The sequence below is a fragment of the Bufo gargarizans genome, chromosome 1, assembly GCF_014858855.1.
Source record: "Bufo gargarizans isolate SCDJY-AF-19 chromosome 1, ASM1485885v1, whole genome shotgun sequence".
NCBI lineage: Eukaryota > Metazoa > Chordata > Amphibia > Anura > Bufonidae > Bufo > Bufo gargarizans.
The window spans coordinates 355,982,888-356,127,066 of record NC_058080.1 but is presented as its reverse complement, the minus strand read 5'-3'; the positions used below and the strand labels follow the sequence as shown (position 1 = coordinate 356,127,066).

At 42.5% G+C, this 144,179-nt stretch overlaps 1 protein-coding gene across 1 annotated transcript; it reads right to left on the bottom strand.

The window, feature by feature from the left end:
• Window positions 1–32,600: 32,600 nt before the first annotated feature.
• LINGO3 (leucine rich repeat and Ig domain containing 3) lies at window positions 32,601–139,854 on the bottom strand. The gene is made up of 3 exons (XM_044283210.1): window positions 139,824–139,854; window positions 61,538–61,617; window positions 32,601–34,450 (listed from the first exon to the last, which is right to left on the bottom strand). Exon 3 carries the CDS (start codon window positions 34,416–34,418, stop codon window positions 32,601–32,603), a length of 1,818 nt encoding a protein of 605 aa, XP_044139145.1. The 5' UTR covers window positions 34,419–34,450; window positions 61,538–61,617; window positions 139,824–139,854.
• Window positions 139,855–144,179: the final 4,325 nt, after the last annotated feature.

Here is a 144,179-nt window from a genome sequence, read left to right as displayed (position 1 = left end):
TGAAGAAGGCACAATGGGCATTATTACTATGAAGGAGGAACAGTGGGTATTACTACTATGAAGGGGGCACAACAGGCATTACTACTGTGGAGGGGGCACAGTGGGAATTACTAATATGAATGGGATGCAATGGGCATTATTACTATGAAGGGGGAACATTGGGCATTATTACTATGAAGGGGGAACATTGGGCATTACTACTATGAAGGGGGCACAAGGGGCAAATGATTGTGAAGGTAAGTATGGGGGGTAACTATAGCCTGTAATATTATTACACTCCAGAAAAACATCCAGGCCCCTCTTGAACTCTTTTAGTGAATTCCCCATCACCACCTCCTCAGGCAGAGAGTTCCATAGTCTCACTGCTCTTACCGTAAAGAATCCTCTTCTATGTTTGTATACAAACCTTCTTTCCTCCAGACGCAGAGGATGTCCCCTCGTCACAGTCCTGGGGCTAAATAGATGATGGGATAGATCTCTGTACTGAACCCTGATATATTTATACATTTTATACAGTTATTAGATCTCCCCTTAGTCGTCTTTTTTCTAAAGTGAATAACCCTGATTTTGATAATCTTTCTGGGTACTGTAGTCCACCCATTCCAGTTATTACTTTAGTTGCCTTCATCTGAACTCTCTACAGTTCTGCCGTGTCTGCCTTGTTCACAGGAGCCCAGAACTGTACACAGTACTCCATGTGTGGTCTGACTAGTGATATGTAAAGTGGCAGGACTATGTTCTCATCATGGGCATCTATACCCCTTTTGAGGCAACCCATTATCCTATTGGCCTTGGCAGCAGCTGCCTGACACTGGTTTCTACAGCTTAGTTTGCTGTTCACCAAAATTCCTAAGTCCTTTTCCATGTCAGTGTTACCCTGTGCCCCTTTTGAGGCAACCCATTATCTTATTGGCCTTGGCAGCAGCTGCATGACACTGATTTCTACAGCTTAGTTTGCTGTTCACCAAAATTCCTAGGTCCTTTTCCATGTCAGTGTTACCCAGTGTTTTACTATTTAGTATATACGGGTGACTTGCTTTATTCCTTCCCATGTGCATAACCTTACATTTGTCAGTGTTAAAGTGTTATCTGCCACTTCTCTGCCCAAGCCTCCAATCTATCCAGATCCATCTGTAGCAGGATACTGTCCTCTTCCGTGTCATTTACTTCACACAGTTTAGTGCATTAATAAATATATTAAATATATTGGAGAGAATAAGGCCCAATACTGACCCCTGTGGTACCCCACTAGTGTCACGCCCTCTTTTGTGTTCGCTGTGACACGGTTGCCGTCCATGCTGTTGCCTGCGGCAACGTGTGTGTCACGGCCTCTGTTGTGTTTGCCGTGACATGGTTGCCATGCATGCTGTTGCCAGCGGCACCGTTTTGTTTGTTGCAGCATGTAGGTGCCTGCCCCTTTTATCCTGCTTCCCTTCCCTGTTTGGTGCTGGAGGGGTTAACTATCTTGCTGGTGGGGATCTAGGTGTGTCTTGGGTGTGGCCTCTTGACTCTTTATATGTTGTGTTTTGAGATGGAGGTCAGTTGCCCTTCAGCCTTTGTTTGTGCTGGAGTGCTGCTCCTATCCTGGATATATCATCTGTCCAGTGGGAGGGCCTCCTAGCTAGACATCAATGTCCATGATGTCTCCGCTATGTTCCCTATGTCTTTACTTTCCTTTGTATCTATGTTTTGTGTGGGTTACGTGCAGGGTCTGTTGTATGTTTAGTTGTCGTTACATGTCTGGCATGTGGTGTCTTTTTTCCAACATGTTCACTAGACGTTTCCCTGTGAGTCGCATATCCTCCGGAAAGGGGTTTCTGGGTTCCCCGGAGGGGAAATCACAAGTCGGTGAACAGCTCTGCCTGGGGCCGCCATGCTTCCTGTCTGCATGGGGGTTCGGTTGTTGTTGTATCCGCAGCAGGTAGGTGCATGTTGTTCATGGGCTCTTACCTGCCAATTCAGTGGCTATTCACTGGCTGTCCCTTTCCTTGTAGCTAGGTCTGTGGAGATTCCTGTTCATCCGTGTTTTGGATGAACAGGTCATCTCCTGCTCCTAACATCATTGCAGGGATCTTCAGGGTGACTCAGGGTCTGAGGTTCCTGTGTATGAGCCCACTTCATGACTGCCATACGGCTATATACGTGCTATCTGCACATACCCCGTGCATATAGCACGTATATAAATGTTCTGGCAGGTCCAAGCGCTTGGATTAAAGCTTCTGCCCCTGCACTGCTGCTGTCAGGGACAGTGCAGAGGCCAGGAATGACAGCAAGGGACCAATTAGAGTGCAGTCTTAACCAATCAGAGAGAGGCAGTGTTAAAATGCCTGTTCCAGGCTCTGAACTCCACTCTGCAGATCAAAGCCTGAAATCAGACATTAGCTGATCTGTGCCCCCTGATGTGTCCTCTTCCCCAGTGTGTGTCCTAATATCTGCTGCCTCCCCGGTCTGTACCCTGTGTGCAGTACCTTTAATTTTGCTGGCTGTGCTCTGCACGCGCTGGCCCCTGTCTCCAACTGTGCCGCCTGTGTCCCTAACTGTGTCGGTCTGTACCCCATGCCCCCATATAAACCACCTTCCCCATCTGCTCCCCCCCGTTGCGGTCCTCCTGAATGTGAAGGTGACTGCCCAGGAACTGAGCTGTGTGCTGACACTCTGCTATAACCCCTTAGATTCCGCCGCAGCGGCATCCATGGGATTAATAGAGGGAGGGGGGCTCCCTCTCTCAACCATCGGGCTCTCTCCCTGCGACAGCAGCGTCCCAATGCTTGCCATGGCAACCGGATGCCTTGCAAAGGCATCCTGTGTTATTATCTACCAGGAAACCTGATAGTACTATACTTTGGAATGCAAGAGCATTTCAAAGTATAGTACAGCCATCAGCCCCAATGGGTATTCAAGAAAAAAAAAGTGTTGGAAAAAAAAAGTTAAATAAATAAAAATGTAAATGAAAAAGAAAATAAATAGCCTTTTCACATATCCACTCATTTATAAAAGATTAAAAATAAAACAAAGTACTCATAATTGGTATCGCTGCATCCGTAATGACCTGATCTATAAAATTATTATTGTACTTGTGCGTCACCTCCCCCAAAAAATAAATAATCAAAATTAATATTAATAAAAACTACAGGCTAGCATGCAAAAAAAATAAGCCCTCGTATAACTATAATGTTGACGGAAAAATAAAAAAATTATGGGTCTTCGATTTGGTGATGCAAAAAAATTTTTTTTAATAAAAAGTGATTTTATGATATAAAGTGGTAGAGCATAAATAAAACAATATACATTTGGTATCGCCAGAACCAAATCAACCCACAGAATATAATAATCGTATCAAATATACCACACGGAGAACCTCATAAAAAAAGGGCAAAATTGCAATATTAGCCCACTTCACCTCACAAAAAAATAAATGCAAAGTGAATAAAAAGTCATATGTACCGAAAAATTGTACCATTAAAAACTACAAAAAAAATGAACCCCCACACAGCTCAATCAACAAAAAAATAAAAAAGCTATGCAGATGCCGCTCCTTTCCTTTTGAATTCTGCAGTCTGCTCATACAGCAGTTTACGACCACGTATGGGGTGTTGCCGCATTCAGGAGAAAATGGGTAACACATTATGGGATGCATTTTCTCCTGTTATCCCTTGCTAAAGTGCAAAATTTGGGCTTAAGTGACTTTTTCTTGTAAAAAATATAATTTTTCATTTTCACAACCATCTGTTTCTAAATATTATGAAACACCTGTGACCACAGTGGTCAGTAAACCACCCAATAAATAATTTGAGGGGTGTAATTTCCAAAATAGAGTCACTTTTAGGAAATTTCTTCTGTAGGGGTGCCTTAGTGTGTCTTTAAATATGACACAACACCCAAAAGACATTCGTGCAAAATCTGCTCTCCAAAAACCATATGTTGCTCCTTTGCTTCTGCGCCCTGTTGTGTGCCCATACAGCAATTTACAAACCTAAATGGGGTGTTTTTGGCAACTGCAGAATCAGGGTAATAGACATTAAGGTTCATTTTGCTATTAACCCTTGCTGTGTTATAGGAAAATTGGATTAAAATAAAAAATCTGCACAAAAACTGGAAATTGTAAATTTTATCTCCATTTTCCTTTAATTTTTGTGGAACACCTAAAGGTGAAACCAGTTTAGAGTAATTTGAGGGGTGTAGTTTCTAAAATGGGATCATTTTCATTTCTGGGTGGTTTCTATTATGTAAGGACTTTAAAGTGACTTCAGAACTGAAGTGGTCCTTGAAAAAGTCGGTTTTGAAAATTTTATAGAAAATTTGAAAAATTGCTTCTTAAATTCTAAGCCTTCTAACGTCCTAAAAAAAATACAATTAAATTTTTAAAATGATGCCAACATAAAGTAGACATATAGGGAATCTTAAATGAAAACTATCTAATGAGGTATCACTATCTGTCTTTAATGTGTAGAAATGAAAATTTTGAACATTATATTTTTTTCCAAATTTTCTGTACATTTTTTATAATATAAAGTGTAGGAAGGCGCACGGGTCCGTGATTGATGGAAGGTACGTGTCATTGAGGTTCCTGGCCTTGGTGAGATAAGAACCGGTAATTTTGTGTGTCAGCGGCAGCTAGTGCTCGCTGACACTGTTGTACTTAGTATGGCTGTAAAGCCAATCTGGGCCGGTTCTTATTGGGAGCAGCCAAATAGCAGGGTGGGTGGCTGTTCCCGAGGTCCAGGCCAGGTTTTGGGCTGGGGTTTAAAAAGTGATACTGGAGCTGTGGAATATCTGTGTTTTGGGAGCTGAGGAGACCCGCCACGCTGCCAGGCTGAGAGCCGCTTGAGAGCAGCCTGCTGTGGACTGCCAGGTGATTTGTGGAATCTTGCTGTGTGAATTAACACCAAGACTCTGTAAAGTGTAGTTTTTCCTTTTCTGCTTGTTTTGGTGTGAATAAACACTGAACGTTTGTTTTTCAACCGTGGTCTTGCCTCTGTGTTGCGACTACGTACCCTGCCCACAAGAGCAAATCCCTACAAAAGGTAAAAGTTATCGACCCAAATTTACCCCTAACACCAAGTACGAGATCTCAGAATAGCTTGGATAAATGAAAGCATTCTAAAGTTATCACCACATAAAGAATATACTTACCCGGGTCCCCGCTCCCCGCGCCGCTCCTGGTCTCCGCACGGCCGCTGCTGCTTCTCCCCATGCCTGGATTTAAAAATCCGGTTTCGGGGGGTGGGGGGGGGGGGGGGGGGGGGGGGGTGTGTGTGTGGTGGCAGCCAATGGTAGTGGGGATCCGGGTAAGTATATTCAGCAGCAGGGGCCTGGCATATGGAGGAGCTTTTTTTTAGGATTGGATAACCCCTTTAAGTCTAGAACTTATCTACTCATTGAAACTGATTTAATTTGTTTGACATGACCAATCCTTCATGAAGCCGTGCTGATATGGCGTTATTTTCTTATTTTAAATGAGCTATTCCAGGATAGCATCTCTTAGAAAACAATTTACTCATGACAGATATTTACGGTCTATAGTTTCCGGGCTCTATTTTTTACCCTTTTTTGAATATTGGCACCACATTGGCAAAGTACTATTCATGTGGAACACTCACTGTCATTATAGAGTCCTTAAATATCAGAAATGAGGGTCTGTCTATGACATTACTTACTTCTCTTAGTATAAGGGGGTGTGTGCCATCCAGTCCTGGTGATTTGTCTATTTTAATCTTTTTAAGATGCCTCTGTACTTCTTCCTGGGTCAGACAGGGCACTTTTAATGGGGAGATTACTTTGACACTCTGCATATCATCTGACAGTTCATTTTCATCAATTAATACAATAGAGAAAAAATACTAAATAGATTCGCTTTATTCTTATTGCTCGCTACAACTCCTCTCTGTGAAGCTGTGAAGGACCAACCCTTTTAAGTTTAAACTTTTTATCATTTAACCAGTTATATATTTGAAAAACATTTTAGGGTTATATTTGAAGAACATTTTAGGGTTTTATTTAATAGCTGTATTTTTAATAATCATTCACCATTCAGTGGTATTGGTAGTAGTCATGATGTGGCATTACCTGGGTTGGAGGCCCACTTAGGCGATGGATTTGATTTTGGCCCTCCCCTACCTACATCTCTGACACAGTTCCATACAGACACCAAAGGAACTGATACTGCTGCAGTATCCTCATCCTCCTCTATCTAATGTTTGTTATACCAGTCACGTATTACTGATCTATGTAAGTTGTGATAAATAGCAATTTAAGTGTTGGATGAGAAAGCATGCCCTATCCACTGATCTCAGTAAAAAATTAGGTACCGTAGAAAACACTCAGCAAGCTGAGTATAAAAATGATCGGTGGTTTATATGTATATGCCAGCATTCCATTATCTGTAGCCTGGTGAAGGTGGCAGTCCACCATAAAAAACATGTATCTTTGTTTTTCTTTTACATACATTTTATTGTTTTAATAAAAATCATTTTATATGGAGTTCCCAGTGCAGCGCAATCCTTTTTTATACTCAGCTTGCTGAGTCAAAAGTAAAGGATAAAATCTAGTTTCCCAATAAAACGGTATCCTTTATTTTTCAAGCGATAAAAACTCCCTTAGTATAGGTACACTCTCATCTACGTGTTTCGGATCAGCACATCCAGATCCTTACTCCTGATACTGAGAATGAATATAGCATAAAATAAAATAGCAGTACTCCTCCTATGCTAGATGTGTCACATGTTCCAAAGTCAGATACAGAAACTGAAATGGACTTTCCATAATGGATTCTCCATAATACATAAACTCAGATAAAAACTGAAACCCATTAAGCATATTGTAGATCAAGGTCATGCTTCTGTTCAGGCCGGTGGGGTGACAACTGCCTAGTTTCTTTTTGTAGTTGCCACCTCTGATCGGAGCAATACCCCTCTCCACCCCTTAAACTGAAAGCATTGAAACATCTCCTTCGTGGACGGTTGCAAAATGCAACATGGCTGCCGATACATTTCTAGTTTTAAAATGTGGAATATCAGAAATATGTTTACGTATCCTAGACTTGATTTTATTGGTAGTACACCTCACATATTGCACAGAATATTTATTGCATGTCATCAAGTATACAGCATGATTCATATTACAATTTAAATATAGTTTGATACCACATCGCTGTTGAAAAAATCTGCATCACTGTCATGTATTTGCAACAAATACACCTGTTGTGGCCACACTTAAAACTACCTCTATGGCGTAGCCATACTGATTTAGTAATAGGGCGATCACAAAAAGGCTGGGGCTGATTAACTGTTTCAAGGTAGGTGCCCTCCGTGCTGCACATCTTATACCCTTGTCCACAATAGTGCTCCATTCTTCATAATTCAGCACTGACAGATGTTTCCTCACTATATTGCAAATTTGATTATACTCGCTACCGTAACTAGTAGTGAAAGTTATCCTTTTCTCAGATGTCAAGTTCAATTTTTTTCTTTCTGCTGATAGTCAAGAAAAATCTAAGTTTTTCTATTTAGAGATTGGACCCAGCTCTGGGTTTACTTAATTGAATGTATAGGATAATTTGTAATCCGCAACCTTGCAGATATACTTGCACTCTCCATAATAAAGGAGAGATCGTCAGAGCAGTTTCGTCTGGCTCTGACCATCTCTCCCCTAGGGATATTTTTGATAACATGTACTGGATGACAGGAACTGGCAAGAAGAGTTCTATTCCCGGCTGTTGCCTTTCTGAATGTAGATGCACGTAGATACAATTCGTCTATCAGAATCGCTCTTCAATCGTAAATCCGAAAATGAAATGGAACCATAATCATAATGGAGGGTGAAGGAAAGAGAACTACAACTTCCATTAAAAAATTCTCCAAAACCTGGTATGGCTGCTACATCGCCTGACCAAACAAACAGTAGGCCATACCATTTCAGGCAGCTAGAAAATGGATTATAATTCGAGAAAAGCCGGCGCATCTCCCACCAGGCCATAAAAATATTAGCTATGGAGGGTGAGAATTTGGCCCCCGTAGACACATCAGACACCTGCAGGTAGTATTGGGAATCGAACATGAAAAAATTGTGCATTAGTAGAGATTCCACAGCAATACAAATAAAGTCCTGCAGTTCAAAAGTATAGTTGCTATATATTACCAGAAACCAATTTAATGTCTCAATGGCTAAATTATGTGGAATGTTAGTATACAAAGAGACCACATCAGCCGTAATCCATGTATACTCAGGACACAATATAAAACTATCAAATGATTGCAGGACTGATCTTGTATCTTGAAGATAGCCTAGTATGTGAGGTACTAGAGGCGGTAGCAGGCTGTCTACCCATTCAGAGAATCTCTCTGAGTAGAAGCGAATGGTACTCACTATTCCAGGGGCCAATGGATTTTCCCGGCTATGGAACGCAGCAGCTTGACCGCTCTCCCAGCTGGGAGACCCTCTGATCACTACTAGTGTTGTGTCTGGCACAACCACTATCGGTAAGATGACTCAGTCCCTGACCTTTTCGCCTATGGTACTCACACCAGTTAACGCCCCCCACTCTGTGTTGTGCACAGTAAAAAATTAAGAGAGCCCGTCACCTTGAACATGGTAACTGCACGGCAGGCAGTATGTTATAGTACAGATGAGCAGATTGATGTATAGATTTATGGGGGACAATTGGTAACATGTATTTTATTCCTTTTAAGCTCCTGCTCTTTTTGTGTTTAGGAGTCTAGTGGGTGTTCTTCACAGTGATTGACAGCTTTTTCCCATATAATTGTGCATATAAAACTAGCTATTGGTCACTATGACTGCTTACCTAAGCACAGAATGGTCAAGGATTTAAATGAATGAAATACAAGTTTTACTGAATCTTTAGCCATGAAACTACATATCAATCTGCTCAGCTCCTCCTTCTCTATAACATTCCCGTCACACAGGGGAGTGTAGTGTTCTGTGTTTTGTTTTCTTTTGCATTGCAGTCACTGCAGCATTTACCCGCATATTGTCTCGATGTGCTGGCTAACCTTGTTTTTATTTTTTAGAATAAGTTATATTAATATGTATTAAAAACATACCTCACAACTTCCAAAGAAAGCAAAGAGGGCCATTTTTATGTTATCCATGCCTCCAACATTTCCCAATTCATCTGCAGAGACACCCAATCCCATCTAGTCTCCTACGTGTTACACTCAGTAATGCTGCCCCCACATAATGTAATGGTAATGTGATAATGATCTTTGTTAAGCATACAGTAATAGTATTGCCATACAGTGAGGATTTGTGCCCCTTACAGTAATGTTATCCCCTTAGTTCCTTGTCACAGTAGTTATGTCTTCTTAGTGTCCCCCACATAGTAAGGATGCCTCGTTTGTGCCCACCACATAGTAAGGATGCTCTCTTAGTGTGCCCTATGACAGTATTGATGTCCCTTTAGTGCCTCCCCACAAATGAACCCCTTTGTGACCACCAATATGCCTTTTTACTGTGGTCGCTAAGGGGCCTTAGGCTGGGCCACTGCCTTTTCCCAGCAGCTCAGTCTAAGTGCTGCATCAGTCTCACATAAGAGTAGTGTTCCTGCTCTAACAGCCCGGACCGGCAGGAGCGCCAATTCAGGCTTTTTCACTCCTTACATGCCGTGGGCAGTGGACTCTGTCTCCCATCAGCACCCCGCAAATTAGATCACAGGGTGATGATGTGTGTATAGGCAGGCTGGGGCCTGGTATCAGCCCCTAGCATGCCTTGAGTGTTCTCCTGCAGGCAGCACCTCTCTGGGGCTTAGAAGTGATAAAATGATCGCCTGTTATAGTTCCCTTGTGGGACTATTAGGTGGGTAAGAAAAGTGAAAAAAAAAATAATAATAATAAATAGAAATACATTTCCAATAAAAAAAATATTTCAATTGAAAAAATTGCAAAAATAAAATCCCCCCACGTTTGGTGTCGCCATGTTTGTAATGGCCCACACTACACAAATATCTTGTAAATTATTCCCTATGATGAAAAATAAACAAAAAAAAGCCAGAATTGCTAATTTCTGCTTAGTCACCACCAAAAAAGTAATAACAAGTGATCATAAAGTGTTATGTATCTCAAAATGGAAAAAATAATAATAATAATTCATACTCACCTCATCCATTTAGGCGTGGAGTCCGTTGCGGTCATCTTCACTGAAGATCCCACGCAAAATCTAGTGAGCGGTGACATATGGAATCACAACACTTTACCATCGCTGTTCCCTGTCATTGAGCCTGCTACTCACAGAGAAATGTGCTTTGTGATTAAGTAATTTGTCACAAAGCGAATTTCTTTTAAAATTTAGCAAAGCAGCGGAATCGAATTTTGAGAACTTCGCTCATCACTAGCCATTGTATTCAACTTCACCTTCAGGATGCGGATACAGTTGAAATTAGATTTTTTTTTGTCTTTGACTGGGGGTGTTCTTTGACCGTCCCCCAGGTCTCTAAAATCAGGTGTTGTAGCTGTGTACATTGGTCACATTGAGCATTAGCTCCACCTCATTTAAGTCAGAACATTCTGTGGCCTCATGCCCTGATGTATCTGAAGAGCGCTACCTCACTATTGCTGACCGACTCCTGGGGCGTCATGACGTTCTCGACGTCATTGAGGCCACGTCAGGAACTGGCAGCTCTGGTCCTTCCCAGGCTGTGCGTCTCTGCGCATGCGCGCCTGAACGCAAACAGCACTGCCAAACTGAGTGCCGCAAATTGGACATGCTTACCTTACCTCCTTTGGGATTGTCGCCATACGCACCCCAGGAGCTTCTATCGTAAGTGTCATTGCTTGTTTTGAAATATTTGTGATTGCAGGGTTGTAGTGGTGGTATCCTGACGGGCTCCCTCTTGATTTTTGTATTTGTTTTCAGGGCGGAGTTACGCCATACGCCCTTCAGCAGTCATATATGTACTCAGCCCTAAGCCCTTTGTCCCCTGATGATTCATGGAGCTTAGTTGTATTTATCCCCCTATATACTGTATATTCTGATATGTTCAGTTGATGAAACGCGTTGGAACATATGAATGTATCACGGCCAAGTAATATTCTAATATAACCTTGTACCAGCACCTGATCAGGTCCCTATCCCCTAGCCTCCGGGTCTCATTTTGGGAAGGGCCTTTTAGGGATCCCAGATCAGGGTAAGGTTCCGGACAGGGCCACCCCTTGCGGGGTACGGATTCCGTGTTAGGAGGTTACCAGGTTTAAAACAGGTCAAGTAGGGTAAAATAGGTTGAGTTTCTCTTCTCTGAGGCCTCCCTTACCCTTTGACCGCTTACTTTATCTTGACGAGTCTATAGTGAAACCGGTTTTTGAACCCGCAAAATCCGAATAACCATTCTCGTCATTGACTGTGAACAGTATCATACTTGGTAAGACCATTCCTTTTATTTCTCTAAGACGCACCACCAGACCCAAAGAGAATCCTTGAGACTTGGGCGTATGGACCCGAGCTAGCGTAAACCTGTTGATTTATTGCATTGCACGATTTGGGGTCCTGTGGTTGTGTCCTCCTCTTCCTTTTTGTGTTTGTACTCTTGTCTGTAGGGGCATGTTCTCCGACTTTGGGATTTTTTATCCAGTGGTATTACAAGTTAAGTATTATTACGTTACTGCCCCCCTCATTGATTCTTGAAATCGGTACATGGAGACATATTTGGACAACAGCCAAAATCTGACCTGCTGGATCTGGGATGCTGGGAGTCATGAATAAAACACTGTGTATGGTTTGGGGTTACTGTGGCGAAAGCCACTTCTCCACGGTGTTTTGGAGGGGGCTGTTTGCCCGCCTCCTGCCCCTGGATTATGGCCCTTTAGGAACCATCTGGGGACATACTGTGGAGTTACTGGATGGCCACCATTTCATGTATCAGAGGCACACGGTGGGAACAATGGATGAAGCACATGGTGAGAACAATGGATGAAGCACATGGTGAGAACAATGGATGGCGGCCATTTTTAACTCACGGCAGACTGTTTGGACTTTTCTACACGGTGCCATCTTGCCGGTATTTGGTGCACAAAGACATCGGGCAGTAGTTGTAAACTATGCAACAGGGGACACATTATACAGTAATTATTTTTGATATAGCATGTATATGTTCTGCGGAATCTGCATTAAACTGTATGTTCCATACTACTGAACGGATCTGGGTGAATTTGGGATGTGTGGTTCACCCAGATCCCCCGGTTCCGAGGATATACTTGTTATGGGGTTATTGCATGTTTTGGGGTTCCTGTGATATGTTTTATAAAACTGTGTTTCTCTACCTGTGATAATTTTATTACCCATTGTTTTCAGTAATCATATCACAGGCAGAGGGGAGGATTTTGTGTGGGAGTGTCTGTATGTATTGTACGGATTGATTGTTTGTATTTCAAAACCCTGTGGGCAGTACTATGTTTGTGGATCGTGAATAAAAGAGGCTGTATGTGCCAGTACAGTCAGTTCTACTTGACCTCAAAACGAAGTGTCATCTCATTATTGGGGGAATCGGATTGTATGCTGATTGCCAGGAGTGTAAGCTGATTGTATGCTTTTCCTGTTCAGCGGTTTCCAGTTTTCGTGTGTTTCCTGTTCGGGAGCTGAAGGATTTGTGTAGTTTGCAGTTTGGGAAATTGGTGCTTGCAGTAACTGCCTGTCAATCTGAAAGGAGGATATCGTCTGAACGGAGTTGTGTGCTGAACGGTCCATTACAGTTACTAAAACAGCATTTCTTCAAGCATCTCTGTGGCAATGTCTGCTGTTCTAAGTGTATACTAAAGGAGGCGCTGTTGGCATAGTCTGCACATGTTGGCACTGTTAGTAGAGCCGAAATGATTCGGTCAATGTGAAATGCAGTTGGTCAGATATGTCTGAAGAGTCCTCATCTAATATTTACTGCAAGAGGGAGAGAGAGAGAGATTTAAAGGCGAAAGATGGATAGCCCCTTGATCTGATTATCATAAAAAATTGGTTTATACAAATATCCTCTGTGCTATCTCAGAAAAACATGTCACATTTACATTAACATAAACTTCTGATAATAAAATGTGGGAACAAACTAAAAACATCTCTATAATTGATGAAGAATAGAGGTTGTCAGCACTCGGAACTACTGGTATTACAGTCTGGTGCATAGTTGGCTGACTTGTGTTACCTCGGTCTTAGTTCATCTTTTAACCCTATACTTACCGTCTTGCACACTCATAAGATATATACTTTATTTGTTATTTTCTTGATGGTGACTTTTTTGGTACAGGCATGTTTATCAAAATGTATCATGTTATGCTAAAATTTCTGGAAAGGAATACATTTTTGTATAACATATAATATACACGATTCAAAAGAGGCAACATTTTTTTCATTTGACAAATGACTTTTTTCCTGATTTTATCCAAGAAACAAAGATCTCATTGAGACCAGTTGAACTTTGGAATCATCTCCAAAAAGGAAATAATGGAATTAGGTAACAATGAACGAATATTCCTAAAAGTATACTTGTATTTATTAATTAATTCCAGAGTATTGATACGACCTATGTCATTTTCACTAAAATGAAGAATATTGAGATCATGTACAGTCAAGTAAAAAGCTAGAGAATTACACAACAACCAAATATCTCTTAACTTTAAATCTGCTTGTGCAGACCAATGCATGTGTATATTCAGATTGTTTAGACCAAGGTCATGCAAAATTTTTCTTTCAGAAGCTCGATTTAATGCTCCAGTAACAACGTGGTTTCCAACAATCCAAATCTTGTGAAAACCTGTAAGATAAAAATAAAAACTACTCTAACAACAATTCAGGTCTAATATATATCTTGAACCTATCAAATTTCCATCTACCCAATTTTTTATTTATTAAAGATCTACTCAAACCTTGTTGAGCAGCCAAAGTGTCTGCTCCTATTCTGAATAAATGGGCAGAAATATTACAGTCGTGATAACCTAATAGACCGAGACATTTCTTTAGAACGGCATTCATTTGAAATTTTGTAAGAGGAGAATGGTACAGGTGTAGGAGTAACGGACCATTTACCTTAGGTTTTTATTCAACCAATTTTGCATAGCGAGAACAGGGCATAGTCGAGAGTTACCAACGACACCCTTGTTGTTGGACAATAACACAATTCTTTTGTTAGCAAAATTTGGTCTCCAAATATGTAAGGCAACCAAGACAGTAAACAATTCAATAAAGACTACATTTCTTACTAAATCAGAATCCTTCCATTTTTGAGGCCAAAACTCCTCAGACCAAAATTAATTAAAAAAAAGTGCAATATCCGATTGGGCCTGCTGCATATGTGTGCAATTGCAATGCTTCAGAATCATAAAATTCTTGCTGCTAGATTGTTCTACAAATTTAGATATTATCGATTATTATTTTTTTCAATGGGAATACTGAATTCCATTTTGGAAGTATCGATTGTTATTCCCAAAAAAGTTAACCTGTTAGTTGGTAACACTGTTTTGTCTTCCGCTAATGGAATATTCAAGTCACTAGGTATTTGGAAAAATGTTTTAAGTAATAATTGCCAGTTGTTAGTATACCCTCTTCCCATGAAAAGGAAATCGTCTAAATAATGCATTATGTGACCATCAATGTGAAATTGTTCTATAACCCATTACAGAAAAGAGGAGAAGGCTTCGAAGTAAAAACACGAAAGGGTAAAACCCATCGGTAGAGCTCTGTCAAAGAAATATTGGCCCTCAAATTGAAATCCAAGAGAGTTGAAACCTTTAGGGTGAATAGGAAGGAGTCTGAATGCTGATTTAATATCCGTTTTGGCTAACAGAGCTTTTCTACCCAATTCCCTTAACTTAACAATAGCTAAATCAAAAGAAAAATAAGAAACGGAAGCAACACTTTTGTCTATTTCATCGTTTAATGAATGATCAGTAGGAAAAGAAAGGTTATGAATTAAACGGAAAGAGTTAGATTCTTTTTTAGGGACAAACAACATTTTTCAAATGGTAGAGCTGAGAATGGGCTAGCAACACGGCCTAGTTCAATTTCTTTAAAAAAAAATTCTTTAACAATAGAAGGATTTAAAGTGACTGATTTTTAGGTTCTCAACCCAAAAGCAACCAGTCCCTTTAAATTTGGGGACGTAGAAACCAAATGAAAAGCCAGACAATAACAACCTAGCCATCACTTTGTTTAGATAACATTTTAACCAGGGGATTAACCTTGTTAGCCTCACTGGAGTTGTGTCTTTTTCCTAGAGTGTCTTTTGTAGCTGAGGCTCCAGTTGAACCAAGCTTTTTGAAACACTTGAACACCGGGTGGCTTCCGCTACAATAGGAACACTCGTGCCGATATTTGCAACTTGAGGCCCATTTGCAGTGATTTTCATTAATTGCTACCTTGTTGATGAAACATATAATGTGTCGGCAGATAAGAACCATTTGGCCCATCTAGTCTGCCCAATATACTGAATACTATGAATAGCCCCTGGCCCTATCTTATATGAAGGGTTATAGTTATATGATGGCCTTATGCCATGCATGCTTAAACTCCTTCACTGTATTTGCAGCTACCACTTCTGCAGGAAGGCTATTCCATGCATCCACTTCTCTCTCAGTAAAGTAATACTTCCTGATATTACTTTTAAACCTTTGCCCCTCTAATTTAAAACTATGTCCTCTTGTAGCAGTTTTTATTATTTTAAATATTTCCTCCTCTTTTACCTTGTTGCTTCCCTTTATGTATTTAAAAGTTTCTATCATATCCCCTCTGTCTCGTCTTTCTTCCAAGCTATACATGTTAAGGTCCTTTAATCTTTCCTGGTAAGTTTTATCCTGCAATTCATGTACTAGTTTAGTAGCTCTTCTCTGAACTCTCTCCAAAGTATCAATATCCTTCTGGAGATATGGTCTCTAGTACTGAGCACAATACTCCAAATGAGGTCTCACTAGTGCTCTGTAGAGCGGCATGAACACCTCCCTCTTTCTACTGGTAATGCCTCTGCCTATACACCCAAGCATTCTGCTAGCATTTCCTGCTGCTCTGTGACATTGTCTGCCTACCTTTAAGGTTAGGACTGTATCACTGATTTTATATTCTGCTCTTGGGTTTTTACGCCCCAGGTGCATTATCTTGCACTTATCAACATTAAATTTCAGTTGCCAGATTTTTGACCATTCCTCTAGTTTTCCGAAATCCTTTTCCATTTGGTGTATCCCTCCAGGAACATCAACCCTGTTACAAATCTTTATGTCATCAGCAAAAAGACACACCTTACCATCGAGGCCTTCTGCAATTTCGCTGATAAAGATATTAAACAATATGGGTCCCAGAACAGATCCCTGAGGTACCCCACTGGTAACAAGACCATGGTCTGAATATACTCCATTGACTACGACCCTCTGTTGTCTGTCCCTCAGTCACTGCCTAATTCATTCGAAAATATGGGAGTCCAAGCACAAAGACTGCAATTTATTGATAAGCCTTCTATGTGGGACAGTATCAAAAGCCTTACTAAAGTCTAGATAAGCGATGTCTACTGCACCTCCTCCATCTATCATTTTAGTCACCCAATCAAAAAAATCAATAAGATTAGTTTGACATGATCTCCCTGAAGTAAACCCATGCTGTTTTTCATCTTTCAATCCATGGGATTTTAGATGTTCCACAATCTTCTCCTTAAGTATGGTTTCCATTAATTTCCCCACTATTGATGTCAGGCTTAGGCTACTTTCACACTTGCGTTCGGAGCGGATCCGTCTGGTATCTGCACAGACGGATCCGCTCCTATAATGCAAACGATGGTATCCGTTCAGAACGGATCCGTCTGCATTATATTTCTGAAAAAATATTTAGTTCAGACGGATCTGTCCTGACTTTGCATTGAAAGTCATCGGGGGACGGATCCGTTTGAAATTGCACCATATTGTGCCAACATCAAACGGATCCGTCCCCATTGACTTACATTGTAAGTCTGGACGGATCCGTTTGGCTCCGCACGGCCAGGCGTACACCAAAACGCTGCAACAACATTCGGGTGTCCGCCTCCTGAGCGGACTGGAGGCGAAACAGAGCCATACTGATGCATTCTGAGCGGATCCTTATCCACTCAGAATGCATTGGGGATGTACGGATCTGTTTGGGGCCACTTGTGAGCGCCTTCAAATGGAACTCGCAAGCGGAACCCCGAACGCAAGTCTGAAAGTAGCCTTACTGGCCTATAGCTGCCCGAAATCTCCCTACTACCTTTCTTGTGAATGGGCACAACATTTACTAATTTTAAATCTTTTGGGATGACTCCTGTTACCAGTGATTGGTTAAATAAATCTGTTAATGGTTTTGCTAGTTCACCGCTAAGCTCTTTTAATAGCTTTGGGTGTATCCCATCAAGCCCCTTTGACTTATTTGTATTAATTTTAGACAGCTGACTTAGAACCTCTTGAAACCTGACTTAGAAATTGGCATTCTTTTGCGGCAACGTGAGATTTAGCCATAGGCCTACTTCCTTGGCTCCCCATTGCATGTTCAGATAAACTGACAGTTTCTGTCTGAAAGACTCATCATAAGAATTCCAAGCCAACCCACCAAAACTGTGATAGGCTTCCAAAATTGAATCCATATGATAAAATAATCCACAGCAGAGCTCGGGTTTACCATATTTTTCGCCCTATAAGAAGCTCCAAGGTTTTTGAGGAGGAAAATAAGAAAAAAAATATTTTGAACAAAAAGGTGTGCTTTTGGTGGATTTTGAACTAATGGTGGTCTGTGGATGACACTATTATGGGGGAATCTGTGGAGGACACTGTTATGGGGGATCTGTGGGTGACACTGTTATGGGGGATCTGTGGGTGGCACTGTTATGGGGATATCTGGATGGCTCTTATTGGGGTCTCTGGATGACACTGTTATGGGGATTTGTGAATAACACTGTTATGGGGGGGATCTGTGGATGACACATATATGTGTCATCCACAGATCTCCTCCATAACAGTGTCCCTGTAGTGTGAATGACCCCCAATACAGGGGGTGGGGGTCGCACCTGATTTTATAATGGCAGTGACTGGTTTTATAATGACAGCGGGGCCCGTGCAGTGACTGTATTCTACTACACGGGCCCCGCTCACTGTATATACCGTAATCTTATCTATAATTGTGGCATTGTTAATAGTAATCAGCGCCTGTATTACTTACGACAAGCGCTCGGTAGCAGAGAGGAGGGAGGAGGCAAGCTGGGAGGACGGGCGCTGGCAGCGTGAGTCACTACGTCACGCGCCTGCGCCGCCTGCTTCATTCATAAAATGGGCGGTGCAGGCACGTGACGTAGTGACTCACGCTGCCAGCTCCCGTCCTCCCGGCCTGCCTCCTCCCTCCTCTCTGCTACTGAGCGCTTGTCGTAAGTAATACAGGCGCTGATTACTATTAACAATGCCACAATTATAGATAAGATTACGGTATATACAGTGAGCGGGGCCTGTGTAGTAGAATACAGTCACTGCACGGGCCCCGCTGTCATTATAAAACCAGATGCCGGCCCCCAGCCCCTCCTCCCTCTCAGCTGATACACCCGCCATGCGGCAAAATGCAGCATTCGCCCCATAAGACGCAATGCTATTTCCCCCCCACTTTTGGGGGGAAAATAGTGCGTCTTATAGGGCGAAAAATATGGTACATTCTCCCAGCACTGCCCCATAAATAGCGAAAGCTTGTAACCAATTTAAGACTGATTTATTCTTTATGTTTTTTGGGTCCTCATCCTTATTATCTTTTAACCCCTTAGTGACCAAGCCTGTTTGGGCCTTAATGAACAAGCCAGATTTTGGAAATCTGACGTGTCATTTTAGCTTAAAATAACTTTGTAACATCTTTTTTTTATTTAGGAGACATAACAAAAAAATTTTGAAGTACATATTTTTTCCTGCAACAAGCAAAGTTTGCAGAGGCTTATAAGTGTCAGAATAATTGAACCCGCCAAAAGTGAACCCATTTTAAAAACTAGGCCCCTTAATGTATTTATCTATGGGTGTAATGAGGTTTTTTGACCCACTAGTTATTTAACCCATTTGGGACACAGCATTATTTCACCTTAAGGACCAGGGCTTTTTTTTTGCAAATCTGACCAGTGTCATTTTAAGTGGTGATAACTTTGAAACGCTTTGACTTAATCAGGCCATTCTGAGATTGTTTTTTCGTCACATATTGTACTTCATGACACTGGTAAAATGAAGTAAAAAAAATATTTTTTATTTATAAAAAATACCAAATTTACCCAAAATTTGTACAAAATTGCAAATGTCCAAGTTGTCTACTTCATGTTTGGATCATTTTGGGAATTATATTTTATTTTTTGGGGATGTTACAAGGCTTAGAAGTTTAGAAGCAAATCTTGAAATTTTTCAGAAATTTTCAAAAAAACTATTTTTACGGACCAGTTCAGGTCTGAAGTCACTTTGCGAGGCTTACATAATAAAAACCACCCACAAATGACCCCATTCTAGAAACTACACCCCTCAAGGTATTCAAAACTGCTTTAACAAACTTTGTTAACCCTTTAGGTCAGGGCTGGCCAACCTGAGGCTCTCCAGCTGTTGCAAAACTACAACTCCCAGCATGCACAGGCTACCTACAGCTATCAGCCTACAGCAGGGCATGGTGGGAGTTGTAGTTTTACAACAGCTGGAGAGCCTCAGGTTGGCCATGCCTGCTTTAGGTGTTCCACAAGAATTAATGTGAAATAGAGATACAATTTCAAAATTTCACTTTTTGGCCAGATTTTCCATTTTAATAATTTTTTTCCAGTTACAAAGCAAGGGTTAACAGCCAAACCAAACTCAATATTTATGGCCATGATTCTGTAGTTTACAGAAACACCCCATATGTGTGTCGCAAGCCGCAGGTAAAGCCGCAAACCGCAGGTCTGAATTGACCTGCGGTTTGCGGCAATCACCTACACGGGAGGTGATTGCCCCCCCCGCACATTTAGCCAAGGTGCCTGCTCAATGATTTGAGCAGGCACCGGGTTCCGATCACTGCGCGCTGGACGGTGGTGGTCGGAAATACACATGACGTACCGGTACGTCATGTGTCCTTAAGTACCAGGACAACATGCCGTACCGGTACGTCATGTGTCCTGAAGCGGTTAAAGAAATTAATGCTAAGAAGGTGAACAAAAATTTAATTTTCACATTTTTTACACAAAAGTATGAATTTAAAGAAATTTTTTTCCTACAGAGCACATAATTATTGGTCCCTGATGGTTACTGTGCTGAAGGCAGATCTTCAGCACAGTAACCAGTGCGCATGTCTGCGCCATTTTTTTTATTTTATTAGATGTGGGGGCGCCCTAATAATTTTATTTAACACATCTGGGGGCCATATTGACCCGATCAGGGTGCTGGGGGACCATATCGGGGCATAATTTGAACTTCTCTCTCCTCTCCTGAGGAGAGAGACCTTACTGAGAGCAGCCGTGAGCGGCGGTGAGCGGCGGCGGCCGGCTTTCAGTCTGCGCATGCACCGGGCCGCCGCCATCTTTCTTGAGGGTAAAGGGGGGTGGGGGGTGAGGATAGGGACCAAGCTTAGGGCCAGAAGTGCTGGGGGACCCAATCGCTGCACCGGAGACTTTCTCCCTCCTCTCTTACATGAGAGGAGGGAGAAAGTTTAGTGCGGGCAGCTTCGCTGCCGGCATTTTCCTGTGATCGCTGTGATAAAGTGTATCACGGCGATCACGTGATCAGAGACTGCTTGTCACGGTCTCTGATCACTGCCCAGAGCCCTCAGCCACCTCTGAGCCCTACAGCGCTTGATTTTATCGCTAACTTGAGCTGAAATGCCGCCGTAAAAAGGCGACGCTCCAGCCCAAGGCCCCTTAGTGATTGCTGTAAAAACACGCATGGGTGGTCACTAAGGGGTTAAAGGTTTATTACAGGATGACAGGAGTAGAGAATATAAATCAATAAATTCCCTATTCCATATCTCGTCTTTTACAGTGACTGACAGGTGGTATCCAAGTGGCGATACTTGGCATATTAAAGCCTCTTTAAAGCAGGATTGATTTACACCCTCAATATTCTGTATTTGAGGGTTAAATACTGATACAGAATCCTTAAGCAGCCCTATAATTATGTCACTGCTTTTTTAAGGATTGACAGATATCTTGTCAACCCAAACCTCAGTCAAGGATTGAGAATCCTCTTTATTTGTATTTGACATAAAATGTAAAAATTATTTAAATAAATATAATTTATCCTGAGTAAATTGCGGTATTTGAGTAGTAAATGGACCAGGCAATTTTTTGCAAATCTGACCACTGTCACTTTATGCATTAATAAATCTGGGATGCTTTTAGCTATCATACTGATTCCGGGATTGTTTTTTCATGACATATTCTACTTTATGTTAGTGGTAAATTTTCTCCGATACTTACCTAATTTGTTTGTGAAAAAATCCCAAATTTTGAAACTCTCTGCTTGTAAGAAAAATGGACATGCCAAATAAATTATATATTGATTCGCATATTCAATATGTCTACTTTATGTTGGCATCATAAAGTTGACATGTTTTTACTTTTTGAAGAAGTCACACAGTGATTGACAACCTTCTGTGTACAAACTGATATGGGGACAGCTGTCAATCACTGTGTATGGGCAGGGTGATCCAGATTCTCACTGGTTCTATCAGGAGTCCTGTCAGATATGTACTTTACTTTTTGCTTTTTACTCAGAACTCAGCATTATGAGCTGGGCAACCCCAGAGGGGGGAAGATGTGATAATAGAATAAAATAAGCTTTTCTTCCCCTGTTGTTCCACTAAGACCACTCTGGTTCTCCCAACCACTCTCTGTTTACTTAGCTGCAGGGATAACCTGCCTGTATACCCACATGATCACTGCAGCCAGTCACCGGCCTCAGTGGTATACAGCATTAGACCTCTGAGGCCATTGATTGCCTGCAGTGGTAACATGTTTATATGGGCAAGATACGTCTGCAGTCAAGTAAACAGTGCCTGACAGGAAGGATAAGTAATTGCTTCTTTTTTTTGTTTTATCACATTTCCCCAATTTGGACAACCCCCTTTAAGTTTAGTTTTGACTGTGAATTGTTCACAAGGTGTTACACTCACAGAATACATTTTGTTAACCACATCTTTATTTCAGGAAGAGAAAGAGAAAAATCCAACAAGAAAAAAAAAAAGATTGTTCACAACAGGAGAAATGTATTTTAATAAAGTCAAAACACGCAAATTGCTTGGTTGTGTCTTAGTCTAACCTGGGGAGCTACTGCTGTAATTAGTTTTACTTAGGACATATGTAGTTGTATGAGGTAATCTGAGAAGACATTATGTATGGCAGATCAACCAATGACTATGTGTTATCCTACATAGCTAAGTACCTAATAGATCTTAGAGGTGTACATGTGTTAAATTCTCATTCCCGTTTTTTTGTTGATCCAGAATCAGAATGAAACTTTTTCCTGTATGTCAAGCTTCTATATTCTCTGTCTTACTCTGCCATGCATTGATACAATACATTTTACCACACACCAGTTTTAAAGGTATGGAAGTCCTAATCTATGGAAGTCCTACTAGCAACACTGCAATTTGTGTTACAATATTACATGCATTCAAATACAAACATTTATTTCCTAATGCATAGCTTTGAAAAACGCATTCATTAGTATGAATCTCAGTGGAATTGGCAGTAAAAGTTCAAGAATTCACAGTTTACTCTGCTGACTCTGCACGTTTCTTTGTGAAGTTAACCCTTAATTAATCGTTGACTTACAGATATTTATTTACAATGCCCCTTAATATAATTTTGTTGATGAGCAAATTTATGGAATTGAATTACTATAACTTCATTTTAAAGAGATTAAGGATGTTTTGAAACATTTAGGGGAAAACGTAATTTTTTTTAAAATGTAGTTATTTTTATGATGCCAAGCTGAATGCTTGCTTCTTTAAAATGTTGTCAATCACTATTTAGTTGGGTTTCTGTGTATAGCAAGGTGAATGACTATATCCTAACCCAATAACTAAATCCAGGGATAACTATAGTTATTACTTCTTGTTTGCTTAGACCTCCTTATCAATCTATAATCAGTTAAATCACCCCCCCCCCATTTAAAGGGAAAAAATCACATTAACTGAAGAATAAACACTTAGATGTGGATCCCCTTTTCATCCTTTTAGCAGAAGATCCACTGATTCTTTGGCTCCTCTTCTGTTATCCAAGATGATCTCTTTTCAGAATACCTGATGCATGCTGTGCATTTGGTAGCCCAAGACAATTCTTGCTGCCCTTGGATTGGTCAGCATTTCTTATGTGTCTTGGAGTACCAAATGCACAGTGTGCATCAGGCAGTCTGAGAAGCTGTGCAGCCATCTTGGAAGACAAAGGAGAAGACTGGGAATTGTTGAATGTACAGCTTAAAAGATGAAAAGGAACTGTTCCTTCCCAACAACTACATCAGCGTATGGCTCAGCATATAAGAACCAAAACCTCTGTTCAAGATTCAGCTGTGTACTTACATCTAAAAGAAACAGGTCACACCTGAAGACAGTCAAGTATGTGTTTTGGATAAGGAGGCCGATTGGTAGAAACGAGGTGTGAAGGAGGCCATCTATGTAAAAATGGAGGGGGGGTTAGACATCTATTGTCTGCCACATACAATGCTGTCTTGACATCTTTTTCTGGGAGGTCATCACCTACTGACTCCAATTATGATAATGGAATCAACACCTTTGACCCCATGCTGGGTATAATTACCAGATGTTGATTCAGTTATATATTTATTCCCAGAGAATTCTTGTACAGTCACTCAGAATTGAGAAAGCTCGTTGGAAGAACGAGTGAAAAGTTTTCAAGAAATCTACAGTAAGTCCAGTTGCCTTGATTTATTCTTTACAGATATACCATGACCTGGATAAATGAGAACCTTCACAGACTGTTCATTCCCAAGTTACGGTAATGTGATTTGTTTTTCTTGAAACTGAGGTTCACTTTAGGAATTCCTGTATTTACTGGTGGCAGTGGACATTGCTGTTACAGGCGAATTTACAGTTGTGGCCCAAAATTTTGAGAATTACATAAATATTAGAAATTGGAAAAGTTGCTGCTTAAGTTTTTATAATAGCAATTTGCATATATTCCAGAATATTATGAAGAGTGATCAGATGAATTGCATAGTCCTTCTTTGCCATGAAAATTAACTTAGACCCAAAAAAACCTTTCCGCTGCATTTCATTGCTGTCATTAAAGGACCTGCTGAGATCATTTCAGTAATCGTCTTGTGAGAATGTTGACGAGCACAAGGCTGGAAATCATTATGTCAGGCTGATTGTGTTAAAATGGCAGACTTGACCTGTTCAAAGGAGGGTGATGCTTGAAATCATTGTTCTTCCATTGTTAACCATGGTGACCTGCAAAGAAACACGTGCAGCCATCATTGCATTGCATAAAATGGCTTCACAGGCAAGGATATTGTGGCTACTAAGATTGCACCTCAATCAACAATTTATAGGATCATCAAGAACTTCAAGGAAAGAGGTTCAATTCTTGTTAAGAAGGCTTCAGGGCGTCCAAGAAAGTCCAGCAAGCGCCAGGATCGTCTCCTAAAGAGGATTCAGCTGCGGGGTCGGAGTGCCACCAGTGCAGATCTTGCTCAGGAATGGCAGCAGGCAGGTGTGAGCGCATCTGCACGCACAGTGAGGCAAAGACTTTTGGAAGATGGCCTGGTGTCAAGAAGGGCAGCAAAGAAGCCACTTCTCTCCAAAAAATACATCAGGGACAGATTAATCTTCTGCAGAAAATATGGTGAATGGACTGCTGAGGACTGGGGCAAAGTCATATTCTCCGATAAAGCCTCTTTCCGATTGTTTGGGGCATCAGAAAAAAGGCTTGTCCGGAGAAGAAAAGGTGAGCGCTACCATCAGTCCTGTGTCATGCCAACAGTAAAGCATCCTGAGACCATTCATGTGTGTGGTTGCTTCTCATCCAAGGGAGTGGACTCACTCACAATTTTGCCCAAAAACACAGCCATGAATAAAGAATGGTACCATTTTCCAGCACGATGGAGCACTATGCCATAAGGCAAAAGTGATAACTAAGTGGCTCGGGGACAAAAACGTTGACATTTTGGGTCCATGGCCTGGAAACGCCCCAGATCTGTCACGGCCTATGGTGTGTATAGTGACATTTTCCTTCACTTGGTTGCCCGTGGCTGTGTTTGGTGTTGTATGCATGTGGTGGCAGTGTCTCGGCCTTCTGGCTGATCCCCAGGACATGGTTGCCACGCATGCTGTTGCCCGCGGCGACAAGTGAAGTGTGTGTTTGTACTTCCCCTTTAAGTGGCCGTCTTCCCTTGCTTTGTGTTGGAAGGGTTTAATCCCTTCTGTGTGTGTGAACACTGGGTGTGTCTGTGTGGGTGTGGCTACTTGGGCCTATAAAGCCTCAGTGAAGATCACTAGTCTGAGGGGTGCTTCAGCCATGGCTAGCTGGAGTCAGCCTCCTGTGTTATACCATCTGCCAGTGGGGGCCACCCTTGTGGTCATACGCTTCATGTATGGTGTTAAGTAGATGTTTCTTTGGTCTTTATTTATTGCAGCATATGGTTTCCTGGGTTCCCGTGTGATGTGTGTTGTGTGCTGTGTCCTTTGTGTTGTTGTGGACAGCAGCACTTATACATGGGTTCCAGGCTCTGTGTCGGTGGCAGGTAGGTGTGGTACTAGTTGCACTTACCTGCCATTGCTATATGTCTGTTTCTGTTTCCCCTTTCTTTATAGCTTGGCCAGTGAGACTCCTGTTCGTCCGTATCTAGGAGGAACAGGTAGTCTTACCCAGCTCCTAGTCCAGGGCCACCTTGAGGGCTAGCAGGAATATCAGGTTCCGGAGTATGAGCCCTCCTACCATCAGGGTCGGCTCATACGGCTAGGAGACAGGGTCAGAATTAGGGATTGTTAATAGGTGACCTGCTCCCTAATTCCTGTCCTGGCCTTGCACTGACCATCCATCTTCTGGCATCGCACAGCTGAGGGTTTTCCCCATCCTCAGCCATGACAAGATCTTAATCCCATTGAGAACTTGTGGTCAATCCTCAAGAGGCAGGTGGACAAACAAAAACCCACTAATTCTGACAAACTCCAAGAAGTGATTATGAAAGAATGGGTTGCTATCAGTCAGGAATTGGCCCAGAAGTTGATTGAGAGCATGCCCAGTCGAATTGCAGAGGTCCTGAAAAAGAAGGACCAACACTGCAAATACTGACTCTTTGCATAAATGTCATGTAATTGTCGATAAAAGCCTTTGAAACGTATGAAGTGCGTGTAATTCAATTTCACTACATCACAGAAACAACTGAAACAAAGATCTAAAAGCAGTTTAGCAGCAAACTTTGTGAAAACAAATATTTGTGTCAAAACTTTTGGCCACGACTGTACATAATCTGTAGCCTCTTCTGCAGATTTCCAATGCAGGAAATGTAAACTTCTGGTTCGAAACAAAAGCATTGACAATATTGGAATAAAATGGACCATTCATAGTACATAACTAGTTGGAATGTCTAAGTCCATTATTTACTTGAGAACACGAAATGAGGGATCTGTAAAAATAAGTGCAAGTAAAATCTAGAGAAGTTGACCATACTAGCAATTGTGTAGCTGCTTTAAATTTGTTCAATGTGGTTACAAAGAATGAAAGCAGAAGTATGGTTATTGTGAGCAAGTGGTCCAGTCACAGCAAAAATTTAGAAAAATTCACGTACAGGGAATTTCTTAATAGCCTCAAGTCATGTGCAGTTTCTTCCTCATAGAGAATAACAGAATGCAAGCAATACTGGAGTAGTCGTGGAACCCTAACATTAAGAGAGTACATATTTGGGGGAAAAGGAACAGGTTTATAAGGGTGGACTGGAAAGAGAAAGGACATTCTCTGAAGCTGCAGAGTACAGAAAAGGAGATGGTTCATGTTTGTATTTATTGCAATGCACAAAACGGGATCATATTTTTCTTGAGATTTTTGAAATGGGCCAAATTAATTCTCAAATTATTCTTGCCCATTTCGTTTCATGTTGTAAAGGATACAAATATTTATTCTAAGGAGTTAAGGATACAACAGTAGGACTTGATTATCCTTTATTATTTCTTTAGGGCCTATGGTCATGTCTGCGAATCCAGGAGTAGCTATTTGTATTCTCCACCGACAGTACACATATGCATTGATTTTAGATAGGTCACATCATTCCCTGACAGCAATAATAAAATGTTCTGTGGCTCATAGATAAATTGAATTTTTGCATCCTATTTTACCTATGGAAAATGTATTTAAAATGACTGATGGTCTTTTTCCATAGGCAGAGAAACAGAAAGTAAAACTACTGATTCCTGATCATTGTTCCATGTAAATGTGCCTCTAATCATTCGATAAATAAGCAAAAGCTTGTCTGTGATCACATTTTTCACAAAGCATCAGAACAGTTGTTTGTCAGCAGCATGTCGTCCTGTGTAAACTGTGGATGCGCTGCCAACAATATGCAAAGTGAATTAGGGAAGAACTATCAAAGTAATGATTGTTTGGCCCCTAAGCAGTGTGGATCTAGCCTTGTAAGCGACGATCGACTTGTATATCGCTGATAAGCGCTTGTGCAGGGCTGAAATTGCCCCATGTAGAGGTGGGGGTCACACGTAGGTTTCTGATGTTTTTCTGCATTTTTAATGGAATTTTTCCCTCTGCATTTTTTGGTGCGTTGTTTGTGGTAAAAACACCAGCTCCACAGGGTACCTGAAGGACTATGGGACACATAAGCGCTTTTTTGCTAGTGTTTTTGTTAATTAAGTGGCAATTTGGCAATTTGCCTTACTTAAAAAGGGGTGGACTTTGTGGGAATGGGGTGGAGCTCTGTTGGAAAGAATATGGCCTACGATGCAAAGTTTTGCTCCAAAATTGGCGTCTCAAAGTCAAAGCCAACAAACTGTTGGTACAGAGTTAGAGAGTGTCTATCCCTGCACCACATTTATCATCCAGCATCATCCACTGTGATAAGTCTGGTGCAGGTCTAGACAGCTTGTCTAAGTTTACACCATCTGTAGGATTAGTAAATCTCGGCCACAGTGTGCAAAGAATTGCAGTCTACCTTACTTGCCCAGGACAACATTTAATATTTTTACCACACTAAAATGAATGGATTCAGAAATGCAGCCAGAAACAGCTGACAGCCCACAGTTTAGCTATACAGAACAAGAGAGTATTTCCTTTAGTTGCATTGTAAACTTTAATTATGAGCCCCACGGAAGGGTTCTCTGGTTCTATGGTGGGCCAGGACACCATGTATGAATGCAACAATAGCGGAACGTTACTCTCATTGTTCGCCATATTGCCACAGTGTTTCTAGTGTGCACCACTTTGACACAGCATAGTCTACCAAACACATACCATATTTTACCCAAATGTTATGGTTATTCAAATAATAATATAATAATATCAAATTATTTTAAACCTATTATATCAGTATCCAGTTCTCTGTTTAAACCGTTTCTAAAATTGAAGAGCAACAATCATGTAAAATGTAATAAAAGTCTATACTAAAAATGAAAACAGACAGCAACATGACAAAAGCCTGAAGGTATCAAAGCAATCGGACAAAATTGATAAAAAAATGCTAGAAGCTAAGATATAGTGGGTTGCAGATAGAGATTTATGAAAGCATTGCTGAGTTGCCCTCATACAGGCTTCTGTTATGTAATGTATGTATTTCATACCATGAAGACAAATTAATCTACTAAGCTTATTAGGTGAGGAAGTCTGTCTGTTCCTAACATTGGATCGTGCATGGCTCTGTGACCCCTAAAGGGAAATGTTGTTTAAGAAGGATAAATTATTCAGAAAAGATTAAGCACAGCTGCATGAAAAATCATTTTTCCTTTAAATTAAAATGTGTGTCATGTAACTCTTGCACAAAACTGCAAATGTATGACTGCATAGTCACAGAGTAGCAATTTGTGACACACAGAAGTGGCCTGGCTTATACTCTGCTGCCATAAATAATGCAATCAATTTAAAAGAAAGGGTTAAAAAATACTCGTGCTCATCCTCATTTGTCCCTCCAGTTTAATGGCTCAGTCCTCAGCTACAAATGTGTGTAAGGTACCCATAGAGTAAACAGTTTGATCATACAGTCTGTAAGCATTAAATCCAATGATCATCAGGATAAACAATCACTAGCTGTCTACTGGGCATCCGACTTTCCGCAACCCCATCGATCAGCCGTTTGGCAATAGCTCCACCACCAGAAGTAGACAGCTCTGTCCACTTAGTAGTGGACTGAGCTTGTCGCTGCAGCGCTGCTCTCATTGATTTTAGTGGGAGGATCTTGTGCAAAACAAAATGTATATCACGTAGTCATCTACGCTTTTCAGTACAATTGATAGAATATATGCCGATGCATAGTTCCCAAACACATGCGGAAAGAACTCTCTCTTGGCATACATTAAGTAATTAGGACCCTATGGATGTGAGCGTGTGAGTGAGTGAGTGAGTAGGACCTAAAGTATGAGTTAGTGAGTAGGACCTAAAGTATATGAACCCATCCAACTCTGTATTACAGTTCATATTTAGAGTTACTCTACACAAACATTTGATCTTGCAATTATTCTGAGTTACAGTCTGTATTATAGCCTAGGTTCATGTTTCTGTAGGTTTTAGAGCTGAAATGTCCCACCATTCCTTGCTTGCTCCTGTATTTGCATTCTAGGGTTATACCAGGCACGATACAGTAAACAGATGTATTTAAAACCAACACTCCTATTGCATCATAGCAGAGCAGCTAAGCTCTGACAGCAAGCTTGTTGACTGTTTCCAATTACAAGAAGAAGAACTTTGAATTCAGATGTGGACTATACTATAATGTAACTTGTAAAATGATGTTCAGAGGTATGAATACTGTTTTTTCTATTTTCTTCCTAGGTGCCCCTGTTACCAAGATACAACCACCAATATTTTTGGTGTGCGTTATTTTATGTCTGTGATTGTCCAAGGGGACAGCCACCAGGAGTCCTCTCTTGAGATGGAGTGATCCTCATCACTCTTAGGGCTCAATGCACGGGCACCAACCATGGGGCTGTCACATACGGATCGCGGACCCATTCACTTGGATGGGGTCCGCAATCCACATCCAATGGACCGCAATGCAAAATAGTAGTGCATGCACTACTTTTTTGTGTTGCGGAGGCACAGACAGAAAACCCACGGTAGCACTCTGTAGTACTTCCGTGGGCTTCCGATCCGTGCCTCCGTTACACACAGCATCGCATCTCCCAGATTCAAATGAATGGGTCTGCATCCGTGATGTGTGGAGCACACGGGGTGCACACGGCCGGACCCACTGTATGTGGGCTGCAATATGGCCAAGGCCGGGCAACGACCGTGTGCATAAGCCCTTACACTGTTCAGTCAGCAGGGTAGCATCAGAACGTTAAAGGGGTTATCCAACCGCTCTCCGGCACCCGCGTCACTTCTGATGCCCGCACGGCCTCCACTACATCTCCCTGTTGTGTCACCCATGATGCTAGGGAGGCTCGTCCCCACCATGGCCTGCTGTTGGCTGACTCCAAACCCCCCGTGTGCTGGGGAGATGCAGCAACAGCCGTGTGGACATCAAAAACGGTGCCGGAGAGCGGGGTAAGTATGACCACTATAAGGAGCCTGGGCATTTTGTGGGTATTATAGGGGTTGGATAACCCCTTTAAGTTCAGCATGATCCTGCAATATAGTTTTTCTCACAATACCACACTGTGTGCTTAGCCTCGGCTGGGCTTCACAGCCTGGAGGAGCAAAAAGACTTGCCACTCTGATATTGTCTGGACTGACTGGACAGCATCGGAGCAGTGAAGATGACTCCACCTCAAGTGAAGGCTTCTTGTGGTCACACCTTTGGCGACCCACAGTCTCCAGAAAAAAGTACTGGAATACTCAGGCCAGAAGTGATATTTTGGGCATTTGAAATCTTTAACCTTGTTCCTCTATAAGGAATTGCAGTATCAAATTCTTCCAAACAGACCAAATCAACAAAGAGGGTATTTACATAGTTCTTGTCATGTCATACTGTATAATCTTAAAACATGGGAATTGATGTCCTGTACCTTAAAGCAATATCTGAGCTGCACATCAATGTTTCTGGATGCACAGGGACATGCAGAAACATGCCTCCGACCAGTATCCCAGAATAAGGCTTGACTGCATGGATTCTTTGGATATGTGATGTACACAAGATCTGTAAATCTCTTCTATATTGAGCAGGTCTTGCTGTGTTTCAGCACTGTTTTAAAAGGTTAGATTACATAGGGAAAATTGAGTTATGTGTATATTTTATGTATTACATTTTTTTATTCAGTTTATTTAGTACAAAATGAACTTTTCAGCCAATGTTGACATCATTTAATGCAGCACAATATGTGTGCATTTGCAGGAAGTATGATTTTTTAATCTTGAAATTGTTACCAGATGATTTGATTAACCACATGATCTGGCATTAAAGGGGTTGGCCACCTTTTGAGGTGGGGGGGGGGGGCGCGGGGATTAGGCAACCCCCTCCCTCCTGGGCAGAACTGCAAAGGGAAGTATACTTACCTGCTTCCTGCCGCTGGGTCCCAGCTCCTTCTCTCCGTGGCCTCAGATACCTCACTTGGATCCCCCGCTGTCAACATCTGTTTTGAAGCTACTGCAGCCAATCGCTGGCCGTAGCAGTGACCTGCTCACCTTGGATCACATGACAAATTGACATGAAGGTGGGGAGCAGGTAAATGTGCTTTTCCTTTGCAGGTCTGTCACAAAATGTGGCCGACCTCTTTAAGATTTCAGATATTAAACAAGTTTGTGTTTAAGTATTTTTCCATAGTTCAACTAAATATGTCATGTACCTAAGTGTAACAATGTAACACTCAAGCCTCAAATTACCTGTGTACTTTGATATTGAATTGGTAAATGAAAGTAAACAAGCTGTGGCTCTGTGTGCATCTGGTGCAGCAAGGTATGGCATATGTGTTTTATGTTTGTATAATTAAGATTTTATTTTATATTAGTACATTCCGTCAACAATGTTATTTGTTCTCCGATGTTCCACTATGATGTATAATAATTCCTGAGAAATCCCTTGTGTTCATCATTGGGCTATACCGTTACATGTTTTAAATTGTATCTACCTTTATTCACTGGGATGGAGTCAGTATTACTAAATCACTTTTCATTCGTAAGGCTATTTATATTGACTCTGCTTTATTGAATATTTTTTCAAAATGTAGACTTCCTATCCAAATTCTTTTTAATTTGCACATTTCCTGACCTTGGCATCATATAACTATGTATTTCAAATTGATTGAAAGTCATTGCTCATTTATCAAACCTTATGGGAGAGGCACCCGGCTTCTGGAATGCTAAGATTTAAATATTAAACCAGCCCTGCTATATTTTACAAAAAAATAGCTGGTCAGGGCAACTCACTTGGCAAGAGCCAGCATATAGCCCTTGTTGTTTACTTTAATGGAAGAATAATGATGGCATCTGTGAAAATGCTGTTTAAACCCATTAACGAGGCGCTCCATTCAACTCTCTACATGTAATGGCCAATATATCACAGTGTCTATCACATCAGATATAACTCATTAATGTCATTTCATATCATTTTCATATTAAACTTTCTAGCTCCACCTTGTCCTGCAGCAGAGGCAGGTCCATCAACTTTACGGAAAGAGTACTCAACTGAGAAGTTATTTTTGTGCTGTCCTCTTCCTCTGCTCCATACAAACAGCAGGAGAAAGCAGAATAGAACCACTCCCAGAAAAGTAATGCAGCCCATAGCTGTTGATACTAAGATTGTTTTCAGGTCCAAAGTAAACTTTAAAAAAACATGTGTGTCATTGTGGTAGGTGTCATTGTACTCTGCAAGATATAGTGTTCGGTTAGCGTATGGTGAGTTATCACCTTTTACAGTCAGTGTAGCAAAGTAGGTGTCATTTCCTCCTGCATTGGTCGCAATACATATATATGTACCACTGTCTTGAACCTGAGCATATCTTATCTCAAGGGTACCCTCTGGTAGCACTGTGGATCTTCCTACACTTCTACTAGTAATCATCCTTCTCTGCGGCGAGACCCAGACAATGAGAGGAACAGGCTCCCCATCAGCCCGACAGTGAAATGATACAGGTTGTCCTTCATGAGCTGTGATATGCTGGAGCTTCCTGTCCCTTATTTTGGGCTTTTGGCATGTAAAGTATTCAAAAAGTATTGAATCTGGGAAGTCGCATAATGCATTGCCTTGGATTTCAGCAGGGGAAGCACAAACAGGCTGGTGGCCATCAAAATTGAGCGTTTTCCTTCTTTGCAAAATCCATAGTAAACGGCAGTCACAGGCAAGGGGGTTGGCATCTACTCGCAGTGTCTCTAGGGTATTCACTGACTGGAAAGTACTCTCTTCCAGAGTTGAAAGCTGATTGTTGGAGACATTCAGCAGACGAATCTGTCTCAAGCCATAAAATGATTGGGATTCCACAACAGTGAGAGATGCCCCAACCATGAGCAGCTCCCTTAGTCTGATAAGGTCTTTGAAGGAGCCTCGCTGGATGACTCGAATAGGATTGTAGGAAAGATTTAGATATTCTAGATATGTAAGGCTCCTTAGAGCAGCTGCTGGCACTGAGGTGATATTCGTATAGGTGATCGAAAGGGAAGTAAGATTTAGTCCCTGGAAAGCAGTTGGGCAGACTTCTTCTAAAAAAGGCCAGCAATCAATATCTAGTTCTTTGAGGTTATAAAGCTTCTGAAAATTCTGTTCCTCTAATGAACTGATGCCCAAGTGACGCAGTTTCAGAACATCAAGGCCTTGCAAGTACGAAAGTGAGTCAGGAGAAATAGAGGTTAGATTGCATTTTTCAATAGTCAGTTGCTCTAGGCCAGTCAACCCGGAAAAGGCTTTCTGTGAAATATACAACAATTCATTGTCCCCAACTTCAAGGCTTTTCAAACTGCGAAGGTCTTGAAACATAAAGTCTAGGAGAATGACAATTTTATTTTCACTGATATCAAGTAATGTTAGATTGCTAAGTTTGCTAAACACTCCAGTTGGAATAAGCTTCAGTTGGTTGCCTCTCAATTTAAGGGTTTGAAGATAAAAGAGATTGGCAAAAGCTCCTGGCTCTATTACTGAGATAATATTTTCACTTAGATCTACCTCTTCAAGTTGTGGGTATGAGGACAGTTCACCAGGATTCAGGCAGCGTATGCGGTTCTTGCTTAGGTCTAAGAGTTTTGTTTCAGATGGAATCCCTTCCGGGATTGAAGTGAGTCGTTTGCGGTGACAGATGACTGACCGGATCTGAGGCGCACAATCACAACGGGCAGGGCATCCTAAAGTCTTTCTTTCTGAGTAGAGTAGCAGTAGGTGGAAAACTAAGATGGAGGGCCAACATGATGCCATTTTTCTAGGCATCATATAACCAGAGGGGCTACCATTTTGTCAGGCACCTAGAAATTAGAAATAGAAATAAGTGTTACATTAACAAACTATAAGATACATTAACTATTGTCCTAAAACATACCACATTTTAAAATATGTATCTTTTCAGCACAGACGCATGATATTTTTGACTTAATAATATGGTTTATTTAAAAAGCCCCTCAAGTATCACAAATCAGCAACCGCGTTCAACCTAACCTATAGGACAAAGCCATTTCTAGAATTCAGGAGCTCATACCATGTTTCACAATTTACTCAATCTCAACTTTTTCTAGTTGCGTACTTTTCCACAGCAACACAGAATATGGTGTTAACCTTGGGATACCAAATATGTGGTAGTCAAGTAAGACTATTTTCACATTTGCTTTTTTGCTGGAATCACCATAATAATGCAACCGGCTGCATCCGTTCTGAACGGATCTGGTTGTATTATCTCTAAAATGAACAGATCCGGGGACCAAAACCATTGTAAGTCAATGAACGCCGATACATTTTCTCTAGTGTCTGAAAAAACAACAACAGTGCAACCAAACGGAAAGGAATGCATTCTGGTGCACTCTGTTCCGTTTTGTCCCCATTGACAATGAATGTGGACAAAATTGAAGTTTGAAGATTGTTTTCCTCCTATGATGGATATCAATACCAGAGGAAAACGTTGATGTGAAAGTAGCCTAAGATGTATTAATCCGATCGCGCATATGGGTGTAACTACACATCCAGATTGCATGATAGTTTCTGCAATCGGTTGTGTACATTTAAACCTGAGCTCAAACTGGAAGCTGTGACATTATACAGTGTTACAGCCAAGGAATCTCCATTTTCCCTGATAATGAAAACACGGGAGCTGCTGGCAAGAGAACAATCAGAGTGGTCCCTTGTCAGCGAGGGACAGACTAACCAATCAGAGTGTAAATGCTGTTTGCAGGCTCTAATCTCCACAGATCATGTCGATGGAGATCACAGCCTCCAATAAAGTGATGCTCTGAGCCCCCTGTACCCTCATTAGACTATCTGTGCCACCCATCCGCTATCTGTGCACCCCCTGACACCATCTATGCCCCCCTTCCCGCCCACCATCTGTGCCCCCGCACTTTGAAAACTTGATGGCAATGGCTTTGGAACTGAGCCATCAACAGCAGGTGAAGGACGAGATCAGTGCTGGAACGGAGCCTGGCTGTTTAACCCCTTAGGTGTCGGGGTGAGTAGCCACCATTGCATCCATCAGACTGCCACGCTGCAATTCTAAGATTGTTTCTGTCGTGACACATTGTACATCATGACAGTCATAAATTTGAGTCAATATAGTTCACCTTTATTTATGAAAAAATCCCAAATTTACCAAATTTTTGAAACATTTGCAATTTTCAAAATTTCAATTTCTCTGCTTTTAAAACTGAAAGTCATACCTCATAAAAAAATTATTACTTAACATTCCCCATAGGTCTACTTTATGTTTGCATCATTATGTAAATGTAATTTTATTTTTTGGGGACGTTAGAAGGCTTAGAATTTTAGAAGCAATTCTAAAAAAATGTAAGAAAATTTCCAAAACACACTTTTTAAGGACCAGTTCAAGTCTGAAGTCACTTTGTGGGGCTTTTATTATAGAACCCCCCAAAAAATGACCCCATTGTAGAAACTACACTCCTCAAGTTACTCAAAACTGATTTTATAAACTTTGTTAACCCTTTAGGTGTTCCACAAAAGGAAAATGGAGGTAAAATGTAAAAATGTCACTTTTTTGGCAGATTTTCCATTTTAATCAATTTTTTTCGTTAACACATCAAGGGTTAACAGCCAAACAAAACTCAACATTTATTACCCTGATTCTGAGATTTGCAGAAACACCCCATATGTGGCCGTGAACTGATGTAAGGGCACATGGCAGGGCGCAAAGGGAAAGGACTGCCGCATGTTTTTTGGAAGGCAGATTTTGCTGGGCTGGTTTTTAGACACCATGTCCCATTTGAAGCCCCCCTGATGCACCCCTACTGTAGAAACTCCCAAAAGTGACCCAATTTTGGAAACTGGGGGATAAGGTGACAGTTTTATTGGTATTATTTTTGGGTAAATATGATTTTAAATTTTTTTGGTTTTGGTACCTTTTTTTGCAACGTGCATCTGACAGGTTAGATCGTGCGCTATTTTTATAGAGCAGGTTGTTACGGATGCGGTGATATCAAATATGTCTACTTTCTTTGTTTGTTACAGTTTTACATAATAAAGCATTTTTGAAAAATTATATGTTTTCCGAACACCATATTTATTTATTTTTTCTGACAATCGTCTTGTGCAGGGGCTCATTTTTTGCAGAAAGAGTTGACGTTATTATTGGTACCATTTTTGGGTACATATGACCTTTTGATCATTCATTATTACACTTTATGTGGGCAAGTGTGTATACATTTGTTGACCGATTGTATTAGGTAGGGGCTCATTTTTTGTGGGAAGAGATGATGGTTTGATTGGCTCTATTTTGGCAGGCATACGCCTTTTTGATCACTTGGTGTTGCACTTTAAATGATGTTAGGTAACAAAAATGTTTTTTTTGGCACTAGTTTTATTTTTATTTTTTTACGGTGTTCAATTGAGGAGTTAGGTCATGTGATATTTTTATAGAGCAGGTTGTTTTGGACACGGAGATATCTAACATATCTACTTTTTATTTATTTATTTCACTTTAACACAATAATAGCCTTTTTGAAGCAAAAAAAAAATCATATTTTAGTGTCTCCATTGTCTGAGAGTCATCATTTTTTTAAATTTTTTGGGTTATTGTCTTAGGTAGGATCTCATTTTTTCCTCGACCGAGCACCCGAGTATAATTGAAGTCAATGGGAGAACCCGAGCATTAAACCAGGTACCCCCTGCTCTGAAGAGGGGAAGGTGCCTGATTCATAAGAAAATGTCAGAAATTGTTGGTAGCACCACTGAAATGGTTCTGTAACAGCATGGGGAGGATGTATGGATGCATCTTGGACTTGCTGGTTGCTGCTGGGATCTATGTTGTCCGAATAGTACGCCACTTTTACATAATGACAATAATACGCACAATACCAAGGAAAAAAAATATTGATTTTAGAGGAAAAATGTATGGAAAACATGCTTTCCTGAATATTTACTTGTACATAAAGTGCAAGTACTACCAAAAATTACAAGGAAGAGGGACTCCGATACACCCTTAGTTACACATAAAGGAGGGCATCATCCACACCCTTGGAAATGATGATTGATGGTCTGCTGGTGACCCTCAAAAACATTAGGAGCAAGGGCCTGCTGATCTGACCATCTAAAACATTATGGCCAGTGGCCTGCTGCTGCTTTGGTGACTCTAGTTAACCTGGGGCTGATGGCACGTCCCCGTGACGGCGACAATCCATTTGGATGTTTAGCCTATTGCAGTGCAGATGTGACAGTTCACTGCAGACACTATTTATAGGCAAAGTGTGGATAAATTATGGAAAAAATATATTTGTTGTCAGTAATATTTTTCCCAATATTTGGCCCTGACACACAGAAGGTATTGCAGCACAGATGTCACTGCAGACACCCTCTATCCAAAAGTATGGAAAAAAAAATTGCTGGCTATATTATATTGCTGCCAGCCTGCCACCACACACAATAGTCCTTAAAAGGACTTTTGAGTCTTCAAAACGTTTTTCTATTGACTATATTGCGATCACACTCCCTACACTATCTATCCCTTTCTAAGTGCAGCTCTCCCTGACTCATAATGAGCCGAACTATATAGCACCCGATGACGTGTTCCGGCCAGCCAATCACTGTAATGTCAGTAGCCAGTAATGTAGTAACATGGCTACTGGCATTATAGTGATGGCAGTACTTACCTGTACGTTTATTGGCTGCTTAGAAGCAGTGAAGACTCGAGCATGGTGGTCGAGCACATGCGGTACACTTATTCGGCCGAGCATGCTCGCTCAATACTAGTAGGGTCTCATTTTTTGTGGGAAGAGGTGACGGATTGATTGGTACCATTTTTGGGGGCATACACCTTTTTGATTGCTCGGTGTTGCACTTTTTGTGATGTAAGGTAACAAAAATGGCTTTTTTTTTAAACTGTTTTTATTTTTAATTTTTTATGGTGTTTATCGGACAGGGTGGATCATGTTTTATATTTATAGAGCCGGTTGTTACGAACGCGGCGATACCTAATATGTGTGTGTTTTCATTTTTTTTCTATGAAATCAGAGGAAAGGGGCGTTTGCTTCTTTTTTTAACTTGAAACATAATTTTTTTTATTAAAAACTCTTTTTTTTTAACTTAAAAAAATAAATAAAAATTTATTTCTGTTCCACTCTGGGACTTTACTTTTAGGGGTCTGAGCCCCTCTGCAATGCATTACAATACACCTGTATTGTAATGCATTTCCTGTTAGTGTATGACACTGAGTAATACACTAACAGGTTGCCTAGGAGACCAAGCCTGAGGCTGGATCTCCCGGGCACCTGTAGAAGGCAGGTGCTGATGCCATGCAGGGCATTTGGCAGCCTCTGCATGGCATCCGGCTGCCTTCTCACCCGTCAGGTCCCCGCCATAGCAGCGCAGGGACTCGATGGGCTCCCTCACCCTCCTCAAATGCCTTCTATGTCTTGGTCAGCACTGATCGCGGCATAGAAGGAGTTAATCCTCTGGCATCGGCTTGTACAGCGATGCCAACGGATACAGCAGGGGCCCGGCTATCAGGGACTGCCGGACCCCTGTAGTGATCGGGCGCGCACCGCTCCGGTGCCCGACGGATCACCATGATGTAATAGTACGTCAAAATACGGGAACGCACCTGCCGTCATGACGGGAAGGGGTTAATGCTTTCAGGGCAATTTTCCATTTTTCACTTCCCTTATATTTACTCCCTTTGTACTAGTCCCGTCCTTTCAATCAGAACTTTCTATTTTTCTGTTTACATAGCCGAGGGCTTGTTTTTTGTGGAACAAGTTGTACTTTCTAATGGCACCGTTTAATATTGCATATGATGTAGTGGGAAGCTGGAATAAAAATCCAAATGTGGAGGAATTGGAAAATAACGCAATTCTGCCACAGTTTTATGGGTTTTGTTTTTTAGGGCATTCTCTATGTGGCAAAACTAACCTGTTCCCTTCATTCTCTGGGTCAATGATACCACATTTGTATAACTTTTCTTCTGTTTTAATACTTAAAAAATTAAAGGGGATCATCTATTAATTTGAAATGCGCCTACATTAGGCGTATTTCACACGCAGATTGTGGAGCAATGGTTAGTTGCTCCACAATCTGCGACTTCTCCCCACTCATGTCAGGTCTAAAATAGTGGGCGGAGAAGGGGACGGGCCAGCCAGCCTGTCTTATTTACCATTTTTCATTTACCATTTTCTGTTTTAGGCGTAGAAAAAGGTCTAAATGTAAGACAGCAACAAAGCTGTCTTACATTTAGAACTGGGGGAGGATCCGCCAAAGTTATGAAGAGGCTGGCGTCTCTTCATAACTCTGGCGGATCCAACACCAAGTATAGGGGTTTATTAAGACCGGCGTCTAAAACAACAGTCTTAATAAATGTGCCCCAAAAACTTTGGAATGTTTTTTTCTTTTTATCGCCATATTCTGTCCCCCCATACAGGGGCGTACATAGAAATCATTGGGTCCCATAGCAAGAATCTGAATTGGGCCCCTAACTCTGCCACTACCCACCTCTGGCCCATCTCATTTCCTGCCCTTGCTCCTCTTCTGCCACACCCCCATTTGCCAATTCCACCCCATTTGGAATTTTTTGCCCACCTCCCACTACATTGTATGCCACATTAACCACTTTCTGACCACCAATTGACTATAAACATACTGGGCGGTCTGGTTTCATCTGCCAAATGGGGGGCCCGCTGTCAGTGACAGCAGGGCACTCCGGAGAGAAGGCAGGGACCATTTCTGGGTGTCCCTGCCTTCTAGCTCGATGTATTCACAGCGCTCAACGAGTGCTGTGTATACAGCTGAGGAAGTGATCTGCCGCTTCCTGTCCCGGCCAGGGGAGCGCAGGAGCTGTCGGGTCTTCCATAGAGCTCGATCAGTCATGCACTGAGGCTGTACAGATTTGCTCCAAAACTGATTTTTTTAGTTAGCTCACCTCCCAAAAAACATAAAGTTAATCAATCAAAAAGTTGTATATACCCCAAAATGGTAACAATAAAAACGCCACCTCATCCCACAAAAAATGAGCCCCCAGAGAAGACCATAGCCAGAAAAATAAAAAATATGGCTCTAAGAAAATTGCTACACGAAAACATTATTTTTTTTTCTAAAAATGTTATTCTGCAAAACGTAAAATTGATAAAAAAATAGACATATTTGTTATCGCCGTCTCTGTAACAATTTGCATTACATTAAGTGAATGGTGTAAAAAAATTATTATTTTTTTGCCAAAACTGCTTTTTTTTGTCACCTCGCCTCACAAAAAACATAATATCAATCAATCAATCAATCAAAAAGTCGTATGTACCCCAAAATGGTAGCAATAAAAACATCACCTTGTCCCGCAAAAAAGCCCTCACACAAGACTATAGCCAAAAAATGAAAACATATGGCACTAAGAAAATACCAACACAAAAACTAGACATATTTGGTATCATTGCGTCCGTAATGACCTGATCTATAAAAATATCACATGATCTACCCCATCAATTAAACGGTATAATTTTATTTATTTTTTATGACACAGCATGCTGCCCAATACCCCTGATGAAGCCAGTTTTGCTGGCGAAACATGTCGGGGGGCAGTCTCTAGGTTTTAGAATTATGTTCCTTGTCAAATTGTGCCTCAAATATCAGCTAGAAGTACAAGATTAATACCAGAATCTATGCAGTAATTTCGGATATAAGAGACAGTGGAGTAACTGGTAAAGGGAGAAAAGTGACCAACAAGTGTGGTATCTCAGCAGGGAGAGTGCATATCCCTGCTAGTGGAAACAAAACACACACACACATCAGGTATCATAGACAGGGAGCAGTTTATTTTTAACCTTTTCTTTTTGGCTCATGAACAAGTTTTAATGATGACAATTAAAAGCTATATTTTATTGAGATACAAGTATCTGGGTCAAGTTAGGTATTTAGCCATCTAGGCTTCTTTGCATGAATAAAGTTATTATACCTATACCCAGATAGGGTCGGTTAGTGTTGATTGAAAATAAGGCCCCTTGCATGCCCGGATTAGGTCCGGATGTGTTGCGAGTGCGTTCAGTGAAAAATATGCAATTTCGCAGGCAAAGTCATTCAGTTTTGCCTGTGATTGCGTTCAGTTGTTACGTTTTTATCACGTGGGTGCAATGCGTTTTGATGCGTTCTGCACGCGCGTGATAAAAAACTGAATGTATGCAAGCATCATCTCTTAGCAACCATTCGTGAAAAACGCATCGCATCCGCACTTGCTTGCAGATGCAATGCGATTTTCACGCAGCTCCATTTACTTATATGGGGCCAGCGTTGTGTGAAAATTGCAGAATATAGAACATGCTGCGATTTTCACATTACGCACAAGTGATGTTTGAAAACCAACGCACATGTACACAGCCCTATTAAAATAAATGGGTCCAGATTCCGTTCGGGCGCAATGAGTTCGCATTACGCATTGGAATACTCACTCGTCTGCAAAGGGGCCTAACAGTTTACGACCACAATAGGGGTGTTTCTGTATTCAGGACAAAGTGAATAGCAAATTGTGGGGGGAAATTCTCCTGTTATCATTTACTTGTAAAAAAAAAAAAAATGACATTTTTCATTTTCGCACCCAAGTATTAAAAATTCTATGAAACACCTGTTGAGTGAAGTGCTCGCTACACCCCTTAAAAATTCCTTGGGTGGTGTAGCTTACAAAATGTGGTCACTTTTTGGGGGTTTTCACTGTGGGGATACCTCAGGGCCTCTTTAAATGGTGCCCAAAGACCATTCCAGCAAAATCTGCCCTCCAAAAACCATATAGCGCTCCTTGCCTTCTTTGCCCTGCCTTGTTCCCAAACAGCGGTATATAGTCACATATGGGGTGTTTCTGCAAACTTCAGAATCAGGTTAACAAATATTGAGTTTTTTCTGTTGCTAACCTTTGATGTGTTCCAATAAAAAAATTATTAAAATGGAAAATCTGCAAAAAAATAGAAATATTGAAATTTCAACTGTATTTTTACTTTAATTCCTATGGAATACCTAAAGGGTTAACAACATTTTTAAACCCAGTTTTGAATAGTTTGTGGGGTGTCGTTTCTAAAATGTTCTATTATGTAAGCCCTACAAATTGACTTCAGAACTGAACTGGTCCTTAAAAAAATTGAGTTTGGAAATTTTCTAAAAATTTTTTTAAATTGCTTCTAAAATTCTAAACCTTCTAACGTCCTAAAAAAATAAAATTACATTACCAAAATGATGCCAACATAAAGTAGACATATGGGGAATGTTAATTAATGAATATTTTATGAGGCATCACTATCTGTCTTAAAAGCAGAGAGATTCAAATTTAGAAAACAGTGAATTTTTTCAAATTTTTGTTAACTTTTGGATTTTTTTTATAAATAAAGATAAAACATATCGACTCAAATTTACCATTTACATGAAGTACAATGTGTCACAAGAAAACAATTGCTGAATGGCTTGAAAAAGTAAATGCATTCCAAAGTTATTACCACATAAAGTGACACATGTCAGATTTGCTAAATTAGGCCTGGGCAGGAAGGGGGTAAATGTCCTGGTCTGGGAGTGGTTAAAGTACAATTTGTCCTGCAAAAAATAAACCCTAATACAGCTATGTGAACGGAAAAAAAAAGTTATGGCTCAAGAAAGATAGGGCAGAAAAATTAAAATGCAAAAATGAAAAAACCTCTGGTAATACTTAGGCCCAGTGGAGGGGTGCAGGCAATAGCAGGCCGTGTCGGAAATTAGCCTCCTTAGCATCACCCGCGATGCTATGGGGGCTTGTTCCCATCGTGGCCTGCTATTGACTTCCCCCCACATCGCTGGATATGTGGCTCTGAGTTCAGTGACCAGAGCCAGAGTGGTTCTTCAGTCTGGGGGGCGGGGGGTGGCTGATGAGGCAGGCGGTGGATAGCGCATGAGCGCAGTGTACGACTGCTGAGCCAGGCGTACCCTCAAAGTTCTGTGTCTTCTTGCTGCCAGCAATACACTGGCCAATCAGCAGCAGGATCTTTGCACTGCTAAATGATGATTGGCGAGTGTGTTTAGTGCAGCAGATGCAGTACCTGGGAGCCTGGATCATGGACAGGTCAGACAGGGAGGGCTCGGGACATCGGCATCGCGTGCTACCTGTTCACACAAGGAGGAGAAGGGGGCCCCCTTACTGAGCATAGGAACGGAAGATAAGTGGATGGGCCGCGGACCCAAAGTTTTCCCAATTTTTCGGACTGACTGACCTTCATTTCTTAAAGTAATGATGGCTACTTGTTTTTCTTTACTTAGCTGCTTTTTTCTTTTTTCTTGCCATAATACAAATTCTAACAGACTATCAGCTGTGTATCCACCTGACTTCTCCACAACGCAACTGATGGTCCCAACCCCATTTATAAGGCAAGAAATCCCACTTATTAAACCTGACAGGGCACACCAGTGAAGTGAAAACCATTTCAGGTGACTACCTCTTGAAGCTCATCAAGAGAATGCCAAGAGTGTACAAAGCAGTAATCAAAGCAAAAGGTGGCTACTTTGAAGAACCTAGAATATGACATATTTTCAGTTGTTTCACACTTTTTTGTTATGTATATAATTTCACATGTGTTAATTCATAGTTTTGATGCCTTCAGTGTGAATCTACAATTTTTATAGTCATGAAAATAAAGAAAACTCTTTGAATGAGATGGTGTGTCCAAACTTTCGGTCTGTACTGTATATGTAATGACAGATCATGTGACACTTAAATTGCACACAGGTGGACATAATTTCACTAATTATGTGACTTCTGAAGGTAATTGGTTGCACCAGAGCTTTTTATGGGCTTCCTAACAAAGGTATGTACATACGCACATGCCAATTTTCTGTTTTCTTTTTTATAAACAATAGTTTTACTTATATATTTTTCTCATTTCACTTCACCAACTTAGACTATTGTGTTCTGATCCATCACATAAAATTCAGATTAACAAAACATTGAACTTAAGGCTGTAATGTAACAAAACACGAAAAAAGTCAAGGGGGATGAATACTTTTACAATGCACTGTGTCTCTGTTTTGGACTCACTCCTGTTTTTGCCTTCAAATACTGATCAAATGCTGCATTTTTTGCGGCTCGGATGCAGACTAATTCACTTCAGTGGGGCAGCAAAAGTTATGCCGTTGCTCTGCTCCGTGGCCCGAAAAAAAATAAATAAAAAAAGAACATGTCTTGTTCTTGTCCGTTTTGCGGACTAGAATAGGCATTTCTATAATGGGCCACCCGTTCAGCAAATTGCAGAACGCACATGGACGGCATCCATGTTTTGCGGATCCACAATTTGTGGACCCCAAAATATGGCACAGTCGTGTGTACATAGCCTTAAAGAGGATGCTCAAAATACAGGATCCTCTTTTTTGGGCTGTTCTTCTGACAGATTAAAAGTTTTAAAGTGAAAAATAAACATTTACCTCAATGCAATCTTTCTGTTGACACCCTCCCCATTCTGTCACAAGGCCATTACTTGAATCTTGGTCCACTGCATGGTTCAGTCCATGCTGATAAATTAGATCACATTGAAGCACACAGCAGCTGTCACGACTGTGACTGATCCAGACAGGTCTGGGTGGAGAAGATCGCAGCGACTTGCTACTCGCGATAGCTTGTGAGTTTGCTCTGTGGTTCAGGGTATGTCATCCAGGTTTTGCCTTGTGAACCTTTTTGTCCTGACTGGGAGTTTGTAGGCATCCTTCTCAGATGAGTCCTGTCTGCCACTCCCAGCTACTATATTAGTTTCAGTTTCACTTGCAGTCATTGCCAGATATAGTTTCTTACTTCCAGTGCTATTCTGACCTTTGAAGGAGATCGTTTGACGGTATTGCTGTGGAGCTCTTGTCTGGCGTGGACTGTCGTTATTGGGATCACCTTCCCTGCTCGTGACTGGATAAGTCTATCTCTGTTATAGATTGTTTGTTTGTTGCTGTCTTCCCCTGTTGTTCTCCTAGACATGAGTGATGGTGACTAGTGCTCCCATCTGCCTTTCCCCAGTCTAGTCTTGTTAGGGTGACTGAGGGTTTAGGCATCCTGCTCGCCGCATGGGTTCACACCCCGTCTAGGGTATCAGGGCAGACAGGTGCCAGCTTAGGGTTAGTCAGGGGTGACCGTTCTATTTCCCATCCGTAGATAAGGGTCCCCCTTCCCCTCCGTCTGGTGCGACATGACTGCTGCTGGGATAGCGGTCGTGACAGCAGCTCTCACCTTCCCTTCCACCAACCAAGCACGGATGACGCACCTGGATGCATTACGATAAATAAGGAAAAGTAGAAATATCCAGCTCGAGGATGATGAAAAATCGTAGCTTTATTGCGGTATAAAATCGTCGACATACAGGACAAGTTCAGTAACGTGTTTCAGACCATAAACAAATAGCGGTCCTTCCTCATAACACATGAGGAAGGACTGCTATTTGTTTATGGTCTGAAAGGCATTACTGAACTTGTCCTGTATGTCGACGATTTTATACCGCAATAAAGCTACGATTTGTCATCATCCTCGAGCTGGATATTTCTCCTTTTCCTGATGCTGATAAATTAGATGATAAAATGAACCTATAAGGTTGAGTTCAAACTTCAATTATTTGGTCAGTTATTTCCATCCATTTTTATGAGCCAAATTAAGGAGCCAAGCCTACTAGTGGATTAGATATCATGAATAGATCTACACCTGCTCTGTGGGTTTGACCTGCACCTGCTTTTGGCTGACAATAAATGATAAGAATAACTGACCAAATAACTAAAGTGTGAACTGAGCCTAATAGTGATGCACAGTCATTCTACAGCCAAACAACAGGAAGGATTCAAAAGCAGGAGTTTGCACTGCCACAACATGGATTAAAAGAACCTTTTTTTTTCCTCCATTACTTTGTTGGCACTGCCTCCATGACATTATTTTGTTCCACTAAAGAGTCATTTTGACACGTCTATATATATTACTTGCCTGTCACTCTGATGCACAAGAACTGTTTCACTACCAGAAAGGATTAGTTATGCATGTTACTGCAATGCACACTGATGTACACAGAGATACACTCTCCCACAAAATTAATTGTAGGCTGGGATAGACCTGATTTAACACGCTTCATGACAAATTAATTCGTAACTAGCCAAAATTCTTGCGTCTGAATCAATTTTTTTAAAACGTAGCTCCTCTCTGATCTCTACCTTTCCACGTACCAAATTACTCATGTCCAGCAATGGATCTAGACGGTTTTAGCCACTGATTCATCAAGACTGGCATGTACTACGATGATCTTGATGGGCCCTGCTTTGCTAGTGGAGGTCTGTGCCTCCTCCGGCAGTCCATGTGCCAGACTGAAATCTACTCCCACTCATAGTTGGCATAGTTTCTAGTCATGACTTGCACCAGTTTTTGGAGTAAATGATGATAAATGTGCCAAGGGCCTGTAACGGATCTCCTAGCACCCCGACCGGGTACCTCCGTCGATAGATGCTCCTAGTGCTTTCCGAGGACTCCAAGCACTCCACTTGACACCGTACGCACTGCAGACCCCACGAACCGCCGAAGCTTGGTTGAGGTCTCACCGTCTCCTACCCACCCTGGACCTACGACAAGGCTCCAGTCTCCAGTGGGTGAACCTCTCCTAAAACCAGAGAGCAGGAACAGCTCTTACAAGAGCTAGTAATTATGCCAGGGGAGTATAGCAAATCTTCAGCGTATAGCAATCCCCCAGTGTTGATCAGTTACCCAAACACCAGCCTCAACATGATGAAGGATAAAACAGGCACTCTTTATTGAGGGCTACTCGCCCGTATTTATGCAGGTCCCCCATCTGGTGGACAAGCCCCTAGGGGACCAGAAGGGAGACTGTGACACAGGACAGATATGCAGCAATTCAGGATACACAGACACAACACATCCCCACAATGCATCATGGTTTCCTCCTCTCTGCCCTGGAGACACCCGAGGAGCAATTCAATTATCTCTCAGGACAAAGGGAAATCGACAATACACATTTGGAGACAACAGGACAGAAATCACCATTTAAACACACTATGGCACAATGGGACAATAGAAACACACCCAGCATATTCCTCCCCTCTGTCTAGGAGATAATTGAGTCAATTTCTGTATCTACTCAATTGTCTCCTACGCTGAAAAGTTACACTTCTTATAAATTATTACAACTTTGTGAGTTTACATTGTACATATATATAACTTATATCAATTTAACCAGTATAACTTGGGGACAAACCTATCCAAAATTCACTTGAATAGGTTCAGGGGTTTAAAAGTTAGTAAAAGTATCTTAAAGGGTCGTAATCCTGAGGCAAGAGGATGGTAAACAGGCCTCTCCAAAACCCAGTGGCGAGGTTGGTTTCGCCACAGGGCCGATGGCCCAACCACTTTTCAGAAACTGGCAAGGGTGGTGTAAATATATACAGTCCTAATACAATAAAAAACAAACAAACAAAAAAAAGAATAGAGGGTTTTGCAACTCTTTAATTCCAAAACCATGGTGTAGACAGATGATCAATCTCCCCCTTAGTTTTTTTGCGCATTTTCACACACTAAACTAATGCTATTAAAATGATAGCTTCAGCATGGGTCACTGGTATTATATCTGATCAGTATGGGTCAAACTCCCGATATCTCCTTAATTAGTTGTTTGAAGGGATTGCATCACTCACACGATATAATATACTCATAATATACCAATCACTGCTTAAATGAGACTGAGTTAAGCAAAAGCTGACCAGCCAGAAACCCACTTTAAAATGTCTGTCCAGGCTTTGCTTCATCCTAAAAGTTTTTTGCATTTTGCAAAAGTTTGGTATTCCACCTTCTACTTGCCATCTTCTATCATTGACCATTTATTTAGCACTAACATAATTTATTTTCTATTAGCCAACGTGGGTAGCATTTGAAAGGGTTGATTCTTTTAGCAAGAAGAAGTTGGAGTTTTCCAGCTACCAATAATGACATCTGTTGCTTCTGCCTAATCCTGTCTAATGTCTGAAAACCTGCAATATTATGTTACATATAAATCCGAGAGATATAATCTGCTGGAGTGACTTCATCAGGCTGATGTCTGATTGTCTCTCAAACTCTGAAGATTTGCTTTCTGTGTCTTTAATCTGCTCAATCTTTCACTTATGAAGACACTGGTACTATAAAAGTGTTATATAGACTGTGCATGTATTAATATGAATAATTCTCTTTACTTGCATAATACCTCTTTGCATTATATGTAGGCTTGAAAGGGAATGGCCGCACCATCATATTTATAATAATATATTTATATGATTGATATTAGTCAGTCACAGATATAAAATGACACCTAACAAGGTTAACAAAATGACAATATTGGAGTTATTCTGAGTTCATTCATAAAACATCCTTGTTCTAAATACAACCCCAATTCCAAAATAATTGGGGCACTGTGTAAAATGTAAAAAAAGGTTAAAAAACCTGAATGCAACAATTTAGGCTACTTTCACACTAATGTTTTTTGCGGATTCGTCATGGATCTGCAAAAATGCTTCAGTCATGAACGGATCTGGTTGTATTATGTATAGCCAAGACGGAGAAACACCATTAAAAGTCAATGGGGGACGCATCTGTTTTCTATTGTGTCAGAGAAAACGGATCCATTCACATTGACTTACATTGTGTGTCAAGACAGATCCGTCTTTCTCCCCACTACATGGCTGACAGAAAATTGCTGCTTGCAGAGTTATTCTGTCTGCGATGAAGACGTAACCAAACGGAACGGAATGCATTTTGGGGCATTCCGTTTCGTTCAGTACAGTTTTTTACCCATTGATAATGAATGGGGACAAAACTGAAGTGTTTTCTTCCGCTATTGAGATCCTATGATGGATCTCAATAGCGGGAATGAAAATGCTAGTGTGAAAGTAGCCTTTCAAATAGCATAGACCCATATTTTATTCCAAATATAACTTAGAACATATATCAGATGTTGATGTTGAACATAAGACATATAATTTTATGAGAAAAATTAACAAATTTAAGACTTGATGGCAACAACAAATCTCAAAAAAATTGGGACAGAGGCAACAAAAGGCTGGAAAAGTAAGTGGTACTAATAAATACAGCTGGAGGAGGCAGAGACTCTTAGGAGCATAGATAGGCAGAGGTTTACCAATCTGTTCAGAAAAATGTTCCTTCATGTAAAATTGTAAAGACTTTAAATGTCTGTCCATTATAGATGAGCGAATTTCTCATTATAGATGAGCGAATGTACATTTTTCTTTTTTGGTTCAATCCAAATTTATTTGCAGAATATTGCGTAAAAAAACGTCTATTTCCTGGCTGCAGAGAGCCTTTATAGTGGTGTAGAACACTGTGCCTTGCAGTAACACACATAGGGAGTCTGCTGTGGTAGTGAAACAATACTGTGAGTCAGTATGACATGCAGATAAGAGGTGTCACTCTTAGAATCACTGCACACTTCACTTATTTGGGCAGTTACGGGGCCAAAACTGACCAAATAACTCACGTATGAACTCATCCTTACAGGTCGATGTTAGCGTCAAGAAGAAGAGCACTCCTTTTACACTGATTCCACATAGATGTCTAAAGAACCTGTTCTATTAAATGCTTATACAAGTAGAGCCCCCCGACAGAGTGTAGAGGATGTCAGCAGTAAGTTTGTGTTGACGTCACTGATTATTTTGCCCTTCCTCTGATCCGGCAGAACAATAACCCGCAAAAAACGGATCCTGTCTGTGGAGCATCTGCCTTCACTCCGTCAGCATTTGGTGAGTAATCCATCAGTATTGCTAATGCAATTTTTTTTTTTTTAATGAAATGGGTCCAAAACAGAGATGACACGTGAACGGAATATTTGCAAGTCTTCTGTGTTTTGTACCCACTTGCCACTTGCTTTTGGCTACCAAATCACAAGCCAATTCTGATGGGACCATACAGGCCTTACAGCTGTTACACAGACAGGATCCGTTGTGCATCATATTTTACCTTCCTTCCTTCTGACAGCTCAGAGGAAGGGTCAAATAAATGATGATGTCAGCAAAGCCAAAAAGGCTAAATAGTGTCCCAGTCATGAAGTAGAGAGGGTGGGAACTGTGTGAGAAGTCCACAGAGTGGCCCTATGACATAGTGCTGAGGTGAAAGCAGCATCAGGAAGCCACAGAGTGGCAAGGTGACATAGTGTGGAGGTGGCAGCAGCATGAGGAGACCACAGAGTCTCAAGGTAACATAGTGGTGAGGTGGAAGCAGCATGAGGAGACCACAGAGTGGCCCAATCACAGAGTCTGTAGGTGGTGGCAGCATCAGCAGGCCACAGAGTGGCACAATTACATAGTGTGGAGGTGGCGGCAGCATCAGGAGACCACAGACTTGCAAGGTGAAATAGTGTGGAGGTGGCAGCAGCATTAGGAGGCAACAGAGTTACAAGGTGACATACTGTGGAGGTGGGTGGCAATACCAGTACCCGCTGAAGATGGTGGGTGAAAGAAGGAGCACTTGGCATCAGATGTGTGGCATCAGGCTGGTGGCAGCATCAGAATAGTAGCCAGAAGAAACCAGTATCTTTTGTCAAAGTGTTGGTGTGGCACTATGGATGATCTAGTCTGATGCATCAGCCATTGATGGGTACAAATTCAGGCTTATGCACATCTGATTCATCTTGACAAAGGTCAGTCTCTCCACATTTTTGGTGGAAAGGCAAGTTCTTCTTGGGGTAGCTATGGCCTCCACTGCACTAAACACCCGCTCTGATGCCACACTACTGGCCGGGCAGGACAGCTTTTCCAGGGCAAACTCGGCCTGTTGCAGACACAAATCCAGTTTGGCTGTCCAGTAGTCCAGCGGATCTTCAATGTCGGCTGGCAGGGTGCTGTCCAAGTATGCCACCACCTGCTGGTTCAGATTCTGCTCTATGACTAGCTGCTGGTGAGTAGTTTTTTCACTAGAAAAAGTGAAGAAACTGCTCATTAGCGACTATAGACTCAGGCTGCTGCTGATGGAGCTGGTACTGCTCCTGCCTCCCCACCCCGGTGAAACTTTAAGTGCAGAGGGCTCCCCTGGTCTGACCTGCGAGAGGATGGACGATGGTGCAGATAGGCAATGCAACGGCCAACTGACTACATAAGATGTCTCTATAGTAGTTCAGTTTGCCCTCCCTCTCAGCAGGTGTAAAAAAGGCCCTCATTTTGGAACGGTAGCAAGGGTCCAACAAGGTGAGGAGCCAGAAGTCACCCCTTTTCTGACTGGTGACTATTCAATTGTCACTACGCAAGCAAGTGAGGATGCATCGGGCCATTTGTGCAACTCCCTTCCTCCATCTCCAGTGCATACTGCCATGGTGTGTCTGGGTCCTCTGCCTCGTCTTCCTCATTGCTGTGTAGCTCCTCTGGCTGCTCCTCCTCTCCTGTCATCTGTGTAGAAAAACCACCCATTTCGCTACACATTGCTTGTGCTCCAATGTCCTTCTCCTCCTCCTCTAGTTCAGCCCCCACAGGGCTCATGTGGCCGTGAGATCTAGGCGCCACGTCTCCAGTCCCCTGACCAGCCAGATTTACCAGCATCTGTTCCAGGACATCAAGCAGTGGAATGACATTGTTCATTCCAACATATATATGGAGGGTGGAATTCTAATGGGTGGAAAAGTCGCATATCAGCCTATGTTGGGGGATGCCATTCTGCAACTGCAGCTCAAGGAGGGTGTGCTTTGTGGTGTACAAGTGGCTAAAGTGCATGCAAAGTTTCATGGCCATTCTTAGGATGGCTTGCAGATGGGTGGAAGACTTCAGGAACCGCTTGACAACCAGATTGAACACGCACGTGCATGGCACACAGCTCAGCCCTCTTTGACGCAGCACCGATACCATGTTCTTCCCGGTGTTGGTCACCATGATTCCGATTTTGAGTTGTCGCAGAGAAAGCCAGGATTCGATTTCTTGATGAAGGACCCGGAGCAGTTCCTCCCCTGTGTGACTCTCCGTTCGCCCAGGCTAACGAGGTGCAGAACAGCATGACATCGCCGTGCCCTGCACATATGGTATGCTGGAGGCGCTGTGAATTGTCCCTGTAGTGGAGGCTGAGGACACAGTGGAGGATGAGGAGGCAGAGGCGGACATTGTTGCAGGACCAATGACGTGAGAACGTGGACGCGGAAGCAGCGTCATCTGGCCAAGTTGCTGGTGTAGCTGTGCAGGAACCACATTCACTCAGTGGGCTGTAAAGGATATGTATTTTCCCTGACCATAGTTATACTCCACACGTGCAACGCACTTTCGCAGACACTATCAGGCTCAAGGACTGTCCCACCTTCTGTTTTACACAGGTGTGCAGGGCTGGTACTGCCTTTTTGGTAAAGAAATGATGGCTTGGGACTCTCCACCTCGGCTCGGCACAAGCCATCAGTTCTCTTAAAGGTGCAGAGTCCACCACTTGGAAAGAGAGGGACTGCAGCACCAGCAACTTGGAGAGGAGCATATTTAGCTTCTGCACCTTTGGATGAGTGCTTGCATGCTGTTGTCTCTTGGCAATCACTTTGGTGGCTTGGCAACAGCTAATGGAATGACTGACGAGGAGTAGGAGGAGGAGCAGGAGCATCTCATCCAACAGATGATGGGAAGGACAAACAGCTCACTCGGCTGAGGTAGTGGAGCCTTGACTGATTGAAATTGGGTGCATGCCACTGGGTGATGCAGCGGTTGCTGCGGCAGGCAGGACCACCACATCGGAGCCACGGTTCTGCCAAGTCACTTTATGGTGATGCAGCATATGTTGAAGTAGGGCCGTGGTGCCAACATTGGCACACAGGCCACGCTTCACCTTCTGCCCACAGATTCTACAAATGGCCATGTTCACCTCTTCCGGCGGCTTAACAAAAAACTGCCACACTGCCGAGTAGGTGATTTTACCCCCAACACTAAGCACTGGCTGCTACTGCTGCTGCTTCCGTGAACCCCTGCACCACTACTTTCTGGGCAGGTAGGCTCCTGCAAAGTGGGTGGTCTACCCCGGACATGTTTACCTCCCACTGCTTCCACTCTGCTGACTCCCTGCCACGTTAGTGACTTGCTGGCTCCGCTGCTGCCTCACATGCAAGCTCCCAACCTCTTATCCCGATGATGATAAAGCCCCTATTTCACCCGGCCCCCAAGTGTGATCAGTTACATTGTCATCATCGAGTACTGTCTGCACGTCACTGATGTCCTCCTCAACGGTCTCTGGGTCAGGAGCCTGACCGCTCGCAACACCAGCTCCCACGTCACTCTCATCACTACTTGCCTGCCTACCGGAGGAAGCGGGGGAATATCCTCCACATCTTGGCTGGCCAGTAGCTGCTGACTGTCCTCTAGTAGCTCATCCTCGCTGTATAGTGGAGCTGAGCCCACAGCATATAATACTTTTCTGGCTGAGGGAACAGAAAAGGACAGAGGCAGGTTGAGGACAGGTCAGGGCACAGGGCCATACCAAGTAAGGATTGTGTCTGACGAACCTACCGGCTCTTGGCTGGCGGTGTCTGATGTTGCTTGGGACGAAATGGATGGCCGAGTCAACCATTCAAGAACCGCTGGGTTGCTGGTGAAGACACGACCGCTAGGTGACACCTGGAGCTCAGGCCTCTCGCTGCGACTCCTGCTACCACGCCCCCTTACTCTGCTGCGACCTGCACCAGAAACATTTAGGCCTCTGTCACTCCCCTGTGCCGAGCCTGGCACTTCTCTGTCTGACATACTGTTAGATCAAATAAATAAATAAAAAGGAAATTAAAACACCCCAAACAGTCTGTAATTTGCTCACTTCACCATGCAACGGCTAATAAGCCCTTTTTTTCTACTAATACATGCCAAAAAGGGCTTTAGAACATATAACTGCACTGCTGAACGGCAAATAGGCCCTTATTTTTTCCACTTATACATGCAACAAAGGGCTTTACAACATATAACTGCACTGCTGAACGGCAAATATATATATTTTTGCCACTAATACACGCCAAAAAGGGCTGTAATTCTCACTTCACCACACAATGGCAAAAACTTTTTTTTGTGCCACTAATACACGTCAAAAAGTGCTTTAGAACATATAACTGCACTGCTGAACGGCAAATAATATATATTTTTGCCACTAATACACTGTCAAGAAGGGCTTTAGAACATATAACTGCACCGCTGAACTGCAAATAGGCCCTTATTTTCTTCCACCTATTCACGCCAAAAAAGGCTTTAGAACATATAACTGCACCGCTGAACGACAAATAATATATATTTTTTTTGCCACTAATACACGCCAAAAATGGCTGTAATTTTCTCACTTCACCACAAAACGGCTAAGGGTACTTTCACATTTGCGTTGTGAAGATCCGGTAGGCAGTTCAGTCGGCGGAACTGCCTGCTGGATCTGTAAATCAGTGTGGAAACGGATAGCATTTTTAGACAAATCCGGATGCAGATCCGTCTAACAAATGCATTGAAACACCGGATCCGTCTTTCCGGTGTCATCCGGAAAAAAGGATCCGGTATATTGTTTTCGATTTTAAAAGTTTGCGCATGCGCAGACTGGAAAACCGGATCTGTTTTGGCAGAACAATTGGTGCCGAATCCAAGAATAAGGCATCTGAAATTGAAAATAATGCCAGAGCCGGTATTCCGGCAAGTCTCCCGGAATTTTGGACGGAGAAAATACTGCAGCATGCTATGGTATTTTCTCAGGCCAAATACCATAAGAGTGACTAAACTGAAGACATCCTGGTGCATATGAATGGATTGCTCTCCATTCAGAATGCATTAGGAAAAAACAAATCCTGTGACGGAACTCAATACCGGAAAACTAGTGTGAAAGTACCCTAATAAGCCATTTTTTTCCCAATAAAAGCCAAAAAATGCTTTAGAACATATAATTGCACCCACAAGGGCAAATAAGACAAGATATTTCCTTGTAATAAACCCTGTTAATGGCTGTATCAAACAGCACTTGCATCCCAATAACAAGAACGGTTTCTGGAGTTACAGAGCTGTATAGCAAGGTGTAATAGGTGTAATAGGATTGTTCTTATTACCCAGGCTGTAAACTCCCCTACTGAACCTTGTTCTGCTTCAATACTGTGGAATGAATCCTCCCTAAACACCTGGAAAGGCCCTATCAATGATGAACAGCATGTAGAGGCTTTAGAATAACATATGCTCTGATCGAGACATCTCTTTCAGGGAAGGCCTTGCATATTGCAGCAAGTCAATACTAAACCACATACTGCATCCATCAAAACAGATTGGCTTTGCAGAAGAAGAGTCTGGGTGCTGAACTGACAGGCTGCAGTTGAGACCTTTCACAAATATAAAGCATTTGATGCATCAAGAAACAAAGAATACAGCAAGGAAGACCCAGGACTATTGAGCAACTAGAATGGGACAACATTCCTATCCCAAAACTCCAGCAATTGGTCTCCTCACTTCCCTTATTTTTACGGACTATTGTTAAAGAAGAGGGGATGGTACACAATGGTATTCAAGTTCTAAATGACCTAAAGGGGTTGTGCGGGCTCAGAGATGGTCTTCCCAGAGGGGCTGCCTGGGTGACGAAGGGGATATGTCTGGGTTCAGCTCTGAACCTGGACAACCTCTTAAATTGTGTTTATGAACTGGTAAAATGTCTCACTTTCAACGTTTGATATGTGTTCTATGTTTTATGAAAAAATTTAGGATTTTTAGATTTACCAATTAAATTTTTATTCATATTTATTTACCTTTTACACAGCACCCCAACTTTTTTGGAACTGGGGTTGTAAATATCCAAACCTGCCCTTTTGATAGGAAAGCTTCTCCAATCCCGTACACCCACAATTGTTTGTTTTCAGCTGTGAAATCACAAGGTTAGAGCTATTTTCTTTAACTATAAAAAATAATAGAAGTGAGAAGCTACCCATAGAAAATTTGTGTTATCATGGAGTTCTTATTAGACCATCTGCCATCTCAGAAAGTTTAAAGAGCAAACCAAACCATTATGCACAGCCCTGTACATTGGAATGCTAAATAATATTCTAAGATAATATAGAGATAATATAATCACAGGGAAAATTACATGTGCCGCATAAAATCACATCATGCACATGTGACTTCTTGATCTAGAATATGAATTATAATCTCACCATAAATGATTGCATTCCACGATTCTGCTGCTGCCAAGATAACATTTTACAGTTTTTCAGTAAAGGATTATAAAATGACAGTTTATTTGCTTCATGCCTTTGGCTTCTAGCATTACCCACAACTAAATCCTACAAAGTACAGCAGGATTTATTATGCATTAGAATATGCAATATCATGATGCACAAATGGATTTTAGGGGGATGGAGGTTGCATAACCTGGATGAAAGAGTTATACCAGTCACTAAGAGACACTGCTACAGAATATAAGGTCTAGTTGAACCATAAAGTTGATCCATATATTAGTAATATTAGCGTAATATGGTTGTGGATACATTTCAGTGTTACGTAATACGTTGCACGATATGCATCATTACTATTGGCAAGTGAATCTGTGCAGATAATCTAAAGTACACGCTATGTTGTCCTACTAAGGAATGAAATGAAAGGTTGCAAAATGATATGATGATATGCATTCAGTAGCCTTGTAAGGAAAGACCAAAATAGCTTCAAATCATGATGTTTCCAGTGAAACTCCCTTCCATCTTAAATGGCATATATGCAGCCACTGGATTATATTCCATGATATTCTTTGACTTTCTACACAATACATTTCTGAATAATAACAGTAAAAATACCTATAAAATACATTTCCAGTGTCTTAAAAGGGTTGTCCGGGCTCCAGATATTGATGACCTATCTGCAGGATAGCTATCAGGAGCTTAACCAGCTAAGATTTTCTTCATGGCTGTGCTGGTAGAGTTGTCATTAGAGATGAGTGAATATTAAAAAAATTTGATTTGGCCAGTTCGATGAATTTTCTAAAAAAAATGTGGTTAGATCCGAATTTATTTGCGGCGTATAGCGTTAAAAAACTGCTATTTCCTGGCTGCAGAGAGCCTTTATAGTTGTGTAGAACACTGTGCCTTGCAGTAACACACATAGGGAGTCTGCTGTGGTAGTGAAATAATAATGTGAGTCAGTATGACATGCAGATGACAGGCGTCACTCTTAGCATCATTGCATACTTCACTTATTTGGGCAGTCATGGGGCCAAAACTGACCAAATAACTATGAACTCAGCCTTACTGATCGATGTTAGCGTCAAGAAGAAGCGCACTTATTTTACCCTGTCATCAGCTGATTCCACATAAAGTCAGGTCCATAAATATTGAGACATCGACACAATTCTAACATTTTTGGCTCTATACACCAACACAATGGATTTGTAATGAAACAAACAAGATGTGCTTTAACTGCAGACTGTCGGCTTTAATTAGAGGGTATTTACATCCAAATCAGGCGAACGGTGTAGGAATGACAACAGTTTGCATATGTGCCTCCCACTTGTTAATGGACCAAAAGGAATGGGACATAATAATAATAAAAATTATAAATCAAACTTTCACTTTTTAATACTTGGTTGCAAATCCTTTGCAATCAATTACAGCTTGAAGTCCGGAACGCATAGACATCACCAGACACTGGGTTTCATCCCTGGTGATGCTCTGCAGGCTTCTACTGCAACTGTCTTCAGTTCCTGCTTGTTCTCGGGGCATTTTCCCTTCAGTTTTGTCTTCAGCAAGTGAAATGCATGCTCAATCAGATTCAGGTCAGGTGATTGACTTGGCCATTGCATAACATTACACTTCTTTCGCTTAAAAAACTCTTTGGTTGCTTTTGCAGTATGCTTTGGGTCATTGTCCATCTGCACTGTGAAGCCCTGTCCAATGAGTTCTGAAGTATTTGGCTGAATATGAGCAGATAATATTGCCCGAAACACTTCAGAATTCATCCTGCTGCTTTTGTCAGCAGTCACATCATCAATAAATACAATATGCCATTCCATAACACTACCACCACCATGCTTCACTGATGAGGTGGTATGCTTAAGATTAGCAGTTCCTTTCCTTCTCCATACTCTTCTCTTCCCATCACTCTCGTACAAGTTGATCTTGGTCTCATCTGTCCATAGGATGTTGTTCCAGAACTGTGAAGGCTTTTTTAGATGTCGTTTGGCAAACTCTAATCTGGCCCTCCTGTTTTTGAGTCTTACCTATGGTTTACATCTTGTGGTAAACCCTCTGTATTCACTCTGGTGAAGTCTTCTCTTGATTGTTGACTTTGAAACACATACACCTACCTCCTGGGGAGTGTTCTTGATCTGGCCAACTGTTGTGAAGGGTGTTTTCTTCACCAGGCAAATAATTCTTCGGTCATCCACCACAGTTGTTTTCCATGGTCTTCCGGGTCTTTTGGTGTTGCTGAGCTCCCCGGTGCATTCCTTCTTTTTAAGAATGTTCCAAACAGTTTTTTTGGCCATGCCTAATGTTTTTGCTATCTCTCTGATGGTTTTTTTTTTTTTTTTTTTCAGCCTAATGATGGCTTGCTTCACTGATAGTGACAGCTCTTTGGATCTCATCTTGAGTTGACAGCAACAGATTCTAAATGCAAATAGCACACTTGAAATGAACTCTGGACCTTTTATCTGCTCATTGTTATTGGGATAATGAGGGAATAACACACACCTGGCCATGGAACAGCTGAGAAGCCAATTGTCCCATTACTTTTGGCCCTTTAACAAGTGGGAGGCACATATGCAAATTGTTGTACTTCCTACACCATTCATCTGATTTGGATGTAAATGCCCTCATATTAAAGCTGACAGTCTGCAGTTAAAGCACATCTTGTTTGTTTCAATTCAAATCCATTGTGGTGGGGTATAGAGCCAAAAATGTTAGAATTGTGTTGATGTCCCAATATTTATGGACCTGACTGTAGATTCCTACAGAACCTGTTCTATTAAATGCTTATACAAGTAGAGCCCCTCGATAGAGTGGAGAGGGTGTCAGCAGTAAGTTTGTATTGACGTTACTGATTATTTTGCCCTTCTTCTGATCCGTCCCAACAATAACTCCCAAAATCTGAAAAACTGATCCTGTCTGTTGAGCATCCGCCTTTACTTGGTCAGCATTTGGTCAGTAATCCATCAGCATTGCTAATACAAAAAATAAACAAAAAACAGTAGTGGATCCAAAACAGAGATGACACGTGAATGGAATATTTGCATGTCTTCTGTGTTTTGTACCCACTCCTGTTTTTGGCTACCAAATCACAAGCCAATTCTGATGGGACCATACAGGCCTTACAGCTGCTATACAGACAGGATCCATTGTGTCTCTCATTTTTCCTTCTTTCTGACAGATCAGAGTAAGGGTCAAATAAATGACTAGTAGCCCAGTCATAAAGTGGGGAGGGTGAGAACAGCATGAGAAGTCCACAGAGTGACGGTATGACATAGTAGTGAGGTGGAAGCACCATAAAAAGGCCACAGAGTGGCACAATGACAGTGTGGAGGTGGCAGCAGCAGCATCAGGAGGCCACAGAGTGGCACAAGGACATAGTGTGGAGGTGGCGGCAGCAGTAGCAGAATCGGGAGGAGGCCACAGAGTGGCACAATGACAGTGTGGAGGTGGCTACAGCATGAGGAGGCCACAGAGTGGCAAGGTGACATAGTGTGGAGGTGGCATCAGCATCAAGAGACCGCAGAGTGGCAAGGTGACATCGTGTGGAGGTGGCAGCAGCATGAGGAGGCCACAGAGTGGCAAAGTGACATAGTGTGGAGGTGGGGGAAATACCAGTACCAGCTGAAGATGGTGGGTGAAAGAAGGAGCACTTGGCATCAGATGTGTGGCATCAGGCGGGTGGCAGCATCAGAATAGTAGCTGAGGCAGGTAGCCAGAAGAAACCGGTCTCTTTTGTCAAGATTTGGGTGAGGCAGCATGGATAATCTAATCTGATGCATCAGGCATTGGTGAGTGGAAATCCTGGCTGATCCAAGCCTGATTCATCTTGACAAAGGTCAGTCTCCCCTGGGGTAACTATGGCCCCCGCCGCACTAAACACCCACTGTGATGCCACACTACTGGCCGGACAGGACAGATTTTTCAGGGTAAACTCTGCCAGTTGCGGCCACAAATCCAGTTTGGCTGCCCAGTAGTCCAGGGGATCTTTAATGTCGGCTGGCCAGGTGCTCTCCAAGTATGCCACCACCTGCTGGTTCAGATTCTGCTCCAGATCAGGATGCTGCTGTTCGTGAGTAGTTTATTCCTAGGCAGGTGAAAAAAGCTGCTCATCAGCTACTCTAGACTCAGGCTGCTGCTGATGGAACTGGTACTACTCCTGCCACCCCACCCCTCCCCAGCAGCAATGGCAGTGGTACGTATGCGCAGAGGGCCCCCCTGGTCCGACCTGCGAGAGGATGGAAGATGGCGCAGATAGGTAGCGGCCAACTGACTACATAGGATGTGTCTATAATAGTTCAGTTTGTCCTCCCTCTCAGCGGGTGTAAAAAAGGCCCCCATTTTGGACTGGTAGTAAGGGTCCAACAAGATGGAGAGCCAGAAGTCATCCCTCTGCCGAATGGTGACAATTCAGCTGTCACTACCAGGGGCGTAGCTAGAAATGTCTGGGCCCCATAGCGAAAAAATTTATGGGCCCCCCTCCCGGATCTTCCACCCCCACATACCTCTCGGACCTCCCACCCCTTCCAGAGCTCCCACCCAAACACCCCTCATAGACCTCCTACCCCCACACCCATCCTAAATCTCCCACCGCCATGAGCATAGAAAAGTCAGAGGAAAAACCAAATAAGTATTTGAACATTTTTAGTCAAAATTGAAAACCATTCAGTAACTGATAAAGTGACAAATCTGATAAACATGAAAAATTGAAAAAACCGAATTATTAGTAATTGTATTTTAAAGTAAAGTGTGTGTGTGGTGGGGAGCGGGGGAAATTAGACTTACTTGTAAGACTAGTTGTGAAGTGTCCTCTTCACAGACTTGCTTTTTTTTTAACTTCCAGACGTGTCATCATTAAACGTTACCTTTAAAGGAGAGGGGAAAGAGGAAAGCTTTAAGATTTAATCTAAACACACAATACTACCCATCTATTCCTTTTTACTTACTTAAAACTGTATCCAAATATCTGTGTATAATACCATGACATATAATAGCATCATATACTATATAACCCCCTGATGTCACAGATATCCCCTCTTCATCAAGTGTCCTGCTCCCCCCTCCTGCCTATATAATGGTCCAGACCTCCAGGATCCTCCTTCCCCTTACTCCCCATATATAATGGTCCAGACCTCCAGGGTCCTGCTCCCCCCTCCTCCCTAAATATAATGGTCCAGACCTCCAGTGTCCTACTCCCCCCTCCTCCCTATATAATGGTCCAGACATCCAGGGTCCTGCTTCCCCCTCCTCCCTAAATATAATGGTCCAGACCTCCAGGGTCCTGCTCCCCCCTAAATAGAATTATCCAGACCTCCAGTGTCTTGTTCCCCCGTATATAATGTTCCAAACCTTCAGGGTCCTGCTCCCCACTTCTTAAATATAATGGTTCAGACCTCCAGGGTCCTGCTCCTCCCTCCTCCCCAGATATAATGGTTCAGACCTCCAGTGTCCTGTTCCCCCTATATAATGGACTAGACTGGACCTCCAGGGTCCTGCTCCCTCCTTCTCCTTAAATGTACTGGTCCAGACCTCCAGGGTCCTGTTCCCCCCCTCCTCCCCAGATATAATGGTCCAGGACTCGAGAGTAAATTTCACCAGTCCCAGAGTCAGCCAGCCCTCACCACACAGCCACTTGAACGTCTGCACGCCCACACTCCAGCAGCGCTGCCAGGCCCAGCAGCACGCAGCTTCGCTGTACGCTCCATCTCCTCCACTTCTAGCCAGTAGGACTGCCGCCCACACTGGGAGCGCGACCACTCCCTCTCCTCACTGCAGGTACACCTCTCTGCCTGCAGCTGCCCCCTATTGCACCGCCCACAGCCTGCAGGCCCTGCAGATAGAGCTTTCTCTGTCTGTCCTGGAGGGGCCTGCAACCCCTGTAGCAATGCTGTATGAATTTAAAAAATAAATAATCCTCAGCTGGCAGCCCAGGCCCCCAGTGGCGTAGGGCCCCATAGCCATTGCTATGGCTGCTATGGTGATGCCTACACCCATTGTCACTATGCAAGCAAGTGAGCATGCATCCGGCCATTTGTGCAAGTGACTCAAAGGGACTCCCTCCTTCTCCACTGCATACTGCCATGGTGTGTCTGGGTCCTCTGCCTCCTCTTCATCATCATCCTGTAGCTCCTCTGGCTGCTCCTCCTCTCTTGTCACCTGTGTGTAAAAGCCACCTATTTCGCTACGCATTGCTTGTGCTCCAATGTCCTCCTCCTCCTCTAGTTCAGCCCCCACAGGGCTCATGTGGCCGTGAGATCTTGGAACCACGTCTCCAGTCCCCTGACCAGCCAGATTTACCAGCATCTGTTCCATGACATGAAGAAGTGGAATGAAATTGCTCATCCCGTAATCCTGGTGACTGACAAATAACGTAGTCTCCTCAAAAAGGCCTGAGCAAACGGCAGGTGTCACGCATGAGCTGCCACTGGCTGACATCAAAGTTACACAGAGGAGTACTCCTGTCCGCTTGGATCACCAAGAAATCGTTTATGGCCTTTCTCTGTTTTTATAGTTGGTCCAACATATAGCCTATGTTGGGGGATAGCCTATGCATATCAGCCTATGTTGGGGGATGCTGTTCTGCAGCTGCAGCCCAAGGAGCATGTGTTTGGCAGTTTACAAGTGGCTGAAGTGCATGCAAAGTTTCCTGGCCATTTTTAGAATGTCTTTCAGATGGGTGAAAGACTTCAGGAACTGCTTGACAACCATATTGAACATGTGTGCCATGCAGAGCGCATGGCTCAGCCCTCCTTGATGCAGCGCAGACACCATGTTCTTCCCATTGTTGGTCACCATGATTCTGATTTTGAGTTGTTGCAGAGAAAACCAGGATTTGATTTCTTGATGAAGGACACGGAGCAGTTCCTCCCCTGTGTGACTCCATTCGCCCATGCAAACGAGATGTAGAAAAGTCTGACACCGCCGTGCCCTGCACATATGGTATGCTGGAGGGACACTGTGAATTGTCCCTGAAATGGAGGCTGAGTACACAGTCGAGGATGAGGAGGCAGACATTGTCGCAGGAAAAACAGCATGAGAATGTGGAGGCGAAAGCGTTGTCACCTGCCCAAGTTGCTGGTGTGGCTGGCCAGGAACCACATTTACCCAGTGGGCTGTAAAGGACATATACTTTCCTTGACCGGAGTTACAGCTACTGACCAATTTTCCCAAAAAAGGCTGTTTCACAAAAAAATTCACTATTGAATGGCTAATCAACGCATTTTGGTCCATACTGCAAAACAAAGTCTACAATCACCCAACAATTTTCACAAAAAAGGCTTTATCACAAACAAATTTCATCACTGAATGGCTAATCGACGTAATTCGGTCCGTACAAGAAAAGGCAGTCCACAATCACCCATGAATTTTCCCCAAAAATGCTGTATCACAAAGAAATTTCACCACTGAATGGCTATTTGACGTAATTTGGTCCATACAGCAAAAGGAAGTCTACAATCACCCAATTTTCCCAATAAAGGGTGTATCACAAATACATTTCACCATTGAATGGCTAATCAACGTAATTCGGTCCATACAGCAAAAGGAAGTCTACAATCACCTATCAATTTTCCTTATAAAGGGGGTATCACAAACAAATTTCACCACTGAATGGCTAATCGACATAATTCGGTCTGTGCAGCAAAAAGCAGTCTACAATCACCCATCAATTTTCCCAAAAAAGGCTGTACTGTATCTAAAAAAAAATCACTACTAAATGGCTAATCGACTTAATTCAGTCTGCACAGCAAAAATCGGTCTACAATCAGCCATCAATTTTCCTAAAAAAGGCTGTATCGCAAAACAATTTCACCACTGAATGGTTGATCTACGTAATTCGGTCCATACAGCAAAAAGAAGTCTACAATCACCCATCAATTTACCCATATTCTTTCTCCAATTAACACACCCCAAAAAAATAAATACAGCAATCACAATTCACCACAGAACGGCTAATAGGACGTACGTATCTATCCTATTGATACACCCTGTAAATGGCTGTAGTACAATGGAACTTCACCACTGAACGGCAATTTTTTTTTTCCCCACTAATACACACCACAAAGGGCTGTAATTTTCTCAATTCACCACACAGCGGCTAATGAGCCCTTTTTCCCCTCTAATACACGCCAAAAAGGCTTTATAACATATACCTGCACTGCTGAACGGCAAATACTTTTTTTGTGCCACTAATACATGCAAAAAAGGGCTTTACAACATATAACTGCACTGCTGAAAGGCAAATATATTTTTATTTAGCCACTATTACACGACAGAAAGGGGCAAATATATATATATATATTTTTTTTTCTGCTAATAAACACCACAATGGGCTTTATAACATATAACTGCACTGCTGAACGGCAAATATATTTCTTCTTTTTCCAGTATTACAGGCCACAAAAGGCTTTAGATCATATATCTGCACCGCTAAACGGCAAATATATTTTTCTTTTGCCACTAATACGCACCACAAACGGCTTTAGAACATATAACTGCACCGCTGAACAGCAAATATATTTTTTCTTTTTCCACTAATACACGCCACAAAAGGGCTGTCATTTTAGCACTTCACCACACAACGGCTAATAAGGCCATTTTTCCCCCACTAATACAAGCCAAAAAATGTTTTAGAACATTGTAATGCGTTTTGCACGCTCATGAGAAAAATCGGCATGTTTGGTACCTAAACCCGAACTTCTTCACAGAAGTTCGGGCTTGGGATCGGTGTTCTGTAGATTGTATTATTTTCCCTTATTACATGGTTACAAGGGAAAATAATAGCATTCTGAATACAGAATGCATAGTACAATAGCGGTGAAGGGGTTAAAAAAAAAAAAAAAAAAAAAAAAAAAAAAAAATTTAACTCACCTTAATCCACTTGCTCGCGCAGCCCGGCATCTCTTCTGTCTGTCTTCTGTGCTGTGTGCAGGAAAAGGACCTGTGGTGACGTCACTCCGGTCATCACATGGTCCATCACATGATCTTTTACCATGGTGATGGATCAAGTGGATTACGGTGAGTTAAATTATTTTTTATTTTTTTTAACCCCTCCAGCGCTATTGTACTATGCATTCTGTATTCAGAATGCTATTATTTTCCCTTATAACCATGTTATAAGGGAAAATAGTAATGATCGGGTCTCCATCCACTCCTAGCAACGGAGGGTCAAAATCGCACCCCATCCGCACTTGCTTGCGGATGCTTGCGATTTTCACACAGCCCCATTCACTTCTATGGGGCCTGCGTTGCGTGGAAAACGCACAATATAGAGTATGCTGCGATTTTCACACAACGCACAAGTGATGCGTGAAAATCACCGCTCACGTGCACAGACCCCATAAAAATGAATGGGTCCTGATTCAGTGCGGGTGCAATGTGTTCAACTCATGCATCGCATCCGCGCGGAATACTCGCCCGTGTGAAAGGGGCCTAACTGCATCACACAAGGACAAATAAGACGTAGAAATATTTCCTTGTAATAAACCCTGTTAATGCCTGCATCAAAGAGCACTTGCACGCTAATAAGAATGGTTTGCTGGAATTACAGAGCTGCATAATGGCAATTTGGATCATCAGTCAGTGCAGCAAGGTGTAATTGGATTGTTCCTATTAACCCAGGCTGTCACCTCCCCGACTGAACCGTATTCAACATAAAAGCTGTGGAATGATTCCTCCCTATCCTTTCCCTACACCTTGAATAATCTTTCCCTGCTCTTGCAAATCGTTTTTTTTTTACACAATGAAGTTTTTTCTAGCACTGTACCTAGCGCCTGCTGAGATCTCTCCCTGCACTAAGTACACAGGAGGAAAATAGCACAATCCAAGATAGCTGAGGCTATTTATAGGGCTGTGACATCACAAGGCTGGCTGGCTGCTGATTGGCTGCATGCATGGCATTATGGGTAATCTCGCCATGTCCTCACACGTGTAGCAACCATTTTATGAAAAAATGCGATTCATTACCACGAATCGTGACGAAATTCGTCTTTGGTGCGAATCGATTTTTTCCTGAAATTCGGATCGAATTCCACTTCGTCAGCTTCGATTTCCTTATGCCCACCAGTCAATCACCAATTGGTCAAATTGTAAGTGAGGCTGGAAGCCAAGCCAATCAGGTTCCCGGCTCAGTGTTTAATCCAAAAGCTAGGTGGGGGATTTGAGTTTTCTACTCAGTCATTGCCAGTTGGCTGTGATTGCATACAGTACTCTGGCTCTTTTTGTACTTCTGTGCTTTGTGGATGAACTCAAGACCTGCTTGTTAACCCTTTGTGTAGCAACCTTGGCTTGTTTATTGGCTTAACCCCTCATTTGTTGATTTGTCTTCTTCTGATTCTCCTGGTATCCCGACTCTTGTTTTCTGGATCAGGCTGTTGCCTACTGAATTGGCTTATATTGTTTCTCCTGGTATTCTAACTGTAACTAGTTTCTGGATTAACCCCTCATCCGCTGTTTTGACATTAATTGTCTTGCCTGGTTCTGACCCTGCTGGTCTACTACTCTTTGCATACTGGTCATACTGGGAGGTAGCTTGCATTGGTTTTCTGCTACCTTACTCCACAGGAGTAAGCTAGGTCCCAAGCAGCCAAGTGCATCTTTGCTGCAGGCTCTGGTAAAGAACCTAGAGTTAACCTTAGCTTCCTACCAACCAGAGCAGCTTAGGAAGGAGGATAAAGTAGCATTTACTAAGTTTGCTGGCTGGGGTTTCAGATGGTGACCATAGTATTTCCAACAGTTCATCAATATCAGATCAGCAAGGGTCCAACTTTCACCACTTCTGCCTTTCCGCTGTTTGATGGAACCACCGTGCTCATGGGAGTGCTGCATCCTCTCCAATGTATACCTGTCTGCCTTCTCACTTGTAGTGGTGATGCAGTGTAATTGCAGCTGTTCATGTCATTCAAGTGAATGTAAGAATTACCTTGAATTACTCTGCACCGCCGTGGGAAGGCAGCGTGTAGGTAAACATTAAAGAAGACGTTGCTCTTGTATAAATGTCGTGGACCCATCAAACAGCTGATTATTGGGGTTTTTTGAGAGTCAAACACCAATTTGATATTATTAACCTACCCTAAGAATGGGTAAAGTTAAGTATCAATATGTAGAGAGTGTAAAACCCCTTATAGGACCAAGCAATTTTTTTTGCTTTTTCATCATCGTATTCCAAGAGCCTTAACTGTTTTAATTTTTCTTTATATATAAAGCTGCATGAGGGTTTCCTATTGATTTATCAATTTCATCATTTTGGGGTACAAATAATTTTGCAATCAGAATTTATACATTTTTGTTGTTTGTTTTGGGGGAAAGGGAGATTCCAAAATACCCCAGCAGTACCACAATTTTGGATGACCTTTCATGTTTCAGAGTACAAAGATGTAAACAGGTACTTAAACCATTTAGAGGTGGTGACTGGATACAGAGAATTAAATTAAGGGAGTTCCATTGGATATTTAAATTAGATACCCGCATACCAAAGGGATTATATATTCACGTTCTGATATTGCATATTTGTATTAGTATTTCTACTGTGGGGTGTCTGAATTGCATATGTATTTATGCACAATGCATGTTTGCTATAGTACTTTATAAATGTCATCTATTTGTTTTAGCAACATAGAAAATGTTAAGAGGGAAAAAAAAGAAAAAGTTAATGCAGGTGCTAAGTCTAATCAGACTCGAGTTGTGTATTTTTAGTTTTTTTATTATGTAATGGATCTGCCTATGCTGCCAATTTTATGTTATGCCATGATGAAGGACGACATGCAAGCGGCAAAACGTTTCGCTTTTAATATATGCACCTTATGGATCTTTAAATTGACCAATAAAGAATGAACCTTTTTTGAAGACTCACTTCAACGATTTTATTCTACATGTTATACAGAACACCAAATATGTATAGTTTCTTTTACATTTTAGTGCTTTTCTACAATAAAATGATGTCTTATGGAAAAAGTTAAACTGAAAATGCAGATTCATGGTTCCACCTGTAAAGTGAGACTATACAGTTTGGGGCTCATTTACTAACAGATATATGCCACAGATTGCGGTGCAAAGGTTTTATGCGATATAGTCTGCGACTTTTCCTTTTTCACGGCAGGACTAAAAAAAGAGTGACATGGGCTGGCTGTCCCATTTATGATTTTCTACACCAGCAAGAGAGCTGGCGTACATTTACACAGGCGTATATGGATACGCTAAAGTTATATAGAGACCGGCGGCTCTACATCCATTCAGCGCCTCTACCGCCAGCTGAAGTGGTATTGAGACCAGAGTCTAAAACGCCGTTCTTAATAATTTACCCCCTTTGTCAATAAGGACCAAAACCTCTTTCCAATATATGCCGAGAAATGTTATCTTATGCATGAGGCATGCATCATTTATTCCACACAGCAGGTATTTGGAGGGACTTTATTAAATAAAATGTTATTAATTCCAATCCCCTTCCCCATTTTGACAGTTGAAGCATGGCCTAATAGGCAGAGGTTTACCTATGGGCCATTGTTAGGTCCGGGCTGCAATGGTCACCCACTGATCGTGTCATAGGGTGCTGACACAAATACTTTAGATCGGACAGTCACGATTCACCATGGCATCTAAGGGTTTAAACTATCAGGATGCTAGCTGTTGCAGTGGGAGATGGACTGCCAATCACTGTCACTCTCCCACTGTTGATGGCACTGTCCTGTATACGTATGGCATGATTCCTATAGAGGAGGCATTCCATACCTATGTCATTATGTGTTAAGGGATTAATGGATTATATAAGTGGAAACATTATTTCTTAAAATACACATCAGCTGTGGAACTTCTTTCTGAAAGCAGGAGACTAATTTCAATCACTTTTTTTAATTGAAGATCTGCAACTGCTCGGATGTGTATCAGTTTGCTACACCATACAATACCAGCTACAGGGTGTTTACCAATGTGAGCCTCTCCTGCCAAACAGAATAGCCCCCAGCGTCAGTCACAGTGTAGGTGTAAGGCACAGCACACATATTGCTAGCCACAGCCTCCTGCATTGCCAGCTGGAATAAACTAAGTGTCAAACAAAATACTACCCAAATACTAGCCACAACCTTCCCTGCCAGTCAGAAGGACTCCTCTTTGCTTGGTATACTGACTCATGCCAATAATGAAACATTGACCACCCGGAACTTGACACTGGGTATAACAAAAACTATGAAGAACTTAACTAGCCATATACCAATAATTACAAGTTAATGTATACACTAATGAATCCTGCGCACAGTGCAGTGTTGGCCACAAGGTCCTAAATAGTCAATCAAGCAATGAACTGAAAACATATGAGCTAAGGTATTTTTAAGCACATCTATCCCCACAAGTGTACTGTTTGGTAACTCCCATAGTGGTTGATCGAGACAACTGTGGATATGTGTGGCAACCTCTTATATTTTTTTATCTATCATTATCCAATATTATTATTATTATTATTATGAGATTTATTTCCACCTTCAATCTGACCCATAATCTATACAATTGCACAATTCCATTGAAAAAAACAACTGCATTTATAGGGGGGAAAAAAACTAAACTTAAATAATGTGGTTACAAAATTGTGAACACCCTCATATAATTGGGGATGTGGTTGTGTTCAGAACTAGCCAATCACATTTAGGCCTCATTCAGAAGGCTGTAGTGTTTTGTGGATCCGCAAAACAAGCATATATTGACTAACCCCATATAAAAATCAGCTGTTCAAGTTGGATCTTTCCGACATTTTCTTAGTTGCATTTTACAGCAAAAGTCCTGGTCCAGAAACAGGCAACAACACATCAATGGGATCTCATTGTTGGAAGGTATCAGTTAGGAGAAGGGTAAAAGAGAATTTCCAAGGCATTAGATATACAATGGAACACAGTGAAGACGGTCATCAAGAGGTGGATAAAATTTGGCACAACATTGACATTACCAGGAATTGGACGTCCCTCAAAAATTGATGAAAAGACAAGAAAAAAATTGGTCCCGGAGGCTGCCAAGAGACCAACAGCAACATTAAAGGAGCTACAGGGACTTAGGGAAGTACTGGTAGGGCTCAGTTACTGTTGGAAAATCGGCGCATGCGCACTGCATATCTCTGTGCCTATGCCCACAGTGGGTAGAACACTCCACATGCCCTGGCCTGGCAGCGATGCGAGAGTGGCCTATAGGAAAATATGATGTCACAGAGCCACAGGGTTGGCTGGAGTTTACTGAGGGGCGAGTTAGGCGCGAGTGAGGCAGGGGAACTTGGGCACTTTCAGCAAACTCTGCGCCCCTGGGCACTTCCCACGGCTCATTAGCATATTATAAAAAACTACTTTTTGGGTGATTTGTATCATCTGAAAAATGAAACAAAGGTACTATCTGTGTCATGTGTGTGTCCCACTGAACTATGTGATCGGTTTAAAACCGGTCAGGTTGGTGATGGACTCCCTTTAATATAATAATTTTATTATTTTTTTGATTTTTATATTTACTTTTTTACTGCTTTTTATTGTATACACTGACCCAGTTAATTTGTCTGGTAGGTGGCTATTCTGCAGATATTTCTGACTTCAGATCATTGGGATGTATAGAAAATGTAAACATTTAGCAAAAGAGTAACAAACTAAATAGTTAACCATCTCAATCTTACAAATTGTAAGGCTGGAGCCTGGATTCATACATTTTTTTGTGTGCAATTTTTGCCATTTTTTATGCTTTTCTTTTACATGTGTATTTGCAGGAAAAAATGCCACTGTTGGATGTTAGCTGAGTGAGAAATTTGAATTGCAGGATGCATACATGTTATTTTGCTGGTGGCATTTTTCAATTGGATATGTTCATGTTAATGCAGTGTGTTGAAACATTATTTTTTTCGACACAATACACACAAAGGCAACTAAAAATAGCATTTGACATGCAAAACCCCCACATTTAAATAAGCCATTTTTGTGGTGTGAAAAAGTTACACCCTGCACTTTTGTGACTTTTTCAATAGTATTTGAGCAAGAATCTTTGTGCAGGCGCCATTTCTCCACTGGACTCACCACTTTCCCGAAAAGAGTGTGTGGTAAGGGTGGGGAAGAAGTGGGACCAGTGGATGCATCACATTTATCATCTTCTACGTTATCTGTGAAGGTTCTCATTCATTCAGGTCATGATATATCAGCAGTAATAAGTTAGAGCAACTGGATTTGTTATATATATTTTTTTCCTTGAAGATGTTTTGCTAGTCATTCAACTGGCTTTATCAATTATAATAGCTTGTATGAGAATTCTCTAACATTAAATACTGGTGACTTGTGCTTGAGTCATGGAGGTAAGATGTTGATTGCATTTGCATGACTAAAACTATTATGTGACAGATGTCTGCCAATAGTGATAACACGTATAAAGCCTTAAGAAGGGACCCAACCAGCGGTTACCAAAAAAAGGTCATAGAAGTCTTACATCTTAAAAAGGACCAAGCTATTGATTGGACCATGACTGATCTCCTCTACCCTGGGGAGGCTCCTCGTTGTATATATGGACTTCCTAAGATACACATGGAAAGAAGCCTTTGCATGCCTATTGCCTATTGGTGACCTACAACATAGCTAAATACCAACATCCTAGCCCCTCTGGTTGGAAATACAGAGCACCAAATCAGGAACTCCCAGGACTTCAGATCTAAGGTCCAAGGTTTCAGAATCAGAATCAATTTATTTGGCCAAATAAGTTTGCACTTACAAGGAATCTGACTTGTCAGTTTCTTGACAGACACAAACAAAACAGTACAAGGACAGTATGTAAGGTTTAGTGGCAATAAACAGGGAGAAGTGTTCGTTTTCAGTTCTATGCTGTAATGCTTTCAAGTCATAGCAGCTTTAGCGAGGTTCTGCATTATGCAAAGCAACTGCCTGAGGGAAAAAGCTGTTCCTGCACATGGAAGTTTTAGTAGCCACTGAACGGTATCTCACTACTGAAGGCATAGGCTTGAAGATGGACCAAGCAGGGTGAGAGGGGTCTGAGGCAATCTTAGCAGCTCTCTTTCTACACCTGCTAGTGTGAAGATCCTGCAGGAAAGGTAAGCCACAGCCTATTATCCTTTCCACTGTTCGGATGATGCGCTGCAGTCCCACCTTTTCCAATACTGAGCAGGAGACGAACCATACAGTCATATACAGTCATGTGAAAAAATTAGGACACCCTTTGAAAGCATGTGGTTTTTTGTAACATTTTTAATAAAAGGTTATTTCATCTCCGTTTCAACAATACAGAGAGATTAAAGTAATCCAACTAAACAAAGAAAACTGAAGAAAAGTCTTTTCAAGATCTTCTGTAAATGTCATTCTACAAAAATGCCTATTCTAACTGAGGAAAAAGATAGGACACCCTTGCCCCTAATAGCGAGTGTTACCTCCTTTGGCTGAAATAACTGCAGTGAGACGGTTCTTGTAGCCATCTACCAGTCTTCGACATCGGTCTGAGGAAATTTTACCCCACTCCTCAATGCAGAACTTTTTCAGCTGTGAGATGTTTGAGGGGTTTCTTGCACGTACAGCCCTTTTCAAGTCACCCCACAGCATCTCAATGGGATTCAAATCTGGACTTTGACTTGGCCATTCCAGGACTCTCCATTTCTTCTTTTTCAGCCAATCTTTGGTTGATTTACTAGTATGTTTTGGGTCATTGTCATGTTGCATGGTCCAGTTCCGCTTCAGCTTTAATTTTCTAACTGATGGTCTCACATGTTCTTCAAGCACCTTCTGATACACAGTAGAATTCATCGTGGATTCTATGATGGTGAGCTGACCAGGTCCTGCTGCAGCAAAGCAGCCCCAAACCATGACACTTCCACCTCCATGCTTCACAGTTGGTATGAGGTTCTTTTCTTGGAATGCTGTGTTTGGTTTACGCCAAACATGTCCTCTGCTGTTGTGTCCAAATAATTCAATTTTGGACTCATCTGTCCAAAGAACATTATTCCAGAAGTCCTGGTCTTTGTCAACTTTATCTCTGGCAAATGTCAGTCTGGCCTCGATGTTTCTCTTGGAAAGCAAAGGTTTCCTCCTTGCACACCTCCCATGCAAGTTAAACTTGTACAGTCTCTTTCTGATTGTAGAGGCATGTACTTCTACATCAACAGTAGCCAGAGCCTGCTGTAGTTCTCGAGATGACACTTTAGGGTTTTTGGAGACCTCTTTTAGCATCTTGCGGTCTGCTCTTGGGGTGAACTTGCTGGGGCGACCAGTCCTGGGCATGTTGGCAGTTGTTTTGAAAGCCCTCCACTTGTAGACTATCTTCCGGACAGTGGAATGGCTGATTTCAAAATCTTTTGAGATCTTTTTAAATCCCTTCCCAGACTCATAGGCTGCTACAATCTTTTTTCTGAAGTCCTCTGACAGCTCTTTTGCTCTCACCATGGTGCTCACTCTCACTTCAACAGTCAGGAGCACACCAAACTAAATGTCTGAGGTTTAAATAGGGCAAGCCTCATTCAACATGCAGAGTAACGATCTACTAATTATGTGCACCTGGTGTGATATACCTGTGTGAGATCTGAGCCAATTTAAGAGGGAATACATGTGAGGGTGTCCTATCTTTTTCCTCAGTTAGAATAGGCATTTTTGTAGAATGACATTTACAGAAGATCTTGAAAAGACTTTTCTTCAGTTTTCTTTGTTTAGTTGGATTACTTTAATCTCTCTGTATTGTTGAAACGGAGATGAAATAACCTTTTATTAAAAATGTTACAAAAAACCACATGCTTTCAAAGGGTGTCCTAATTTTTTCACATGACTGTATGATGTCATGATGGATTTGATGATCGCGGTGTAGAACTGCACCATTCATTTTTGTGGTAGGCCAAACTTGCATCAGGACAAACTGGTAATCCACAAGGTTAACCCCTGCCGCGCTGTCCAAAAATATATCCACATCAATATTTTTGGAATCTAGCGCAACCCTGGCAGGCAGGAGAAAACGGGTGTACTACCAGTAAAAGACCAAGAGCATGTTCTCAGATTCCCCAACTACTCCGCCAACAGATAGAGAACAAAACATATTGGTAACTTTTTTTAAAATTCTCACCTTGATATTTTACATAGGGACAAGCATTAACAAAATGACACTCTTTACCACAAAAAAACAAAGTCTCTTTTTAGCCCAGAAGTTCTTATCACCAGGGTCTGGAGAGACCCGCCCAATTACATAGGTTCATCTCCAGAAATGGGTTCAGGTGTCTCAGTACCCCGAGTGTCCAAGGGGACCGACCTCCCGTCAGGTAATACGTCCCGAGAGAACTGAGTTTTGCACCTTTCCCTCAGACGTTTATCAATTTGTACCGCAAAAGACATGGCAGCTTTTAATGAAACAGGATTTTCATGGAGTGCTAGGGCATCTTTTATTCTCTCAGATAGCCCCTGACAGAACTGACTCTGGAGAGCAGGGTCATTCCACTCAGAATCAGTTGCCCACCTCCTGAATTCAGAGCAATATGACTCAGCAGACTGATTTGCCTGTTGCAAGCCACGCAACATAGATTCAGACAAAGAAACTCGGTCTGGGTCGTCATAAATAATTCCCAAGGCTCTGAAAGAAATCATCCACCGACCGGAGGGATTGGGATCTGGTCGGCAAAGAAAATGCCCAGGATTGAGCGTCACCCTTCAATAAAGAAATAACAATCCCCACCTTTTGACTCTCGTCACCAGAGGAGTGAGGGCGTGAGCGAAAATAAAGTTTGCAAGACTCCCTAAACCAAAAGAAGTTGTCACTTCCTCCAGAAAATCGGTCCGGGAGGGCGATCTTAGGTTCAGAGCAGGTTTGGACCCCACTGGCTGAGACAGACACCTGACACCTTGCAACAGATTCACGGAGGTCTGCTACCTCCAGCGACAACGCCTACATGCGATCCACCAGTGCAGAGACAGGATCTATGACAACACCGAGCAGAGACAGTGTCTCCCTGAGGCCTAGTCAGGACAGACACACCAAGAAAAGGGAAAGAACTTAGCTTGAGATATAACTGGAACAGGAGAACCACCACACAAGCAGAGCACTCCACAGAAGAGCTATCAGCCGCAAGGAAGCAAGTGAGACATATAAAGAGCCACCTGACTGATAATAAGCAGCATCTGCGAAGGGGTGGAAACCTGTCAGCAACATTAAAATAAGAGAGATCTGTCAGATAGACTCCGAAGTCTTCCATCTTTTTGAACTTCTAAGATCTCTCCCAGGGCCGGCGGTGACACAGCCTCACACACAGCAAGAGTTTTGACCAATCACAGCCAGCCTCACACACAGCCTGTGTGGGAAATTCCCCTAGCAGGAGCTGCTGGAATCATTATTCACCAGAGAGAGGATCTGAACAGACACACACTCCACTAAAAGCTGTGTTTTATGGAAGCAAGAGGTCATAACAGTTCTATAATGTTCCTACTGTTAATATAGTGAATAAAACTGTATACTGAACCAGTAATATGTGTTTACTTACAATTCCACCAATTGAAAATTAAAATTCCATATTGCAATCCAAATTGCATGCAACCATACCAGATCATACTCAACCAATCTGCAAATAGTTACTGCTAACTGCATACTGGATATTGCAACCAAATTCAGCAAGTAGAACTATTAGTTAGATCTCAGATATACAGAGAGATCATAAAGTGCTTAAATAACTTAAAGTGAGAGTACAGATACTCAAGAGAGAAATATATCCACCATTTTATGTTGAATGACAAGATTGAACAGTCGAACCACCATCTTAGGCATACTGCCATTTTATGAATCTTTATGCAACACATGTTTTGTACAAAGACTATCTGCTGCGGAGGCGACAGTGTTATATATGAAGAAAAGTTAAAGTTAACAAAGAAGTTATTTCAAGCATTCGGTGTGTTCTTTAAACTGACTGCTTCCATAGAACAGCACTAGAGGAATTACAGAGTAATAGACAGTCTGGTTAGACTAAAAAGTCAGAGATATCAAAATTCTTCTAATGCCACAGCGCAAAAGGCACTTCATACTGCTGAGCCTACCACATTTGGAGAGGGAGAAAGACTGAAAACTGGAGTCTACAAGAAACCTACTCATACAGACCAATGCCTGCTGTTTGACTCTCACTATCCTTTTGATCACAAACTGTGGGTCATCAGAACCCTACACCACCAGGCTGGAAAGATCTTGTCAACCAGCATAGAGGCTGAGACAAGGGAATTCAAACACCTCAAAAGATGAACTTGCGGGTATCCTGACTAGCCTTTTGTTAAAATTGAGAAAATAAATAAAAGAAAGTCAAGAATGCCAGTGAATGTGCGAAGCAGAGCAGATGGAAGAACTTTGTCCTTCCATATATATGCAGAGGATCTGAGAAACTCTGAAGAATTTTAATAAACATCACATCCCTGTCTGCTTTAACCCACAATGAAGCAGCAAGTGGTTCACCTAAAAGACCCTATATGAACACACAAAGAGCAATAGTGTGTGTGCTGTCCAGTGAAGAGTGCCAAGAATTGTAAATTGGACAACAAAACAGCAGTCTAAAGACTAATTTTATTTTATTTTATTAAAGCCACTCATATTTATCCAAATATACATTTTGGTGCTTTTTTTTTTATATATACTGGCCCAGATTCAGGTAGATTTGCCCATTACTTACACCTGAGCCGCTCAGCTGAATTTCTCTGCGCTGGAGCAATTTTGCCAAATTGCCACCTGATTCAGGAATCGTTTGTTCATTTAATTTGCTCCTGTTTAAGGCAAAGCTGAGGGCGCAAGGCCGTGCAAGTCAAAGTGGGTGTGCCCCTATGTAAATGAGGAATTTTCGGCTCAGCAGAGGTTTGCTAGCATAATTTCAGGGCAAATCCTGCTCAGCTGCTTGCACTGAGCAAATAAATAGGAGCAGACTTGCGCAGGTTCTTTGCTGAATTTCATCCTGCTTTTTCCTACCCCCCCTGAGCAAGGAAATTCAGCCCTTTTGCAAGACATGGCACCTCCCAAAGGGACCAAAATAAGGAAGGCCAACTTTGTGGCTGCAGAGATGGACATCCTGATTGCTGCACTCCAGCAGCATAAGGAAGTCCTATATGGTGCCCAGCGGGCAAACACCACCATTGCCCAAAGGAGGGCTATATATGAAGCCATTGCCCTGGACATCAATGCCCTGGGTAATGAAGTGCGTACCTGGGATGACATCCAGAAGAAATTAAATGATATGAGACATTTGGCCATCTTTTGCTAACTTGCCCCTGCTTTTAACAGGAGCAAGTTTGCCCAGGGAAAAAAGCTTGCACGCTTCCAGCGCAAGATGCGCATCACACGCGCATGTTTCTGAATCATCGGCAGTACCTAATTTGCATATTCGCTGAGGGAATTCCATGAAGGCGCAACTTACACCCCGCGCAAAATTGCACGAAAATTGCGCAGGAACAGCTAGGCTGCGTGCGCGGGAAAATGGCCACATTTCAGGCTTAACTGGTTTACAGAATCAGCCGCAAATTTGCATAGGAGCAAATCAGTACTTGCGCGGCGCAAATCACACTTGTTCCCGCGCAAGTGCTTCTTGAATCTGGGCCACTGTGTGTTTTTGATACCTTAGGTAAAGCCAGGATTGGATCCTAAAGAGAATAAAAAGAAAAATGTATACAGGGGTCCCTCAAGATAGAATATTAATTGAATCTGGGACATCCATTATACTTTGAAAATATTGTATCCTGAGAACATTGTTTTGTAATTGTGCCTTGTTTTGGCTAAAATGCAAAGGATTGAAAACTGCCTTATAAATATTTAACAGGAACTGTGACAGTATGCAGAAGAGATCACTCAGATTAAAGGGATTTTCTGGGAGTTAGATATTGATGACTAGAGATGAGCGAATTGAAGCTGACCAAGTCAAATTCGTTCCGAATTTCAGGAAAAATTTGATTCTAAACTAATGCGAATTTCCTTGCGCTTCGTGGAAACGAATAACAAATTTTTCCTAACATGGCGGCTAGCTGGCTACAATGGCGGCTAAAATGGCGACTACACGTGTGAGGACATGGGGCAAGGAATTCTGGGAAGGCGGGATGACCCATAATGTCATGCATGCAGCCAATCAGCATCCAGCCAGCCCAGTGATGTCGCAGCCCTATAAATACGGCGGCCATCTTAGTGTCATTTACTATCGTTATTTTGTTCAGGGACATATGTAAGCAGGCGCTAGGGAGAGTGAAAGAAAAACTAATTGTAAAAAAAAAATGGAAAATAGCAATTTACTAGTACAGGGAAAGGATAGTGAGAGGAATCATTTCACAGGCAGGGAGAGATGTGTGCAGATGCTAGGGAGAGTCATAGGAAAATCCTCATTGTGAAAACAATGGTCCAGATTCAAGAAGCACTTGCGCGGGAACAAGTGTGATTTGCGCCGCGCAAGTACTGATTTGCTCCTATGCAAATTTGCGGCTGATTCTGTAAACCAGTTAAGCCTGAAATGCGGCCATTTTCCCGCGCACGCAGCCTAGCTGTTCCTGCGCAATTTTCGTGCAATTTTGCGCGGGGTGTAAGTTGCGCCTTCATGGAATTCCCTCAGCGAATATGCAAATTAGGTACTGCCGATGATTCAGAAACATGCGCGTGTGATGCGCATCTTGCGCTGGAAGCGTGCAAGCTTTTTTCCCTGGGCAAACTTGCTCCTGTTAAAAGCAGGGGCAAGTTAGCAAAAGATGGCCAAATGTCTCATATCATTTAATTTCTTCTGGATGTCATCCCAGGTACGCACTTCATTACCCAGGGCATTGATGTCCAGGGCAATGGCTTCATATATAGCCCTCCTTTGGGCAATGGTGGTGTTTGCCCGCTGGGCACCATATAGGACTTCCTTATGCTGCTGGAGTGCAGCAATCAGGATGTCCATCTCTGCAGCCACAAAGTTGGCCTTCCTTATTTTGGTCCCTTTGGGAGGTGCCATGTCTTGCAAAAGGGCTGAATTTCTTTGCTCAGGGGGGGGGTAGGAAAAAGCAGGATGAAATTCAGCAAAGAACCTGCGCAAGTCTGCTCCTATTTATTTGCTCAGTGCAAGCAGCTGAGCAGGATTTGCCCTGAAATTATGCTAGCAAACCTCTGCTGAGCCGAAAATTCCTCATTTACATAGGGGCACACCCACTTTGACTTGCACGGCCTTGCGCCCTCAGCTTTGCCTTAAACAGGAGCAAATTAAATGAACAAACGATTCCTGAATCAGGTGGCAATTTGGCAAAATTGCTCCAGCGCAGAGAAATTCAGCTGAGCGGCTCAGGTGTAAGTAATGGGCAAATCTACCTGAATCTGGGCCAATGGATTTACAAGTGCAGGGAAACATTACTTGGGGATTCAGATCATAATACAGCTCTGTCATTCCAGCAATTAGTTATTGGGGAGCAAGTGCTATGTTGAAAAGCCTTTAGTGGCTTTTATCTGTGGAAAAAGATAAATCTATACGCAGGTCACTTTTGCTGTTAACTGTGCTGATATCATTTAGTGGCCTATTTCAATACAATACAATAAATCTATATGCAGGTCACTTTTGCTGTTAACTGTGCTGATATCATTTAGTGGCCTAGTGGCGTAATGTTTTAGGGCCGGATAAGATGCCGGTGCGTTACGGGAAAAAGTGTGATTTTTCTGCGCGAGTGCAAAACATTGTAATGCGTCTTGCACGCTGGTGAGAAAATTCGGCATATTTGGTACCCAGACCCGAACCCGGACTTCTTCACAGAAGTTTGGGTTAGGTGTTGTGTAGATTTTATTATTTTCCCTTATAACATGGTTATAAAGGAAAATAATAGCATTCCTAATACAGAATGCATAGTACAATAGGGCTGGAGGGGTTAAAAAAATGTAAAATAATTTAACTCACCTTAATCCACTTGTTCGCGCAGCCCAGCTTCTCTTCTGTCTTCATCTTTGCTGTGCACAGGAAAAGGACCGTTGATGACGTCACTGCGCTCATCACATGGTCCATCACATGATCTTCTTACCATGGTGATGGATCATGTGACGGACCAAGTGATGAGTGCAGTGACGTCACCACAGGTCCTTTTCCTGTGCACAGCAAAGAAGAAGACAGAAGAGAAGCTGGGCTGCGCGAACAAGTGGATTGAGGTGAGTTAAATTATTTTTTTTTTTTTAACCCCTCCAGCCCTATTGTACTATGCATTTTGTATTAAGAAAGCTATTATTTTCCGTTATAACCATGTTTTAAGGGAAAATAACAATGATAGGGTCCCCATCCTGATCGTCTCCTAGCAACCGTGCGTGAAAATCGCACCGCATCCACACTTGCTTGCGGATGCTTGCGATTCTTACGCAGCCCCATTCACTTCTATGGGGTCTACGTTGCGTGGAAAATGCACAAAGTGGAGCATGCTGTGATTTTCACGCAACGCACAAGTGATGCGTGAAAATTATCGCTCATGTGCACAGCCCCATAGAAGTAAATGGGTCCGGATTCAGTGTGGGTGCAATGCGTTCACCTGACGCATGAAACCCGCGTGGAAATCTCGCCCGTCTGAAAGAGGCCTAAGGGATTGTCTCTTATCCTGGGGTCATTCTCACAGACTTCGCCACGGACACCAGGTTGAAGTCCAAACTATGCTTTTATTTTTAAGCACATCAACACAAAAACCGCAACCAAAACATAGATCCTCAGCCGTCTGGCCACTGACTAAACAGTTTTTTCCCTCTCTATCGGGATCTGGGTCTACCACACAGCTCCCCAAAACACATCACAGTGCTTACCCCCACAGAGGGTTAGAGGGTCCCGGCTCCCACAGGCCTTGACACAGCCTGCTCCTTTCCAGACTGGGAGAGCCCTGATTGAGGTGCTCAGCCCAGATTTATTCGGGCTCCTCAGATGGCTGCTAAATAATGTCATTACCAGCCTAGCTGCTGCAGAAAATGGGAAAACCCTATTTGCCCAGGCTTCCTTGTTCTCACTCAGCTTGCTCTGGGTGAGATACCCCACTTGAATGTCCTTCCTATGGCCTTCTGGCAGCTCCAATGCCACACAATACAATGCAAGAAATATTTAGGCAGGTCATTTTTGTTATTTGCGCTAAAAGCCTTTATTGCTATATTTCTAGAGAAAAAGAGAAAAAAACCTAAGTTCATATTTGCTGTTATTTGCGCTAAAAGCGTTTCTTGTCATATTTCACTCCAATACGAGAAAAATAAACACAGTTCACATTTGGTGTTATTTGCGCTAAAAGCCTGTATTGCCATATTTCTAGAGAAAAGGAGAAAAATAGACTTAGTTCACATTTGCTGTTATTTGCGCTAAAAGCGTTTCTTGTCATATTTCACTACAAGAAAAATAAACGCAGTTCACATTTGGTGTTATTTGCGCTAAAAGCATTTATTGCCATATTACTAGAGAAAAAGAGGAAAACAGATTTATCTCATATTTGGTGTTATTTGCGTTAAAAGCGTTTATTGTCATATTTCTAGAGAAAAATATTTGCAGTTCACTTTTTCTGTTATTTACTTAGAAATCATTTAGTGGCCTATTTTAGTCCAATACGAGAAATATATACGCAGTTCACTTTTGCTGTTATTTATGCTGAAATCGTTTTGTTGCCAATTTAAAATACTTTAGTTGCCTAGCTCAGTAAAAAAAATATATATATATTTGGCGCTTTTAGGGGTGTTTTAATTTGCTTCTAATTTATTTAGTTCAGCTAAAAGTATGTCAAACAGAGAAGTGTCAGGCCCTGCACAGGGGAATGTCAGAGGCGTAAATGATTCTGGCGCAGGCACAGGTCGCAGCAGAGTAAGGGGGCGTGGCAGCATTTTTTTTTCCTGAGGCCTCAGGTCCACATGTCAGCCAATGGTTCTTGATTGGTTCACTGAGTCTTCGACTTCGTCGCAAGTGACAGCAGCACCAGCAGTCTGAGTCTAGAGTAGCTAATGAGCAGCATAGTGAAGAAATTACTCACCAGCAGCAGCAGCAGGTAGACCTGGAGCAGGACCTGAACCAGCAGGTGGTGGCATACTTTGACAGCACCCTGTCAGCCATCATAGATAATCCGCTGGACTACTGGGCAGCCAAACTGGATTTGTGGCAGCAACTGGACGAGATTGCCCTAGAAAACCTGTCCTGCCCGGCCAGTAGTGTGGCATCAGAGCGGGTGTTTAGTGCGGCAGGGGCCATAGTTACCCCAAGAAGAACTCACCTGTCCACCCAAAATGTGTAGAGACTTATTTTGTCAAGATAAATCAGGCGTGGATCAGCCAGAATTTCCACCCACCAATGCCTGATGCATCAGATTAGATCATCCATCTCCACACTGTGTCACCGTGCTACTCTGTGGTATCATGCTGCTGCTTCTGCTGTTGCCATGTCCACACTATGTAACCATGCCACTTTGTGGCCTCCTGATGCTGCCATCTTCACACTATGTCACCTTGCCACTTTGTGGCCTCCTGATGCTGCCATGTCTACACTATGTCACCTTGCTACTCTGTGGTATCATGCTGCTGCTGTTGCTGCCATCTCCACACTATGTCATCGTGCCACTTTGTGGCCTCCTGATGCTGCCATGTCCACACTATGGCACCTTGCAACTCTGTGGTATCATGCTGATGCTGCTGCTGTTGCTGCCATCTCCACACTATGTCACTGTGCCAATTTGTGGCCTCCTGATGCTGCCATCTCCACACTATGTCTCCGTGCCACTCTGTGGCCTAATCAAACTGCTGCTGTAACCTCCTCCTGATGCTGCCACCACCTCCAGACCCTGTCATTGTGCCACTTGGTGGTCTCCTCATGCTGCTTCCACCTTAACACTATGTCATAGGGCCACTCTGTGGACTTCTCATGCTGTTACCACCCTCCCCACTCTATGACGGGGTCGCTATTGTCCTTGTTCGGCCTTCTTGAAATCACCATTTATTTGACCTTTTTTCTGATCGGTCAGAAGGAAGGAAAAATGAGACGCACAATGGATCCTGTCTACTGTATGTAGCAGTTGTGAGGCCTGTATGGACCATACAGGCCTCACAGCTGCTACATACAGTTCATCAGAATTGGCTTATGATTTGGTAGCCAAAAGCAGGAGTGGGTACAAAACACAGAAGACATGCAAATATTACCTTCATGTGTCATCTCTGTTTTAGATCCACTCCTGTTTTTTTTGGCATTAGTAATACTCATGGATTACTGAACAAATGCTGACCGAGTGAAGGCGTCTGCTGCCCAGACAGGATCTGTTTTTTGGGGGTTATTGTTCTGATGGATCAGAGGAAGGGCAAATTAATCAGTGACGTCAACACAAACTTACTACTGACACACTCTTCACTCTGTCGGGGGGCTCTACTTGTATAAGCGTGTAATAGAACAGGTTCTGTAAACATCTATGTGGAATCAGCTGATGACGGTGTAAAAGGAGTGCTCTTCTTCTTGACACTAACATGGACCTGTAAGGTTGAGTTCATGCTTGAGTTATTTGGTCATTTTTGACCCAGTGACTGCCTTAATAAGTGAAGTGTGCAGTGATTCTAAGAGTGACGCCTGTCATACTGACTCACAGTATTATTTCACTACCACAGCAGACTCAGACTCCCTATGCGTGTTACTGCAAGGCACAGTGTTCTACACCCATACAAAGGCTCTATGCAGTCCGGAAATAGCCATTTTTTTTATCGCAATTTGCCGTGAATATATTCTGATTTTTTAGAAATTCACTCATCTCTATTGATGACCTATCCTCAGGATAGGTCATCAGTATCTGACTGGTAGGGATCCAACGCCCAGAAAATGTAAAAATTTTTTTAATAGATAATGCATTCCAACAACATTGGCGATACATGCGATTCAATTGACATTTGGTCTTCATTATCCTTACTTTTTGAACATATTTAAATCTAAAAATAAAAAGGGTTAAAGATTTTGCAGAAAAATCTATAATAGAGTGGTTTATTAAAGCTATTATACTAGGGGACGTCTCTAGGGTAATGTCCACATCTGTTGTGTTTTAATGAGTGCCCTAGCAAAGTGATCAACATGCTTTCATTTATTCTCTCATTTTAATACTACATTAATGAATTGCCAAGAGTCAGTTAATTATTATTTTCAGTCTTCAAATATGTTGTACAAGTGATGTTATACAAAGCAAAAATTTGCTAATTAGAATTATATAGTCGCTATATCCCTCCCTGCCACATAAATCAAGGGAAATTTAACATTTGCTAAAAAAAAGTAAATTGTTTTCATTTTAAGAAACATAGTTTCTCATTTTTCATGTCTATATCAGTCTCCATAGCATACAGTAATATCATATGGCAGTAATCGTGCCAAATGATGTAGATCTGTGAACTGAATGTCAATGTGCATGAAAGGACCATCACAAAGGGCAACATACAGCTATGTGACATAACCCCCAGGCCTGGATTGCCAATTCTGTTTCCAAGCAACCAAAATTACTGTGGGCCTAGTGACTGCAAAAGTGACTTGTCTGGACATAAGAATCCAAAATCCCCTTATTGAAGGAAATAGATCAAGACATTATAAAGCTGTAGCTACCGAACCTATACAGGGAGTGCAGAATTATTAGGCAAGTTGTATTTTTGAGGATTCATTTTATTATTGAACAACAACCATGTCCTCAATGAACCCAAAAAACTCATTAATATCAAAGCTGAATATTTTTGGAAGTAGTTTTTAGTTTGTTTTTAGTTTTAGCTATTTTAGGGGGATATCTGTGTGTGCAGGTGACCATTACTGTACATAATTATTAAGCAACTTAACAAAAAACAAATATATACCCATTTCAATTATTTATTTTTACCAGTGGAACCAATATAACATCTCAACATTCACAAATATACATTTCTGACATTCAAAAACAAAACAAAAAAAAATCAGTGACCAATATAGCCACCTTTCTTTGCAAGGACACTCAAAAGCCTGCCATCCATGGATTCTGTCAGTGTTTTGATCTGTTCACCATCAACATTGCGTGCAGCAGCAACCACAGCCTCCCAGACACTGTTCAGAGGGGTGTACTGTTTTCCCTCCTTGTAAATCTCACATTTGATGATGGACCACAGGTTCTCAATGGGGTTCAGATCAGGTGAACAAGGAGGCCATGTCATTAGATTTTCTTCTTTTATACCCTTTCTTGCCAGCCACGTTGTGGAGTACTTGGACGCGTGTGATGGAGCATTGTCCTGCATGAAAATCATGTTTTTCTTACCTTGCAGACTTCTTCCTGTACCACTGCTTGAAGAAGGTGTCTTCCAGAAACTGGCAGTAGGACTGGGAGTTGAGCTTGACTCCATCCTCAAGCCAAAAAGGCCCCACAAGCTCATCTTTGATGATACCAGCCCAAACCAGTACTCCACCTCCACCTTGCTGGCGTCTGAGTCGGACTGGAGCTCTCTGCCCTTTACCAATCCAGCCATCTGGGCCATCAAGACTCACTCTCATTTCATCAGTCCATAAAACCTTAGAAAAATCAGTCTTGAGATATTTCTTGGCCCAGTCTTGACGTTTCAGCTTGTGTGTCTTGTTCAGTGGTGGTCGTCTTTCAGCCTTTCTTACCTTGGCCATGTCTCTGAGTATTGCACACCTTGTGCTTTTGGGCACTCCAGTGATGTTGCAGCTCTGAAATATGGCCAAACTGGTGGCAAGTGGCATCTTGGCAGCTGCACGCTTGACTTTTCTCAGTTCATGGGCAGTTATTTTGCGCCTTGGTTTTTCCACACGCTTCTTGCGACCCTGTTGACTATTTTGAATGAAACGCTTGATTGTTCGATGATCACGCTTCAGAAGCTTTGCAATTTTAAGAGTGCTGCATCCTTCTGCAAGATATCTCACTATTTTTGACTTTTCTGAGCCTGTCAAGTCCTTCTTTTGACCCATTTTGCCAAAGGAAAGGAAGTTGCCTAATAATTATGCACTCCTGATATAGGGTGTTGATGTCAATAGACCACACTCCTTCTCATTACAGAGATGCACATCACCTAATATGCTTAAAGGGATTCTGTCACCTCCCCTAAGGCAAAAAACGATTTAAAACCAGCCATGCAGCACAGCTTACCTGGATTAGGCTGTGCTGTTCAATCTTGAAATCCGTCCAGCAGTTAGTTCAAAAAACGAGTTTGATCAATGAGGAAATGCGTCCTGAAGGTGCCCAGAGGGGCGTTTTTTTCTTCTGAGAGAGCCCAGTCCCGCCCCTTTTTCAGTGCCCAGCCCGCCTTCCTTTTACTTCCTAACCGCCGCCCCCAGCCTGCCACAGCCTCCCCTTCCTCTCCTCCCCCTCCCTCTTGCCGAACGAAGTCTCGCACAGGCGCAGTACCCACTGAGGGCTGCGCCTGTGCGATCATCAGGAGACTGAGGGCGGCAGCTTCATCTTCGTCACTGGGCATGCGCCGAGCCCAGTGACGTCCGATGCTCGCTCTTCCCTGCTGACTGAGGGAAGAGCGAGCATCGGATGTCACTGGGCTCGGCGCATGCCCAGTGACGAAGATGAAGCTGCCGCCCTCAGTCTCCTGATGATCGCACAGGCGCAGCCCTCAGTGGGTACTGCGCCTGTGCGAGACTTCGTTCGGCAAGAGGGAGGGGGAGGAGAGGAAGGGGAGGCTGTGGCAGGCTGGGGGCGGCGGTTAGGAAGTAAAAGGAAGGCGGGCTGGGCACTGAAAAAGGGGCGGGACTGGGCTCTCTCAGAAGAAAAAAACGCCCCTCTGGGCACCTTCAGGACGCATTTCCTCATTGATCAAACTCGTTTTTTGAACTAACTGCTGGACGGATTTCAAGATTGAACAGCACAGCCTAATCCAGGTAAGCTGTGCTGCATGGCTGGTTTTAAATCGTTTTTTGCCTTAGGGGAGGTGACAGAATCCCTTTAATTGGTAGTAGGCTTTCGAGCCTATACAGCTTGGAGTAAGACAACATGCATAAAGAGGATGATGTGGTCAAAATACTCATTTGCCTAATAATTCTGCACGTAGTGTATAAACATTCATGTGCTAGTACTAAATGAAAAAGAAGTTTATATATTCTCCTACAGAATTATATATACATCACATAGCTAAAACATTGGCATCGTTCATACAAAAGCTGAAATTGTTAGCCATGTAATTGTCATGCTCATTCACTACCATCCTTCATGTGGTTGCTGCTACCTTCCACACAGTCTTCTCTGTGCTCCTCCTGCTCACCACCACCCATACTCATCTCACCCTACCTGCATAGCATTACATTCATTGACACTGTCCTCTGGCCGGGACCTATGGTGCTGTCTCTAATGCATGTGCAGCAGCTCCTGACCTCCTAAAGAGCCTTGCACATCCATGCTTCACAATAATCTGCCTCCACAGGCTACTAAATAACCTTTTCTGCTTTGCTTAGTATCTGAACAAAAAGGTTCTTTAGGTTCCAGACTTGAAAACTGCAAAGGTGTTCTTCAGTGGACTAATCTGTTACTGGCCTGGTTTATTACAAGACTATGCTTAATTGTCTGCTGTCTGCCCTGACCTATTGCAAGTCTACCATGTTTTCTGAACTCCTCCTTTCCTCCTGACTTCTACCTATATATGGTTGTGATTCTATGTCACCAGCCCTGACCTCTGCTTGTCTGACATGGTACTGAATCCAAGCCAAATCAGTAGCAACCCACTGGGTCTACAGCAGCTTTGGTGAGCTCTATTACAGTAATTAAACATACTGTAAATAAACCTACAGTAAAATGTCCCCTCAATCTACTTCCTAAACTGATTTTCTCTCTGAAATCTCTCATTAATCCATTTTGAGATTGACAAGCTCACAGAAGTATCAAATTATATGTCAATTTAAGCCCACGGAATAGGGAGAGGAAGGAGTGAAAAGGGTCTCAGAGAGACAGGAGAGTCATAGAGACTGAATCAACTTAGTGGAGAGTGTCTGTCTCAAGAACTTTATTTACATCGGTACCAGTCAGTTTTTCTCTGTAATGTTCTCCATGATCCTGGGGCTGTTTCTGGGAGAGAACGGAAGCAGATTCTCAAGAAGAGCCCTTCACCCCACAAATAATTGAGCATTCAGAAGAGAAAACTGTAGCGGCCAAAAATAATGTTATTCCTCATGTACTGTATGTACACTGTACTATTGAGTGATGCAAAAATTATTGAAAGGTTAGACAAAGGTTAAAAATAAACTGGTATGTACATGACACTACAGTCAAGCAATTAGTTAGGGTCACGATATACTGTATTTGTACACAAGCCCACACTGCCTTCCCAACACACTTAAAGGGGTTATACAACCCCTATAATGACCCCCCCATGCCCAGGCCCTTCCACTAGGCTCAATACAAAGAGATTATTACAGCTTCCATGGTAGTTATTAATTCCTACTCATTGAGCACCCCCTATTGGTGTCTGCACACAGCCAGATAGCTTTGTAATCAGGGGCGTTGCTAGGTTAACTGCCTGCCAGATAGATCCAACTGTATTGCCATCCTCAGGACGGCTATCAAATTTAATCTAATGCCTTGCAAGAGCTGAAGGACCTGTGATGACATCACAGTCCATGTGATCCGTTCTAAATGCAGTAGCTGAAAAGGACCTGCAATGATGTCACCATCATGTGACCAGTGCAAGAGAGGACGGCTCAGCAGTGAAGAGAAGTCCTGGGAAGAAGCTGTTGTGAGGTCTGCTACATGAGGAGAGGTAAATGAAGGGGTAGATTACTCAGTGTGAGAGGCAGAGCAATGTTGGGAGTTGTAGTTATTTAACTGGGACTGTATGTTAGGGCTGAAGTTATTTATGTGGGAGAGTGGGGTGGAGTGATGTTATTTACATGGGACTGAATATTGAGGGGTGATATTATTTACATGGGACTGTATGTTGAAGATGGCTAGGGAGGGGGTGATGTAATTTATGTGGAACTGTATTTTGGAGGGGGCTGTAGATAGAAAGGGATGTTACTTACATGGGACTGTATATTGGAGGGGGTTAAAGAGATGGTGTGATGGTATTTACATGGGACTCTATGACGGAGGAGGGAAATAATGTTATTTACATGGGACTGTATGGTAGAGGGGCTGAGGAATTATAATTTCTGAGGACAGTAAACGGAGGAATATAACTACAGGGGGCATTGCAGGGGGCATTATGAATACTGGGGGCGCTTTAAGGTGAGCATTATAACAGCAGAGGGCAATATAAATACTGGGGGCACTGTGTGGGCATTATAACAGTAGGGGCGATATAAATACTGGGGCACTTCAGGGTGAGCAATATAACAGTAGGGGGCATTATAAATACTGGGGGCAATGTGGGGACATTTTAAATCCATGGGACATTAAGCGTTCCAATTACTACTGGGGGCTCTATAGGAGAGACTTATAGAGCCACAATATTTATATTAAGAGCATTATGGGGGGACTTATTACTACTTAGGGGTCTGTAGAGAGCTTTATTACCACTGGGGGAACAATAGGGGGGTCTTATTTCTACTAGGGGCTCTGTAAGGGATCTGCAAGCATTATTAATATCGGAGGGCTCTTCTACTAATGGAGGCACTCTTGGGGAGCACTATCACTGTTGAGGGCACTGTAAGGGGCAGTATTACTAATGAGGGCATTCTTGGATAGTATTTGGGGGTAGATAAAAGTGAGGAAGCTAAGATGTCTGTGTTTCGCACTCTGCAGAGATAAGGCGGCTGAGAGAAGTTGTCCGGACCGAATGGAGAAGATGATGACAGAGAAGATCTACATCAGAGAAGACATCACCTGGGAGGCACTGGATGTGAAAAGTATGTGCTGCTGTATAGCTCTTTAGCAAGTACAGTAAAATGTCTTCCGTGCTAGTGTTTTTGGAGAGGGGAGGGGTTGGAGGGGGAGGCGATTGGTTGACACAGAGAATTGGGCAATATTCATTGAGGCTTGGACCCCGGAACTTTTGTGACCATAGCAACGCTCCTGTTTGTAATAGAAGGGAAGCAGGATGTATTTTTGCGAGTTTTCTTGTGTAAATACAATACATTGAGAAATATGGTGTTCATGGTGAGGGCCATATATAGAAGAAACTATTCCACTAGTGGAAACTATTCCACTTTTTCAGACATAAAAGTCAAATAAAGTGGATGAGGTCAAAGGCAAATTTTTTATTAACATTTCTTCTAAAAAAACTAAATCTGGGGCATTCCACATGTTCTGCATTGCCTGTGAGTGACTAACGCACGTACACTGGGAAACTACAGTAGGTGAAAGAGACCCATGGTAGGTTTTGTTATGGGTTCCTATGAGATCTGTGTATGTTCCTGGTCACATCTCTACATTGAATATATCTTTAAATGGTCATGATAAAAAGATGTTCCAACTGTAGTTAAAGTAATCTTAAGGGTCAGGACAAGATCTCTTGGTGTCCAATTCTGTGTTTTCAGAATGCACCTAAGCCACATAATTAGCAGTGTTTGGGTTTACAACATTCTAGTAGTGCTTCCCTGGTACGGTTAGAAGGCCCCTTTATTTTATTTTTACAAATCTGTTTTTATTAAGTTTTTCAGTTACATGTATCAATTGCGTTTTACAATATAGAGGTATTTTTAAGCGGTACCATTATGAGTATAACATGGACATAAGGATGGTACAAGAACATTAAGACATTGTACAGAGAGATGTAATCCATGTATATTGTACGTTTGCAAATAGGATTTGGAATATAAGAAGTAGTGGTGCATTCTGATAATACATGTGCATTATGACCCTGGTCAACAAATTTCTGTATCCATTGCTGTTCAGAGTGGGGGAGTAGTTGCAACCATAATAGGGGGATTAAACATTTGGCCGCAGCTAGTAAGTGTGTCAGCAGCGAGCTGCGAGATGGCCGGTACTGTTTAGTGGGTAGGGCCAAAAGCACCAAACCCTCCGTGAGAATGAAATCTGAAGAACTTAAACCACTCATGTGTTTCTGAACTATTGTCCAGAAGGAGCCAACCACCGGGCAAGACCACCATATGTGTCTCAAAGATCCTACGGCATCCGGGCATTTTCAACATAGGTTTGTATCATTTTAAATAGAAGCTCAGGCATCTTGTACCACTGAGATAAGAGCTTATAATGGTTTTCTTGTATTTTAATACATGGCGAGAAGCCATGTGATTGAGCCAGAATAAACTTCTTGTCTTGGTCTGAGAGCTTCATGTCCAACTCCTTCTCTCACGCCTGTAGGAAGTGAGGAGGATCATCAGATGAGGTTAACAATAGTTGGAAGTACACCAATGATAATCTTTGTTTAGTATTTTTGTGGAGCAGAATCAGCTGTTCAAACCAAGACAATTGTCTGCATACTGTTTTTGATGATAAGAAAAGTGAGCATGTTGCCCTAAAGTGTTCATATTGTAGGAAATTGATGTTTAGTGACTTCACCTGGGACTGTAGTGTTTTGTGGCATTAATATCCTATCAGAAGGCATGCATGTTGCGATATTCATATTTCACAGTTTTAACCAGAATGATCTCAGAGAGACAGTGTCTTGTTGTACTAAATGAGGCAAAAGAGAAGCTGGCAACAAGAGAGATATGCCCTCAAACAATACACCAGACCTGCTGATAAATTTCTATAAACTTACTGTGCCGCCTACCAGGGTGTTTGAAAAGTTCTGTATGTCCTTAATTTCTGGTAGCCATAAGATTTTCATATAGTCAGAGCCCCAGATCATAAGGTCCAAGCTCTGATGCGAGTCAGAATTGGGAACTAGATCGAGCCACCTCTGCAGGTGGATTGCCGTATAATACTGTTTGGCATCAGGAAGTCCAAGACTTCCTCTATTCTTTTTCCTTGTGAGTATCTGGTAAGGTAATCTAGGTTTGCTACCCTTCCATAAAAACAAGGAAAAATATTTTCTGACAGTAGTAAAAAAGGATCCAGGTAAGTGCATATAGTAGAGAATCAAAGGAAGTATATAAGTCTGTAACAGATTTTTGCGTCCCATCCACGACAGATATGGGTAATTATATTCCTTTAACAGACAGGCTAGTTTATGTAGTAGGGGATGAAAGTTCAATGTGTATAGATTTTCTGGTTTACATGGGTCTGAACTCCCAAATAGGTTATGGAGCTTTCAGTCCAATGAAAGGGAGATGAGTTGCGCAACAGGGTCACCTGAGATTGAGTGAGGGAGATGTTTAACAGATCAGATTTGATTAAATTTATTTTGAAGTTTGAGATTATGCCATATTGCTGGAAGAGTTCTAATAGTCTGGGTAGTGCTGTGTTCGGATTTGAAATTAGTAGAAGTAGGTCATCTGCAAAAGCTGATATAAGGTGTGTGTTTGAGTTTCTGGTGAAGCCTTTTATGATGTAGTCCTGTCCTGTCTGAGTTTTTGTAGGAGGACTTCCATGGTCAATATAAACAAGGAGGGGGACAGCCCATGGTCAATATAAACAAGAAGGGGGCACCCCTGCCTAGTACCATTGGTGATTGTGAAGCTAGTGGATAATATGCCATTGACCTTCACACGGGTGGTTGGTGATTGTATATAGTGAGAAGATTGCTTCTATAAACAAGTTCGGTGTGTCGCATGAAGTCCCACGTGACCCTGTCAAAAGCCTTTTCAGCATCAGTACTAAATAGTTCAAGTGGTAAGTTGTGTGAATGAGCTACAGATATGGAGTTTAAGAGTTGAATGACATTAAACCTACCCTCCCTGCTCTTAACAAAGCCCACCTGGTCTGGTTTAACTATAGTGGGAAGTATTTTGGTTAGTCTTCTAGCTGACTTTGGCCCAGATCTTGATGTCATTATTTAATAATAATAATGGCCTGTAGCTGGAGCAAAGATCTGGGTCTTTACCTTCTTTGGGTAATATTGTAATATGGGCTTCAAGTGCTTGACGTGGCAGGATACCTCCTGAAAGAAGTTACATAGAAGGGTCAAACGTGGTAATAAGATATCTTGGAACTTTTTATAATAACATAGGCTGAACCCATCTACGCCTGGGCTTTTTCCTAGGGGGAAAGAGAGCATGGTGTCCTTTACCTCTTGTATGGTAACTGGTTGCATTAAGGTTTGTTTATCTGCCTCAGAAATGGTGGGAATGGTCAATCCTGCGAAAAAAGTTGACATATTCTTTTGCCTATCTGAGTCGCTGATTGATGTTTTTAAGCTAGCTAAGTTATACAGTGTGGAGTAATAGTTGCTAAATGCTGATGTGATCTCTGAGGAGTGGGTTACTTTGTGTCCACTCTGGGTAGTTATTGATGATATAAAGGATTTTTCTTTTCATTTTTTGATTAAGGCTGACATTAATTTGCCTCCCTTATAGCCATGGGCATATACTTTTTGTTGATAATATAATATATTTTTGGCCAGCTTTTTGTTTAACAGTACTCTTAAGTGTTCCCACATTTTGGATAATTTCACTAAGATTGGTGGTGTAGGAATTTTTTCCTAATCTTGGAAAGGAGATCTACTGTAGGTTGTCTTTTTCTCTTTCTTTTTTAACTCTTGTACCTAGTGCTATCAAAATACCCATCATGTACAATTTATGAGTTTCTCATACTATAGGCACCGAGACTTCAGGGGGTGGTATTAGACTTAAACAAAAACTGGAGTTGTTTCACTAGATTTTCTACATTATTTTTGTTATCCAATAGGGTTTCATTTGCCAAGTCCAATCTCTCCTGGGCAAATCTTTGCTTGATACGTGTATTAACACTGGTTAGTATTACCTGTGTACCAGCAAGTAGGGCGGCTACTTGCTGGTAGCAGCCGCATCCTCCTATCATAATGACGCCTTCTCCGCATGTTAATTGACAGGGCCAGCGAACGGGATCGTTCTCTGCTGGCCCTGTTTTCATTCAAAATCTGGCACCTGCACCGGACCTGTCTTCAATCGGAGCAGGCGTACTGAGAGGCGGCGCAGACGCATTGAGGAGGGAGCGGCCGAGCGAGCGGCCGCCTCTCAGTACGCTTGCGCCGATTGAAGACAGGTACGGTGCAGGTGCCAGATTTTGAATGAAAACAGGGCCAGCAGAGAACGATCCCGTTCGCTGGCCCTGTCAATTAACATGCGGAGAAGGTGTCATTATGATAGGAGGATGCGGCTGCTACCAGCAAGTAGCCGCCCTACTTGCTGGTAGACAGGTAATTTACATATTATAAAAGTCAGTTTTTAGCCAAATCTACTGAACCAAAATGATTAATCACATTATGTATGGATAAATCTCAGTATAGGGATTATAAGTACACAAAAAAACAAAAAACTGTTTAGTGGGGTGACAGAAGCCCTTTAAGGCTGCTTCTGGAGTGTACCGAGTATTTTTTGGATGCATCTACTGACGGATTGAGTACTAGATTAAAATCGCCTCCTAGAATAATAAGTCCTTCTGTGAAGGCGTGTAACTCATCTAACTTCCCCACTATCCAAGAGACTTGTGAAGAGTTGGGTGAATATATATTTGCAAAAGTATATACAGATGTGCCAATTCTGCCCTTCAGAAATAAAGCCCTGCCATCTGAGTCTTGGTATCTTGCGAGGTAAGTAAAAGGTATACCCCTTTTGATGCAGATGTATCATTAGTGTGATGGAACCAGGAAGAGAAATAATAGGTGGGCAGTTTTGGCAGTTTACCCGTTTTGAAATGGGTTTCTTGTAACATCAAGATTGAGACTTTGTCTCTTTTTAGCAATGACAATAGGTGACTACGTTTTGTGGGGGAGTTTAGCCCCCTAACATTATAAGTAGAGATGGCCTTGCGGTTCGCCCGGCGGTCGCTTAGTGGCGAACTTTGCGTGCTCGCGATTCGCCGAACATGCGAACATATTTAGATGTTCGCGCCCGCCATATTCTTGTGAAGAACTTTGACCCATGACACATCCATCAGATGGTACAGGACAGCCAATTGAGATAAACCTGATCTGGCCACCATTTTACATTCAGTGTTTTGCCAGTGTAGGGAGAGGTTGCTGTGTGGAGCAGGGACAGGCTGTTAGGGACACCAAACGCTAGCTAATAGGGCCACAAAAGTTAAGGATTGGCATAGGTGTGCTATCGATAGGTGTGATGCACAGAGGGGTGCAATATACTTATAATATACTTTTATAATGAGTCAAAAACACATAGATCTATATAGTGATCACCTGGAAGTCAGGGGCCTAGGGGCTAGGAGCTTACTAGGGACATTTTTATATAGGGTAAGGTTCCAGACGAGGTTGCTCTTATCAGGGCGGGTGGTCTGTGGTTAAGCTATCAGGGCAAGAATAGCACCCCCCTGTAGTGTCGGCAATGTGCTGTCCGCAAATTGCGGAATGCACATTGCCTGTGTCCGCGTTTTGCGGATCCGCAAAACACTTACGGACTTGTGAATGGACCCTCATAGTAACATTATTAAAGGTATATTCTAATGGCTTGCTCTCCTTGTACAATGTTATAATATACTTTCTATGTTAGAAAGTATATTATAGTGCATTTGCATTGTGCGGCAGTTGTGTGCGGTTCTGCTGCGATACTGCAGGTATATAGAGGGACAAGCGTTATTAGAACAAATGATTTCTACTGGTGTCATATACCAGTCGTCCCCCCAAAAAACTGATTGAAGTGGGGTGTTATATATCAATATACTTTCTATATAGTGCATTTGGGTACTGCATAGTGCATTTGCGCAGGCACGTACGCGAAAATTATATTGCCGATATTTCGCATAAAAAAAAATAATGAATGGAGATCGCAAATTCGAATAATACATCTGGTATGTCACTGTCCATGTTGTGGGACTATTTGTGCACTTCTAGTAATTATTTCTTGACTGCAAATTTCAGGTTCGCCTGCCATTAAAATGAATGAGACCCGCCGCGAACTTGCGGTTCACGAACATTTGTCCCGTCCTGGCAGATGTTCGTACATCACAAATTATAAGTACAGATTACTAGGTCCGCCATTTTAACCCTTTAAGGACCCATGACGTAGCTGTACGTCATGGGTCCGATCCCTAAACATGGCGCCCTCTCGGTGTGGCAGCCTTAGAACCGTACTGACCTGAAGAATAAAGATAACGGGTCAATTTTACCGCATAGTGTGCAGTGTAAAAAAATAAAATAAAAACCTTTATCATAATTGCATTGTTTCCCAATTCTACCCCATTTGGAACTTTTATCCCCCTCCCTACTACATGATATGCAACTGTAAATGATGCCATTAGAAAGTACAACTTGTCCCACAAAAAATAAGCCCTCATAAGGCTATGTGACTGGAAAAATAAAAAAGTTAAGACTATGGGAAGGTGGTGAGTGAAAAATGAAACCGTAAAAATGGAAAATCCCAGCGTCCTTAAGGGATTAAAACAAAGAAAGTGAAAAAACAATGCTTCTTGGGTAACCCAGGAAGTCTGCCAGCTTGGCAAAAGGAAACCCAAACTTAGTGGGATAACGTAAAAAGGGCGACAGGAGTAGACATTTAAAACAGTGCTGCCTCATGTCACCTATAACAGAACAAACAGAAGTGGGATTGTGAACATGTTTTGCATGAGTTAAGTTTTGAAATGGGATATGTTCCCATGGATCCCATATGGGTGTACTACAAAATGGGTGAGACGTAGAAGGATAGACAGTAAGAAAATGGGAAGAAGAAGAGGAATGGGGGAGGGAGAGCATCCTGAGCCGTGACCCAGCACAATAACTCCTAATTATTGAGAAAGAATATGTAGGTTCACAATGTGTTTGATTTTGTCTTAATCCTGTAGTTATGTATAGGCAAATTACTTATTTGTGTGGAGTACTCTCATTACGAAAATACCCTTCTAACTGGGGTAGGATGCAAAGAGACAAGTATACAAAGCCTCCGGCATCAATGAGTGTTACAGTCACCTAGTGGAAGGCGTTTAAGGCTTATAATTCTACCAAGATCTTGCGACCCTGTCTCCTGTCTGAGGCCTCAAGTCAAAACCCTGTGAAAAACACCAGTCTTATCTGCCCCACACAGGAAAAAAAAGAGAGATAAAATCTACCAACCAGTAAGGATATATTGATCCGCAGGGGTCTCATGGGGAGTCATTTCTGGAGTTCTTGATAGTCGTTTCCCATCTCCTTGAGGTTCAGTCCCGTTTTACCTCCGACCATGGCTCCATATGAGGCAAGTCCGGTTAAGTAACATCTGCCGATATCGGCATCCAGGATGGGATGGGCATTGGTGGTATCCCCAGGCGGTCCCAGGCTGCTGAAAGATCTTCAGGTGTGTGTATGACGATCTGGCGACCCTCTTTGTTTATTGCTATGCCAAATGGCTAGAGCCATGTATAAGGCAAGTGTAGATCTCTCAATTTCTGTAAGAGAGGTCGAAGAATCCTCCTTTTGGACAGTGTTGTGGGCGACACATCTTGATATAGATGAATATGATGGTCTTCATAGTATAACGTGGGTTTTTCCCTGCTGGCTTTTAAGATGGGCACTGTGTCCACAAAACTTAGCAGGCTACATATAACATCTCTGGCTGGCTCGTTATCTCTAGTAGATGGGCGAAGCACTCTATGTATCCGTTCTATAGTGATTATTGCTTCTCTTTCAGTGGATAGGAGGGAAGCAAATATGTTCTGCGCCACAGCTTCTAGTGTATCATTTGAATGTGCTTCCGGTAAGCCTTTTATTCTTATGTTTTTACGGAGGCTTCTATTTTCCATGTCCTCTATCAGAGTGAAAGCCTTATTGAGTTGCGTTTCTTGTGCTCTTATCATATGACCCGCCATATCACAAAAGTTCAGGGAATCTGAGACTTCTTTCTCTACATGATCCACTCTATGGACGATTGTTTGAATCTCCTGCTTAATCTCAGAGAGCTCTTGTAGCATAGGGCTTAAAGCATGGAGTATTGTTTTCTTTAAGAATGCCTTAGTAATAGGCTCAGAATCACTTGCCTGCAGAGTCAAGCTGTCTGCATCAGTTTCTGAATCGCCGTGGGTGTCTGTGGCGGGAGGCCGCGCCATCTTGGGTAAGTGTTAGTGATGATTGAGCATGCTCGGCAGAACACCCACCTGTTCGGCTCGAGCATCTCGATGCTTGGCACGTGGCGTGCTCGCCCAATAAACGTGCAGGTAAGTACTGCCCTCACTGTAATGCCAGTGGCCATAATATGCCAGTAATAAAAATTCCCCTTCTTAGTGCCTCCACCAGATGGTCCTATAGTGCGCCTCTCCCTCATAATGTGGCAGTAAAAAATGTCCCTTCTTAGTGCCACCAGATGCCACAATAGTGCTCCACTCCCCATAGTGCCCCCAAATAATGCCCTATAGTGCCGTTCTCCCCTATAATGCCTCCCATAATGTGCCAGTAAAAAATGCCCCCTTAGTGCCACCAGATGCAATAGTGCCCCCTTAGTGCCACCAGATGCAATATTGTGCCAATAAAAAAGGCCCCTTTAGAGCCCCCAAATATTGCTCCTATAGTGCCAACAGATGCCCCATAGTGCCGCTTTTCACTATAGTGCCCCCCATAATGTGCCAATAAAAGAAAGCCCCTTTAGAGCCCCCAGATGCCCCCATAGTGCTCCTCTCCCCCATAGTGCCCCCAAATAATGCCCCATACTGCCGCTCTCCCCTATAATGCCTCCCATAATGTGCCAGTAAAAAATGCCCCCTTAGTGCCACCAAATGCCATAGTGCGCACCATAATGTGCCAATATAAAAGGCCCCTTTAGAGCCCTCACTTCCCCATAGTGCCCCCAAATAATGCCCCTATAGTGCCAACAGATGCCCCACAGTGCTGCTCTCCCCTATAGCTCCCCCCATAATGTGCCAATAAAAAAAGCCCCTTTAGAGCCTCCAGATGCCCCCATAGTGCTCCTCTCCCCCATGATGCCCCCCATAATGTGCCAGTAAGAAATGCCCCCATAGTGCCCCCCAAAATGGGAAAGAAATAAATGACCCCAGAATGCCACCCCAAAAAAATGGGGCTGTAAGAAATGCCAGTTCCCCCCCTATAGTGCCAGCTCCCCCGCAAAGAAAAAAGCAAAAACAAAAACAAAACACTAATACTTACCTCCATCAGCAGCGATGCGATGCAGGCCTCTTCCGGCCTGTGTCCCCCACTGTGTGCTGCCCGGCTCAGGCGGCGCGATGATAATGACGTCATCGCGCCGCCTGAGCTGGCCTCTAATAGGCTGCAGGCATTAATGCCTGGGCCTATTAGAACAGGGAAGGGAGATGCCTCTCCCTCTCCTGCCCTGCCGCAGCACAGGCATCTGTATGGCTGTCCTGAGGCTACAGATGAAAATGGAGATGAGTGCTTCCACAATGGAAGCACTCATCTCCTACTGCCCGCCGCCGCAATTACATCCAGGGCCGCACCGCCTGTGGTGATCGACGGTGCGGCCCTGAGGAATAAAAATAAATAAATACATTTTTTAAAGACGGCCCAGCAATTGTCTCCCTGCCCCCTGCACCAGCCCACCCCTGTGTGGTAATAACTTTATTACTACAAACGCTTTTACTTATCCAGTTCATAATACCAAATACCAAATTTCAATTTTTTTTTTAATTAGCAAATTTCAATATCTCTACTTTTATAATAAATCAAGGCAACTGGACGTACTGTAGATTTCTACAGTACGTCCAGTTGCCTTGATTTATTCTTTACAGATATACCATGACCTGGATAAATGAGAACCTTCACAGATACTTTTATAATAGATAGTAATAACTCCAAAAATAGTTATTACAATACATTCCTTATATGTCTACTTAATGTTTGGATCATTTCGTGAATGCATTTTATATTTTGGGGATGTTAGAAGGCTTAGAAGATTAGAAGCAAATCTTGAAATTTTTCAGAAAATTTCCCAAACCCACTTTTTAAGGACCAGTTCAGGTTTGAAGTCAATTTGTGAGGCTTACATGATAGAAACCTCACAAAAATTACCCCATTTTAGAAACTACAACCCTAAAGGTATTCAAAACTGATTTTAAAAACTTAACCCATTAGGTGTTCCACCATTATAATCCATTGTTTCCAGTAACAAAGCAAGGGTTAACAGCCAAACAAAACTCAATATTTATTACCTTGATTCTGTAGATTACAGAAACACCCCATTTGTAATCGTAAACTGCTGTACGGGCACGCGGCAGGGCGCAGAAGGAAAGGAGCGCCATATGTTTTTTGGAGGGCCATGTCACATTTGAAGACTTCCTGATGCACCCCTATAGTTTTGTTGGTACTATTTTAGGGTACATATGATTTTTGGTTGCTCTATATTACAGTTTTTGTGAGGCAAGGTAACAAAAAATAGCTGTTGTGGCACCATTTTTATTTTTTGTTATTTACAACAGTAGTCCTCAACTCCAGTCCTCAGGGCCCACCTATCAGTCATGTTTTCATGATTTCCTTAGTATTGATCAGGTGATATAATTAGTGTCCATCCATCAGGATTTACCACAGGTAAATCCTGACCCCCAGGTGGGCCCTGAGGACTGGAGTTGGGGAACCCTGATTTACAATGTTCATCTGACAGGTTAGATCATGTGGCATTTTTATAGAGCGGGTTGTTAAGGACGTGAGAATACCAAATATGACTACTGTTTTTAGTTGTTTGTTTCAGTTTTACATAATAAAGCATTTTTGAAAAAAAAATATTTTTTAGTGTCTCCATATACTGAAAGCCATATTTTTATTTTATTTTTGGGCGACTGTCTTATGTAGGGTATCATTTTTTGCAGGATGAGATGACTTTTTGATTGGTATTACTCTTTTTTTGATGTAAGGTGACAAAAAATAGCTTTTTTGACACCGTTGTTTTTTTTTTTCTTTACGGTGTTCACCTGAGGGGTTAGGTCATGTAATATTGTTATACAGGAGGTGATTATGGACACGGAGATACCTAACATGTATACTATTTTTTATTTCTTCAAGTTTTACACAATAACAACATTTTTTAAACAACAAAAAAAATCTGATCACCTGCAAGCCCTCACTGAATTATACCTAAAAGGTAATTTGCGCACATGCTGCCTTGCTTGGATGTGGTAGCCATAGCTGTTTCTCAGGCTCCCTCTCCGGAATCGAACCCTGATTCCCTGTTACCCGTAGTCATCATGGTTGGCGCTGACAATAACATCGACAGTTGATAGGCCAGATATCCGAATGGATTGTCGCCATCACGGGGACGTGCGATCAACCCCAGAGTCACCAAAGCACCAGCAGGCCCTCACCCTTAATGTGGCCCTTGCTCCAAATCTTTTTGAGGGTCACCAGCAGGCCATCAATCATAATTGTGTATGATGCCCTTCTTTATGTGTAACAAAGGGTCTATTGTAGTGCCGTTTACTTGTAATTTTTGGCAACCCTTTCACTTAGTGCATAGGCTTTAGGAGTGTAGGAGTCCCACTACATGAACAATTGTACTACAATGTGAATGAGGCCCTCCTTTATGTGATATACAGGTTGTATCGGAGTGCCTCTTCCTTGTAATTTTTAGCAGCACTTGCACTTTATATGCAAGTAAATATACAGGAACAAATGTTTCATGACAATTTTTCATCTAAAATCGATGTTATCTTCGGTATTGTGTGTATTATTGTCAGTCTGTAAAAGTGGCGTACTACTCGGACAACATCGTTCCCAGCAGCGACCTGGTAGTCCAAGATGCATCCAGACATCCTCCCCATGCTATTCCCAAACTATTTCGGTGGTGTTTCCATCAATTTCTGACCTTTTCCTATGAACCAGGCCCCCTCCCCTCTTCAGAGTCGGGGGTGCCTGGTTTAATGCTCAGGTTCTCCCATTGACTTCCGTTATACTTGGGTGCTCGGTAGATGTGTTTGGCCTAAGCCCTCGATCAACACTAGTAAGCGTCTGGGACTAGGAGCCACCACTCTGTGTAGGAATTTCTCCATGTCTGCTTGTTGTTTAGCAGTTCCCAGCGGAGCAGCAGCGTCCTTGGTCTTTTCTTTGCCTATTTTGACCATTTTGGTCTCACTGTGAACGCTTCTTACGAGGAGTTGTGCTGTGTCTGTGCAGAGCTGCAAGTCTAAGCAGCCATCTCACTCTCCGGTCAGGCTCCACCCCTTTAGGTAATTGTTTTCTACTTTAATTCATACCTTTTGAATACCCCTACTTAATGGCACCAGAACAGACTGATCATTTAACTTGCCCCTATAAAATTTGAATACGAATTTCATGAGGTATTTAAAAATTTTTTTAAAAAGCTAGGTTGTTCAATCACTGAAAAGGCAATGCCCGCTGTTTCTGGTGCAACAGCTATACTACTGGTAATGTGGCCTAAGTGAAAATGTCATGCAGAATAAAACATTATATATTACTTTTTTCATTTGAAAGGATTTGTATGGATTCATGAATATGCAAAGATAATACACTGTTACTCCTCAAAAGTTGTCAGTCTAATAATAGGTCAGATTACATTCGCATTTTCTGTAGCTGGTCCATCATGTAGTCAAGACCAGAGGAACATCTGAGAAATTTATATTTCCACTTAGCAAGAGTTGATGCAAGAGGATAAACCCTTTTGCTGCCAAGAATGTATCTCATGCATTCTGGCAGCGGGGCACTTCAGTAGGCTATGATGTATGAGATGTAGCTACCAGTAGCTGTGTCTCATACTGTATAGGTCTTGTTTTAAAATGAAGAAACTAAGCTTTAATTCAAGACTAAGAGTGCACTACAGCTGAAGATACAGTCAGGTGACTTGCGAGTGGCATGTACATGCAGCTCTCACTACTGGCCTGGTTTCTCAATGTTCTGTCTCTGCCTATATTCCAAGTTAGAGAGAAGGAGGGAAATGATCTAATCTCATCTAATCACCCCTCTGCGCCTAGTTATGTAGTTTCCACCACAACCCAGGCGTTTACCAGCATCCAGATCACAGCATCAAATAAGTCATACCAAACCCCTGTACTACACATACAGTACATACTCACCAATACAGGTTACATTTTATACTGTCCTGAACCTGTTCACCATAAAGCACCTGAAATGCACCCATTCTATAAGCATCCTTAGTTAACGCATTATATTAGGTTTAGGGATTTATCATTTTTAATTAGGATTACAGTTTGTATAGCGGATGGAAAATTATATACCATATACGTTAGTTCTCAATCCTTGCATGCAAAAGTTAGTTGGCACATGCCTGCAGTTTTTGCATTTCTTCAACACACAGCAGGGAATGTAGATATGTGTGGTACGTATGAAGTCATCATATTTTACAGTTTTTTGTAGAGTATATTTCCTATTTTAGTTTTTGCAAATTTCAATGTTTGTGCAATTTTTGTTTGTAATCACTGTTTGCAGCAAATTTGCATGAAGATGGTTGAGTTGTATTTAAGCGGTTCTCCGGGAATTAATAAAATGAAAATTCTTAAATATTACTTTATTATAAATATAGTCCCAAATAACTTTCATTATTTATAACTGCTCTTTTTGTCTGGGGAGCACTCATCAGGGGAAAGAAAATGGCCACCATCCTATTAATTCACACAAACCTGTCCTGATCACACACGAGGATAAGTTACTTTACAACAATAAGGTAAAAAGCTGCCTCATCCTCCTCTCTGCGCTACCTGTCAGAGGTTATGATCCTGAATACAGATGATAAGAACTTTAGCGGAATCTCTGGGGAATTTAGTTCATGAGGAGACATGAAGTACAGAGAGGACAGACAGGACAGGCTGTGGTAATGGAGACTGTAAACAAGTGCTGCTGCTCATTAGCCACACTTTACCCCCCTCTCATGTCTCCTCATCATCTCCATTCCCGCACAGATTCACCTGTATTCAGGATCATGATTCCTGACAAGCAGAGCAGAGAGGAGGATGAGGCAGCACTATGGCTCATTGTGGTGAAGTAACTTGTCCTCCTATGTGATTAGGGCAGATTCTGTGTGTACTAATAGGACAGCGGCCATTTTATTTCTCCTAATGATTGCTCCCCTGACAAAACAAGCCATTCTAAGTAATGAAAGGTATTTGTAAATATATTTATTTTAAAATAATATTTAAGTATTTTCATATTTTTAATTCCTGGAGAACCCCTTTACTGTGTATCTAATCTTTTGAACAACCTTATTTAAATTTAAATTTTGTAATATACTTTATTTTTCCACATTTAAAGGGGTTATCAAGACCTATAATGCCCCCACATATGCTCGGGTCCCTCACAGAGGTTGTACTTACCTTGTTCCCCAGCACCCCCAGCGCTGGTGATGCCACCACTGCATCTCCCTGTTGCGTGGATGAAAACATCCGGCGAAGGGGGAGGTAGCCAATAGCAGGCCGCGACAGGAACGAGCCTCCCCAGCATCGTGGATGACGCTAGGGAGGCTCGTTCCCATTCTGGCCTGCTATTGGCTGCAAACCCCCTCTCCCCCCGTTGACAGATGTTTTCATCCGTGCAACGGGGAGATGCAGTGGCGGCAATGCCAGCATCAGAAGCGTCGCGGGTGCCATGCAGTAAGGTTAAGTACAATCTCTGTGAAGATCTAGGGCATATGAGGGGGCATTATAGATCTTGGATAATCTCTTTAACTTAAATATTAGGCACCTGAAGTTCAGGCATTTATAGTGCTTTGCAATCTGTACAGATGTACGGATTCCACTGTGGCGCTGCAGTGAGCAATATACAGGCACGAGCACACATCGCTGTTCTTGCCTGTCCGCTCTGCTAAAGCCTGGCATAGCACATTTGATGTGCTATGCCAGGCTTTAGTGAAGTGGGCACAGGCAGGAGCTGTGATGTGCTATACAGAGCTCCTGCCTGGGCTAGGGTTGCCAACTGTCCAGAAATTTTGGACAGTCTGTAAAAATAGGTCACTTTTTTCCTGTGTCTGTGAAAAAAAATAGATGTGTATCAGTATAATAAGCTATAGACATGTATCACTTATAATCTTAATCATCCATCATGGTTTTCCAATTTGTCTGTAAATTTTTTTGTCTGTCCGTGATTTTGGGATAAGTTGACCAGAAAAAAAAAAGAAAAATTCTGGTTGGGAACCCTTGCCTTCACCTGTCTGCTCTGCTAAACATCTCTGCATAGCACACCTGTGCAGAGACCCTGTACCAATGTGCCAATGTGTTATGCAAGGCTTTAGCAGAGCAGAGTGAGCACAGGCAGGAGCTCTGCATAGCACATCACTGCTCCTGCCTGTGTCCACTCTACTAAAGCTTGGCATGCTACATTGGATGTGCTATGCCAAACTTTAGCAGTGTACTCAGCATTGCTATGCTCGGCACATGGAGCTACTCGACCGAGTTCCGCATGTGCTCGAACGCCATGCTCGAGTCTTCTCCCTGCATGTTTTGCAGCTGCTAAGCAGCCAATAAATGTGCAGGTAAGTACTGCCATCACTGTTATGCCATGTTGGCTACTGGCATTACAGTGATTGTCTGGCCAGAACGTGTCATTGGGTGCTATATAGCACCCGATGACGTGGGTTCGGCTCATTGCGAGTCAGGGAGAGCTGCGGTTAGGAAGGGACAGATAGTGTAGGGAGTTTGTGATCGCAATTTATTGAATTTAAAAATATTTCAAAGACCCAAAAGTCCTTTTAAGGACTATTGTGTGTGGTGGCAGCAATTTAATCTTGCAAAGTAGTTTGATTTTTGTTTCCATACTTTGTGATTTTTTTTCTATAGACGATGTCTGCAGTGACTTGTAACATCTGTTCAGCAATACCTTCTGTGTGTCAGGGGCAGAGATAGGAAGAATATTATTGAAAACAATTATATTTTTTACATAACTGATACACATTTTTCCTATATATACGGTCCCTGCAGTGAATTGTCACATCTGTGCTGCAATAGCGTGTGTGTCAGGGACAGATATTGGGAAAAATTTTGCTGACAACAAATATATATTAACCATAATTTATCCATAATTTTCCTATAAACGGTCCGTGCAGTGAATTGTTACATCTGTGCTGCAATAGCGTGTGTGTGTGTCAGACCCAGATACTGGGGAAAATATTTGTGAAAAAAATTATATTTTTTTCCATAATTTATCCACATTTTTCTTATAAACGGTCCCTGCAGTGAATTGTCACATATGTGCTGCAAAAGCGTGTGTGTGTGTGTCAGGCCCAGAAATTGAGAAAAATATTAGCGAAAACAGTTATTTTTTTTCCATAATTTATCCATAATTTTCCTATAAACGGTCCATGCAGTGAATTGTTACATCTGTGCTGCAATAGCGTGTGCGTGTGTCAGACCCAGATACTGGGAAAAATATTTGTGAAAAAAATTATATTTTTTTCCATAATTTATCCACATTTTTCTTATAAACGGTCCCTGCAGTGAATTGTCACATATGTGCTGCAAAAGCGTGTGTGTGTGTGTCAGGCCCAGAAATTTTGAAAAATATTAGCGAAAACAGTTATTTTTTTTCCATAATTTATCCACATTTTTCCTATAAACGGTCCCTGCAGTGAAATGTCACATCTGTGCTGCAATAGCGTGTGTGTGTGTCAGGCCCAGATATTGGGAAAAATATTATTGACAACAAATATATATTTTCCATAATTTATCCATAATTTTCCTATAAACAGTACCTGCAGTGAATTGTCACATCTGTGCTTCAATAGTGTGTGTGTGTGTGTGTCAGGCCCAGATATTGTGAAGAATATTATTGAAAACAATTATATTTTTTCCATAATTTATCCACATTTTTCCTTTAAACGGTCCCTGCAGTGAATTGTCACATCTATTGTCACGACGGAAAGTGGGGGAAACCCCCCACCATATAATGCAAGAAGGATAATGATAGCAACTAGGCCAGGATGCCGGGATCAGGGAGCAGGTCACCTACTATTGCATCCTTAATCCTCTCCCTAACTCCTAACCGTATGAGCGGACCCTGATGGTGGGACTGCTCATACCCTGAATACCTAATATCCTGAGTCACCCTGGAAATCCCTCACTTAGGAGCAGGGGAGAGACAACCTGTTCATCCACAACACGGAAGAACAGGAGTCTCTAACCCTGGGTTCACACCTGAGCGTTTTACAGCGCGTTCAAACGCGCTGTAAAACGCTTAAGACATGAAAACCAATGCTTCCCTATGGGAAGGGTTCACACCTGGGCGTTTTACAGCGCGTATGAACGCGCTGTAAAACGCCCGACGCTCAAACAAGTACTTGAGCTTCTTTGGGGCGTTTTGACGCGCGTTTGTGGCCATAGGACACTGCAGTCAATGACACAAACGCGCGTCAAACGCGCGTTTACTATTACAAAAAACGCGCATAAAAACGCGCGTCAAAAACGCGCGTAAAACGCACGTTTGAGGAACGCTTAGGTGTGAACCCAGGGTTAAGGCCTAGAAGCAGGGAAACACATACAGCTTAAGGAGGTGGCAGGTAAGCGAAACCAATAACACACTTACCTGCCACAGACACTCTGACTGGAACCCGTGCACAAGTGCTGGTGTCCACACCAACATTAAAAGGACACAGCACACACCACAAACCACACAGGAACCCAGGACACCCATAGCTGCAATAAACGTGAGACACCATAAGAACATCTATGACCACAAGGGTGGCCCTCACTGGACATATGGTAAAGCCAGGAGCAGTGAACCACCAGCACACACCAAGCCTGGAGGAAGACAGAGCTGCAGGCTTCCAGCAGAGACTAAATAGCCCAAGCAGCCACACCCACAAACACATAAACCCAGTGTTCACAAAACACTAGGAAGGGAGTTAACCCTTTGCACACACAAGCAAACTCAGCCACACGTCCACCGGCAAAAACATGCGTGGCAACCATGTCACGGCAATCACCCAGAAGGCTGAGACACTGCCACCGCATGCTCTAACAGCAACGCGTTGATGCGGGCAACCGCAAGTGTGGCAACAGTGTCACAGCGTACACCATAGTCCGTGACATCTATGCTGCAATAGTGTGTGTGTGTCAGGGCCAGATATTGGGAAAAATATTAGCAAAAACAATTATATTTTTGCCATAAATTATCCATATTTTTCCTATAAACGGTCCCTGCAGTGAATTGTCACATCTGTGCTGCAATAGCGTGTGTGTCTTAGGCCTAGATATTGGGAAAAATATTAGCAAAAACAATATATATTATAATATTTACTATAAACAGTCCCTTATAACATATAGAATCAAGGGACGGGGAAGTGGCTGTGATGCTGATGGTGCACGCAGAGGTTGTGGGCCTGGGCGCATTTAAACTGTGCCTGCTGCCAGAGCACAAGAAAAACAATCATCCAAGATACCTAGCTTCATGTCCCAGTTTGCAGGGTGGTCAGGAGACCACTCTTGAAGTCAGCCCAGTGCGAGCAGGTGGTTGGTTGGATTGCAGCAGATAGTGCTTCCAGTCGGTTAAGCACCACCCTGTCTTCCACCAAGTCTAGCCTCAGTAGCCAGGAGTCTGGTCCACACAATCCTCATCCTCCCACCATTTCCAGTCTGGCCAAACAAGTGATCCCACACCCACACATATTCAGAGGACCTCTTTGCATTGCCATTAATTGATTTGGCCCTCTCGCCAAGCAAGCTTGAAGAGGGACATGAGATCTTGTGCCCCGATTCCCACCCTCTTGAGCATCTAGAGTCACAAGAACATGATGCTGGGAAACGGCAATTAGTGTTTAATGAGGTGGATGATGATGAGATGATGAGATACAGTTGCCAATGATTCAACCGCTATTACTGTCTCAAGAGGTTGAGGAAGAGGATGACACACAGTTGTCAGTCACTGAAGTTGTGCTTAGGTCAACAAATCAGGAGGAAAAGGTAGAAGGCGGGCACTACTGAACATGCCCGCAACTGTTCTACAGAGCACCCCCTTGCATAAATTCCCCTTGCCAAGGGGTAGGTGTTCAGCAGTATGGTGCTTTTTCTAGGAAAGTGCGGACGGCAAAAGAATAATAGTTTGCAACCTGTGCCACACCAAAATGAGCTGGGGCGTGAACACTTGTAACCTCACCAGCATGATCTGCCACATGTCATCAAAGCACCCTAATAGGTGAGCCGAACGCCTGGGTCCACAATCCGTGTCTGTGGGCCACACCACTGTCTCCTCTTCCCCTGTGTTACATGCTGGCAAATCCCCTGTCTAAGACGCAGGCCTGGATGCCTCCCGCCCTGCACCTGGATCTTCACAAGCACCACATCCACTTCCATGTCCAAGCACAGCGTCCAAATGTCCTTACCCCAGGCATTTGAACGCAAGCACAAATATCCAGCCACCCACCCACAGGTCATAACACTAAATGCGCAGCTTTCTAATTTACTGGCCCTGGAAATGTTGTCATTTAGGCTTGTGGACACTGAGGCCTTCCACAGGCTGATGTCGGCGGCCGTCCCTCGTTACGAAGTCCCCAGCCGACACTATTTTTCAAGGTGTGCCGTGCCAGCCTTACACCAACATGTGTCCCGTAACATCACACGTGCCCTGACCAACGCAGTTACTGGGAAGGTCCACTTAACCACGGACACATGGACAAGTGCTTTCGGCCAGGGACGCCACATTTTCCTCACGGCACACTGGGTGACTGTTGTGGAGGCTGGGAGCGGCTCGTACCCTGGGATGGCACAGGTGCTACCGACGCCGAGGATTGCAGGTCCTACGTCTATCAGGGTTTCCACCAGCACATACGTTAGTGGTTCCAAACCCCACTTCTCCTCCTCCTTCACTTCCGACTCCGATTTATCTGCGTGCAGCACCAGTCAGTCATTATTCGGTAGCTGGAAGCAGTGTAGCACTGCAGTGGGAAGGCAGCAACAGGCCCAGCTGAAGCTGATCTACCTAGGTGACAAACAGCACACCAGCGCAGAGCTGTGTCAGGGAATAAGAGACCAGACTGAGCTGTGGCTCTCACCACTCAAACTAGAACCAGGCACAGTTGTGTCTGATAATAGCCGTAACTTGGTGGCGGCTTTGGAGCTGGGCAACCTTAAACACATCCCATGCCTTGCCAAAGTATTCAACCTTGTGGTTTAGTGGTTTCTAAAAACATACCCCAATTTGCCTGAGCTACTAGTGAAGGTGCGCCGCGTGTGTCCACATTTCCACAAGTCACCGACAGCTTCAGCCAGTCTGTCAATGCTGCAGCAGCCCTTGAAATTCCCAGATAAGAATAAAGAGTTCTATGTGTAAAATAGCAGACAGAGCCTCTGACGAAGCCTTTGGGCAAAACCTGGGTCGGGCAGCGACATTTCAAATGGTTTTTACATGCTGATCACTAGCGGTGCTTTTGTGAGTATAATAAAGCCTTTATTCTTTAACAATATCACAGGTACTGCACTATGTTGCTGATCTTTTGAAAGGTTACCTTTGCCCTGTGAAGTTTTGGTCGGCAGTGTGGCGTGTTCTTGTGGCGAAGTTTCAGCGTGGGATATGAACTGACTGCGCTTTCCTTGTACAAGGCTATTCCAACTCTATCTCCTTAGAAGCGCGGACCTGGACTTCTGTTTTTGTTTCTTGAAATTGCCAGCTCACTGGCTGTTGTGTGACGTTAGCACGCGCTGGAACTCTACGTTCCACATGATGGCCAGGCTTTGTGAGCAGCAGAGGGCAGTTGTGGAATACCAGCTGCAACATGATCGTTACCTTTCCAGTCAGCTTCCTCTATTCACAAGCGAGGAGTGGGCATGGATGTCTGACCTCTGTGAGGTTTTAAGAAACCTTGAGGAATCAACACAGATGGTGAGCGGCAATAATTATCAGCGTCACCATCCCACTTCTGTGTCTTCTCAAACGCTCTCTGCTCACAATTACGAATGATGCTTTGCATGTGAAAGAGGTGGAAATGGGTGAAGACATTACACAGGTTGATGATAGCCAGACCACCCTCAGTTTGTCTTCTCAGCTTGAATTGGAGGCTGAAGAGGAGGAGGAGCAGGAGACGGTTGCCTCTCCTACAGAGGGTAGTACCCATGGAAGTTTAATTCAATCTGTTCAGCATGGGTGGGCAGAAGAGGAGGAAGAGGATGAGGAGATTAGGAGTAATTCTCCTGATGATGACAGCGAAGCCTCGCCTGTTGGTACTCTGGCACACATGGCTGACTTCATGTTAGGCTGCCTTTCCCGCGACTATGTGTTATACGTATTTTAAACAACACGGATTACTGGTTGTTCAACCTTCTCAACCCCCGCTATAAAGAGAACTTCTCATCTCTTATTCCTCTGGTGGAGAGGACAAGCAAAATAGTGCAATGCCAGAAGATACTTGTTGAAAAATTGCTCCACAATTTTCCTGCTGACAACGGTGGTGGCAGAGTCCGTACTTCCTTGGCCAACCGAGGAGGGGAGACAAGGGAAACACAGAGCAGTTCCAACAGAGACAGGGCAACACTCTCTAAAGCCTGGGACAGTGTTATGACACCCTGTCAGCTTCCTCACCCTGATGTGCGGCTTACTGCCACAAGGAGGGAAACATTTTGGAAGATGGTGAAGGAGTACCTAACAGACTGTGTCAGTGTCCTCAATGATCCCTCAGTGCCTTACATCTACTGGGTGTCCAAGCTGGACACGTGGCATGAACTGGCGCTTTACACTTTGGAGGTGCTGGCCTGCCCTGCAGTCAGCGTTTTGTCTGAGTGTGTATTTAGTGCTGCTGGTGGCATTATAACAGACAAGTGTATCTGCCTGTCAACTGAAAATGCTGACAGGTTGACTCATATAAAAATTAACAAGGCCTGGATTGACCATGACTTCTCGACTCCACCAGAAGAATGCTGATGAACATAAAGTCACTTTACATGTGTTGTTTTTAATGTAGTTAATAGACTGTATTCCCATGCACCCCTTCCACCACAAACAAGGGTATATGGTTGAATCTTCCTTTTCTCCTCCTCTTCCTCCTCTTTAGTAATATCAACATGCATTGCTTATTCGTGACATATAATGCCATCGCATATATTGCCTTCGAATATAATTTTTTACAGGGTCCGCTCACCAGCAGGCCCTAACATATAATTGTTTAGAGGGTCAGCTCACCAGCAGGCCCTCACATATAATTTTTTTACAGGGTCCGCTCACCAGCAGGCGCTCACATCTAATTTTTTACAGGGTCTGCTCACCAGCAGGTCCTCACATCTAATTTTTTACAGGGTCCACTCACCAGCAGGCCCTCACATAAAAAATTTTACAGGGTCCTCTCACCAGCAGGCCCTCATATATAATTTTTTACAGGGTCTGCTCACCAGCAGGCCTTCACATCTAATTTTTTAACAGGGTCCGCTCCCCAGCAGGCCCTCACATCTAATTTTTTACAGGGTCCGCTCACCAGCAGACCCTCACATCAAATCTTTTACAGGGTCAGCTCACCTGCAGGCCCGCAACTCCAATCTTTTACAGGGTCAGCTGACCTGCAGGTCCAAACCTAAAATCGTTTACAGAGTCAGCTCACCTGCAGGCCTGCAACTCAAATCTATTACAGGGTTAGCTCACCTACAGACCTGCAAATCAAATCTTTTACAGGGTCAGCTCACCTGCATGCCCGCAACTCAAATCTTTTACAGGGTCTGCTCACCTGCAGGCCCAAACCTAAAATCTTTTACATGGTCAGCTCACCTACAGGCCCCCAACTCAAATCTTTTACAGGGTGAGCTCACCTGCAGGCCCGCAACTAAAATATGTTACAGGGTCAGCTCACCTGCAGGCCCGCAACTCAAATCTTTTAAAGAGTTAGCTCACTTGCAGGCCCAAACCTAAAATCTTTTACAGGGTCAGCTCACCTGCAGGCCCAAACCTAAAATCTTTTACAGGGTCAGCTCACCTACAGGCCCCCAACTCAAATCTTTTACAGGGTGAGCTCACCTGCAGGCCCGCAACTAAAATATGTTACAGGGTCAGCTCACATGCAGGCCCGCAACTCAAATCTTTTACAGAGTCAGCTCACCTGCAGGCCCAAACCTAAAATCTTTTACAGGGTCAGCTCACCTACAGGCCCATAACTCAATGTGAATGAGGTCTTCCTATATTTGATATACAGGTTGTATCGGAGTGCTTCTTTCTTGTTAATTTTGGCAGCCCTTGCACTTTATATACAAGTAAATATACAGGAAAGAATGCTTTCAATAAAAAAAATGTTTTTGTTTTTCCTAAAAAATAGATTTTTTACTTTGGTTTTGTGTGTAAAACCTTAATTAGATTGTGGGCCTTGTCATCATTGTAAGGCCTTTTAAGCAGCAGCAGCATGGTGATAAAAATGAGTGACAAGGTGACATGTTGTGGGGATGGCAGCATGAGGAGGCCACATAGTGGCACAATGACAGAGTCTGGATAAAAGACTAAGGTCACAGAATGTTGAGAAAGATGCAGATGGAAACAAATCTGTAGAGCTGTATGACGGTCACCTGCAGATTAATGCAGCCATCAAAATCAAGTTGGGTTTGTCAGTTCCACCTCAGCTCACCAGCAGGCCCGCAACTCAAATCTTTTACAGGGTCAGCTCACATGCAGGACCGCAACTCAAATCTTTTACAGGGTCAGCTCACATGCAGGCCTGCAACTCAAATCTTTTACAGGGTCAGCTCACATGCAGGACCGCAACTCAAATCTTTTACAGGGTCAGCTCAGCTGTAGGCTCGCAACTCAAATCTTTTACAGAGTCAGCTCACCTGCAGGCCCGCAACTCATGCTGCCTTGCTTTGAATTAGTAGCCCTAGCCGTTTATTAAGCTCCCTCTCTGAAAACGAACAATGATTCCCCGTTAACGGTGGTCACCATGTTAAGCGCATAAAAGAATGTCGAAAGTTGATAGGGAAGATATCAAAATTGATCGTGGACGTTATGGGGACGTGCGATCAGGCAGAAGTTATCTAGAGTCAACAAAGTGGCAGCAGGGCCTCTCCTGTATAACGTTTCCTCATCCAAAATACTGCAGTGACATTCCCTGTAATTTTTTATTACTCATTCCAATAACAGGGCATCTTAACAGTCCTGTATTGTTATTTATCGTCACTACCTCGGGAGTGTGTGATTTGTGCGCCACCCTCTTGCCTTCCATGGATGTGGTAGCTGTTTCTCAGGCTCCCTTTCCGAAATCAAACACTGATTCCCCATTACCCATAGTTTACAATGGTTTTGAGCTGACAATTACATCGAAAGTTGATAGGCCAGACATCCGAATGGATCGACGCCGTCACGGGGATGTGCTATTGGCATCAGGTTAACTAGAGTCAGCAAAGCGGCAGCGGGCCACCACCCATAATGTTTTAGATGGTCAGATCAGCAGGCCCTTGCTCTTAATGTTTTTGAGGGTCACCAGCAGGCCATCAATCATAATTTTTAAAGGGTGTGTATGATGCCCTCCTCTATGTGTAACTAAGGGTTTATCGGAGTGTCTCTTCCTTGTAATTTTTGGCAGCACTTGCACTTTATATGCAAGTAAATATTTAGGAAAAAATGTTTTCTATCCATTTTTGTAGGTTTTATTTGTAGATGTCAAAACTGCAAAAATTGTCCTGGCTACCAGGAAAAAATTTCAAAACATCCCTGGCAGTAAAAGGGTTAATGCTAATGGTGACTTCCAGGGTGCCCAGATAAGGCAGGTACAGACACACCATATGTGCAGCTATTGCAGTTGCACAGGAGCTCTGTAGGTAAATTTTATGAAAAACCCAGAAAAACCCAGAAAAACCCTTTAATTTGGAATCTAGATTGTGAGCCCCAATGGGAGTGATTACTATAATAATTATGACTGGAATGGGGGCAGGGATGTTCTATAGTCAGATCTTATCATATATGTCTGGTTGTAATAAGAGAGACAATTTTTCAGTCCAAATATTATCCTAGACTAAGGGTACTTTCACACTAGCGGCAGGGGACCCCGGCAGGCTGTTCCGGCAGGTGAACAGCCTGTCGCATCTGTCCTGCTGCTAGTTCACGTGTTCCCCCGGACTGCCGCTCCATCCCCATTGACTTTAATGGGGGCGGGGGCGGAGCTCCGGCGGCAGCATGGCAGCACACGCCGAGAGGCAGCTGGACTAAAAGTACTGCATGCAGTACTTTTAGCCCGGCCACCTCTCGGCGTGCGCTGCCGTGCTGCTGCCAGAACTCCGCCCCCACCCCCATTATAGTCAATGGGGACAGAGCGGCAGTCCGGGGGCACACGTGAACTAGCGACAGGACGGATCCCACAGGCTGTTCACCTGCCGGAACAGCCTGCCGCAGTCCCCTGCCGCTAGTGTGATACTAGCCTTACAGTAGTTCATGAGGACATATTAGTCCTGTCACACTATATCTTCTAATGATAAAAGGGAGACAACATGGTGTTTTAATTCAGAAAGAAATACTGTATGAACACAATAAGTAAAGAATAAGGGTCTGTGATCCTTCCTTGTTTTTGAGCTGCATATGCCATGTGACAGGCATTGGTGTATGCCAGCTGGTAACCTAACTCCTGCTTACCTCACAATGGGTATGGTGAGGGAAGCGTGAATGAAATTATTCATGTCAGACAGGCAGGTCACTCTGGTTCTTTTTCTGCATTGTTCAAACAGCCAAAGAGAAACTAGAGAACTTGTAATACATGAAAGGAACAGAAACCGTACACCTTCCCCTGCTGTGTAACCTGTTCAAGTACACAGATAATGGCTCACTTAGGGAGGACACTGGAGGAATGGATGTAGCTGGCATTGTGTGCCGATATCGGCTATTTCACTGCATCTCTAGATCATGACTGCTATCAAACTGATGGCCACAGCTGCAGATGGCACAAAGAAGATTGGAATTATTTGTTTCATTGTTAGTTTGCCTCTGGCGCTTAGACTGATTTGCTGCAGAGAGTTCAGAATTGTAGCAATCACTTAAAGCATAGTTGCCAACATTAGAAATTTTTATCCAGGGACACATTGGTCAAGCAAGTCAGATGGTGCAGGGTTTGGCTGAATATATATTGACCCACTTAAGGCTGGTGGGTCAGTTTCTTAGCCTTATTTGTGCCATTTTTAATAAAGACACATTTATCATGTACAGTATCTACAACACGTCTTCGCTGCAGCACTGTAAGCCAAGGTCCTCAGGAATTATCCGTGCAGGAGCAGCAGGAAGTGTAACAAGTAAGAGTCCAACTTTACAGTCTTTAACATTTGAACCCATATTTCGTTTTTTCTCTCTTTTTATAGAGGACCCAGTGAATTCTCTATAGCCCACATACGGTGAGGCATACAGTATTTATTAAAGTAGGTATGTCACTTTCCTGACTTTAAAAAAAATTGCAATTTATTCTATCCTTTTCAGAAGTGGCAAGGCTTAGCAGGAGGTGTGCAGCTTCCCTTTCGTCCTAACCAGCAGCACAAGTGGGGGATTTGCCCCTGTGAAACTGGTCAGGACAGGCGGAATTTTTATTGAACAAAAAATCTCTGCCAAGTATCATTAATTAATTAATTAATTGATGCCACCCCTATATAACCTGCCCCCTGCCTGGACGGGGTTGCTTTTTTTCTGTCCTGTGGACTGGAAATGGACAGGCTAAACTCCTTTAGGAGTTTCTCCCCTGGTAGGGTTGAGTATGTTAATGTGTTTTACATTTTTGCTTGTTTTTACAGGTCCGCTGCCTGCTGCTGCAGACGATGGATCCGGCCGGGATATGAGGCGCATCCGCTTTAGAGATCTTTTCTCTCCCCCCCCCCCTTTTTTTTTTCCTTCCCTCTCCGATGCTCATAGCCTTACCCTGCACTGTCATCAGCGCCGCAGGCTAGTGCTGCGTGCGTACACTGCATCTCTCTGCCATACTCGTAAAACCGGAAGTGCGTCATGGATCACTTCCGGTTTCAGACGCCGATCGTGCACTCCGAAAAATAATAAAACAAGAAGGCTGACTCCACTGGGGCCTTTCCCTCAGTAGTGCATGCAGGTTCCCTTAGTTTGATTAAAATCAAACAGGTTATTAGTACCTCCAAGGGACGGGGCGGAGGGGGCGGGAGCGGGGAGGGGGCGGGAGCGGGGGGGGGGCCCGCCCTATTTAAACCTCCAGGTGCTAGAGCTCAGAGTAGCATTCAGTTTTGTATGCAACTGACCTGTGCTTTGAGTGGTGTCTTCTGTGTCTCCAGCATGTCGACCAATCCAGATCCCTCTATGCCCTCTCTTGGGTAGTCTACGCACAAGCAGAGACATCTGGCTTGTTCCAATTGTAGCACCCCCTTGCCTGATGGATATGAGTTCCACCGCTGTCCAGGTTGCCAACCCAGACCTGCGAATCCATAACCTACTATGGTGGAGATGTTCTCCTGGATGAAAGAATTCATGGACACCTCCATCGCGCAGATAAAAGGCGCGGTTTCGAACAAAAGACCTAGAGAGGCCTCTCCGGGGCCAGTCCCCATGTTAGAAGAAGTCGTCTCCTTAGAAGAGAATTCTTCCTCTGATGAGGAGGACGCGCCATTTTTCTTCTCGGCCGAAAAAACTCAGAGGTTACTTCGCTCCATCAGGTCAAGGGACCAGGATGTTGAGCATGGGGAAGCTCCACAATCCACCTCTAGGGGGCCAAGGGCCTTCAAAGTAGATGATTCTTTGAAAAAAATGATTGCTTTGGAATGGAAACACCTGGAAAAAGGTCCGGTCCTGACCAAAAGATTTAAGTTAATGTTTCACCTACAGGAGAAAGACTCCCAGAGTTGGTTTCCACCTCTTAAAGTAGATATGGCAATATCTAAGCTTTCTAGGAGAACTCTTGTTCTCTCTGATGATGGAAGTAATTTAAATGACCCCCTAGACAGACGAGCTGAATGTTCACTTAGACGCAACTACACTGCGGCTGCTGCCTCTGTGGCTATTTCCAGCAGTGAAGTCTCGAATTTCATCCGCACCCGCACTCTTAGAATTCAGTCTGAGCTGGATTCTGGGGTTGCCAGAGATGATATACTGGACCAGTTCAAGACCCTTTTGTTAGGGATAGATTTTTGGGCTGATGCATCCCAGCAGCAGCTAAAGTTAGCTGCCAAATCTATGGCACTTTCCTCTGCCAGTAGACGCCCCTTGTGGTTGAAATTCAACCTCTGCTCCCTTCTCTATGAGCCGGGTAGACTATTCGGTTCTGAGCTGGATCGCTTAATGGAGGGCCTCGCTGATAAAAAAGGGAAGTCCCTTCCTCAACAGTCCTTTCGGGGTCGAGGAAGAGGTAGACCAGCAAGGTTCCAGAGGAGAGACAGGACCCAGAGACGTCCTGAAGGAAACAAATGACGATAGATCTGAAGGATGCTTACCTTCATGTTCCCATCCATCCAGCGCACAAAAAAATACCTCAGAGTTGCGGTGACCATAGGCGGTGTAGTGAAGCACTACCAATTTTCTGTGTTGCCCTTCGGCATCTCCTCTGCCCCGCACACCTTTACAAAGGTGGCGTCTCCTGTTGTAGCGCATTTAAGGCTTCTAGGGTTAGAAGTCGTCCCCTATTTAGACGACTGGCTGCTAAAAGCCGCCTCCGCAGTCGTCTTGCAGACTCACCTCCAGCAAGCTCTCCACACTCTGGAGACTCTAGGTTGGCTTATAAACTGGGACAAGTCACAGTTGATCCCATCCACCACGAGAACATTCCTAGAGTTTGTGATCGACTCACAACAGATGATACTGTCCCTCTCACCACAGAGGAAAGACAGAGTAATAAAAGCAGCAGAGTTTCTACTTCCACCCAGACGGGTGTCTATCAGAGTTTTCATGAGGATGTCAGCATGCAGAGGCAGTTCCATGGGCCCTATGGCATCTACACCCACTTCAGGAAGAAGTGTTAACCGTATGGAGTCGCAAGCCAAAGGACTTGGATCGGATGCACTCCCTGTCTGTAAAAGCCTGTTCTTCACTCAGGTGGTGCAGGAACCTAACAGATGGGAGGTCCTTGATCCAACCGCGTTGGATTACGTTGACCACAGACGCCTCCCTTCTAGGTTGGGGAGCCCATCTGGAGGACTATCCAGTACAAGGTACCTGGAGTCCTCAGGAGAGACTTCTCTCTTCCAATTTGAGGGAGTTGAGAGCGGTCAGACTAGCCCTCAATCATTTTGCTCCTCTCATTCGCAGTCAGGCGGTGAGAGTCCGGACAGACAACACAACAGTAGTGGCTTATCTAAACAGACAGGGAGGTACGAGATCCCAGACTCTCCTGAGGGAGGTGGGACTTATTCTCGCTTGGGCAGAGACAAACCTATCCCACCTAATGGCGGTTCATATCAGAGGAGACCTCAATGTAGTGGCAGATCGCCTAAGTCGGGGCCTTCCCATTCCAGGGGAATGGTCATTGAACGAGAACATCTTTTCCAGGATTGTCCAGCGTTGGGGAACTCCAGAGATCGATCTGATGGCAACTCGTTTGAACGCCAAAGTGAACAGGTTCTGCTCCCTTTACAAAGAGGACAACCCTGTAGCGATAGACGCTCTGTCCATAACTTGGAGGTTCAGGCTGGCTTATGTGTTCCCTCCAATTTCCATGATACCAAGGGTATTGATGAAGATCAAGCAAGACCAGACCTCAGTGATAGCCATCATACCATTCTGGCCAAAGAGGTCTTGGTTCACCCAGCTCATGCAGATGAGTCAGGGCACATATTGGAGACTTCCCCTAATACAGGACCTAGTGTATCAGGACACAGGTCCCTGTCTAGATCTAGAGGCTCAGTCTGACAGCTTGGAGATTGACAGGTCCCTTCTAGATGCTAGAGGGTTATCTGCGGAGGTCTCGAAAACAATCTCGCACTCCCAGGTGGAGTCCACAAACAAGAAATTCTCCAGGATATACAACATTTTCATTCTATGGTGTACTGAGAGAGAGGTAGTTCCCTCAGATCCTCCTCTCTCTGCGATCCTACAGTTTCTTCAAGATGGTCTAGACAAGGGTCTAAGCCCATCTACACTCAGAACTCACGTCTCTGCTTTGTCGGCATGTATTGGTAGGCCGATTTCTCAAGACCTCCTAATCAGGAGGTTCCTTAAAGGAGCTCAGAGACTTAAACTTAGCATCCTGAGACCGATCCCTGAATGGGATCTAGTAATAGTGCTAAAGGGGTTGTGTGTTCCCCCCTTTGAGCCATTAGACGAGGTAGACTTGAGATTCCTATCTCTCAAAGTCACCTTTCTATTAGCCATTACCTTGGCTAAAAGAATTGGGGAACTTCAAGCTCTAGGAGCGGCAGAGCCATACCTAACTTTCCTCCAGGACAGGGTCCTGTTGAGGTTCCTGCCAACCTTTTTGCCGAAGGTGCCTACATTAGCAAATCTTAACCAGAAAATAACATTACCAAAGTTTTCCCCTGCTCCAACGTCTCCAGAGGAGGAAAAGTTACTCACCCTGGACATTCTAAGGGTTCTAACGATATATTTGCACAGAACACTGGACTTCAGAAGATCTGAGAATCTCCTTCTAGCCTACTCAGGGAAAAACAGAGGGCCTAAAGCCTCCAAACCTACTTTGAGTAGGTGGATCAAGGACACTATCCGTTTGACCTTTCTATTACCAAATCTGTCACCGCCATCATTTATTTCTGCCCATTCGACCAGGGCAGTATCTACGTCGTATGCTGAAAGGAAATTAATTCCTTTAGACCAGATTTGCGCTGCCGCCTCTTGGAGTTCCCAGAACATCTTTATCTCTCACTACCGTATAGATTCAAGGCGAGCTGAAGGAGCTGCCTTTGGATGCTCTATTCTAAGTGCTGCCTCCCTTAGACTGAGAGAAATTATTTGTTGGTATATATGTTCAAACATAATATTTTGCCCTCCCAGATTTGTGTAAAGTCCTTGCTACTTCCCCACTTGTGCTGCTGGTTAGGACCATAGGGAAGCGTCAATTTTGACGTAAATTTGTTTTCCCTTAGTCCTAACAGCAGCACACAAATTTCCCACCCTTTTGGTTGTGTGAATTACTTGTTAAGAAAGCAACCCCGTCCAGGCAGGGGGCGGGTTATATAGGGGTGGCATCAATTAATTAATTCATGATACTTGGCAGAGATTTTTTGTTCAATAAAAATTCCGCCTGTCCTGACCAGTTTCACAGGGGCAAATCCCCCACTTGTGCTGCTGTTAGGACTAAGGGAAAACTAATTTACATCAAAATTGATGCTTCCCGTGGGCTGCCTGATTTTATATAATTTACACCAGAAATTGCATAAAGTATAGCTGAAATAAGTTTCAGTTTCTGGCGCATGAACAGCTGGAAGAAAGGACCTTTTACAGAGGTAGATTCCTGCCCTCTAAAGTGCACCAATCTTTGATACAGCACTTTGATGGTCGCCTGCTAAGTGCCATTTACATGCAGCAATCGTGGGGATGAATGATTGTTAATACGATCATTCATTCCCATATGGTTTCCATTTGTCAGCAGCACATCCGTTAACAAAAGGTGGTGTTCTGCCTACAAAAGATGTGATCATTCAACAAACTGTAATTTGTGCATTTGTCAGGTGATCGACAGCATTTTCACATGGGGCAATGATTGGGAATGAGCATTGTTCCTACCCAATCATCAGCCCATGTATAAGGGCCTTAAGTTCTTTTTTCATGTGAGGAGCTGTAGGGGTTCTTTCATGGCATTAACTGTATTGCCTTCTTTAGTTTCGGAAACTAGGCTGCATGGCACACAGGCGACGGCTAAACCCTGGAGGTGCCTGTTAGAGGCCTACAACTCCCTAATGAGTGGTCTATTTATTCTCAGCCAATATCTCCCATGAAAATTGTGCGTTATAAGTGAAGGGAGAGGCACAATGACTAGCATCATAAGGTGAGGTGATGGGCACAGGTATAAGAATCAAGAAGCTCTGACCATAACTATAAAGCCTGATAATTGCAACACATAAAATCACAGTGGAGCCCTGGCCTAACAAGTAAAACACTCTAAGATTTATAATTGGGCACATATAAATACATCTAAAGGACCAAATCATATATTCGCTATAGCAGGTGTACTCAGCTACTTTCTTTAATGGTCCACTATCCTGGGTCTTCTGTCCGGTTTTATGGTGATTTCAAACAGGAGTAGTTTTTTATGTGTACTACTTTTGCAAAAATAATAGCACATTTAATGGTACTGGGGGCACCAAGACACTGGCACTGTGGGAACTGTTATGTACTGGCACTAGGGGAGCATTATATACTGGCACTGGGAAGAGCATTATATACTGGCACTGGGGGGAGAATTATAAACTGGCACCTGGGGAGAGCATAACATACTGGCTCTACAGGGAGTGGGGAGCATTATATACTGGTTGTACAGGTGGGAGCATACTGGCATTACAGGGGGGATGGAGGAGCATTATATACTGGTACTACAGGGGGACATAATATACTGTATATACTGGCACTATAGGGGACAGAGGAGCATTATATACTGGCACTAACTACAGGCAGCAGGGGCGGAGAAGCATTACATACTGAAACTATTGGGGGGAGCAATATATATATATATATATATATATATACATATACAGTACAGACCAAAAGTTTGGACACACCTTCTCATTCAAAGAGTTTTCTTTATTTTCATGACTATGAAAATTGTAGATTCACACTGAAGGCATCAAAACTATGAATTAACACATGTGGAATTATATACATAACAAAAAAGTGTGAAACAACTGAAAATATGTCATATTCTAGGTTCTTCAAAGTAGCCACCTTTTGCTTTGATTACTGCTTTGCACACTCTTGGCATTCTCTTGATGAGCTTCAAGAGGTAGTCACCTGAAATGGTTTTCACTTCACAGGTGTGCCCTGTCAGGTTTAATAAGTGGGATTTCTTGCCTTATAAATGGGGTTGGGACCATCAGTTGCGTTGTGGAGAAGTCAGGTGGATACACAGCTGATAGTCCTATTGAATAGACTGTTAGAAATTTTATTATGGCAAGAAAAAAGCAGCTAAGTAAAGAAAAACGAGTGGCCATCATTACTTTAAGAAATGAAGGTCAGTCCGAAAAATTGGGAAAACTTTGAAAGTGTCCCCAAGTGCAGTCACAAAAACCATCAAGCACTACAAAGAAACTGGCTCACATGCGGACCGCCCCAGGAAAGGAAGACCAAGAGTCACCTCTGCTGCAGGGGATAAGTTCATCCGAGTCACCAGCCTCAGAAATCGCAGGTTAACAGCAGCTCAGATTAGAGACCAGGTCAATGCCACACAGAGTTCTAGCAGCAGACACATCTCTAGAACAATTGTTAAAAGGGAGACTGTGTGAATCAGGCCTTCATGGTAGAATATCTGCTAGGAAACCACTTCTAAGGACAGGCAACAAGCACAAGAGACTTGTTTGGGCTAAAGAACACAAGGAATGGACATTAGACCATTGGAAATCTGTGCTTTGGTCTGATAAGTCCAAATTTGAGATCTTTGGTTCCAATCACCGTGTCTTTGTGCGACGCAGAAAACGGATGGACTCTACATGCCTGGTTCCCACCGTGAAGCATGGAGGAGGAGGTGTGATGGTGTGGGGATGCTTTGCTGGTGACACTGTTGGGGATTTATTCAAAATTGAAGGCATACTGAACTAGCATGGCTACCACAGCATCTTGCAGCGGCATGCTATTCCATGCGGTTTGCGTTTAGTTGGACCATCATTTATTTTTCAACAGGACAATGACCCCAAACACACCTCCAGGCTGTGTAAGGGCTATTTGACCTTGAAGGAGAGTGATGGGGTGCTGCGCCAGATGACCTGGCCTCCACAGTCACCGGACCTGAACTCCTTCAAGACTGTTGGAAGACCATTTCAGGTGACTACTTCTTGAAGCTCATCAAGAGAATGCCAAGAGTGTGCAAAACAGTAATCAAAGCAAAAGGTGGCTACTTTGAAGAACCTAGAATATGACATATTTTCAGTTGTTTCACACTTTTTTGTTATGTATATAATTCCACATGTGTTAATTCATAGTTTTGATGCCTTCAGTGTGAATCTACAATTTTCATAGTCATGAAAATAAAGAAAACTCTTTAAATGAGAAGGTGTGTCTAAACTTTTGGTTTGTACTATATATATATATATATATATATATATATAGGCACTACAGGGGCATTATAATACAGGGGGCACTACAGGGGAGTTGTAAATGCAAAGGGACATTAAAGTTACAGGGGGCACTGCAGGAAGAGCATTATAAATATGGGTGGCATTATTACTACTGGGGGTACTGTAGGGGCATTTTTATTATAGGTCACATTATCAAAGACACTGTTATTGAGGGAAATCTTGGGGAGTATTGTCACTATTTGGGGTACTATTATTAATCAGGACAGTCTGGGAGCACTATTACTACTGTATGGGGGATCTTTATGGCACTATTATTTCTGACAGTATAGTGTTTGTGGGAGCACATCGGGCACAGTATTGGGAATAGCAGCAGGATGTCAGTGTCCTGTATGAAAATGGGAGTTTACAGATTGTCTATACAAATTTGTCGGCTGATTTGCAAAATCTTAATAGTCCCCCATCTACCATGTCCCATATAGTAATACTGAACACCCCTGACCAAAGACTCCTGTCTGTTAGGGTATGGATCAAATAGAGAAGAAAAGGAAAGTGAAGAACTGAAATCTGTGGAGACATAACCTGTAAGTCACTGGATCTGCCCTTCACTGCTTCTTTTCATCAATCAAAACTAAATATTGCGGTAAATGAAACTGCTATCAAAAACTCTTCATGTCTATAGTATACAGATCACTGAGAGGAAAGAAGCATACAAGTGCTCCTAAAAATGGCAGAGGGATTTAAACCTTCTGCTGCCTATGGTGAAGTAAATGGCACTCACATCCAAATACGGTAGAGAGGGCAACTGTCACGGAAGGTGTACAGAAACTAGAAGACACAAAATGAAGATCCGACTGACTGGATCCAAAACTAAGGAACCAGAGGGTAAGCCCTGTAACAGACCTGGCTCTCTCCCTTACTGCTCAGCCTATGCAAAAATCTCTATGGTAGATGATTGCATATCCTCGTTCCTCGACTGTATGACACCTGAACACCCTATAATAGTGAGGGGACACTACCACCAGCTCCCTACACGTGATACAGAGGGAGTCAGGGTCACCTGGGATCCAGCAAACAGGAAAACACAAATGAATGAACAAAACTTATCTGTAGAAGACTCAGTAGTAGTAGCATCCAGCATGCACACACTCCAGGAAGTTTAACCGCAAAGTGATGCAGTATGGGAAGGGATTTAAAGGGATGCAATCAGTGCAACTACATGACAGCTGAGAGAGGCTAACGAGATGAGAAAACGAAAGCAAAACAAAAGGAACCTCAAGCAGGAGGTTCTGAAGAAGATCTGACAGAGCTTCGCAGATGTCCGGTGGTGACAGCAACATGGAACTGGTAAATGTGTGACCAGTTATTTCACAGATGAGTATTTACAGATGAAGGTTAAACTTTAGCCTACATTTCAGATCAGATTTATGAGCAGGCAGATCCTCTTTACGGATGTAAATCTGCCAAATATGTCATTATCTCTCTGTACCCTTGTTTAGGTAGCCTTGTCCCAGTGGATCCCCAAGCATTACATTGCATGGCTGTTCTGTGGAAAGCTCATACAGAATGTAAATGCCCTGTAAAGATTGAGGTTGTGCGCAGGAGGTCAGGTGGCTCTGCTTGTTTTGCCTACAAGGATAATGATGTTTCTGACAAAGCTAGTGATTTTGCTTGGCAGGCATATGTGGTAGGCAAATTTGGCACATCTTTTGGCAAATTTGAAATCTGGATGTTTGCCTTTTGGTTCCAATTCAAAAACAAATCCATGAACTGTCTCTTATTCAGTGACAACCTTTGTGGAAAGCTGTTGTCTTGTTATAGACAAATCAAGAAACACTACTAAATATTTATCCCGCCCCCTCATCTCATTGCAATGTTCTTTTTTCGATCAGTGTAGTCCCACTTCTGACAGATCACGTATCGGTTGGGTGCACCTTTTTTTTGTAACTTAAATGGACGGTATTTGCTATTATACGGGGTAACAATGCACACAGAAAAAAATTAAGAATTATGTAAAGAAAACTAAAGAAATTTGCTTTATTTACTTTTATTAAAGCCTAATTCCACATAAAACTACCTAAAACTACATTTGTGTAACCTAACAAAATTTTACTACTGCTGTCCATTCACCCTTCAGATCCCCTCTTCTGTAGGTTTTAAGTCCTTCGTTCCTGAGCTCCTATTAACTTCCTATATTGGTCACCACACTTTAGGAATAGGGCCAATATCTGTGGTCACCAGTAGTCACAGGTGGAGTATTCTGGGTGTAGTACTTGTAGTCTAGCATTCTAGAGATTAAAATATTGTAAAATATATTGTAAAGTCGGTATAAAGTTAATGTGTTGTGGTCATACAACCTTACTAATGACATGGGTAAAGTTGTATAACCAAAATGCGTTGACTGTACACCACCTTTATACCATTGGAGTCTAAATTTTTATTTTGAGCAATAAAGAGTTCAAGGTTTTATTCTCTCGACTGCTGGACTACAATTACTACATATGTTTATGCCTATGATGACCTTTACCGGTGAGATTTGTGTGGTTATACTAATCACCTCTCTTTAGTTTAGATGATCATAGGTGGATGGTCTCTGCTTACCCACCATTTTACAGAGATTTATCTGTTCTTTAGGCACAGACAGGCTCCATAGAATGTTTATCAGTAGGAGCTTAGGCCAATATTGCACATGCAATAGATCAGACTCCAAATTAAGTAATAGTGCCACTTTTGGAGTTTTTTATTCAATGGTTCCTACTGTCTTGTTTTGGTGACTTTCACTATCGATATCCTGAAGAGTCTTTGTCATGTTGGCATAGGAGTAAGATATATTGATAGGGCTAATGGGTGCATAGGGTCAGATTCTTGATGGGGTCCTGCCTATCGGGGTGGGTCCTCTGTGTTTGGTAGGCAGGGATTAATAGGGCCCTTCTCATTTTTTATAAGGCATTTCTAGGGTCAGTTATTTACCTATCCCTCCACAACACAGAATACTTGCACTGTGGCCCTGTCTGAAATCTACTCATCTTCAACCAGGAAAAAAATAGGTGACCATACATGTGACATGGCGAGCCAGGCAGGCAAATAAATCATGAGAAAAACTTGTAACAAGCATTCTGCTGAAAATTATTTACTGTAATTTCCACAATTCATAGCAAAAATCATTAGGGTACTGTAGGGTGGGATGCCAAGCAGAGTAATAAGTGCACCCTGCCCTATGTAGCCCAAACAGGACTACCTGCCGCTTCCCTATAGGTAACGCATAATAAATCATTCACACTGTTGGACTGGTAGGCTATCAATTATTTTGTAGAGACAAGCTAATATTGTTAGCATTAAAACAAGGTTTGGAGTTTGTAGTACGAGATGTCACCAAACTTTGAAAGGAGGTTCATAATTGCCGGTAAAGACTCTTGGGGGTTTAGTTACAGCTATAATTACATCATCAGCTAATAGCCCTATTTTGTGATCTACCCCATTTATATTGATGCTTGTTATTTCTTTTGAGAATCTAATAGCTTCTGCCAGAGGTTCCATAACTAAAATGAATATAAAAGGGGAAAGGGAACACCCCTGTCTAGTTCGGTTTGTGATAGAGAAGGAGTCTGAAAATTGACCGGAGGCTAAAACTTTTGCTGATGGGGTTGAGTATAATGCCAATATGGCTGTCTGGACTACCAGTCCAACAGTGTGAATGATTAATTATGAGTTACCTGTAGGGAAGCGGCAGGTAGTCTTCTGTTGGGCTACATAGGGCAGGATGCACTTATTACTCTGCTTGGCATACCACATTCATATTACTGAACAAACTTTTAGGGTCCTTAATATCCAAGAACTCTGCTCTTGGTCTATTAATTGAGGATTTGCCAAGATTAGATAGGGCTATCATATTCCATACTCTCATAGCAGTCAAGACGTTGATAGTTAAATACTGGCATTCTACTCAGGTGCCTACACTTAATGAGTTAGTGCGTAGGGTAAGTTACATGTATAACTTCACAATGGAGGGTACGCTGGCTTCTAGGAGAGGTTCCTATGACTCTTACTTGAAATACTGGAGTAAATGGCTGAAAGAATACCCGCCCTTTAGCATAAATTAATTTTATATTTGGCTCCATCCAAATTATTATTTAATGCTTATTTCCTTTTTGTCTATTTGCTTTTCTCTGGCATTTGCTTTGTTCCGTTTTGTTATGTTGTTTCTCAGTTCAACACTCCCTCACCTCCCCCTCTCCCCCCTTTCCCTCCCTTCCCCACCTTCCTACTTTTTCCTAGGCAATTATTTAGAGTCTGAGTTGCCCTTCACTTACAGATAAAAGATATACGTGTACCGATAATAGTATTTATTGATCTGATGGATAGCTACTGTTTCTTCTTTGTATTACTGGGCTACAATGGGAAGTATTGTCAAATGTTACCTTTTACCTATTATCAATAAAAACTTTGTGAAACAAAAAAAGGTTTGGAGGCTTCATATGGTGTTTGTAATGAAAACTGGAGTAATTGTGTTTATACATCAAACATTATCCATGGAGGAGCAAGTGCAGTATATATATGCACTCTCAGATTCAGTTATTTCAGTAGACTGGGAATGCAATGATCTAATCAATAATATTTGACAGAAATGTCCTCTTGCTTCTCCTTGTGGAGCAATGCATATACATTTTGCAGATATTGAATAAATGAATATTTGACTCAACCGAAAATGTAGTTATGATGAACTAATGCATTTGTTATAGTCATTTTTATATGTTCTCTGCAATTTCTTGCCTATATTTTCCTAAAATAATAGAGTATTCAAGGAATATTCCAAAGGGAAGAAGAAGACATTGTTATAAAATATCTAATATTTAAAAAAATAAATAAAATTCCAGTTTATATTAGAATTATGAACCCTCACCTACTGTGCCTTTTCCCTCTGGCTTGTAGGCTGTAAGCTCCGCAGGCTGTGTCCCCCAGTTTGTTAGTAAGTTCATGCCTATTGTACATACAGTACAGACCAAAAGTTTGGACACACCTTCTCATTCAAAGAGTTTTCTTTTTTTATGACTATGAAAATTGTAGATTCACACTGAAGGCATCAAAACTATGAATTAACACATGTGGAATTATATACATAACAAAAAAGTGTGAAACAACTGAAAATATGTCATATTCTAGGTTCTTCAAAGTAGCCACCTTTTGCTTTGCTTACTGCTTTGCACACTCTTGGCATTCTCTTGATGAGCTTCAAGAGGTAGTCACCTGAAATGGTTTTCACTTCACAGGTGTGCCCTGTCAGGTTTAATAAGTGGGATTTCTTGCCTTATAAATGGGGTTGGGACCATCAGTTACATTGTGGAGAAGTCAGGTGGATACACAGCTGATAGTCCTACTGAATAGACTGTTAGAATTTGTATTATGGCAAGAAAAAAGCAGCTAAGTAAAAAAAACGAGTGGCCATCATTACTTTAAAAAATGAAGGTCAGTCAGTCCGAAAAAATTGGGAAAACTTTGAAACTGTCCCCAAGTGCAGTCACAAAAACCATCAAGTGCTACAAAGAAACTGGCTCACGTGCGGACTGCCCCAGGAAAGGAAGACCAAGAGTCACCTCTGCTGCGGAGGATAAGTTCATCCGAGTCACCAGCCTCAGAAATCGCAGGTTAACAGCAGCTCAGATAAGAGACCAGGTCAATGCCACACAGAGTTCTAGCAGCAGACACATCTCTAGAACAACTGTTAAGAGGAGACTGTGTGAATCAGGCATTCATGGTAGAATATCTGCTAGGAAACCACTGCTAAGGACAGGCAACAAGCAGAAGAGACTTGTTTGGGCTAAAGAACACAAGGAATGGACATTAGACCAGTGGAAATCTGTGCTTTGGTCTGATGAGTCCAAATTTGAGATCTTTGGTTCCAACTACCGTGTCTTTGTGCGACGCAGAGAAGGTGAACGGATGGACTCTACATGCCTGGTTCCCACCGTGAAGCATGGAGGAGGAGGTGTGATGGTGTGGGGGTGCTTTGCTGGTGACACTGTTGGGGATTTATTCAAAATTGAAGGCATACTGAACCAGCATTGCTACCACAGCATCTTGCAGCGGCATGCTATTCCATCCGGTTTGCGTTTAGTTGGGCCATCATTTATTTTTCAACAGGACAATGACCCCAAACACACCTCCAGGCTGTGTAAGGGCTATTTGACCATGAAGGAGAGTGATGGGGTGCTGCGCCAGATGACCTGGCCTCCACAGTCACTGACCTAAACCCAATCGAGATGGTTTGGGGTGAGCTGGACCGCAGAGTGAAGGCAAAAGGGCCAACAAGTGCTAAGCATCTCTGGGAACTCCTTCAAGACTGTTGGAAGACCATTTCAGATGACTACCTCTTGAAGCTCATCAAGAGAATGCCAAGAGTGTGCAAAGCAGTAATCAAAGCAAAAGATGGCTACTTTGAAGAACCTAGAATATGACATATTTTCAGTTGTTTCACACTTTTTTTGTTATGTATATAATTCCACATGTGTTATTTCATAGTTTTGATGCCTTCAGTGTGACTCTACAATTTCCATAGTCATGAAAATAAAGAAAACTCTTTGAATGAGAAGGTGTGTCCAAACTTTTGGTCTGTATTGTATTTTTTTCTGTATGTATACCCCCTTTAAGATGTACAATGCCATGGAATTAATGGCACTTTCAAATAAATAATAATAATGAAGGGAATCTAAATATATATATTTTTTTAAACCAGAGATATGTGGATCAAAGTTATGCGATGGTGTATGAAGTCCCTATGGCTTTGTATTGAAGACCTATGTTTGCTTCCATATGGTGGCTCTGTACAGCACTGTATCACCTTTGTAATGTGGCATGCTGTGGAAAATGGCATCACATTTTACTCCACAGTTTCCAAATAAACCCATGCAAAATAACCTTTGTATAAATTCTGAGGCATACGGTGGTACAGTGTAACCCCTTAAATTTATACACATGGATCCATAATAAGGCTTGCTAGATGAATGAGTGGTGAGGCAAAAGCAGTTGCATCAGTCATAGCTAGGAAAGGGTACCAAGTGACGTTCTCCCTGATTCGTGGAAAAAGATTGTCATATTTCACTTAAATAATGTCCTTGTTTCAGTTAAGAAGTTTATTGCACATTTAGCAGTCAAATAAGCATTTAACTGGAAGATTTACAGTCAAGAGGGATTTGGCTGCTCAAGAACCAAACAGCTTTTAGCCAATTATAACAGCTGATGTAATAGATAGGATAATCGAGAAATAAAAGAAGCAATGTGACTGGCTACTATTTACATCTACTCCAGTTTTTCCTTGCCCAAGTTTCCTACAATAGACAAAAGACGATTGGTAATTTAACATTTGCCAATTGCTATATATATATATATATATATATATATATATATATTTATTTATTTGATTTCATTTTAATATTGTGATCCAACTCCTGTGGAAATAAAGGGGTGCAACATACATTGATGACCTATCCTCTGGGTCAGACACCCGGCAGCCCAACTGATCAGCCGTTTTAGGCTGCCAGTTTTTTGGAAACAGTGTTCAAAGCAGAAGCAAAAGGGTCCATACACTGGGTAGATTCCAGCACTGGTGTACTTAAGCTTAAGCTCAACTCCCAGTTACTTGAATGGGAGATGAGTTGTAGTACCCTGGCCTGGCCACTACATAGTATATGGAGCTGTCTGCCTCCATCTTTGTACACAGTATATTGTCTGGAGCTGTGGCAGCCCCAGATGATTGGTACGGGTGCTGGGTGACAGACCTCAAACTACCCAGAGGTCATCTGGAGAATCCTTATAGCTGTCTCATCTATTAACACTGTTTTACCCCTTGCTTTTTCTATCAGCTATTTTAAGTAAGCTTTTTCTTCTAGCCAGTGTATACAATATGCAGTACAATAGCTAATATCTATAGTTGAAGTAATACAAATTAAGAATAAAAATATCTTCATACAATAAAATTAGCATATACAGTGGGATGTGAAAGTTCGGGCAACCTTGTTAATCGCCACAATTTTCCTGTATAAATCGTTGGTTGTTACGATAAAAAATGTCAGTTAAATATATCATATAGGAGACACACACAGTGATATTTGAGAAGTGAAATTAAGTTTATTGGATTTACAGAAAGTGTGCTATAATTGTTTAAACAAAATTAGGCAGGTGCATAAATTTGGGCACCACAAAAAAGAAATGAAATCAATATTTAGTAGATCCTCCTTTTGCAGAAATTACAGCCTCTAAACGCTTCCTGTAGGTTCTAATGAGAGTCTGGATTCTGGTTGAACGTATTTTGGACCATTCCTCTTTACAAAACATCTTTAGTTCATTCAGGTTTGATGGCTTCCGAGCATGGACATCTCTCTTTAAGTCACACCACAGATTTTCAATTATATTCAGGTCTGGGGACTGAGATGGCCATTCCAGAACGTTGTACTTGTTCCTCTGCATAAATACCTTAGTGGATTTTGAGCAGTGTTTAGGGTCGTTGTCTTGTTGAAAGATCCAGCCACGGTGCAGCTTCAGCTTTGTCACTGATTCCTGGACATTGGTCTCCAGAATCTGCTGATACTGAGTGGAATCCATGCATCCCTCAACTTTGACAAGATTCCCAGGCCCTGCACTGGCCACACAGCCCCACAGCATGATGAAACCACCACCATATTTTACTGTAGGTAGCAGGTGTTTTTCTTGGAATGCTGCATTCTTTTCCCTCCATGCATAACGCCCCTTGTTATGGCCAAATAACTCAATTTTAGTATCATCAGTAGACAGCACCTTATTCCAAAATGAAGCTGGATTGCCCAAATGTGCTTTAGTCCACCTCAAGCGGCACTTTTTGTGCTGTGGGCGGAGAAAATGCTTCCTCTGCATCACTCTTGCATACAGCATCTCCTTGTGTAAAGTGCGCCGAATGGTTGAACGATGCACAGTGACTCCATCTGCAGCAAGATGATGTTGTAGGTCTTTGGTGCTGGTCTGTGGGTTGACTCCGACTGTTCTCACTATTCGTTGCTTCTGTCAATCCAAGATTTTTCTTGGTCTGCCACTTCGAGCCTTAACTTGAACTGAGCCTGTGGTCTTCCATTTCCTCAATATGTTCCTAACTGTGGAAACAGACAGCTGAAATCTCTGAGACAGCTTTCTGTATCCTTCCCCTAAACCATGATGGTGAACAATCTTTGTCTTCAGGTCATTTGAGAGTTGTTTTGAGACCCCCATGTTGCTACTCTTCAGAGAAAATTAAAAGAGGAGGGAAATTTACAATTAACCCCCTTAAATACTCTTTCTCATAACTGGATTCACCTGTGTATGTAGGTCAGGGGTCACTGAGCTTACCAAACCAATTTGAGTTCCAATAATTAGTTCTAAAGGTTTTGGAATCAATAAAATGACAACAGTGTCCACATTTATGCACCTGCCTAATTTTGTTTATACAATTATAGCACACTTTCTGTAAATCCAATAAACTTCATTTGACTTCTCAAATATCACTGTGTGTGTCTCCTATATGATATATTTAACTAACATTTTTTATTGTAACAACCAACGATTTAAACAGGAAAATAATGACGCTTAACAAGGTTGCCCAAACTTTCGCATCCCACTGTAAATATAAAATGACCTTATGAAAGTGCATACAAAGACTGCTATTTACAACTGCAGTGCTGTAAAAAAATGTTTGTTTCCTTCTAGACACCCCCCTGTTATTGGATATTTGAAATACTGAATGGTTCCTTTGCTGCCTTATGACCTGGATGATTTGCCATTGTTGAAGAACCATGAATTCTGCATCTGTTCATCTGTGCAGAAGCTGGAGCTTATTTAGGTTGTGCTCCAAGTCAATCATACAGAACAGAGCTATACGGCTGAATGGCTGATGTAACAATATTATTGGCTTGGTCCAAAAGTCCTAACCTGACCCTGACTTGAACAGAGGTGCTAAGTTACCTAGAGATGTGAAAGACTGGTATCAAATTTGATCTTGTATGAAAAGCAGACTAGAATGAAGGATAACTTTTTACTTTAATAGGGCAGAGTTAGAGTTCTCTGTACAATTCCTGGAGATGGGCATACAATTGTGCTAGTAAAATACTAGAGACCTTGACCTTTTTTTGTTCTTGTGATTGGTTAAATACCTAAAAATCCTCAGATGATGGCATATATCAATTCACTATTACTAAAGTGGGAAACCTATTTGAACTAGCCATAAACATTAGATAATGGAGTTCTAACTAAAGATGCTCCAGAATTTTAAATCACATGGGGAATACAAGAATTTCCTTAAACCGACGTCAGGAATGGTGACAAGTCCATTTCCAGCCTCCAGGACATGTGATGCGAAACATACTTACTGCTCCTTCCTGCTTGGTTCATGTTCCCTGACTCTTGGTCTGCACTTCCCTTCTGATCTGTCAACATTCACATGGACATGGTCACGTGTGCTTCTGCAGCTGATGACTAACCTCAATAGTGACGTGTCTCCAAGCAGCACATCACTTCTGGGTCACATGCCGAGAGCTAGAACCGAGAGGTGGGGAGCAGGTAAGTATGTTTGTCTCCACATGTACTGCCGGCTGGAGGTTGTGGAATCAAAAACTTATTGTTGAAGGTACACTTGTCAAACTCCTGTTTCTTGCAGCTGTGGTTATCTTGGATAGGCTGAATACCCTTTTTTCTGTTTATATCTCACATGTCTCATGTATGTTTTGGGGATACAAATGACTCAAATTGTCGTTTCTTTTGTTGGTTGATTTATATTTTGCTCACTTTCCCTGATGAAGCCATTCGGCGAAACGCGTAGGGTAAGTGAGGGACACTGGATGGATGATGTGACCGTTAATACGTTTGTTTACAATTTAATGAGCTATTATATGTGGTTCCTGGTCTACCTGAGGCACTATTGCTATGTACTTTACTAGGCTCTTTGCCTGTGTGCGGAAACCTGCTGTAGTATCTATTTCCTTCATTTTCTGTTACTAACTTGGGGCAACGTTTACACTTGTGTATATATTTAATTACATTTGCTGCTTCCCCATATGTATTCACATTTATCGGTCCCCTCCCCCTGTGTTCCTCTTTTATACCTGTTTAACTCCACCCAATGATGTAAGACTCCATTATAAGTGTTTTATTGTGTTGTGCTAATAAAGTATATATTTTTTGCTTACATATGGTAGCTTTTTCTTTGGTGATCTGGGTATGGACATAGTGTTGTGATTTATATTTTGATAACACATTCACCTGAGGCTTCTTAGAAGGGCATAGGGCCTTATTACACTTCCTAATATTCTGGCAGGATTGAAGCCGATAGATAATAAACACATCCATCTGCGCTCGATTGCCTTGGTGTATTACATAGGCCAATGCAAAGTGAATATGGGAGGAATGTTTGGTACTGCAGTAGTCCCTCCCTCTTTAAGTTCTACTGATTATCGGCAGTGCATGCTTTATTAAGGCCTATTAGACAGAAAGATATTTAGGCCAGTAATCGGGAACAAGCAGTCATAGAAATGCTCATCCTTGATAATTGGCCTGTATAATCGTGTAGCTAATCAGCTGATGAACGAGCTAATGCCTGTTTGTTGGGCAATAGGTATCTTTCATCAGGATAATGCCCGATTATTGTCAGCATGTCTCCCTATATAATCAGGTATGTACTGCCGATAATCAATAGAACTGAATGGAGGAGAAATGACTGCAGTAGCAATTGTTCCCCCCACATTAATTTTACATCGGCCTGTGTAATCAGGTATGTATTGATGATAATCAGCAGAACTGAATGGAGGAGAAATGACTGCAGTAGCAATCGTTCCCCCCACATTCAGTTTACATTGGCTTGTATAATCAGGTATGTACTGCCGATAATCAATAGAACTGAATGGAGGAAGAATGACTGCAGTAGCAATCGTTCCCCCCACATTCAGTTTACATCGGCCTGTGTAATCAGGTATGTACTGATGATAATCAGCAGAACTGAATGGAGGAGAATTGACTGCAGTAGCAATCGTTCCCCCCACATTCAGTTTACATCGGCCTGTATAATCAGGGATGTGCTGACGATAATCAATAGAACTGAATGGAGGAAGAATGACTGCAGTAGTAATCGTTCCCCCCACATTCAGTTTACATCGGCCTGTGTAATCAGGTATGTGCTGACGATAATCAATAGAACTGAATGGAGGAAGAATGACTGCAGTAGTAATCGTTCCCCCCACATTCAGTTTACATCGGCCTGTGTAATCAGGTATGTACTGCCGATAATTAGCAGAACTGAATTGAGGAAGAATGACTGCTGTAGCAATCGTTCCCCCCACATTCAGTTTACATTGGCCTGTATAATCAGGTATGTACTGCAGATAATCAGCAGAACTAAATGGAGGAAGAATGACTGCAGTAGTAATCGTTCCCCCCACATTCAGTTTACATCGGCCTGTGTAATCAGGTATGTACTGCCGATAATCAGCAGAACTGAATGGAGGAGAAATGACTGCAGTAGTAATCGTTCCCCCCACATTCACTTTACATCGGCCTGTATAATCAGGTATGTACTGCCGATAATCAGCAGAACTGAATGGAGGAGAAATGACTGCTGTAGCAATCGTTCCCCCCCACATTCAGTTTACATCGGCCTGTGTATCAGGTATGTACTGCCGATAATCAGCAGAACTGAATGGAGGAGAAATGACTGCAGTAGTAATCGTTCCCCCCACATTCAGTTTACATCGGCCTGTGTAATCAGGTATGTGCTGCCGATAATCAGCAGAACTGAATGGAGGAAGAATGACTGCTGTAGCAATCGTTCCCCCCACATTCAGTTTACATCGGCCTGTGTATCAGGTATGTACTGCCGATAATCAGCAGAACTGAATGGAGGAAGAATGACTGCAGTAGTAATCGTTCACCCCACATTCAGTTTACATCGGCCTGTGTAATCAGGTATGTGCTGCCGATAATCAGCAGAACTGAATGGAGGAAGAATGACTGCAGTAGTAATCGTTCACCCCACATTCAGTTTACATCGGCCTGTGTAATCAGGTATGTACTGCCGATAATCAGCAGAACTGAATGGAGGAAGAATGACTGCAGTAGTAATCGTTCACCCCACATTCAGTTTACATCGGCCTGTGTAATCAGGTATGTGCTGCCAATAATCAGCAGAACTGAATGAGGGAGGAACAACTGTGAAAGCACTAGTTCCTCTCACATCCAGTCTGCATCCCTCGGCCTGTGCAAATGAGCGCTAATGGATGTGTTTATCATCCATCGGTTGTTGTCCTGTCTGAGTGTGAAAGGGCCTTTACACAGGGAGATGTACTGCAGATAATCATTCATCTTTCATCCCGATTAAAGATGCTAATAAGTTGACAAATAAGCTTTTGCTTGATTGGCTGCAGGATCATACAGGCCATTCATTGGCAATGGGTGTTCCTGTGAATGCTTGTTCCCGATAATTGCTAAGAATATGATTCAGTCTAATAGGGCCTTTACCCCCCCTGTCTGGAATTTGTAGCGAGCACTGTTGCCAGTATGCTGGCCCTAGGACAGTTGATAACACATAATACTGTTTTGCATTTCATTGTACACATAAAATCCGGTAAATGTTTCAGCACCACGGGCACTTGCTCCAATCCCTGCACAGAATGAAATATATTGATGCATGTATCATGTCACCAGAAAAATGTACATAGAAAGTGGCAGACATTATCCTAACAGCATTAATGAGGCATAAATTGATTCTCAGCTGTATAGAAAAGTAAGATATGTCAGCAGCTCGTGTTGGCCTTTTCAATGCAACCTAGGTGGTAAGTACTTTACTATACACAATGGTTTAACAGTAGGTTACCGTATGCTGTGTGCCATGTATTGTCAAGGTAAGCTGTGCCGCAGCATTATGCACTATATCATTAGCAGCCCTCGCATTTGTTCCCAAATCATTTTTATGTAATTACTTTTGAAACTGTACAGAGACTACATTTTTATATTCCTGTGACCTGGCTATGCCTGCTTGTGTATGCATTGTGCAGAGAATTACACTGACGTATCTGGCTCTTGTATGCATCTAATAGTTCACCCATTTTATGTGAATAATTGAAATGAATAATTGTCAGGCATTGTATAGAATGAGACTTTACACCTAGCGAGCAGCTTGTCACCGGAATTACACCTAAAGTCAAATGCTTGTGACATTGTGTCCTTAGGAGGCATTTACACATACTGATTTTTGCTATAACCCAACTGTAGATGACCAATGATAATGAAAATTGGGAATATATTTGACCTACTTAAAGTGTGAAAAAGAAAATCTCATTATAGGGAATAGAAGCATTTTATTTTGCTATAATGGTAATGAATTTTCCTCTAAAAATGTTACCCATTGTAGGAAAAGATTAGTGTGTTTAATGGCAGCTCAGACAACCATTGCGATAATAAATTATCGGACTACAGTCTGATCGTTATGTGTAAACCCAGCATTAGATGATTTGCTCATGTTATTGGACTTGACATATAATATGCCCTTATTATCAAACGAAGCATGAAATACTGCTATTGAGAGGCTGTGTGTGATGGAATGTATCGACTGCCTAGGAGCATGATATACTGCTATTAGCAGCGTCTATATGATGTTCTGTTTGCAGTGCAATACTTTTAATAGCTTTTAAATCGCCATACCGCTACATGATGTGCAGCTTATGGTTGGCGACATATGTTTTGCTTCAGTGATATGTTTAATGTGCTCATTTGCTGTGCCAGTGAATGTGGTATCTGGCTCTGCCTTTTCTGTGCAGAGTAGAAGGAACAAAAACACATGCCCTGAAGTCTTATATATATACATTGAACATGCAGAACCATTGCAGTCCCTCAAAAGCGCTCTGCTAAGGTGTGAATAGATATACAACCAACACAGCATTCTTTCTTCGACATGATGCTGGGTTTTATATAGGTTATAATATATATTACTCACCTATAGCTTACGTTAAATGCATAGTAAGAACATAACAGCTCTTTTTTTTCTCTATGGGAAAATGTGTGTTTGTACTACACACTATTCCATTGATAAACCTGGTAGCCTTCTCTGTAAAAACAGCAGTCCATACTACACTACATTACACTGCAAACCACTATTATTCCAGTATTGACTCCCCCCAATTCATCCCCTTTACTGCACCCCAGCCTTCACTGCAGCAGCTTCCTGAGCCCAAATGCATGCCCTGAGCCCAAATGCATGCGTCCGCAGTATTCTCAACACTTACTGTGCTTGTGTCCTCGGTGTGTCCCTCTCCCTCCTCATCCTTGTGTGTACCAGTGTCTCTGCGGTGTGTCCCTCCTCCCAGTCACTCTGTGCTGTTCTCTTACTGCTCATACACATCACTGGGCTGCAGCATGCATCTCACTCAGTGACTCCCTCTCCAGCCCTTCCTCTTCTCATTCTAATTCTCCTCCTGTCTATTCTTGTCGCCCCTTCTCTGCTTTCCATTTTACCTATTTTCAACCAGTTGCCTCATTGCCTCACCCTTCTTTTTCAAGCTTCAAATATTCTTTAAAGTGTATGCCCTTAAAGGGGGATAAAAAAAAGTTAGAAATTTGCTTCATCAATGTTTCAGCAAATTAGTTTCTCTAGTTTTATCCTGATAAAAGGCTATAAATCAAACTACGGTACAACATGTGAAGAATATTTATTTTAATTTTTTATTTGTCTGGTTTATTATTATTAGAGTTGAGCTATTGTTAAGTTATGAAAAATTTGACTCGGCTGCTGCGCTGAATTTCCCAAAGAAATTTGCTTTGTGATTAATTACTTTGCCATGGAGCATATTCCTTTGTATGTAGCTAGCCCAATGACGGGGAGCAGGGATCACGCCGCCCCCTGTCATTGAACCCCTCAGATGCAGTGACGTGATGACATCATCACAGCTGGTTATATGTCACCCCGCACAAGATTTTGCAATCAAGATGGCCGTGATGGCCTGCTCGCACACAAATGGATGAGGTCATTAAGGTATTATATTTTTACTGCCATTTCAGGAAAAATAGATTCGTTTCCACGAAACATGAGGAAATTCTGCTTTGTGGTAAATCAAAATTTTCCTGAAATTCAGATCAAAGTAAATTCGTTCATCTAGCAGTTATCTGTACACAGTGCAAATTCCGGTCGAAGCAATTTGTTGCAGCAATAGCCCTCTGGTTACTCTTATCCTTGTACCTGTTATTGGGATTTCTAGCTATCAACTGCAATCTGACACAATGTCTGTAATATGTCTTCCAATAATATTACTGGACAAAATTGTTCCTGAAATGTGCAAGGAGTCTGAATTCATTATCCCTCTGCTGCATAAGGGTCAGAAATGCCATATGTTTATCACCTTTAGGCTGGGTTCGCACGGGCGAGATTTCCGCGTGGGTGCAATGTGGAAACTCTGAATCAAACTCCCTGGTGGATGACAGGAATCAAATGCTGAGGGTCATGAAAGAAGGAGTTGATGCAGCAATGGAGTGGCCGGCAGGTGTATGGCATACAGCTAGATAGCAGATGAATGACAGTAAACAGAAATCGGGCAGTAGTGACCTGACCCTATCTGAATTCAAATCAGCTTGGACAATACAACAGCACAGCAACTAATGTATCTCAAGCACAGCAAGAAAGTGTAACTCCAGATTCTGAAATACACAGATAACACACTAGACTAGACCAAGACACAGTCATGGAACTCCAGATACCAGAATACCCAACAAAAGTCGTGGCCAAAAGTTTTGAGAATGACACAAATATTAGTTTTCACAAAGTTTGCTGCTAAACTGCTTTTAGATATTTGTTTCAGTTGTTTCTGTAATGTAGTGAAATATAATTACACGCACTTCATACGTTTCAAAGGCTTTTATCGACAATTACATGACATTTATGCAAAGAGTCAGTATTTGCAGTGTTGGCCCTTCTTTTTCAGGACCTCTGCAATTCAACTGGGCATGCTCTCAATCAACTTCTGGGCCGATTCCTGACTAATAGCAACCCATTCTTTCATATTCTCTTCTTAGAGTTTGTCAGAATTAGTGGGTTTTTATTTGTCCGCCCACCTCTTGAGGATTGACCACAAGTTCTCAATGGGATTAAGAGCTGGAGAGTTTACAGGCCATGGACCCAAAATGTCAACGTTTTGGTCCCCGAGCTACTTAGTTATCACTTTTGCCTTATGGCACTGTGCTCCATCGTGCTGGAAAATGCATTGTTCTTCACCAAACTGTTGTTGGAGTGTTGGAAGAAGTTGCTGTTGGAGGGTGTTTTGGTACCATTCTTTATTCATGGCTGTGTTTTGGGGCAAAATTGTGAGTGAGCCCACTCCCTTGGATGAGAAGCAAACCCACACATGAATGGTCTCAGGATGCTTTACTGTTGGCATGACACAGGACTGATGGTAGCGCTCACCTTTTCTTCTCCGGACAAGCCTTTTTCCTGATGCCCCAAACAATCGGAAAGAGGCTTCATCGGAGAATATGACTTTGCCCCAGTCCTCAGCAGTCCATTCACCATATTTTCTGCAGAAGATCAATCTGTCCCTGATGTTTTTTTTGGAGAGAAGTGGCTTCTTTGCTGCCCTTCTTGACACCAGGCCATCTTCCAAAAGTCTTCGCCTCACTGTGCGTGCAGATGCGCTCACACCTGCCTGCTGCCATTCCTGAGCAAGCTCTGCACTGGTGGCACTCCTATCCCGCAACTGAATCCTCTTTAGGAGACGATCCTGGCGCTTGCTGGACTTTCTTGGACGCCCTGAAGCCTTCTTAACAAGAATTGAACCTCTTTCCTTGAAGTTCTTGATGATCCTATAAATTGTTGATTGAGGTGCAATCTTAGTAGCCACAATATCCTTGCCTGTGAAGCCATTTTTATGCAACGCAATGATGGCTGCACGCGTTTCTTTGCAGGTCACCATGGTTAACAATGGAAGAACAATGATTTCAAGCATCACCCTCCTTTTAAAAGGTCAAGTCTGCCATTTTAACCCAATCAGTCTGACATAATGATCTCCAGCCTTGTGCTTGTCAACATTCTCACCTGAGTTAACAAGACGATTACTGAAATGATCTCAGCAGGTCCTTTAATGACAGCAATGAAATGCAGTGGAAAGTATTTTTTGGGATTAAGTTAATTTTCATGACAAAGAAGGACTATGCAATTCATCTGATCACTCTTCATAACATTCTGGAATATATGCAAATTGCTATTATAAAAACTTAAGCAGCAACTTTTCCAATTTCCAATATTTATGTAATTCTCAAAACTTTTGGCCACGACTGTACAAGGGAATGCACCTAGAAGATGCTTAACGAAACATCCAGAATGAAGTAAGGCCTTCATATGTAAATGAACAGCGATCATCAGTTCCACCCTAATCAATCAGGCAAAACTAGGTGATAACTAAACACAGATTCAGTTGCATAGCAACTGCCCAAACAAAGTTAGTATCTAGTTGAATATGAGGTGAATTGCTTGAATATGTGATCAGTTCTTCTCTTCCGAACACAACACAGGTTTCATCTTTAAGAGGGAACATCAAAGGTTATTAGAAGCTTTATAAAAAAATAATAATAAAAATCAACCAGTGATGTTGCCTCTTGTGCCCAATATGTTGGAAAAACTAAGAACGAGAATTAGAGAACATGCCTAACATTTAAAGATCATGCTTGAAACGCACAGGGGGAGATTTATTAAAATTGGTATAAAGGAAAATTGACCTAGTTGCCCATAGCAAGGTTGTTGTTTAAGTTAGGCTTTGGTATGGTTTATTATTCTCCACAACTGTACTATATTTAGCTCTGGGTATAATTTTTTTGCTTGATTTTTACACAAGAGTTCGGATTTGCTAGTAATATTTGTTGTTAGTGGACCCAATAATGTTTTTATATAGGGTGGGCCATTTATGTAGATACACCTTAATAAAATGGGAATGGTTGGTGATATACTAATGTGCCACAAACAGGAAGTTAATATGTGAGGGGGGAAACTTTTCAAGATGGGTGGTGACCATGGCGGCCATTTTGAATCCAACTTTTGTTTTTTCAATAGGAAGAGGGTCATGTGACACATCAAACCTATTGAGAATTGCACAAGAAAAACAATGGTGTGATTGGTTTTAACGTAACTTTATTCTTTCATGAGTTATTTACAAGTTTCTGATCACTTATAAAATGTGTTCAATGTGCTGCCCATTGTGTTGGATTGTCAATGCAACCCTCTTCTCCCACTCTTCACACACTGATAGCAACACCGCAGGAGAAATGCTAGCACAGGCTTCCTCGTATGCAGTGAAGATACTAGATGTGCAGCACCTGAAACTACGGATACTGGACGCCTGTGCTAGCATTTCTCCTGCGGTGTTGCTATCAGTGTGTGAAGAGTGGGAGAAGAGGGTTGCATTGACAATCCAACACAATGGGCAGCACATTGAACACATTTTATAAGTGATCAGAAACTTGTAAATAACTCATGAAAGAATAAAGTTACGTTAAAACCATTTTTATTCTTGTGAAATTCCCAATAAGTTTGATGTGTCACATGACCCTCTTCCTATTGAAAAAACAAAAGTTGGATTCAAAATGTCCGCCATGGTCACCAC

What these genes read in the sequence shown, in the direction of transcription:
- LINGO3 (XM_044283210.1), bottom strand. Translation starts at nt 34,418, where the DNA reads ATGATGCCTAGAAAAATGGCATCATGTTGGCCCTCCATCTTAGTTTTC.